The sequence below is a fragment of the Arachis hypogaea genome, chromosome 8 (genome assembly GCF_003086295.3).
Source record: "Arachis hypogaea cultivar Tifrunner chromosome 8, arahy.Tifrunner.gnm2.J5K5, whole genome shotgun sequence".
NCBI lineage: Eukaryota > Viridiplantae > Streptophyta > Magnoliopsida > Fabales > Fabaceae > Arachis > Arachis hypogaea.
The window spans coordinates 46,146,942-46,291,120 of NC_092043.1; the positions used below are offsets into that span (position 1 = coordinate 46,146,942).

Below are 144,179 nucleotides of genomic sequence, written 5' to 3' on the forward strand. Positions count from 1 at the left end.
ATGCACCAGGCAATACTAAGGAGGCTTCATCTGAGGAAGAAGCTTATGATCCTGAGAACCCTTCAATGGAAGAGGTGAATTACATGGGAGAACCCTATGGAAACACCTATAATCCTTCATGGAGAAATCATCCAAATCTCTCATGGAAGGATCAATAGAGACCTCAACAAGGTTTCAACAACAATAATGGTGGAAGAAACAGGTTTAGCAATGGCAAGCCTTTTCCATCATCTTCTCAGCAACAGACAGAGAGTTCTAAGCAGAACACCTCTGACTTAGCAACCATGGTCTCTGATCTAATCAAAACCACTCAAAGTTTCATGACTGAAACAAGGTCCTCCATTAGAAACTTGGAAGGACAAGTAGGTCAGCGGAACAAGAAAATTACTGAACTCCCTCCTAGTACTCTTCCAAGTAATACAGAAGAAAATCCAAAAGGAGAGTGCAAGGCCATCAACATGGCCGAATTTGGAGAGGAGAAAGAGGCAGTGAACGCCACTGAGGAAGACCTCAGTGGACGTGCACTGGCCTCCAATGAGTTCCCCAATGAGGAACTATGGGAATCTGAGGCTCAAAATGAGACCATAGAGATTCCATTGGACTTACTTCTGCCATTCATGAGCTCTGATGAGTATTCTTCCTCTGAAGAGGATGAGTATGTCACTGAAGAGCAAGTTGCTAAATACCTTGGAGCAATCATGAAGCTAAATGACAAGTTGTTTGGTAATGAGACTTGGGAGGATGAACCCCCTTTGCTCACCAAAGAATTGGATGACTTGTCTAGGCAGAAACTACCTCAAAAGAGACAGGATCCTGGGAAGTTTTCAATACCTTGTGCCATAGGCACCATGACCTTCAAGAAGGCCTTGTGTGACCTAGGGTCAAGTGTAAACCTCATGCCTCTCTCTGTAATGGAGAAGCTAGGGATCTTTGAGGTGCAAGCTGCAAAAATCTCACTAGAGATGGCAGACAACTCAAGAAAACAAGCTTATGGACTTGTAGAGGATGTTCTGGTAAAAGTTGAAGACCATTACATCCCTGCTGATTTCATAGTCCTAGAGACTGGGAAGTGCATGGATGAATCCATCATCCTTGGCAGACCCTTCCTAGCCACAGCAAAGGCTGTGATTGATGTTGATAGAGGAGAATTGATCATTCAAGTGAATGAAGAATCCCTTGTGTTTGAGACTCAAGGATATCCCTATGTCACCATGGAGAGGAAGTATGAAGAGCTTCTCTCAAAACAGAGCCAAACAGAGCCCCTACAGTCAAACTCTAAGTTTGGTGTTGGGAGGCCACAACCAAATTCTAAGTTTGGTGTTGAACCCCCACATTCAAACTCTAAGTTTGGTGTTGGGAGGTTCCAACATTGCTCTGAGCATCTGTGAGGCTCCATGGGAGCCCACTGTCAAGCTACTGACATTAAAGAAGCGCTTGTTGGGAGGCAACCCAATGTTATATTTTATCTATTCTCTTTTGTTATTTTATATTTTCTGTAGGTTGATGATCATGAGAAGTCACAAATTCAATTGAAAAAGCAAAAACAGAATGAAAAACAGAAAGAAAAACAGCACACCCTGGAGGAAGAACCTGCTGGCGTTTAAACGCCAGTAAGGCTAGCAGATGGGCGTTTAACGCCCAGTCTGGCACTATTCTGGGCGTTTAACGCCAGAAAGGGGCACCAGACTGGCGTTAAACGCCAGTAAAGGGCAAGAATTTGGCGTTAAACGCCAGAAATGGGTACCAGCCCGGCGGTTAACGCCAGATTTGGCACAAAGGGCATTTTTGCTCGCCACTTGGTGCAGGGATGACTTTTCCTTGACACCTCAGGATCTGTGGACCCCACAGGATCCCCACCTACCCCACCACTCTTTCTCTTCTTCACCCATTCACCAATCACCTCACAACCTCTTCCCCAAAAACCCTTCACCTATCAAATCTCATCTTTCTCTTCACCACTCACATCCATCCTTCATAAAACCCCACCTACCCCACCATTCAAATTCAAACCACTTTCCCTCCCAAACCCACCCATACATGGCCGAATCACAAAGCCATCTCCATCTCCTCTATTTCTTCTTCTTCTACTCTCTTCTTTCTTCTTTTGCTCGAGGACGAGCAAACCTTTTAAGTTTGGTGTGATAAAAGCATTGCTTTTTGTTTTTCCATAACCATTTATGGCATCCAAGGCCGGAGAAACCTCTAGAAAGAGGAAAGGGAAGGCAAAAGCTTCCACCTCCGAGTCATGGGAGATGGAGAGATTCATCTCAAGGATGCATCAAGACCACTTCTATGAAGTTGTGGCCTTGAAGAAAGTGATCCCCGAGGTCCCTTTCAAGCTCAAAAAGAGTGAATACCCGGAGATCCGACATGAGATCCGAAGAAGATGTTGGGAAGTTCTTACCAACCCCATTCAACAAGTCGGAATCTTAATGGTTCAAGAGTTCTATGCCAATGCATGGATCACCAAGAACCATGATCAAAGTGTGAACCCGGACCCAAAGAATTGGCTTACTATGGTTCGGGGGAAATACTTGGATTTTAGTCCAGAAAATGTAAGGTTGGCATTCAACTTGCCCATGATGCAAAGAGATGAACATCCTTACACTAGAAGGGTCAACTTTGATCAAAGGTTGGACCAAGTCCTCACAGTCATTTGTGAAGAGGGCGCCCAATGGAAGAGTGATTCAAGAGGAAAGCCGGTTCAATTGAGAAGGCATGACCTCAAGCCCGTGGCTAGAGGATGGTTGGAGTTTATCCAACGCTCAATCATTCCCACTAGCAACCGGTCCGAAGTTACTATAGACCGGGCTATCATGATTCATAGCATCATGATTGGAGAAGAAATAGAAGTTCATGAGATGATATCCCAAGAACTTTATAAGGTGGCGGACAAGTCCTCTACCTTGGCAAGGTTAGCCTTTCCTCATCTCATTTGTCACCTCTGTTATTCAGTTGGAGTTGACATAGAGGGAGACATCCCCATTGATGAGGACAAGCCCATCACTAAGAAGAAGATGGAGCAAACAAGAGATCCCTCTCATCATCAAATTCCTGAGATACCTCAAGGGATGCACTTTCCTCCACAAAACTATTGGGAGCAACTAAACACCTCCCTAGGAGAATTGAGTTCCAACATGGGACAACTAAGGGTGGAGCACCAAGAACATTCCATTCTACTCCATGAAATTAGAGAAGACCAAAGAATCATGAGAGAGGAGCAACAAAGACAAGGAAGAGACATTGAGGAGCTCAAGCACTCCATAGGATCTTCAAGAGGAAGAACAAGCCGCCATCACTAAGGTAGACCCGTTCTTTAATTTCCTTGTTCTTTATTTTCCTGTTTTTCGAATTTTAGTGCTTATGTTTATCTAATGTTTGTGTCTTGTGATCATTAGTGTCTTAGTGTCTATGCCTTAAAGTTATGAATGTCCTATGAATCCATCACCTCTCTTGAATAAAAAATGTTCTTAATTGAAAAAGAAAAGAATTGCATGAATTTTGAATTTTATAACAGTTTAATTATTTTGATGTGGTGGCAATACTTTTGTTTTCTGAATGTATGCTTAAACAGTGCATATGTCTTTTAAATTTGTGGTTCATGAATGTTGGCTCTTGAAAGAATGATGAAAAAGGAGACATGTTACTGAGGATCTGAAAAATCATAAAAATGATTCTTGAAGCAAGAAAAAAACAGTGAATACAAAAAAAAAATCGAAAAAAAAGAGAAAAAAAAAGAAAAAGAAAAAGAAAGAGAAAAAGAAAGAAAAAGAAAGAAATAAAGTTGTGATCCAAGGCAAAAAGAGTGTGCTTAAGAACCCTGGACACCTCTAATTGGGGACTCTAGCAAAGCTGAGTCACAATCTGAAAAGGTTCACCCAATTATGTGTCTGTGGCATGTATGTATCCGGTGGTAATACTGGAAGACAGAGTGCTTTGGGTCACGGCCAAAACTCAATAAGTAGCTGTGCTCAAGAATCATCATACTTAACTAGGAGAATCAATGACACTATCTGGATTCTGAGTTCCTAGAGAAGCCAATCATTCTGAATTTCAAAGGATAGAGTGAGATGCCAAAACTATTCAGAGGCAAAAAGCTAAAAGCCCCGCTCATCTAATTAATAATGATCTTCATAGATGTTTTTGGAATTCATTGCATATTCTCTTCTTTTCATCTTATTTGATTTTCAGTTGCTTGAGGACAAGCAACAATTTAAGTTTGGTGTTGTGATGAGCGGATAATTTGTACGCTTTTTGGCATTGTTTTTAGTATGTTTTTAGTATGATCTAGTTAGTTTTTAGTATATTTTTATTAGTTTTTAGTTAAAATTCACTTTTCTGGACTTTACTATGAGTTTGTATGTTTTTCTGTGATTTCAGGTATTTTCTGGCTGAAATTGAGGGACCTGAGCAAAAATCTGATTCAGAGACTAAAAAGGACTGCAGATGCTGTTGGATTCTGACCTCCCTGCATTCGAAGTGGATTTTCTGGAGTTACAGAAGTCCAATTGGCACGCTCTCAACGGCGTTGGAAAGTAGACATCCTGGGCTTTCCAGCAATATATGATAGTCTATACTTTGCCCAAGATTTGATGGCCCAAACCGGCGTTCAAAGTCACCCTCAGAATTCCCAGCGTTAAACGCCGGAACTGGCACAAGGATGGGAGTTAAACGCCCAAACTGGCACCAAAGCTGGCGTTTAACTCCAAGAAGAGTCTCTACACGAAAATGCTTCAATACTCAGCCCAAGCACACACCAAGTGGGCCCGGAAGTGGATTTTTATGTCATTTACTCATCTTTGTAAACCCTAGGCTACTAGTTCTCTATAAGTAGGACCTTTTGCTATTGTATTTTCATCTTTTGATCACTTTAGATCTTAGATCAGATCTTGGCTCTTCTGGTTCCCTCTATGGGGCCGAAGCCAATGATCACACTATCACTTATGTATTTTCAACGGTGGAGTTTCTACACACCATAGATTAAGGTGTGGAGCTCTGCTGTACCTCGAGTATTAATGCAATTACTATTGTTCTTCTATTCAATTCCGCTTGTTCTTGTTCCAAGATATCACTTGTTCTTCAACTTGATGAATGTGATGATCCGTGACACTCATCATCATTCTCACCTATGAACGTGTGCCTGACAACCACCTCCGTTCTACCTTAGATTGGGTGGATATCTCTTGGATTCTTTAACCGGAATCTTCGTGGTATAAGCTAGAACTGATGGCGGCATTCAAGAGAATCCGGAAGGTCTAAACCTTGTCTGTGGTATTCTGAGTAGGATTCAATGATTGAATGACTGTGACGAGCTTCAAACTCCTGAGGGCGGGGCGTTAGTGACAGACGCAAAAGAATCATTGGATTCTATTCCGGCCTGATTGAGAACCGACAGATGGATAGTCGTGCCGTGACAGGGTGCGTTGAACATTTCCACTGAGAGGATGGGAGGTAGCCACTGACAACGGTGAAACCCTTGCATACAGCTTGCCATGGAAAGGAGTAAGAAGGATTGGATGAAGACAGTAGGAAAGCAGAGAGACGGAAGGGACACAGCATCTTCATGCGCTTATCTGAAATTCCTACCAATGAATTACATAAGTATCTCTATCTTTATCTCTATGTTATTCGTATATCACCCATACCCATTTGAGTTTGCCTGACTAAGATTTACAAGGTGACCATAGCTTGCTTCATACCAACAATCTCTGTGGGATCGACCCTTACTCGCGTAAGGTTTATTACTTGGACGACCCAGTACACTTGCTGGTTAGTTGTGCGAAGTTGTGTTTATGCCATGGTATTGAACACCAAGTTTTTGGATTCATTACCAGGGATTATTTGAGTTGTGAAAAGTATTGATCACAATTTCGTGCACCACCTGGGCAGTATGTAAGGGTTGTGGTTCGTCCCACTTGCTCTATATTAGTAACTGAGATACCTGGGCAGTAACAAAGGTTATGGTTCGTCCCACTTGCTCTAGGTTAAGTTATTGAGATGCCTGGATAGTATGCAAGATTCTGGTTTGTTCCACTTGATCTGGGTTGAGTTTGTAAACACCCGCTTGAGTAGTATGCAGGAGTAGTGGTTCGTTCCACTTGTTCTAAATTAAGCAGGTAGTATGCAAGGGTTGTGTCTTAGTTTCACTTGCTCCACGAGGTGGTGTTTCTGTCCAGGGTTCACTACCAAACATGTCGGGTTTGGTTGTATGACCGACAGATGATATCATCGGCCATAGAGCAATCATGCATCATATGCACTTGTACATTTTGTTTGAGTATGCATTTATTTGGCTTGCCTAATTGCTTATCTATAACTAACTACTATTTGATCTATTTGCCATATCTATTTCTATATTTGTGTTTTTCTTGTTTGTCTTGTTTGTGTTTGTTTCTGAGAGATCCCTCATGCTGGTGGAGAAAACGCTGAGGGTTATTCCACATGGTAAAATGGAGGTTTGAAGAGAATGGAAAGTGAAGAGTTAGATTAGATTCCTTAGTTATAGTTACCTTATTCTGGTTTAGTGAAAATTTTAGGATCAATATGGGTGGTTGGAGTTTTGGAATGCCTCTGGCTTTTCGGGACATCATTTATTATTTATGCGGGTACTTTTACCATATTGAGAATCTCTGATTCTCATTCTATATATGTTTTGTTGTTTTTAGATGCAAGAGATGACGCACCTTACTGAGCGTGCTGGATTTGTTTTCTTGGAAGCGAAGACTTATCTTTTGGGACTTATATTCTGTTTTAGTTTATGTATTTTATTCTCCACTTTTGTACCTTATGTTGTATATCATCTCTTTTAGAGGATTATTTTGGAAAAACAGGACTTTTCTGTTATTGCTATTTTGAGGGTTGTGTGTGTGTGTGTGTGTGTGTGTGTGTGTGTGTGTGTGTGTGTGTGTGTGTGTGTGTGTGTGTGTGTGTGTTGCACGAAATTGTGATCTCTAATAATGGCATTCAACTTGGTATGCGTGTTTATAACTCAGCACTTTCTTCACAACTTCACATAACTAACCAGCAAGTGCACTGGGTCGTCCAAGTAATAAACCTTACGTGAGTAAGGGTCGATCCCACGGAGATTATTGGTATGAAGCAAGCTATGGTCATCTTATAAATCTTAGTTAGGCGGATAATAATTGGTTATGGAGTTTTCGAATAATAATAATAAATAAACAGGAAATAAATATAGAAATACTTATGTAAATCATTGATGGAAATTTCAGATAGGCGTATGAAGATGTTGTGCTCCTTCTGAATCTCTGCTTTCCTACTACCTTCATCCAATCCTTCTTACTCCTTTCCATGGCAAGCTGTATGTAGGGCATCACCGTTGTCAATGGCTACATCCCATCCTCTCAGTAAAAAAGGTCCAAATGCTCTATCACAGCACGGCTAATCATCTGTCGGTTCTCGATCATGCCGGAATAGAATCCATTGATTCTTTTGTGTTTGTTATCACACCCAACAATCGCGAGTTTGAAGCTCGTCACAGTCATTCAATCCCTGAATCCTACTCGGAATACCACAGACAAGGTTTAGACTTTTCAGATTCTCATGAATGCCGCCATTAATTCTAGCTTATACTACGAAGATTCTGATTAAGGAATCTAAGAGATATGCGTTCGGTCTAAGGTAGAACGGAGGTGGTTGTCAGTCACGTGTTCATAGGTGAGAATGCTGATGAGTGTCACAGATCATCACATTCATCATGGTGAAGTGCAACGAATATCTTAGAATAGGAATAAACTGAATTGAATAGAAAATAGTAGTAATTGCATTAAAACTTGAGGTGCAGCAGAGCTCCACACCCTTAATCTATGGTGTGTAGAAACTTCACCGTTGAAAATACATAAGTGATGAAGGTCCAGGCATGGCCGAATGGCTAGCCCCCAAAACGTGATCAATAGTCTCCTAAAATGAATAATGGAATAAAACCGAGACCAAAGATGTTTAATACAATAGTAAAATGTCCTATTTATACTAGACTAGTTACTAGGGTTTACAGAAGTAAGTAATTGATGCAGAAATCTACTTCCGGGGCCCACTTGGTGTGTGCTTGGGCTGAGCTTAAGCTTTACACGTGCAGAGACTTCTTTTGGAGTTCAACGCCAAGTTATAACATGTTTTTGGCATTCAACTCTGGTTCGTGACGTGTTTCTGGCGTTTGACTCCAGAATGCAGCATGGAACTGGCGTTGAGCGCCAGTTTATGTCATCTAATCACGAATAAAATATGGACTATTATATATTGCTAGAAATCTCTGGATATCTACTTTTCAACGCCTTTGAGAGCGTGCCATTTGTAGTTCTATAGCTCCAGAAAATCCATTTCGAGTGCAGAGAGGTCAGAATCCAACAGCATCAGCAGTCCTTTGTCAGCCTTTTATCAGAGTTTTGCTCAGGTCCCTCAATTTCAGCCAGAAAATACCTAAAATCACAAAAAAATATACAAACTCATAGTAAAGACCAGAAATGTGAATTTATCATAAAAACTAATGAAAACATCCCTAAAAGTAGCTAGATCCTACTAAAAACTACCTAAAAACAATGCCAAAAAGCGTATAAATTATCCGCTCATCACAACACCAAACTTAAATTGTTGCTTGTCCCCAAGCAACTGAAAATTAATTAGGATAAAAAGAAGAGAATATACTATAAATATCATAATATTAATGAATATTAATTCTAATTAGATGAGCGGGACTTGTAGCTTTTTGCTTCTGAACAGTTTTGGCATCTCACTTTATCCTTTGAAGTTTAGAATGATTGACATCTCTAGGAACTTAGAATTTCAGATAGTGTTATTGATTCTCCTAATTAAATTTGTTGATTCTTGAACACAGCTACTTTCATGAGTCTTGGCCGTGGCCCTAAGCACTATATTTTCCAGTATTACCACTGGATACATAAATGCCACAGACACATGACTGGGTGAACCTTTTCAGATTGTGACTCAGCTTTGCTAAAGTCCCCAGTTAGAGGTGTCCAGATCTCTTAAGCACACTCTTTTTGCTTTGGATCACGACTTTAACCACTCAGTCTCAAGCTTTTCACTTGGACTTGCATGCCACAAGCACATGGTTAGGGACAGCTTGATTTAGCCGCTTAGGCCTGGATTTTATTTCCTTCGGCCCTCCTATCCATTGATGCTCAAAGCCTTAGATCCTTTTCACCCTTGCCTTTTGGTTTTAAGGGCTATTGGCTTTTTCTGCTTGCTTTTTCTTTTTCTTTCTATATTTTTTTCACAAAAATTTTTTTTCGCAAGCTTTGTTCTTCACTGCTTTTTCTTGCTTCAAGAATCAATTTCATGATTTTTCAGATTATCAATAACATTTTTCTTTATTCATCATTCTTTCAAGAGCCAACAATTTTAACATTCATAAACAACAAGATAAAAAATATGCACTGTTCAAGCATTCATTCAGAAAACAAAAAGTATTGTCACCACATCAATATAATTAAATTAATTTCAAGGATAAATTCAAAACTCATGTACTTCTTGTTCTTTTGAATTAGGAACATTTTTCATTTAAGAAAGGTGAAGGATTCATGGAATTATTCATAGCTTCAAGACATAGTTACTACATACTAATGATCATGTAATAAAGACACAAACATAGATAACATAAAGCTTAAAAATCGAAAAATAGAGAAATAAGAACAAGGAATGAGTCCACCTTAGTGATGGTGGCACTTTCTTCTTGAAGAACCAATGATATCCTTGAGCTCTTCTATGTCTCTTCCTTGCCTTTGTTGTTCCTCCCTCATTGCTCTTTGATCTTCTCTAATTTCATGGAGAATGATGGAGTGCTCTTGATGTTCCACCCTTAATTGATCCACATTGTAACTCAAATCTTCCAGAGAAGTGTTGAGTTGTTCCCAATAATTGTTGGGAGAAAAGTGCATCCCTTGAGGCATTTCTGGGATTTCTTGGTGATGAGCTTCCTCATGCGTCTCTTGGGATCCATGAGTGGGCTCTCTTGTTTGCTCCATCCTCTTCTTAGTGATGGGCTTATCCTCCTCAATGGGGATGTATCCTTCTATGATAACTCCAGCTGAGTAATATAAATGGCAAATAAGATGAGGAAAAGCTAGCCTTGCCATGGTGGAGGACTTTTCGGCTATTTTGTAGAATTCAAGGGAGACGACTTCATGAACTTCTACTTCCTCTCTAATCATGATGCTATAGATCATGATGGCCCGATCCACAGTAACTTCGGATCGGTTGCTAGTGGGGATGATAGAGCGTTGGATGAACTCCAACCATCCTCTAGCCACAGGCTTGAGGTCCAGTCTTATTAATTGATTGGCTTGCCTTTGGAGTCTCTTTTTCATTGAGCTCCTTCAACACATATGTCCATAAAGACTTGGTCCAACATTTGATCAAAGTTGACCCTTCTTGTGTAGGGGCGTGCATCTCCTTGCATCATGGGCAAGTTAAACGCCAACCACATATTTTCCGGACTAAAATCTAAGTATTTCCCCCAAACCATTGTAAGATAATTCTTTGGATTCGGGTTCACACTTTGATCATGGTTCCTAGTGATCCATGCATTGGCATAGAACTCTTGAACCATTAAGATTCTGACTTGTTGAATGGGGTTGGTCAGAACTTCCCAACTTCTTCTTTGGATCTCATGTCGGATCTCCGGATACTCATTTTTCTTGAGTTTGAAAGGGACCTCAGGGATCACCTTCTTCTTGGCCACAACATCATAGAAGTGGTCTTGATGGGCTTTAGAGATGAATCTCTCCATCTCCCATGACTCGGAGGTGGAAGCTTTTGTCTTCCCTTTCCCTTTTCTAGAGGTTTCTCCGGCCTTAGGTGCCATCAATGGTTATGGAAAAATAAAAAAAAAAGCTATGCTTTTACCACACCAAACTTAGAATATTGCTCGCCCTCGAGCAAGAGAAGAAATAATAGATGAAGAAGAAGAAGATATGGAGGAGAGGGAAAGAGGGTTATGTTTCGGCCAAGGAGGAGAAGAGAGGGTTGTGTTGTGTGAAAATGAAGAAGAATGGAGGGGTTTATATAGTGGAGGGAGAGGGGTTAAGGTTCGGCTATTTAGGATGGGTTTGGGTGGGAAAGAGATTTTGAATTTTGAAGGTAGGTGGGGTTTATGGGGAAGAGTGGAAGGATGTGAGTGGTAAAGAGGTGATGGAAAAGAAAGATTGAGGTGATTGTTGAAGGGTTTTGGGGAAGAGTGTTATTGGATTGTGTGAAGAGGATAGAAGGTGAGTTGAGGTAGGTGGAGATCCTGTGGGGTCCACAGATCCTGATATGATCATGTGGGGACCACAGATCCTGTGGTGTCAAGGATTTAACAACCCTGCACTAATTAGGCGTGTGAAATGCCTTGCATGCAATTCTGGCGTTTGAACGCCAGATTGATGCTTGTTTTGGGCGTTCAGCGCCCATCTGTAGCATGTTTCTGGCGTTGAACGCCAGCCAGATGCTTCTTACTGGTGTTCAAACGCCAGTAAGCCCTTCCTCTAGGGTGTGCTTTTTCTTCTGCTGTTTTTGATCCTGTTTTTAATTTTAATATTTATTTTGTGACTCCACATGATCATGAACCTAATAAAACATAAAAGAACAATAAAAGAAAAATAAAATAAGATAAATAAAAATTGGGTTGCCTCCCAATAAGCGCTCCTTTAATGTCACTAGCTTGACAGTGGGCTCTCATGGAGCCTCAAAGGTGATTAGGTCAATGTTGGACTCCCAACACCAAACTTAGAGTTTGAATGTGGGGATTCAACACCAAACTTAGAGTTTGGTTGTGGCCTCCCAATACCAAACTTAGAGTTTGATTGTGGGGGCTCTGTTTGACTCTTTATTGAGAGAAGTTTTTCATGCTTCCTCTCCATTGTTAAAGAAGAACACCCTTGGGTCTTAAACACAAGGTAATCCCCATTCAATTGAAGGACTAATTCTACTCTGTTAACATATATCACAGCTCCTGCTGTGGCTAGGAAAGGTCTTCCAAGGATGATGCATTCATCCTCCTCCTTTCTAGTGTCTAAGATTATGAAATCAGCAGGGATGTAAAGGCCTTCAACCTTTACCAACACGTCCTCTACCAATCCATAAGCTTGTCTTACTGACTTGTCTGCCATTTACAATGAGAATATGATAGGTTATACTTTAATGATCCCCAGCTTCTCCATTACAGAGAGTGGCATAAGATTTATGCCTGACTCTAAGTCAAACAGAGCCTTTTCAAAGGTCATGGTGCCTATGGTACAGGGTATTAAGAATTTACCAGGATCTTGTTTCTTTTGAGGTAAAGTTTGCTGAACCCATGTATCTAGTTCACTAATGAGCAAGGGAGGTTTACCTTCCCAAGTCTCATTACCAAACAACTTGGCATTCAGCTTCATGATAGCTCCTAGATATTGAGCAACTTACTCTCCAGTTACATCTTCATCCTCTTCAGAGGAAGAATAGTTTTCAGAGCTCATGAATGGCAGAAGGATGTTTAATGGGATCTCTATGGTCTCTATATGAGCCTCAGATTCTTTTAAGTCCTCAATAAAGAACTCCTTCTTGGTTGGGAGACGTCCCATGAGGTCTTCCTCATTGGGATTCACGTCCTCCCCTTCCTCCTTGCATTCAGCCATATTGACTATATCAATGGCCTTGCACTCTCTCTTTGGATTCTCTTCTGTATTGCTTGGAAGAGTACTAGGAGGAGTTTCAGTGACTTTCTTACTCAGCTGGCCCACTTGTGCCTCCAAATTTTGATGGAAGACCTTGTTTCACTCATGAAGCTTAAAGTGGCCTTAGACAGATCAGAGACTATATTTGATATGTTAGAGGTGCTCTGCTCAAAATTCTCTGTCTGTTGCTGAGAAGATGATGGAAAAGGCTTGCTATTGCTAAACCTGTTTCTTCCACCATTATTAAAGCCTTGTTGAGGCTTTTGTTGATCCTTCCATGAGAAATTTAGATGATTTTTCCATGAAAAATTATAGGTGTTTCCATAGGGTTCACCCATGTAATTTACCTCTGCCATCGCAGGGTTTTCGGGATCATAAGCTTCTTCTTCAGAAGATGCCTCTTTAGTACTGTTGGATGCATTTTGCCATCCATTCAAACTTTGAGAAATCATGTTGACTTGCTGAGTCAACATTTTGTTCTGAGCCAATATGGCATTCAGAGCATCAATTTCAAGAACTCCCTTCCTCTGAGGCGTCCCATTATTCACGGAATTACTCTCAGAAGTGTACATGAATTGGTTATTTACAACCATTTCAATAAGTTCCTGAGCTTCTGCAGGCGTTTTCTTTAGGTGAATGGATCCACCTGCAGAATGGTCTAGTGACATCTTAGAGAACTCAGACAGACCATAATAGAATATATCTATCATGGTTCACTCTGAAAACATGTCAGAATGACACTTTTTGGTCATCTGCTTGTATCTTTCCCAAGTTTCATAGAGGGATTCACCATCTTTTTGCTTGAAAGTCTGAACATCCACTCTAAGCTTGCTCAGCTTTTGAGGAGGAAAGAATTTAACCAAGAAAGCCGTGACCAGCTTATCCCAAGAGTCTAGGCTATCCTTAGGTTGTGAGTCCAACCATGTTCTAGCTCTATCTCTTACAGCAAAAGGGAAAAGCATGAGCCTGTAGACTTCAGGATCTACTCTATTAGTCTTAACAGTCTCACAGATCTGCAAGAACTCAGTTAAAAATTGGTAGGGATCTACTGATGGAAGTCCATGAAACTTGCAGTTTTGTTACATTAGAGCAACTAGTTAAGGTTTCAGCTCAAAATTGTTTGCTCCAATTGCAGGAATTGAGATGCTTCTTCCATCAAACTTGGAAGTAGGTGTAGTATAATCACCAAGCATCCTCTTTGCATTATTATTGTTGGGTTCGGCTGCCATATCCTTTTCTTGTTCGAAAATTTCAGTAAGGTTGTCTCTGGATTGTTGTAGTTTAGCTTCTCTTAGTTTTCTCTTCAGAGTCCTTTCAGGTTCAGGATCAGCTTCAACAAGAATGCATTTTTCCTTATTCCTGCTCATATGAGAAAGAAGAGAACAAAAAAGGAAGAGGAATCCTCTATGTCACAGTATAGAGATTCATTTATGTTAGTAGAAGAAGAAAGGGAATAAGAGTGAAGAAGAATGAATAATCCAAAAACAAGGGTGAGGATAGGAGCAGAGATTTGAGATGAAGAGAAGTGTTAGTAAATGAATAAATAAATAGACTAAGATGAGAGAGAAAAGTTTTCGAAAATAATTTTTGAAAAGGAGTTAATGATTTTCGAAAATTAAAGGTGAAATAAAATTAAAATTAAAATTTAAAACAATTAATTAATTAAAAAGAATTTTGAAAAGGAAGAGATATTTTCGAAAAATTGATAGGGAAAATTAGTTAGGTGGTTTTGAAAAAGATAAGAAACAAATAAAAAGACAATTAGTTAGTTGAAAAAGATTTGAAAATTAATTTTGAAAAGATAAGAAGATAAGAAGATATTTTGAAATCAAATTTTTGAAAGAGATATGATTAAAAAGATATGGTTGGAAAAGATTTAATTTTTAAAATTAAGATTAATTACTTGACTAACAAGAAACTAAAAGATATGATTCTAGAATTTAAAGATTGAACCTTTCTTAACAATAAAGTAACAAACTTCAAATTTTTGAATCAATCACATTACTTGTTAGTTAAGTTTCAAAAATTTGAAATAAAATAAGAAAAAGATTTTGAAAAATAGTTTTAAATTTTCGAAAATCATAAGATAAAAGTAAAAGGGATTTGATTTTTGAAAAAGATTTTGAAAAGATAAGATTTTTTTAAATTGAAAATTTGACTTGACTTATAAGAACTAACTAATTTTAAAATTTTTTGACTAAGTCAACTCAAATTTTTGAAATTTTGAGAGAAATAAGGAGAAGATATTTTTTTATTTTTTGAATTTTTTAATTTTTAATGATGAGAGAGAAAAACAACAAAAATGACTCACAACATGAACATTATGAATCAAAACTCATGATGCATGCAAGAACACTATGAATGTCAAGATGAACACCAAGAACACTTTGAAGATCATGATGAACATCAAGAACATATTTTTGAAAAAAACTTTTGATGCAAAGAAAACATGCAAGACACCAAACTTAGAAATCTTTAATGCCTAGACACTATGAATGCAAGAATGCACATGAAAAACAACAAAAAAAACACAAAACAAGAAAATATCAAGATCAAACAAGAAGACTTACTAATAACAACTTGAAGATCATGAAGAACACATGTATGAATTTTCAAAAAATGCATAAATTTTAAAAATATGTAATTGACACCAAACTTAAAATTGACTCTAGACTCAAACAAGAAACACAAAATATTTTTGATTTTTATGATTTTATAATTTTTTTTGGATTTTTGTATATTTTTTTCAAAAACATATAGGAAAAATAAAATAAGAAATTCAAAATTTTTAATAAGAATTTCAGGAATCTTTCAATGTTAGTCTAAAGCTCCGATCCAGAAATTGGACATGGCTTAATAGCCAGCCAAGCTTTAGCATACATAGTTCAAGCATGTGAAGAGGAAGCCTCAGTTCAAAAGAATTTAGACATGGCTTTACAGTCAACCAGGCTACAACATGCTTCATGAAATACTAGAATTCATTCTTAAAAATTTAGAATAATTTTTTCAAAAACAGAAGTAAAATTTTTTTGAAAGATTTTTGAAAATTTTTTGAAAATAAAACAAAAAGAAAATTACCTAATCTGAGCAACAAGATGAACCGTCAGTTGTCCAAACTCGAACAATCCCCGGCAACGGCGCCAAAAACTTGGTGCTGTTGCCAGATCAGAAAAACTTGGCGCTGTTGTTGCACGTAATTGTGATTCAAACAATCCTCGGCAACGGCGCCAAAAACTTGGTGCACGAAATTGTGATCTCTAATAATGGCACTCAACTTGGTATGCGCGTTTATAACTCAACACTTTCTTCACAACTTCGCACAACTAACCAGCAAGTGCACTGGGTCGTCCAAGTAATAAACCTTATGTGAGTAAGGGTCGATCCCACGGAGATTGTTGGTATGAAGCAAGCTATGGTCATCTTATAAATCTCAGTTAGGCAGATAATAATTGGTTATGGAGTTTTCGAATAATAATAATAAATAAACAGGAAATAAAGATAGAAATACTTATGTAAATCATTAACGAGAATTTCAGATAGGCGTATGAAGATGCTATGCTCCTTCTGAATCTCTGCTTTTCTACTACCTTCATCCAATCCTTCTTACTCATTTTCATGGCAAGCTGTATGTAGGGTATCACCGTTGTCAATGGCTACATCCCATCCTCTCAGTGAAAAAGGTCCAAATGCTCTATCACAGCACGGCTAATCATCTGTCGGTTCTCGATCATGCCGGAATAGAATCCATTTATTCTTTTGCGTTTGTCATCACGCCCAACAATCGCGAGTTTGAAGCTCGTCATAGTCATTCAATCCCTGAATCCTACTCGGAATACCACAGACAAGGTTTAGACTTTCCGGATTCTCATGAATGCCGCCATCAATTCTAGCTTATACCACGAAGATTCTGATTAAGGAATCTAAGAGATATGCGTTCGGTCTAATATAGAACGGAGGTGGTTGTCAGTCACGTGTTCATAGGTGAGAATGCTGATGAGTGTCACGGATCATCACATTCATCATGGTGAAGTGCAACGAATATCTTAGAATAGGAATAAACTGAATTGAATAGAAAATAGTAGTAATTATATTAAAACTTGAGGTACAGCAGAGCTCTCCACACCCTTAATCTATGGTGTGTAGAAACTCCACCGCTGAAAATACATAAGTGATGAAGGTCCAGGCATGGCCGAATGGCCAGCCCCCAAAACGTGATCAATAGTCTCCTAAGATGAATAATGGAATAAAACCGAGACCAAAGATGTCTAATACAATAGTAAAATGTCCTATTTATATTGGACTAGCTACTAGGGTTTACAGAAGTAAGTAATTGATGCAAAAATCTACTTCCGGGGCCCACTTGGTGTGTGCTTGGGCTGAGCTTGAGCTTTACACGTGCAAAGGCTTCTTTTGGAGTTGAACGCCAAGTTGTAACGTGTTTTTGGCGTTCAACTCTGGTTCGTGACGTGTTTCTGGCGTTTGACTCCAGAATGCAGCATGGAACTGGCGTTGAGCGCCAGTTTACGTCGTCTAATCACAAATAAAGTTTGGACTATTATATATTGCTGGAAAACTCTGGATGTCTACTTTCCAACGCTGTTGAGAGCGTGCCATTTGGAATTCTGTAGCTCCAAAAAATTTATTTCGAGTTCAGGGAGGTCAGAATCCAACAACATCAGCAGTCCTTTGTCAGCCTTTTATCAGAGTTTTGCTCAGGTCCCTCAATTTCAGCCAGAAAATACCTGAAATCACAGAAAAACACACAAACTCATAGTAAAGTCCAGAAATGTGAATTTAGCATAAAACTAATGAAAACATCCCTAAAAATAGCTAGATACTACTAAAAACTACCTAAAAACAATGCCAAAAAGCATATAAATTATCCGCTCATCAGTGTGTCTTTTGATTTTCTGTATAAGCTTTTGTCTTATCATTTTTCGTTAGTGATGCATCTTCGGTTTTGTTTTGATCGTACCTTTTTCTTTTAAGGCTGCTAGCTATTTTATCCTTGTTATGTATGTATGTATTTTACTTTTAGAGGTCGTAGCACCTCGTCACTTTTAATTTACGTCCTAGGCATAAAGCTCTGTGTGGTAGGGTGTTACAATAATCATACTAAAATTAGTCACTAAAATAATCATTGGCTATAAAATAAAGGTACTTTATTAGATAGTTGTATTTATATGTCAGACACATTTCAAATACAATATTTATCAACACTCTTTTTTGTGTCTAACCGTGTCTTGATAAAAAAAATAAATTTTTTTTACTAGATACGCTTAGACACACCTTAATACCATCAATACTCACTTTTTATATCCAACTGTATCTTGATAAAAAAAAAATAAACTTTTTTTACTAGACACACTTAGACACACCTTAATACCATTACATATTAGCGTGTTTAATCATATTCTTAATATATATTCTTAAAATGAGTTTAGAATTAATATATATTATAATTTATTAAATAAAAAATATTTTAAATACTTTATCTAATTTGAAAATATTAAAAAAAGTTAAAAATTTAATTTATATTTTAATATTAATATATATCAAAATATCATATATATATATATATATATATATCGTATCCCTGGGTCTTATAAGAATCTAAAATTTGTGTCTGACTCATGTCGTGTTGTGTCCCGTATTTGTATTAGTATTAGTATTTGTGCATCATAGGCCACTAGTATGAAACATATGTTGACATACAAAATACACATTGAAAATAAATTAAATAATACATGTGTTTATACACAAATACATAATAATTGATTTTGTGACTAATTTTAGCATACACGTAACCTTTAATTTTTTATTAAATTAAGAATAAAACTCATAAATTTTATATTTCGCTAATTTTTATCTAAGATTCGAATTTTTTTATATAAAAATTTTGAATTTAATTTTAATATCTTACACAGTCATATAATAATAATTGTTATTTTAGATGATTTATTTATGCAATCAATATAAAATTAATGATGTGGCTTTAGATAATTGTGATGATCAAATTAAATTCAAAACTTAATTCTTACACACTCGTACATATAAAACTTTTATATTGTGATGATCAAAATTAAATTCAAAAATTATTTTAAAAGAAAGACACTGAATGCATTGAATCATTGAATAGTTGAAGTATTTCCATTTCAACCTTCTTAACTGTTACGATGGGTAACCGGAGATTAATGGATTGGATGATGTTGGTTGGCCCAATCGTTGGAAAGAGGAGGCCTTCGTGTGGATCGGCACCTGGGGGGCCTTCGTCCGACTTGTGCGCGTGAAAGAATGGGGGGTGGTACCTGCAAAGACACTCCAATGCCTAAGTCAGCAAGAGCGTGAGCAGGTCTAGAGAGTATTGGGACTTAGAGATACCTGAGGAATGTCAGTGTATTTATAGTGGTGAACCAATAACCACCGTTGAGGTAGTGCCACTTTTTTAGGGTGTTAACCATCCCTTTATCTTGGGGAGGTTAAGATATGGATACTGGAAGTGGTTAGAGAGATTTTAGGGGCAGTTACTCATTCGAATGAGTGCTTATCTGCCAGTTAACCCCCGTCCCCGACTTCTTTAAAACAAGTCGTGGTGAGCACCGACTTCGTAAGACGAAGGTCGGTGCCGAGTGAGGCCCAATCCATGGAATTAGGCATTTTGTTTGGACTTGGGCCTTTACTGTTGGGCTAGGGTATGAACATTAACCTATGCTGCAAAGATAGGACGCTAGCTAGGAAAATTTAATAACTTTTATTACTCCTATATTAAACATAGAGAAAGAAAAAAAAGGACATTTATTTAATAGTAATTTTATTGCTTAAATAATTATGGAGTGTTCCAATAATAACATTTCTCAACAACTAAGAAACTATTGTTTGGAGTTCTCCCCTCTTTCTTCTTTAACTAGTAACTAGTAACTAGTAATAGTCTTATGATTCATACAGGCTGATAGTATTTGATAGTCTATGGATACTGAAAATAAACATTTTGAGGTTCTTTATTCACTGATTCTAAGCAAGGAACACGTATATCAATGAAATACCATAGTCATCGTCAGTTGCTACCTGCTTATGATATCACATTAGAAATTATTTTTATACTAGTTTTTTTTTTTTTTTTTTCCGGACATTGAGCCAGCTTACTTTTATTCTACTACACAATATAGCAAAGAAAAGTGAATCAACTGAGTGTACAAGAAATTTTGACTTTTGAGTGCATGTAACACAAGCTCATATACTATCAACGAACTCTCCAATAGAATTGAAAGATGATCCACCATCAAGGACAGCATTCCTAGCCATATCTTTCATCTCTTGCAACTTCTTGTGCACAATACTATCTTTCTCCATCAATTTTTTCAGTCCTTTCTCTATCTCATCTGCCATTACAACATCACTTCCAGTTCTATATTCCAGTTTTAACTCCAATGCTAATCCAAACTCTTTCACCATCCTAAAAGCATTCAGTTGCTGTTCTGCATAGATAGGCCATGTCAATATTGGTACCCCAAACCACAAGCTCTCCAAAATAGAGTTCCAACCACAATGCGACACGAAGCCACAAACAGCTTTGTGTGCAAGAATCTCAATTTGTGGCACCCATTCGCAAATCATTCCCATGCCTTCCATCCATTCTAAGAACCCTTCTGGCAAGGCACTCTCATCATCATTGGCTTTGTTCGGTGGTGAACGCATAGCCCACAAGAACCTAACTCCACTACGCTGAAGCGCCGTAGCTATTTCCCTTGTTTGGGATGGACTAAAGCTTCCCCTACTCCCAAAACACAGAAAAACAACAGAAGAAGTTTCTTGGTTATCAAGAAATCTCAATATCATATCATATTGGGTTTGTTCTAACTTTGAGTTTGGATGAGATTTTGGATTAATCAAAGGACCAATAGCATATATAGGAGGATTTTTCCCATCAGATAATGCATCAATAGCATACTTCTCTATCTCCATAAAAGTGTTAACAATGGTACCTTTGGTGTCTATGAACTTCTGCGCTAGCTTGTGACATGGAACGTATCCATCTTTGCTTAAAAGAGCATCAGGTAAAACCATTGAAGGAACAAGATTTGAGATACCTGGAATCAGTATATCAGGATCAGAATCATTGAAAACATCCTCCATTCGACGATTGCGGAGAGAAAGCATGAGACTTAGAAATCCTGCATTTGATGGCATGTATAAATAAGAAGGGATGCTCAGTTCTCTTCCCACATCAATCAGCGAAGCAAAAACGAAATCTACAACCAACGCAACAGCTGGTTCCGACCCAGAATTCGGATAGGATGATAAAATGCTTTGCACAGTTTCTTTGACGTGCGGCGCAAGGTTCTGCAAAAAGGTCAAGACATAGTATAGTGGAGCTTTCAATAGCAGCTCTGGTGGAAGTGGTTCTATTTCAGGGACGTTGACAAGTTCGATTTGTGATTGTGATGATAAATCTGATTTTATATATGAATCAGAAATGGAGGTGGTAGTGAGCTTGATGCAGAGGATTGTGATGGAAAGGTGGTTATAACGGTTGATTAGAAGTTTTGCAAATTCAAGAGCTGAAGACAAGTGACCAATTCCTGGTGAAGGAATGAAGATCAATTTTGCTTTGTTATTCAGCTCAGTGTCATCCATGTTCTTTGTTCTTCTTAGTCTTTTAGGCTTCTGCAACAATTAAAATGCATGAGGAATTTAAAAACAATAATTACAAAGTTCTCAACAAGAACACGGAACTAGATGAGGCTATGGATGATGCGGTGGCCTTGTTTTTCAATAATCTTCTAGATGCCGAGTGTATCAATGTAGGGTCTAATTCATAATGGAAATATAAAATTAAATTGCAGGCTGCAGGGACTCAAACATTACACTTTCAAAAATGATTTATTTATAGGTAGTTGTTTATTGTTTAAGATAGATAGATATCAATCACACGATAACCTACCAGGATTTTTTTTTCTTAAGAAAATAGTGCATATCAAAAGTCTGACCCTGGTAGCAATTTGCATACTTGATAACATTGTACTATCTGTTTGTTTATTTATTTATAATATATTAAATCTTAATATATACCAAGTCAAACCAATAATACTATAGATGCGATTGGCTCTCAACAACTCAATAGTTAATAGCAAAATACAAAAGGGCACATTGTAATTTGTAATTTTCCACTAATGCTAATAAGTATGACTTAGTGCTAATGCTAATAGCATCATTATCATAGAGGTTTAATCAACATTAAAATAGAGCATATGGGAATAGAAAGATCTGGCAACAGTTTAAGAAAAATTGATAGACCAACTACAATAATTTAATTTTCTACTTATATTATATTAGTCAGAAAATTCTCTACCACACTAATTTATTCATTGGTTCTAAGAAAGGAAAACTATATTCATGAAACACTACAGAATAGTTATAAATTGCTACCTACAATATCCTCAATTAGTTCTTCAACAGAATTCAAAGAAGAGCACCATTAAGGACAGCTTTTCCAGCCATATCCTTCATCTATTTCACCTTCTTGTGCACCACACTATCTTTGTCCATCAACTGTTTCAGCCCCTTTTCAATTTCGTTTGCCATTACAACATCACTATCAGTTCTATAATCCAGTTTTAATTCCAATGCTAATCCAAATTCCTTAACCATCAGAGAAGCATTCAGTTGCTGTTTTGCATAGATAGGCCATGTCAATATTGGCACCCCAAACCACAAGCTCTCCAAAATAGAGTTCCAACCACAATGCGACACAAACACGGCACTTGCTTTGTGAGCGAGAATCTCCACTTGGGGAGACCACTCACAGATCATTCCCCTACCTTCCATCCATTCTAAGAACCCTTCTGGAAAGTTACTCTTGTCGTTGACCTTGGTCAGTTGTGGAGAGCGCATAGCCCACATTGGCGCAGAATACATAGTCCACAAGAACCTATCTCCACAATGCTGAAGTGCCAGTGCTATTTCTCTTGTTTGATATGGACCAAAGCTTCCTCTACTCCCAAAACAGAAAAATAACAGAACATGATGGCTGCTCATCAAGCCATTTCAGTATACTACCACATTGTGCTTGGTCTACATTTGAGTTAGGATGACCTTTGAGATCAATCAAAGGACCAATGGCATAGATAGGAGGGGTTTGACTTTTAGATAATGCATCAATAGAATGCTGCTCGATCTCGGAAAAAGTGTTAATGATCCCTTTGGAGCCTTTGAAACTTTGAGCAAGCTTATAACATGCAACATATCCACCATCTTTGTTTAAAAGAGCATCAGTTAAAACCGCTGAAGGAACTAGTTTGGAGATACCTGGAATCAACAAATCAGGATCAGAATCGTTGAACACATCCTCGACTCAACAGGTTTGGAGGGAAATCATGAGACTGAGAAATCCTGCATTTGTTGGCATGAGCAAATAAGAAGGGATGCTAAACTCTTTTCCTACATCAATCATGGAAGTGCATATAAAATCTACGAACAAAGCAACCACTGGTTTCGAATTAGAGTTTGGATAGGAAGATAGAATGCTCTGCACTGTGTCTTTGACTTGTGGCACAAGGCTTTACATGAATGTCCAGAGTCCAGCCATAATATAATGGAGATTTCAGAAGTAGCTCATGTGGAGGTAGTTCTACTTCGGGGGCATCAATGTGTTTGATATGTTGTTGTGATGAAAAAACTGATTTGATGTATGAATCAGAAGAGGGAGTTGATGAGAGCTTCATGGAAAGGACTGTAATGGAAAGGTGATTACAATGGTTGATTAGGAGTTTTGCAAATTCAAGAGCCAAGGATAATTGGTGAATACCCGGTGAGGGAATGAAGATTGGCTTATCTTGCTTGTTCATCTCAGTTTCCACCATTTTCTTTGTTCGTTTGATGGGGGTCAACTAGGACTTCTGTAAGCTGCAAGGACATAAGTAATAAAAAAAATGAAGTTATTTTCAATACTGAGAACATAATTAAACCAGTATTATTATGAGTGATCATTTTTTAAGAACATTTCTTGATGCTTTGCATGTGATCTGAAGTTATAATTGAAGCACTGATAATATAAAATCAACTGGCAGCTTGCTAAGAACTAAATTTTATTTTTAAAATATGATTTATTTGAAGGCATATCGTTTAGAATAGTTATCAATCACATGAAAAAGAACAAGAATGAGAGACACGAAGAAATAGGCACCCACGAATTCAGGGAATTTGTGGTTTTTGCTTGAAATCTAAGTGAGTACATTTCAATTAAAAAATGTTGATCAGTATTTTGTATGACTTATGCCAATCTCAATTTTTCCATTAATTGAGGTTGATAATGTGAATAAATGAGTTCGATATTACAAGAAAAAGAAAAATTTGGAAAGAAAAGTCAGAGTTCTTTAAGCAAACATTGAAAAAGAAACTGATAGAATTTCACATTTCAATATAAAACTTGTCAACATCTCTCTATTCACGAATCTAAGGAAGCGCAATATTTCACCTATGAAATGCAACAATTGTTTTCAGTAGCTACCTAACATATTATCAATTAGTTCTCCAGCAGAATTAAAAGAAGATCCACCATTGAGGAGAGCCTTCCTAGCCATCTCTTTCATCTCTTTCACCTTCTTGTGCACAACATTATCTCTGTCCATCAATTGTTTCAACCCATTCTCTATCTCATTTGCCGTTACAACATCATTACTACCAAATCTATAATCCAATGTTAGCTCAATTGCTAATCCAAATTCCTTAACCATCCTAAAAGCATTAAGATGTTGTTCTGCATAAATAGGCCATGTCAATATTGGCACCCCAAACCACAAGCTCTCCAAAATAGAGTTCCAACCACAATGTGAAACAAACCCACCAATTGCTTTGTGAGCAAGAACCTCCACCTGTGGCGCCCACTCGCAAATCATTCCCTTCCCTTCCATCCATTCCAAGAACCCTTCCGGCAAGGCGCTCTCCTCGTCGATAACTTTGTCCGGTGGCGAACGCATAGCCCACAAGAACCTAACTCCGGTATGACGAAGCGCCATCCCTATTTCCCTTGTTTGGGATGGACCAAAGCTTCCTCTACTCCCAAAACACAAAAACACAACAGAACAATCTGGCTGCAGATCAAGCCATTTCATAATCTTTTCATGGAGATTTTGATCTAAATTCGGGTTTTGCTGTCCTTTGAGATTAATCAAAGGACCAACAGCAAAAATAGGAGGATTTCTTTTTCTTCCTCCATCTGATAATAATGCATCAATAGCATAATTCTCCAACTCTGAAAAAGTATTAACAATAATTCCTTTGGTGTCTCTGAACCTCTGAGCACACTTATAATACCCAACAAATCCACCATCACTGTTAAAAGAAGCATCAGGTAAAACCCTAGAAGGAGCTGGAATTGAAATACCTTGAATCAACAAATCAGGATCAGAATAATTGAAAACATCATCAATTTGACGTTCAAGAATGGAAAACATGTACCCTAAGAACCCAGCATTTGAAGTCATGTAGATATAAGAAGGTATGCCAAGTTCAATTCCCACATCAACCATTGAAACACAGAAGAAATCAAGAACCAAAGTAAAGAGTGGCTTTGATTCATCAGAGTTGGAAGAATATGAAGAGAGAATGGTTTGGATTGCTGACTTGACGTGGGGTATGAGGGAGTCGATGAAGGTCACGACGTAGAGTTCACGCGCCTTCAGTAGGAGTTGCTGTGATGATGGAGGTTCTGGAGTTTCAGGGAGAGGAATGAGTTGGATTTGAGGGTGCGAAGAGGTGAGTGAAGGTGGCGAGGGAGAAAATGGGAATTTACTAGTGAAAACGGTTATGGAAATGTTGTTGAAACGGTTGACAAGGAGGTTGGCGAATTCGAGGATAGAAGGTAAGTGGCCAGCACCAGGAACAGGAATGAACATAAGATGTGCCATCTTCCTCTTCTTCATCTTGATGTCCTCTGCCATTTCTTTCTTTTCTTTTTCTTCTGTTTTTTTTTAACCAATTATTTCTTAAAGATAAGAGGGGGAGGGGGAGGGGGAGGGGAAGGGGAAGGCGAGGGATTCTATTGGATAATTCTCTATGATCTACAAAACAAGTGTTTGTGTGGAAAATTGATCTTTTCCATTTTTTTGTTATTGGAGAGAATAAAATGTAATCTACTACCTTTAATTTTATAAGTAGAATTACAAATAAATGAGAGAGAAAATGCAATAAAAGATTGGATACTATCCAATTTTTTTCCACAGAAAAAGATCCATTCCCGTTTGTGTGAGGGTGAATACTACAATGCCTATACATTGTATCTAAATTACTAAAAAGGATAAATAAATAATATTTAATAAATTTTATATGATTTATTTTTTATTTTAAATATTTTATTTTTTATTTTAAAAGGTAAGTTACGCAATTTAGGCACTATAATAAAACACCACAGAACTCACCTTGTGTGAAAAAGAAGGAAGAGTAGTGTCGGAATTTTTTTAATAAATAAAAAATATTTTATTTATTAAAATATATAATTTGTAGTATTTTTACGAATTTATCATATTTCTTATCTCGTTTACAAAATTAAGAATACACGTATTTCATTTATATCATAAACGAGATAAGGCACAAAATGGGAGATGTGCATATTTCGTTTACCGTGTAAACGAGATACGTGTATTTTTATTATATTTACACTGCAAACGAGATACGTGAAGATCTATGACGTTTATAGTGTAAACGAGATATGTTCCAACAAATTGTTCAACAGGTATAAAAGGATGCGCAACCTTTTATATTCTCCACAAATATTTTACTTCTTCTCTTCTATTTTTCTTCCGAAAAATAAGCCAAAATGTCTAGTAGTAGTGGATATATGATTGTAAGTGTGTATCCTAATTGCCATATGAGAAACAGTGATACTGGCGGTGATATTTGAGTGTGAGAATCTCATTCTGTTATGCACCCAGCGAGTAAATTTTTTTGTATGAGCTGAAGAGTCTAATATTGAGTAGTGTTTGTGGTAGCGGGAGAAAAGAGATCAGAAGGGTGGGGTATAGGTTGCTAGCACCGATGAAAAATTGAGTTTTTTGGTTTCGTCTATTTTGACTCAATAGCGACAAGCATGTGTGCTTCATGTTTGATATCCATGGGAAAACCATAGCAAAACAAGTGATGGAGTTTTCTACGGAAGTAAGTGATGTTGGTGGCGGTGGATCTGGCCACTCAAATTTTGTATAGGATGACCCACCTCTTGCACCACCACCACAACAAGTTGCTAGTTCAATGGAAGATATGGACGTTGATGGTGATGACTCCGACGAGGAGTATGTTGTGGATAGCAACGATAGTGGTTCTTCTGAAGATGATGAGGAGGAGGAGTTTGTACTAGAGACGTCGGTTGAGGCATCAATTCAGTATCTTCTACTTGCCCCTCACCCAATTTTAGCCTTATCAGTTGTATCCAGTCACTATCATACATTGGATCTAGATGCGATGCACGAGAAAATTCCATTTTCCAACACTGATGAAGATGATTACAACTTAGACAATGGTGTAGAGTTTCGGGTTGGCCACAGATTAAAAAACAGAGATGTAGTAATGTAGGGTGTGAAGAATTATAGTATTCGCAGAAGTACTGAGTACCGAATTGTGGAGTCGGATCGATTAAAGTACCATGTGCAATCCCAATGGCTAATAGCTGCTATTGAGAAGAACAAAGAGAGAATCTCGAAGATACGTATTACTCACTGCGAAAGACGGGATTCAGTATTTGTGGTTGATGAGTTAAAGCCTTTTCAGGGTTGGTCGCAAAGTTCATTCCGTGCTCGGTTGATGGCGGACACGTGTGACTGTGGCCTTTTTCCGTCACTCCATTTCCCATGTCGTCATGAACTTGCCGCCTGTGCCGCCGCAAGTGTTGAATGGGGTCTTTACGTGCATCCGGTGTACAGGTAGGAGACTATGTTCAAGGTATATGAGGCAGAGTTTCCACTTATACCAAGCGAGAAGCTTTTGCCAGAGTGGTATGGGACATGACTGCGTCCTAATCCAGCCATGCACAGGAAGTCTACTGAAAAATCTATTTTCACCAGATTTCGTAAGAGATAGATGAGGGTGAGCACCAAGAGAAGAGGTGTGATCTATGGAGACAAACCGGGCATATCCGAAGAGGCTGTCCAAACCAACCTACAAATGAGGTTTAGCTTAGTGTCGCCACTTTGTTTGTCGTTATTTGCGGTTGTTGTTTGGGTAGTTTCTTTTATTGTTCACTTTGTTCTATTTTTACTTAGCCTATTTTGTACTTGAATGTTATGTGATGTGTGTTTAGTTTGATTATTTTGTACGTGAATACTATTTTCTTTGTTTACGTCGTTTATATTGTACATGAATTTTCTAAAATTTAAAATTCAATACAATAACACATTTACATAAAACATAAATAGTGTGTCACAACTAAATACCAGAGATAGCACAAGTTACATCAACGATGCATACAAACTTAAATAGCGTTCTAAAATACAACACTAATAACATATGAAATAATAAAATACAACACTAATAGCAACACCATCGGTGCTGATCACCCAGGTAATGCAGGCGATGTCCGATGTCACATGATGGAGGCTGTGCCTGTCGGTGAGGTCTGCTAGGACGTGGGTCTGAAGGAGGCTATGGGTGATGAGAGGGATCGTGTAACGGAGGTGGTGGCTATGATGGCAGTGGATGTTGAGGGACAACGTAACTATTCAAGTAAGGCACATAGGCATACGGATGGGGCTGATACTGAGGCTGACCAGGTGGACAGCATGGTAGTGTCGGCATTAGCTAGGATGCCGTCATCAAGAGACCATAGTCCATCGATGGCAATATCGCATATTGAGCACCGGGTCAAAGATGTGTGCCGTATGAAGAGTCAGACCCTGGTGAAATGTATAGTACCCACACTGAGGTAGACATAGGAGCAGACGAATGCTGATGTATATGCCTATGCTCTGCTCCTTGCCTGTACGGAATTGCTCCGCAATGCGTTGCATCATATGCTGGTCGGTGGTATGAATCTGGAATATATCCTCAAACTGGATCTCCTCGACCATCGATGCCTCGTGATGATTGTTAGATGCCTTGAGGTCATGCCATCTAGGCAGGGCAGTATCCCAATCATCCCGACCTTCTTGTGAATGTGACCTCGATGGTAGTGGTGGTGGAGGTGGAGGAGAGTGGTGGTGGTGGTGGAGGTGGTGAGTCATCCTGGTCTAATGGCATATCACTGTGCTCCTCCTGTTGGTGATACTCAGCCTCCTCCTTAGACTCCACGTCGAAGCGCTCCAAGTAGCCGCTCCACCAACTCCCAACTCTCGGTCCCGTACCATGTGTAGAAATCACGGAAGCACCTATCCACTAGCCCTTTGTGCGCGCGTAGCCCGAGGTGGTACGCAACGTCCTACAGAGTGATGGTGCACTTACCCCATGGCAGGTGAAAAGTGTGGGTCTTAGGATGCCAGCGCTCAACGAATTCCATAATTAGAGAGTTGTCAAACACGAAGTTCCTGAGTAGCACTGTGTCGCCAAATTCAACCTCCATCAAGTAAAGAATAATGGCATCTAGTGGTAAGGGTGTGTGACTCACTCGCCTAAGGAAAAGCAGATTAGACCTCTGATAAAAAATAAAAACCTTAATAAGAATCTATAAAGCTATCAAAGTTAACAAAAAAAAACTTCCAATAAACATTTACATAACAAATTAATTTATATAACTTATAAATAAATTAATTTAACATAAAACTAAAAACATTTTACTTAATAAACTAATTTAAATAAAAATATTTACTTAAATAATTAGTAACTAAATTAATAAATATCTAATTAATAAATTAATTTAAATAAAAACATTGTATTAAATAATTAATAACTAAATTAATGAACAACGAGTTAATAAACCAATTTAAATAAAGATATTTATTAATAACAAAATTAATAAACATCTAGTTAACAACTTAATTTAAATAAAAATTAAATTAAATTAATATTTACTCAACAAATTATTTTTACTAATATCTAAAATCATACCATATCAGTTAACACTTGCTATCAATACATTCATCTACTTAATATATATTGTATACTAATTCTATAAAAGTACTCTAAGATATTACATAACACGTGTATAAACGCGTGATACAACCACATCGTTTTATGCTTTATCTCGTTTATAGTGTAAACGAGATATGTGTATTCTTATTACATTTATACCGTAAACGAGATAAGACATATAATGAATTTTCGTAAAAATACTACAAATTATATATTTTGATAAATAAAACATTTGTTATTTATTTAAAAAAATCAATGGTGTAGTGTGTATAATTTATTTTAATAAATAATATAAATAAATGAGATATTCATCAATAAAAAATATCTCTAATTATCTATAAAAATGAATCCTCATTTTCTTATTATTTTTCTTCTTCGTTGTAACATAGTCTTTGTCTATTTACAAAATTTGTTGTTCTTTACCATGAGTTTTAAATATTACTAATTTTTTTCTTTTAAATGAGTGCATCTGAAAGAAAGAAAATACAGTAAGTTGGAGGATTCGATAGTACCAGAATATTTGGACCATTAAATGGTCTCATAATAAAATATATTTTTAAAGTTTTTTTAACAACTGCTACATAATTCTTTAACTAATTTTAATTATAAATTAATCCTATATATTTTATTTAATTATAAAAATTGTTTTTTATTTTATAAATTATTATTTTATCAATCATCTATTATGTTTATTAACAATCAAAAACAAAAACAATAACGAATATATGTTCCATTGATCGTAATAAAGATTTTGGTCATTCCAATGGATTAAAAGTTTATATTTGATCGTGACGTTCGTCCAAGCTGCGAAATTGTGTTTCCTTAAAAACCAATCGATCAGATTATCAAAACAATCGATTGAATTATAACTCAATCGATTGAATTACAGTGTATCACAAAACAATCGATTGAAAATTGCAAGGCAGCATGGTTTTCGCATAAATCAATGAAATTTTTTATAATCAAAGAGATTGATACACCATTCCAATGGTGGGATTGAATAATTGGTGATAGATTATTCATCAATTTATAATGTTAATATTAAGGAAAATATAAGATTAGAGTATCTAAATCAAAATAAAACCTTATAAATTGAAGATAGAATTTTAAAGATAAGATAGATGAATAATAAGATAATTATTTTTTTTAACGATAAGAAAGTTTAAAACGGAGTTTAAAACGGCATAGTACATAATTCAATCGATTGAATTGGAATTCACGTACACAACCAATCGATTGAATTTGGTCAATCCATATTGTTTTGGTGAATTTAATCGATTGAGTAACAAAAACAATCAATTGAATTGTGAGACCTCAGGTTGTTTTCAAGCATTCAATCGATTGGAGAGTATAAACAATCGATTGAATTACAAAAATCCACTTTTTATTCATCCTTCAATCGATTGGGTCATATCACCAATCGATTGATTTATGCGAAAACCATGCTGCCTTGCAATTTTCAATCGATTGTTTTGTGATACACTGTAATCCAATCGATTGAGTTATAATTCAATCGATTGGTTTTCAAGGAAACACGATTTCGCAGCCCGGGACGAGCGTCACGGATCAAATATAAACTTTTAATCCATTGGAATGACGAAAAGCTTTATTACAATCAATGGAAGATATAATTCGTTATTGTTTTTGTTTTTGATTGTTAATAAACATAATAGATGATTAATAAAATAATAATTTATAAAATAAAAAATAGTTTTTATAATTAAATAAAATATACGGAGTTAATTTGTAATTAAAATTAGTTAAAGGACTATGTAGCAGTTGTTAAAAAAATTTTAAAATCATGTTTTATTATGGGACCATTTAATGGTCCAAACGTTTTAGGACCATCGAATCCGATGCCCAATAAGTTTCAAAAAGTTTTTAATACTAATATTATATATAATTTTTTGTATACTTTTTTATATATTTTTATATAAAAATAAAAAAATAAAAATATCATCTTTTATAATATTAAAAATGTAAGAAAATAGAAAAAATATAAATATTATTTTATTTTTTATTTTTTGTGATTTTGAGTTTTTCCCTCAACTTGAAGAAGTGACCTAATCTAATGTATTCACTCCATATCATTCATTTATGGACAAAAGGTCATCAAGCTGGTAGCCATGTTCACATAATTAAAATTTAATTTGGATAAATAATTTAATTAATTTTTTAAAAAAATTTAAAATATAAAAATTTATATTGTAATAATTTTTTTAAAATTTATAAATTAATTTTAAAAATTTTAATAAATAGTAATATTATAATTTTTTATAATTTAAAAATAAAAAAACTTTTGATATTTTTCAAAGAGAATTAATCATTTACTACTTACTCTTGTATATTTGTTTTTGATGATTGTTATGATACTTAAAATATGGTGTTTAAATTATCAAAATAAATTAAAAATTTAATATTTAATTTAAAAAATATATATATATATAATTTTAAAAAATTAAAATTTACTATAAAAGATAAATTAATAAAAAATTAGATATCAACACATAAACACTATAGAATTAACATTTATTATTTTATGTTTTGCTCGATTCCCCTTCTTACCTTACAATCGCCTGTGTGGCCATTTTCTAATTCATCTTAATAATAAAATTAAATAGGCTTGAAATGATCGAAAGAAAAATAATAAAATCTCTCAATATTTATATAGACTTATGATTCGTGTTTTTGTGCATTAGTAACTGAAATTTTGAGGGTGTGTAAGTATGTGAATCATCAAAAGTTTTTTATAACTTATTGAAACTAATTTTGTTTATAAAAAAAAATCTAAGTTATTTGGCATAACCTTGAATTTTAAGAAAATTTAAACTTTAAGCCTTAGACTTTAAATAATTTTGAATCTCAAATACACTTGAGTTTTTTAGTAATTTAAACTTTAAGTAGATTTGGATACCAAACATACTTTATCTTGACCACTAAAATTAATCATTCTTGTTTTCTCTAACCATGGCCTAATTTACACGCACATTATCTTTAACTTTGACTGATGAACTTTTTTTTATTTCAATTGCTGAGTTATTTCTGACTTCGATTGTTAAATTTTTTTAATTTTGAATGTTGAGATCATTTTAAAAAATTCTTTCCAATTCAAATTATGTGTTTCAATTTTTTTGCACAACATAAAGAAATATTTGTACTTTATTAAAAATAAATTTATAAAATATATAACGTGTTTGGTTGAGAAAGAGATGAGAGAGAGAGAGGGAAAAAGAGAAAGTGGGTGAAAAACATAAGAAAAGGTAGACATAAATGATATATACTTATCGAAAAAACAAAAGAATAGTTGTATATACATTTTTGCATTTATACGTTACACTACGAAAGGAGGGGCCTTGAAGGCTATTGTGAAGATAAATTGTATGAGAATGAGAGGCAATGTTATGTTTGTGGGGGAAGCTAAATATAGGAGAATGATCGAGCTGAAAGATATGAACAGAATTCATCCATGAGATGAAACTCGAAATACTATGGTTCGTCAAACGCCAAAAGAAAGAAAAGAGACTCAGAAAATCACGGCTACCTCCAACAAAGATTTAACAATTGAGAAAAAAAAGTTTAAGATCCGTATGGGAATAGGTGGACGAAGAAGGTGGAAGTGGCGGTGGTGAAAGAAAATTTAGACTGGTTGTAGAAAAGTCTAGTTGGGGGAACGACGAAGGCTATTGACTTCAGATCACTGAAGGTATCGGTTGTGAAGAATTTTCCTCAAGTTATCCAGGTGCGCAAAATGGGTGCATATAAAGTTCTGTTGACCTTTGACAGCCTCTTGAATGCAGAAGAGGCTTACACATTCAAAATGAATAGCCTACTACAGTTGTTCCATAGTGTACGGAGGTGGGACTAGTCAGAGAGAAGTGAAACTTGAAAGGTGTGGCTAGAATGCTTTGGGGTCCCATTACATGCATGGTCTATGGATACTTTCAGATGATTAGAAAGCCAATAGGGTGAGGTGGTTGGGTGTGATAACGCGACAAAATCGTGCATCTTTTTTAGTGTCGACTGTGTACAAATTGATAGCTATGTGATGGATGTGATCAATGAATGTGTCCATATCACAATAGGCATCAGCGGCTTTGACGTTTTGGTAAAAGAGGTGGGACGCGAAACATATGGAGAGAATGGTAAGGTGGAAATGATGGAAGCTGACAAGGGAAGCAGTGGCCACTCGAGGAACATACCTACAAAGGAATGTGATGATGCTATTATAACATCGCTAAGGCTGACAAATTTGACGGGCAATGCAGATCAGGCAGCGAAAGTGGTTATCGAGGTGCGGGGGGAGGAGATTGAAGATGATGATAGATTGGTAATTTCAGAAACAATTTTGAACAAGTGGAGTTATGAAAATTTAAGTCACAATCAATTGAAACTGGTAACTTATCAATTTAATAATGGTGGTATTGAAGGCATGGCTAATTTTATAGGATATGAGGTGAGTAATAAAGTGGATTCTAAGTTGACTATTCCATGGGACTATGGTTTTAAATCTAATGGGCTACATATGGGAGCAATAAGGGTTAATGGGCTTGAACCTAATAAGGGCCCTCCAATGGAATGAGAAACTGTTATAACGTAATGGGCCTGGATGACCCAAGCTCCAAAGCAGCTCATCAGTTTGGAGCAGCGAAAGTTCATCAGGGGCTGGTTATAACGCGGACGGGTTGGGTCTACATTGGGCCAGTCCGAAAGCAAGCGGGTCAGGGAATGTTGATCCTGCGGGGTAGCGCCTCACCAGCGACGGAAGCCTCTTCGCCTAGGGATTTGCACGCGTTAGGGGTGCGGCTTCAAGGGCTGGAGAAGCACGACATCTCCCTGGTGAAAAAAGTGTGACGGCGACTGGTACAGAGGTTGTGCGTTGGCCAGAACAAAGCTTGGTGGTTAATGGTCGGGCAAATGGTGAAGGAGCGAACTGGTAAGGAGGAGGGCGACTTGACTAGGGTGGTGCGGCTACTCTGACGGTGCATGGGTGCCACTTGGAAGATGAACCACACGTCTATTGTGATGCGCCGGTATTGGCACATGATGCGAGGGCATAAGGAGGCTCGAGCATGGACACATGCGGAGGAGGTGGGTGGTGCAGATTATTCAAGCATGATGGAGGGGATGATTTGCTACAAGGGATGTTGAGCGTGGACGACAGTTCAAAAAAGGGACATGCTGACGTTGATAACTCTGCACACAATGGCGGACAGAAGGAAGGATTTGGTATTGCAAGGCTGGGAATGGAAGCATTTGTTGACAAAAATTTGTCGGTAATTAATGACGAAGATGGATACGATGATGATGAGGACAACCTGCAGGACGCAGCACATGCCAATGTTGGTGAAGCTAGTGATAATGAGGTTTTAACATTGGAGGAGTAGCTTGTAGAAAACAAAAGAACCTGGAGCAAGGGATTCAGGAGCAGTGCTATACAATGAAGAAGATGACATAATGGCTATTCTTCAACAACAAAATGAAGAAGCTGCTCAGAAAAGAAGGCTGGCAAAACAGAAGGCAAAAGCAAGACGGAGCAGTCCCAAAACTCATAAAAAGGTGTGCAATAATTTTTTGAAATGATTATTACTTCATGGAATATTAGGGGGTTGAAGGGTGATGGAAAGATGAGGATGGTAAAGGACCTGAAGAGGAAATATAGATTAAACATGTTAAGTTTGGTGGAGACTAAAAGACAGATAATGACTAAATTTGATATACCAAAAATTTGGGGAATTAGTTGCATGGGGTGGGACTATGTTGAGTCTGATGGTGCATCTGGTGGGTTATTGTTAATATGGGATGATGATTTTTTTAAAATAAGAAATAGTTATAAAGGGGAGAGATGGTTGTGTGTTAAAGGAGAGTTGTTGAAAAATAATTTTAATTGTGCGTTTATCTTGGTTTATGGTGCACATGTTAGAGATGAAAAATTTCTTGTGTGGGAGGAGTTGAGCTACATAACTGGATTATGCCAGGTTCCCTGTTGTTTTATGGGAAACTTTAATGAGAATGTATAGGTGGAGGAAAGACGAGGCACTGATAGTTTATCCCTGTCAGCCGAAGACTTCAAGAATTGGATACATGACATGGGTGTGGTAGACTTGCTGATTACTGACTGCAAGTTTACATGGTTCAAAGGTTGATCCTATAGCCGTATCGATATGGTTCTCGTTAGCTTGGAATGGCTGGAGACGTTTTTAAAAACTTGGTTACGAGGTGGTCCAAGGGGTTTGTCTGATCACTGTCCTATTATAGTGGAAGTTAAGAGACTAAGAGATAGGTCGAGACCGTTCCAAAATATTGACTCGTGGTTTACTCATGAAGGTTTTCTGAGGATGGTCAAGGAGGAATGGAGAGAACTTGATGAGGCACATTTCACAGATAAATTAAAGGTCTTGACAGTTTCTCTAGGAAGAATGCGAGGATGCTTTAAAGGTCATGAAGGTTTTATAAGAATTTGTATCATCAGGAGGAGTCTCCATTGGTGGGGTTCAGGGACGAATTGGTAGAAATGATTGGTGAAGAGGATGCTTTGGCTTTGGAGGTGCAACCAACTCTTGAGAAGGTTAGAGAAGCAGTGTGGGATTATGAATCATCCAAAACTCCAGGAAGTGATGGATACAACATGAATTTCATAAAGAGGTGTTCGGCTAAAATTGGCTCTAAATTTACGGCAGCGGTATTGGATTTTTTCCTGACTTCCAAATTACCGGCAGATGCAAATCTCACTTGGGTGGCACTGGCCCCTAAGTTTACTGGTACAAAGAAAATCAAAGACCTTAGGCCGATCAGCATGGTAGGTTCTGTGTATAAAGTCATTCAAAAATACTGGTTAGGAGAATGCGAGCAATAATGCCACGGCTAGTAGGTGAAATACAAAGTGCTTTTGTCAAAGGGCGGAAGATTCATGACGTGGCTCTTATTGCATGCAAAATAGTTCAATGGATTAAATTGAGAAAGAAGGAAGTGGTGATAATAAAGCTAGACTTTCAAAAAACATATGATAGAGTCAAGTGGAGATTTGTAGACCTTGTGTTGCAAAATATGGGGTTTCGGCGAAGATGAAGGAATTGGGTTATGGAGTGCATAACTACGTTTTCTATGTCATTGCTGATAAACAACTCGCCATCTAAGATGTTTAAGATGGAAAGTGGTCTGCGACAGGGTGATCCGTTGTCTCCATTTCTATTTGTACTTATCATTGATGTTCTACATATAATGTTTAGGGAGGCGGTAAGAAACAGGCGCATATCACCGTTACTGGTGGATAGAGATCATATTGAGTTGTCGCATCTTCAGTTTACGGATGATACTATTCTGTTCTGTCCCCTAGAGGAAGAGACCATTAAGAACTAAAAGAGAATCCTTCGTTGTTTTGAGCTAATATCGGAGCTGACTGTTAATTTTGATAAATCAAGCTTTATCCCAATTAACTGTGATGATTAGTGGGTACAACATATGTGTAGGGTATTGGGTTGCAATGTAGCTTTTCTTCGAGTGAAATACTTAGAGATCCCGGTTAGAAGCAAAATCGAGATTAGTGAAGACTTGGAAGCCCATCATAGAAAAAGTGGAAGAGAAGCTGAGCATATGAAAAACCAAGGTACTTAATAAAGCCGGTAAGTTAGTGCTCATTAAATCTACTTTGAACAGTCTCCCTGTCTATTATTTGAGCTTATATAAAATGCCAAAGGCTGTTGTAGAGAAACTGATTTTCTTATAGAAAAGATTTCTATGGAGTAAGGATGATGGTAGGAATGGTATGGCAATGATTAGGTGGGAGGTGGTGCAGGCTCCCAAAATGTTTGGTGGGTTGGACGTTGGGGATGCCATGGTGCGCAACACAGCCCTTCTATTTAAGTGGTGGTGGCGTTTCTCGAATGAGGATTGTCCCTTATAGAAGAGGGTGATTTGCTCTTTACCTGAACCCAAATGTGATGCTGTCATCCCAGGTGTTACCTATCCGCCAGGGGGGAAGGATATTTGCCATATACAGTTCAAGGATCAACAAGTAAGACAAAAGATGATTAATGGGTTGTCTATGGAGATTGGTGATGGGAGAGGGACTCAGTTCTAGAAGAATGTATGGATGCGTGGCGGCTCCCTGAAAAATCAATTTCTAAGGCTTTTCTCAGTTTCAAACCAAAAAGGATCCGTTAATGGGGATTGTGCGTTTTGCGACGGGTTAGAGTGGAGATAGAACTTCCAATGGAGGCGAGAACTTTTCCAATGGGAGTTGGATATAGTGAACCAGTTGCATGAAACTTTAAGACTGTTCAAACTTGCTTATGACAGAGAGGATATAGTTGTGTGGATGATTGATAAACAAGGTGTATTTTCTACTAACTCCTTTGTGTAGGTGATGCAGGCGAAAATGATTCCGGAGGATATAGCAAGCTACAATTTTACTAGGATAGTTTGGAAAGGTCTAGTTCCACCAAGAGTAGAATTATTTTCTTGGTTTGTGTTGACTACTGGAAGAGTCAATACGAAGGAGAGACTGAGTCAGTTTGGGGTGGTAAACCAGGAAGATGTTGTATGTATGTTATGCAACAAAGGTGTTGAATATAGTCACCACTTGTTTCTTGGTTGTGATTTTTCTTAGCAGGTTTAGTGTGCATGGTTGTCATTTGTTGGAAGTCTATGGTCGTGTCCGGGAACGCTAAAGGAACATTTTCAAAGTTGGACTGAGCTACCAACTAGTAAGGTGGAACGCAAGAGGTGGATGGTATGCGATTATTTAGAACATTCGGCTAGAAATGAATAGAAGGATTTTTCAGAATAAAGGAAAAGGGGTTGACATGATTATCCATCAGTCCTTTATGAACTATAATGAGTGGCTAGGAGCGGATCCCTTTGGTCGTTGATGACAATGGCAAAGATGACAGGAGGATATTTATGAGTGTTCTTAGCGTTGGTTTCTTTGCTTTAACTATTTTAGTTTGTTTTGTTTGTTTTCTTCTTATACTCCACTTACTCTATTGAGCTCTTTCTTTTAAACAAATATATATATATATATATATATATATATATATATATATATATATATAAAATGTTATTTTTAATGTTATTTTTTTATGCTTTCTCTCAAGAACCGTGGAACCGATGATGTGTTCACGGATTCTGATCCTGATTTCTTTGTTCAGATCTCCAATCTAGTCGCTTCAAAGGTTCTACCTAATCCTGCATTGGATAGAGATGGCGGATATTTGGCTTATTACAGGCTTGCTCAGAGGTTTACAAACACCAAAGGAATAATTGTTAATACCTTCTAGGAGTTGGAGAGGTATGCTTTTGATGCATTATCGCCTATCCGACGGCAAAACAGGAGTTCCTCCAATCTATTCTGTTGGCCCTTTGATTGAGCTCAAAGGTCACCATCAGCCAAATCTAGACCAATTACAGCATGAGAAACTACTGAGATTTCTTGATGACCAAGAAACTACTTCTGTTGTTTTTCTCTGTTTTGGGAGCAAAGGAAGCTTTGGTCCATCCCAAACAAGCCAAATCAGTTCAAAGGTCTTATTGTAAAGGCGAATGAGATAGAGAAAGGGTCGAAACAATTGATGGATAGAGATAATAATATTGTGCACAAGAAGGTGCAAGAGATGAAAGAGATAGCTAGGAAAACTGTTATTAATGGTGGATCACCTTTCAATGCTGTTAGAGAACTTATTGGTCATATGGTGGGTAACAATTGATAACTACTTTTTTTGGGGTCGTATTTCTTGGAGTTGTTCTTTCCTCTGAATCAATGTAAAACAAGTAAACAATAAGTTCTTCATTGAAATTGTTGCTATTGGTGTATTAAAAATGAACATGAACAAGTTGTTTTAATGAACTTGTTTCTTCATATCTGAACATAGAACTTCGTCTAACTCATGTTTCACCAACTGAAGTACAAACTACAATTTTGAAATTGAGAACATATATATATATATACACGTTGCTAATATGTCTTGCAAGGTTTGACACAAACGTGTGTGTCTAATGGTTTGTCAACATGCTCTACAGGACATTCTTGAATAAATTTGTTAGCAGAAGGTTAGACTTTTAGCTTTTTTGCAATTTCAGCCATATATTTACCCTGGTAAAAGGCCTGCTGCAGTTCTAGCTCGGTAGGTTGCCGAGTTCCATCTCCGGCGAAGGTTCCAGCACCATATGCTGAGCCTCCTTTCACCTCATCCATCTCAAACATGCCACTTCCAAATGTGTATCCAAGGGGCACAAAAAGCATGCCATGATGAGCTAATTGAGTTATTGCTGTCAATCTGCAATTAAAGATTTAGAGGAAAATTGAAAACTAAATTCAATAAATTCATAATTTCATAGCATAAGAATCACTAGTCACTAACGAATATAGTTCATAGTCTTGGTCACTATTGGAAAAGTGAAGATACAATTGTTAAGAGGCATGACAAGCAACATTATGAGAATTATCTGTTTGATCAAAACAATTCTGATAGAACAAATGAACAAGTTTGTTATGTTCTAAATTGAAATGATAACAACAGTAGGAAGCATTTAGAGTTCATTTTACTCACGCTGAAAGTTCCTGGCCTCCGCCGTGAAAGCCAGTACTCCAAAAGATTCCAGCAGGCTTGCCAGCAAGTGCTTGGGAGGCCCATAGCTCACTAGTGGCATCAAAAAATGCCTTCAGTTGGCTTGGCATCATGCCGAATCGAGAAGGAAAACCAAATATAAAACCATCAGCTTCCAGAAGTTGTTCCGGTTTGATGTCCGTTACATCATCCGGCCTAGGAGGGGCCTTCAGCTTTTCCAATATTCGATCGGAGAGAGTCAATGTCCCATCAGCTATGAGCATAAGCAACCAAAACGTATTTATTGAACAAGGTGTCCACATAATATCCACAGGTGTGGATATTATATGCCATCCACACCATAGAACTCCGCTTATATATATACTTTAATTTTGATAGTATTCCGGCCCAGTCTAACAAGGGTCCCGGCCCAGTCTAACTGTGGATCGACGATCCACCGGGTCACTTGATATCCAAACCCAAGGATGATTTACGTATCATCTCACGTTTTGCTAAAGTGATCTGAATAGCTAATAAAAGCTTTCAAGCAAATGGACTCAAACGAATGGATCTATCTAAATTCAAAATATAAATGGAGAAAAATCTATCCCTCTCTAAAAATACGTCACCTTTTTTATCCTAATTAATAACCTTAATATAGACATTAACTTTAATATCAGAGTATCTTTACAAATAATTCTACCTGCCGATCTATCGACAATTCGGACAGTCATTCCCTCAGAAAGTTCCCGTCCAAGTCTAAATACCCTACTTCACTCAATTACTTAAGTCCAAACTTCATCCGAATTACCATTCTTCTGAACAACCAAACAGATAGTTAGTGTGCTAATAGTAAATTTATGATATCGATATTATGCACCAAAGTACATATCTGATCCCATTTGACTCTCTTATGACCTTCATAATGAACATTCACTATGCATCACCAACTGAAACTTACAGGGACATTGAAGCCTATACTTACATAAATTCGCAACTTTGTAGAACTCAACGAATCAATTATGAGCGGGAAAATAAAGACCGATGAATCAGATATAGTTTCATTTCCATTTTTTTTAAGGAAAAAAGACTTATAAATCTAATTCTACATTTGAAGGTACAGTGAAGCCTTTTTCATGCATACCTGAAATGTTGAAGCATTACTACAGATGTTAGTTACATCATTAAGCACTTGTTTTCTCTTATCCAGGGGATCAACAACTACAGAAGTTTTGTTCTCATCAGAACCTGTTCTTGTGAAACTTCCTCTAAGTACATGTTTCTGCTCATTTTTAAATGATGGTCTTGAGTAGGGTGGTATCCCTCCAACTGATCCTAAGACCTTAGCCCTCGCTCTTGTGATTCGATGTGGACGCTCTTCGTCTTTGGCACTGGCTGCTTTATTTGCTTTGTTCATTCTTATGTGCCTAGAAGAAGAGCAACCCCAAGTGCCTTATACGAAAATCTTGCTCATACCTGTTTTTCAATAATTAAGTTACCATAAGATAACAGCAACAGAAAATAACAGTGCCAAAGATTGTAAATAAACAAACAGAAATAAAGCCTTGTAGCAGCAAAAGAAAAATATCTCCTAATATTTCAATCATAGTTTGGTAACTAGAACGTCAGTATAGGGATAGTTACATCGTTCGTTTCAAGACATTCTTCGCTACTTTTTATGTACAAATTCTAAGTATTCTTTTATAGAGTATTCGGTATACGTAGGCAGGTAAATAAGAGAACCAATATAACTATGATTACTCTGTCTAGTTAATGTATGAATTACAAAAATTAAGGTACCCTTCAAACATTAAGAAGCCTAATTCTTGAATAACATGCTTGTTAAGTGATAACATATCATTCATTACTCACTCACCCGCCCACTCATACATCAACATCTTACCAAAACACATAGATATGCAACATTAGAGGTCATACCATTGTGCTACTCTTTTGTATTATAACCTCCTCCCCTCCCGCTATGCCATCAAGTGATAAAACATCATGACAAATTATTTTTAGTAATTGCAATATTTCTTTGATTTCTTGACTTGATTGAACCATTAAACAAGCTTTTAAAACCAATAAAAACAAAAATTGAATTGGCTCCTTGATAGCTACATCATAACCCCCACCATAGTCAAAAGTCAAAACCCAAAAGAAAAAAAAAATGAAAATTGTAAAGTAAGGCATGGTCCCAAAGTCTTATCCTTCCTTGTTCTTCCTTTTCTCAATTTTCCTTTTTCTCCTTTGCCACTGACCAAAATTGATTTACCCAAAGCAAATCTCACGTAAAATCAAAAGCAGATTCTTTCACCAAATTTTATCTAAATACAAGGTAATGCAGCTCAATCTCCAGATCTACACAAAACAATTAAAAAGGAAAAAACACTTTCCCTGAACGCTCCAAAACAAACTCTAACCCTAAAATTAGATTAGACCACAAATTGAAGCTTACTGATCAATTAACTATGTATCGTACTAATAGATGCACATAGATACATGTATTTATGAGATAATGCAGCTGAGCGTACCTATTTGGCAAGCTCATGCAATAACCTTCAATGGCGGATATATATAGATAGATAGATACATGCGAGAGTTGAGAGTGATCTATGCTGATATAAAGGTAGAGAGGAGCGTTGGTTTTGTGAGCGGGACAGAGGCACAGTTCAAATAAACAAAAAATAATATTAAAAAAATGAAAAGAAAGAAGAGATCAAGAGAAGACAGAAGTGAAGCAAAAAAGACAATTAATGCAATTTCAACCCTCCTCTTTTTCTCCCGTTTTTGTCTATGCTTTAATGGGGTGATGCCTTTTCAATTTCATTTCTTTAATACACGTGAACCAAATTCACCGTATACACGTCAGATTATGATTATAGTAGTATTAACTTAGTTTTCTACTTTAAGAAATGCTAGAAAGTTATTAAAATTTTTTATTTTTAATTATTAATTAGTTATTAATTTTTAAAAATATATAACAAAATATATTTTTATATTATTATATTAAATAAAAAATATTAAAAAATTATTAAAATTTATTATTTTTAGTCATTCTTTAGTTTTCAATAATTAAAAATATGAGATAAAGTATTTTAGGCCGTGTTTGTTTTCAAAGACGGGATACTGAGACAGTGACGTAAAGACACAAAATTATTTTTGACAGATAAAATATAGACAGAGATATTATATCTAAAGACATTAACAAAGGACACAACTTATTTTTTATTTTTTCTTTTATTATTTTTGTTAATTTTCATAATTATATTTTTTATTATTATATTTTTCTTCTCATAATTTTTTACAAAAAGAATAAATTAAATTTTTATAATTTGTTATACTTTATTACCAAACAAAATACAAAAATACTAAATTTCATGTCTCTCTTTTTTATTATGTCTTATTTTCATTATTTTGTTTTATCTTGTTCTCAAAAATAAATGCAGCCTTATTGAATTGCTAAAACAAAGATTAAAGAAATTGAATTGATGGCTAAGTGATAGCCACAACTAATAAATTTTGATAACTTTTAGTATTTTTCTACTAAAAACATTAAATTAATGACTAAATGATGATAAAAAATAATAAATTTTGATAATTTTTTAACATTATTAATGTAATCAAATTATTATGTGGATATATAATTCTCCCAATATAGAATATAGAAATAGATGGATTTTTTACTTATTATATTTATCCATTTATGTAATTTTTTATATATTTTTTTATTTAATGTCTATTTATAAGATGTATTGGTGATTTTATAGACAATTTACTTATTTCATGTAAATTTTCCTTACGTATTTTTCATAAGTTATCCCAAAATTACACATATTGATAAAAAAATATATTTATTTTATTTATATAAAAAAGTCTAGAAATAAATAGATAAGCATGAATAATTTAAATATGATTACATTTAATTTGTTATGTCTATTTATTATAAAATTTAGTGGTGATTTTATAGATCATTTATGTATTTTATGTAAAAAAAAAATCGTATTTATCATAAATTATAACAGAATTACATATATTGATAAATAAAATATTATTTTATTTATAAAATCTAAAAATAAATGGATAAGCATGGATAATTTAAATATGATTACATTTTTTATGTCTATTTATAAAGTTTATTGGTGATTTGATAATTTTATGGCTAACTAACATATGAAAAAATATCCAAAAACAATAATCAGATTTTTTTTTTTTGAAAAAATATAACATCTTTTGCCGAAAAAGAAATATTGTCTTTGTTCAGTTTGTTATGATGCCTCTTTGTCTAAGAGGTGATTTTGCAACCTAGAGCCTACTTTAGTTTAATAGTAAATTGTGATATTTCTTAAGATACTATAGCCGAATTCGAAATTTTGGTTGAGGTTAAAAAGTGGATAGAAATTTTTAAATATTACGTATATAAATATATTTTGTGTGTGAGTTTATAATATTATAATACTTAGAATTATGAAGTATTTAATCTATAAAAAAATTTGACTACAAGAAGTTAGAAACTAATAAATTAGTATTTCAATACTAAGATGTTATCAAGATTTTAAGAACGGTAAAACAAGATATTTTAAGGAAAAATAAATGTTTGCAACGCAAAAGAATCTTGAAATAAAATAGTTATTTTGATATTATACCTAATATCACATTTTATTGAACATATACATCACACACAAAAATGTCAAACATTTTCATTACAGGAACAACGGCTTAATAACTTCACAATTTTATTGCAATTTACTTTTGTGTTTTAATCTATTTTTTTTATTGAAGTTATAATTTGTAAAGTAAATTATTGAATTTTATTATTTTATTATAAAATTTTATTGGTACTAAAAGATTTAAGTAGTGGGCAGTTTTATCTATATAAAAGTCTTTATCAAGAGAAGAGGGATAATGAATGGCATATTTTGAACTTAAAAATTGAACAACAAATCCTCCAAAATATGTAATACTACAGAACAACAAAGTCTAATCTTGCCCATTTTTTTGTGTATATCATCATGCTAAAATACACTAGACATAAAAATGCTTATTATATGAGCAACGAATTACCTACTTTATTATAATATATGTATGATAAAATAATTTAAATATAACATGTTTGTTCTTACAATGCAGAAGTTATATATCTATATATGTTAGAGAAATGCAGGACGTGCGTCCAAACATTTTTTGAACTAAATATTTAACTAATTTGCATGTTTTCTTTTTTTTGTTAGTATGATTGTTGTCATCCTACTGATATTCTTTTTTTTCTCCTATACATACATTAATTTTGGTATAAAACACAAAAATTTAGTATATAACATACAAATTTTTAAAAAATTACATGTCTAAGATATTAACATCTGTATACAGCACACAAATCTTAGTATACAACATAAAATTTTTAAAGATCACATATCCAAAATATCTACACTTAGTGCATGTTTGGGCGCCATTATTTTGTTAAAAAAAGATCTTTTTTCAATGAAAAAAGATCTTTTTTATTTTTTAACGTGTTTGGCAAATTTCTAGTAGTAAAAATAAAAACACTAGTAAAATCAAAAAAAGATCTTTTTTGAAAAGCTGTAATTTACATCTTTTTTTAAAAGATCTTTTTTCCTTAAAAAAAAGATGTTTTTCATGTAATAAATAAATAAAAAAGTACTTTTATATTGTTATACCCAAACATAATTGATAGATAAAAAGACCTTTTTACATGAGATATCCAAACATAAAATTACTTTTACTTCTCTATAAGATCTTTTAAAAAAAGATAACTCAAAAAAAGATCTTTTCTTAGAAGCTCACCCAAACAAGCCCTTAATCAATGAAATATGCAAACACATGAATTTTGGTGTACATTACAAAATTTTTGATACATATCACAGAATTTTGATGTCCAGTACACAAATTTTTAAAAGTCAAAACATTGACTCACTAACAAATAAAATACATTCACAATAAAATTTGATAACAAATTGAAGAAATTAATTCTAATTCTTAAGAAAATTATTGTAACTTTGTAAGAAGAACACTGGTTGTGAATTGTGATCTCAGTTCTCAACTGAGTTGTCTACCTTCAAAAAAAAAAAAAAAAAACTCAGTTGTCTACCCCCATACTCCTTCCTCCTACTGGTAGCAGCTTCCTGCCCTAACTTACACCCACACAAACTCTCTCTCTCTCACTTTCCAGAGACAGACAGAGAGTGCAACCCAATGAATCCGCTAACCCTAGTGAAGCGCATTCAGAGCATCAACTCCAAAGAAGCCTCTCTCGGAATCGGCGAAGATGCTTCCTGGCACGCCAAATACAAAGAATCCGCTTACGTCTTCGTCGGCGGCATCCCCTTCGACCTCACCGAGGGCGACCTCCTCGCCGTTTTTGCTCAGTTAATCATTCCCTTTACGCTTTCATTTTTTACCTTTTTTCCCCTTGTTAATTTCAATTTTAATGTTCATTTGTATTTGGTTAAACTCAGGTATGGGGAAGTTGTGGATGTTAATCTCGTTAGGGATAAAGGTATCGGAAAATCCAAGGGTTTTGCCTTCCTTGCTTATGAAGATCAAAGGAGCACTAATCTTGCTGTTGGTGAGACTTTACATTTTCAATTTTTATATTTTTGCACAAAAAATCACTTAGATTTTATCATGAGTTTTATCTATCAAGGTAGCTCATGCTGTTACATAATGAAAAGAAAAGAATAGAAAGGCTTAGACGTTGTTATTGTTGTTTTTGATGGTGTGTCTGTTTACAGTTTTTTGTGTTCTCTGTCTCAGATAATCTGAATGGAGCGCAGATTTTGGGTAGAATTATTAGGGTGGATCATGTTGATAAGTATAAGAAAAAGGAAGAGGAAGATGAAGAGACCGAGCGCCAGAAGAGGGAGGCCCGAGGTGTCTGTAGAGCTTTCCAAAGAGGGGAATGTACTCGCGGCGCTTTTTGCAAATTTTCTCATGATGAGCAAGTAAGTTCAACCATTATATTATGCTACAATGCACCCGGTTTTATTATGCATATTAATCCGATAGTTCTAAGTAAAGAAGAATCTATAAGGACCACGAATGTTTAATGGTTTTAATTAGAAATACGATTTATGATAGCATACTAGGATGTTATATAATCCATAACCAACCCCACCTAGTGGGACAAGACATAGTAATTGTTATTTAGTTCATGTATTGGGATTAATTTGTGAAAAATGAAACTTATAATTAAATATTTTGGAATGATACCCCAGTGAAGAGAGCACAACACCGAAGAGTCTTATTGTACCTTCTATTACCAAAAACTTAACCTGATAATTTCTAGGAATATGCTTCAGTAACAGGAACATCAATGGCCATGTTAAGCAAATCTTCTAAGTTCTAAGCAGACCAGTGCACAATGTTGGTCAAAGAAGTTGCACAGATAATTTAAAAACTGTGACTGAAGCCTTGAACAAAATTTAGCTATTGCCTATATTCTGATTATTGATATATACCTTAAATGAGAAATTTGTTTTCGTTGTAATTAAGTTCTATTTTGCAATTTTTTGGGGGTTGGTTCAACTTGGTTTATCTGAACATCAATTTTTCCAAATAGTTCTTGTGTTGTTGATGTAAAATTACCAGCAATGGGATCTTAAAGAATGAATAAGTTAATTGGGTAACTTTTTCTTTGTTTATATAGTGGACTTGGAATAAATAGGAATTTTAATTGATAAAGTGATTACACTTGGTTCACTTATCATAAAGTATAATGGTAGACAGATCTTCTCAGCTCTAACTAGAAGTCTTCACTCATTTTCTTACCTTGTTTTCTCTACTTTCATTATTTACTTACTCTTCACTTTTGCTTTGCATACAATTGGGCTTTTGAAGTTGTTTATGGTATAAATGACGATTTTGAAGCTGTCCTGTTACAATTTGATATGTTTGAGTGATTGGTTGTCTTTGTTGTCGTTATTGGTTTATCCAGAGAGCTGCAAACACTGGTTGGGGTCAACGTGAGGATGACACCCCAAAATGGGGTCATGACAAATTCCAGGGTCCCAAAAAGGAGAGACAATCTGGCAACAACCAATTAAATCGTATTCCTGAAAGTAGAGATAGAGATTCACGCCCCAGATCCCATGACAATGAGAAAGGATCTGACAGCCAACCCAAGAGAAGTGAAAGAAGAGAGGAGATGTGGAGGCGGCATGATGATGATCAGGGGAGAGAAAATAACAGTAGAAGGGATGAAAAGAGATTTAAAAGGCATGAAGATGAGGATAAACTTGAAGGAAGAGATTATAACAGTAGAAGAGATGAAAAAAGATCAAGAAGGCATGAAGACGATGAGTCTGAACATAGGTCTAGAGAAGATCGATTTAGGAGAGAGGGGAAAAGATTTAGAAGGAGTGGTTTTGATGATATGGAACCTGAACCTAGAGATCATTGTAGAAGGGAAGACCAGAGGTCGACAAGACCAGATGATGTTGAGTTTGATCACAAGTCTAGGGATTCTAATGCAAGGGAGGATAACAGACCCAGGAAGCAAGATGACAATGAGTTTCCAGGTCAGCCAAGAGAATCAAGAAAGTACAATGATGATGATTTTGCTGGTAACAGGGAAGAAAGGAGATCAAGAAAGCACGATGAAGAAGATTATGCACCACGGTCAAGAGAAGACTATGACAAGAAGCGGGAAAACAGATCGTATAGAAACGATTCTGATCGATCGGACCCAAAAGGAAGAAATGATTTTGATAGGAGAGACGAGAAGAGGTCAAGAAGGTAAAAGCGATTTGAGGCATGGGATATGGGCACCACAGTCCATTGTTACGAGGAGAAATGAGTATATTGGTGTGTTAAACATCATCTGATAAACCGAAATTTGTTTCAGTGCTTATAATATTTCCACGGTTACTTTGTTTGTCACATGATTACTCCCTCTATGCTGTTAGCGCCGTGATGAATTTCCTTTGGATGTGGTGAGTTTTGATAAATATTGTGTTTGGTTCAATCAGCTCCATCTATCAATGCTAATGCATAATGAATATTTACATATATGGTTTACATCTGTTACTCATGCTATCATATTTTAAATTTCTCTACAGGCTTGAAAATAGTGAAGGCAAAGCTGTTATTTTTATTAACTTCGGTCTCTCTGACTTTGGTAATTGGTACTGAGTTCATTTATTGCTGAGTCTTCATCAATGGAGTAAAAAAATCACTCATTTGGTTAGCAAAATATCTGCAATATTAACAATCATACTTAAGACATTTTCAGGTAACTTAGGGCTTAGATCTTTTACCATAAAGGGCTAAAATTGAAAAGCAATATAGAATTGATAGAATAATAGTAGTAGTTACTCAAATAAAATCTTGATCAACAAACTACTACAACAATTTTCAACTCATTTCACTAAAGAATGGCTTAGACAGGCCATAGCCATTTAAATAATTTAGCTTCGTATGTTGATTATAAGAAAGCACCAACACCAAATACAACAACAGCTATTGCCCATTACTTGCTGCCTTTCATATTATTAATAAGTTCTCCCAGCGATGTGAAAGAAGACCCACCTTTAAGGACAGCTTTTCTAGCCATATTTTTCATCTCTTTCACCTTCTTATGCACCACATTATCTCTGTCCATCAATTTTTTCAACCCATTTTCTATCTCATCTGCCATTATAACATCACTACCAGTCCTATAATCCAGTCTCATCTCCACTGCTAACCCAAATTCTTTAACCATCCGAAAAGCATTCAACTGTTGTTCCGCATAGATAGGCCATGTCAATATCGGCACCCCAAACCATAAGCTCTCCAAAATAGAGTTCCACCCGCAATGCGACACAAAGCCACCAATGGCCTTATGAGCAAGAACCTCCACCTGTGGTGCCCAACCACATATCATTCCTCTGCCTTCCATCCATTCCAAAAACCCTTCTGGTAAGGTTCTATCTGTATTGTCCGAGTTTGGCGGCAAGCACATAGCCCACAAGAACCTAATTCCACTGTGCTGAAGCGCCGTCGCTATTTCTCTTGTTTGAGAGGGACCAAAGCTTCCCATGCTCCCAAAACATAGAAACACAACAGAAGAATCTGGCTGCTCATCAAGCCATTTCAATATCTTGTCATGCTGCATTTGGTCTAACTTCGGATTCGGATGACCTTTGATATCAATCAAAGGACCAACAGCATAGATAGGAGTTGTTTTTACATCAGACAGCGCATCAATAGCATGCTTTTCTACCTCATAAAAAGAATTAACAATGATCCCTTTGGTGTCTTTGAACCTCTGAGCAAGCTTATAATATGCAGCATATCCATCTCTATTAAATGCAGGACTAGGTAAAACATTTGAAGGAACTGGACTAGATATACCTGGAATCAACAAATCAGTATCAGAATCGGTGAACGGATCATCGATTTTGCGTTCGAGGAGAGCAACATTGAGAGCAGTAAACCCAACATTTGATGTCATGAACATGTAAGAAGGGACACCAAGTTCTTTTGCCACATCAACCATGGGCAAACAGAAGTAATCCATGACCAACCCAATAACAGGGTTTGAATCAGAGTCATGATAAGATGACAACATCTTTTGTATAGTGTTCTTCACATGGGGTTTGAGGCTCTCCATGAAGACTAAGATGTAGTGTTCTACTGATTTCATTAGAACCTCCTGCGGTGGCGGCTCTACTTCAGGGATATCAATGAGTTTGATCTGAGGCCATGAGGATACAACCGATTGGATGTGTGAATCTGCACAGGGAGCGAATGGGAACTTGATGTAGAGGATTGTGATAGAGAGGTCATTGTCATAGTTGATTAAGATCTTTGCAAGTTCAAGAGCTGAAACTAAATGGCCAAATCCTGGAGTGGGAAGGAAGATCAACTCTGCTCTAAGGTTATCCTAGGAGGTTTACTCACGGAAGGTCACCAAATTTTATCTAAATACATTAAATAGAAATAAGAAAATAGATTATATGTATTAAAATTATTGTTTATATGATAAAGAGTCATGCTATTTATAAAAATATTTTAAATTAATTTCATAAATATTTAACTGTCGATTACTAACTCTCAACTATTTATTATATTCTAACATAACTATTTATTATTGTTCTAATAGATGAAAAATATTAAGAACTCCTAGTTTTGAGAAATTAGATAAAAGAGATGAGAGGACAATGACTTAATAAAAAAAGTTTCATTATCCTAGTTTGAACCTTTTGAGGGACCACGTGACAGTCAACTTCTAAGTATTTAATTTGTTCATAAAAAATAGGATTTAATGCGATGTATAGAGCACTCTAATTATCGCGGAAAAGAATAGGAGTGCGATCAATTGAAATTTAAAGAAAATGCAGTATATTAATCAACCATTGGAGTCATAGGTGGTGTTTGCAAGAGTCCTATATTCTCTTCCGTAGAATAGGTAGGGAAAAAAGAAAAGACCTCTACCTTGATTAGACTTCAAGTATCTCAAAATTCCTGCACGAAAATAAGATTTAGCAGGAGAAGCCACGAATTGTCTAAGCTGCTGCGTATGTGATGTCAGGCTGGGTAGTAGTAAGGTAGAGGAAGCTGTCAATAAGACGACGATTAATTAAAGGATCAGGAAGCAAAGGGCTACTGTCTTGATGCAACTTTGTAGAACTGTCCATGGTAACAGATGCTGGTTTAGCACACAACAAACCAGAATTTTTCAATAAATCAGCATAATACTTCTTTTGAAATGCTGATTTAAAATAGATTTAATGGTAGTCATCTCAGAAATAGAATTGACATACACTAATAAAACAGCAACTTTAGCACTAATAAATTTGATAAAAAAGACTGTAATCAGATAAAGCCTATTGTTCCCCACAAGAAATTAAAAGTTTGGAAAATTTTTCATACCAGGTACTGAGCCACAATTTTTCTACTGTAATTAAAAGATATGAACCAAGATAAATTGGATGTAATATGATTTTTAAGTACCTGCAAAATTAGTTTGTGTAGTAAAATTATTTAAAATAAAATAAGTATGGAATGAACACAAATAATAGGTACCCAAAGTTGGGTCAGAAGAAACCTAATTTGGTTAGAGCGTGGGAAGCTTTTATCCTTACTATCTGAAAATTGAGATTCAGTCGTTTTCAAAAATGCTAAAAGGATGTTGTATTGAGTTGGAGTGAGGCCCAAAGTATGCTCTCTATGTGTTCTCTGATGAGGAACCCTTTCTTCATGAACTAGGACATGAGAGGAAACTGGCGGCGTGAGAGAGCCAGGAGGTGGTGTTGGCACGCATTAACGGAGGCAAAAGCATGGTCAAGGAATCATTGTCTCTTTGGGTGGCACGGATGACTGGGAGGGTAGCCATGTTTATTGTAACAAACGTCTACAATGTGCCCCTCTCAACCACAATAAGAGCAAACCTTTGAAAAACTGCCACTGCCGCCGTGCCATGTCCTGGGTTTGAAGAGGCATACCCACGACCAAGACCAAGAGGAGGATAACGAGCTTCTACTGTAGCAATAATAGTTCGTTGATCCTCCAAAATCTCATATGCATTTTGAAGTTGACTGTTGAACGACAAAAGTGAAGACCGTGGTGACAAGAAGAGGATCAAGAAAAAGAACTTTTTAAGGAATCGAATGATTTTGGCCTTTAAGGAAGAAGACATGAGTTATCAAGCTCTTCTCACAATGTCTTCAAACAAGTATAAAATTCTGTTAATGACTGATCTAAGAGCATAAATTTCTTCTTGTAATTCTGCAATACTAAGAAGATCACTTTGGAAAAAACGCTCTTTAAGGTCGGTCAATACAGAAGAGGCATTAGAAAAATAAACAACACTTTGGATAATAGAGGTAGAGAGAATGAAATAGCCAAGACAACACCAGATTATTGCAATGCTCCCATATCGAAAAACAGAGGATCATCTGTTAGAGGATAAGGAATAGAACAAGTAAAAAAGCCATATTTATTTTTGGAGATGGTGGCCATAGAAAATTATCGACACCAAAAATGATAGTTATTGCTAGTAATGACAGGAGTGACAAGGATAGAGATTGAATTTTCACTGGGATGAATATAGAAAGGGCTAGTGGGATCTTGTACTATGTTAGAAGATGATTCTGTCATTAGAGGAGAAGAAGACAATGGAGACTGGTTATTTGGGTTTGAAATTTTCACCATGGGTATCAATATGACTCTTTTAGAGCTCTGATACCATAATAAAAAAATAGAGATAAGAAAATAAAAGATATGTATTAAAGTTGTTGTTTACATGATAAAGAGTGTTACTCATAAGGATATTTCAAACTAATCTCATAAATATTTAGCTACCAACTACTAACTCTCAACTACTTATCATTACTCTAACAACTACTTATTATTGTTCTAATATAATGCAGACAAAATAATTAAAAAAGAAAAGGCACTCTTTTTTATTTGGAAACTTTAATGTGATAGAATTAAATTGAATTCAATTTTAATATTTGAAATGAATTAATAAAATTTTAGAATTGAATTGAATTTTAATATTTAAAATGTTTATCGAATGAATTAAAATTTTGTAGTAGACAATTTTACCCTTTAATAATATAATATTATGTTTAAATTGACTATGTTACATATACACTAAAACCAGCAACTAGTATAAAATACATGTTAAAATACAAATATTTGAAAATAAATTAAATCACATATGTATTTATACACAAATTTATTGGTGGATGATGAATAGTATTTTTGTATTTAAATAATAAATATACTTATTTATTAAATTATATGAAATAAATAAAAAGATTGTATTTTTTAACTAAAATTTTTTCAACTAAAATTTGTTCACTTCTTTTAAAAACAGTTGGATTAATCTAAAAACATTAAGTTTAACAAATATTATTATTAATTAAAAAATAAATAGTTCTTTATGATTGATTACAATGGCAAACCAATAACAACAACAACAAACAACAACAAAGCCTTGTCCCACTAAGTGGGATCGGCTACATGAATCAAACGACGCTATTATGCTCTGTTATGTATCATGTCTACAGAGAGACCGTTTACATGTAGATCTCGTTTGACCACCTCATGGATGGTCTTCTTAGGATTTTCTCTGCCTTTCGTCCTTTGTCCATCTTCCATCTCATCCACCCTACTGACTGGATGTTCTATCGGTCTTCTTCTCACATGTCCAAATCACCTGAGACGCGATTCAACCATCTTTTCCACAATGGGTGCTACTCCAACTCTCTCCCTTATATCTTCATTCCTTATTTTATCCAATCGCGTATGACCACTCATCCATCTCAACATCTTCATCTCTGTCACACTCAGCTTATATTCATGATCTCCTTTAGCCGCCCAACACTCCGTACCATACAGCATAGCCGGTCTTATAGCGGTGCGGTAGAATTTACCTTTAAGTTTTAAAGGCATTTTTTTGTCGCATATAAAACCAGATGCACTCCGCCATTTTGACCAACCTGCTTGGATCTTATGATTTACATTATGTTCAATCTCTCCATTATCCTGTATGATGCACCCAAGATACTTAAAACTTTTAACTTTTCGTAGGATGTTTTCTCCAATCTTCACCTCTATATTTGGGTTTTCCCCTTCTCAGACTGAACTTACATTCCATATATTCCGTCTTGTTATGGCTTATGCGCAGACCATACACTTCTAAATCTTCTCTCCATAACTCCAACTTCTTATTTAGGTCTTCCCTTGATTCTCCCATAAGGACGATATCATCAGCAAAAAACATGCACCATGGCATAGGCTTTTGGATGTGCTCTATGAGTACTTCCAAGACCAATGTGAAAAGGTATGGACTTAAGGATGATCTCTGGTGTAATCCTATACCAATAGAAAATTTCTCTGTCACACCACATTGAGTCTTCACACTAGTTATGGCCCCATCATACATGTATTTAATTGCCTGAATATATGCGATCCTTACTCTCCTCTTTTCTAAAACCTTCCATAAAACCTCCCTTGGTACCCTATCATACGCTTTTTCCAAATCAATAAACACCATATGTAGATCCCTTTTATTACTACGATACCTCTCCATCATCCTTCTTAATAGGTATATCGCTTCAGTGGTAGATCTTCCTGGCATAAATCTAAATTGGTTCTCTGTTACTTGTGTCTCTTTTCTCAACCTCCGTTCTATCACCCTTTTCCATAACTTCATAGTATGACTCATAAGTTTAATCCCTCTATAGTTTTCGCAACTTTGTATATCCCCCTTATTCTTATAGATAGGTATCAAGGTGCTCTTTCTTTACTCATCAGGCATCTTTTTTGACCTTAAAACAAAAAATAAATAAATATGAACTATCAAGAACTAACTTGTTGAGTGGTAAACCAATTTAGATTGGTCGAATGGTCAACTCACTGGTCCGCTTAGTGATTAGCAGCAAATTATAGCAACTAAGTAATGTTATAAAGATATAACAAAATTATGCCACTTTTTGCTAATGTCATGATTGACACAACTTCACTACTTGAAATCTTTAGACGTAGGAGACTGGTAAGTGTAGATATTTTACATAGTATACTTTTAAAAAAATAGTGAGTTGAATGAAAAAAAATGAAGAAAATAAAGGCGGTGAAGGAAAAGAGAGTGTACATGTCGAAGGATAGGAGACATTGAGAGAGAGTGAATGATAAAAGTTAAAAATAAATAATTAGATTATAAAAATATTTTAGATATTTTAAATTTTAAGTAAAATTTCAATGAAATGAAATTCCAAATCAGACCTATTTGAATTGGCATTAATTTTGAAAGAAAAAAATAAATTAAATTAAATTTTATCTAAACTAATTTAATTATTTTTGTTTCAAATAATAGGATTGAATTAATTTCAGGGAGTTTTCAAACACCCTGCAACCCTAACATTAGATTAAATTACAAATTGAATGAGTAAAACTATAGAGTTGAATTGAACTTCATTGTTTAAAATGTTCATTAATGAATTAAACTTTTGTAGCAAACAATTTTATCATTTATGAATATAACATTATATTTAAATAATATATATTTATTTATTAAATTATATAAAATAATTAAAAAATTATAATTTTTTAAATAATTTTTTTCAACTAAAATTTATTATCTCTTTTAAATAAATAAAAAGTAGATTAATCTAAACATTAGTTTAAAAATAGTGTTATCAATTGAAAAAAAATTAAATAGTTTTTTATGATTGATTATATTGACAAACGGAAATATAAAATATTAAGAACTAATTTGTTGAGTTGTCCAATAGCATAACAAGTAAAAAAATTAAAAAAAGTCAATTATTAACAATAAATTATAGTAAATTAGCAACTAATTAATATTATTAAAAAAATAAAATTATTATACCATTTTTTCTAGTGTCATAATTGACACAACTTTACTTAAAATGTTCAAATATAATAAATTCGTAGACGTTTAATGTCATTCGTCTTAGTCAAATACGTAAAACCTCTATATGTGTGAATATTTTTTTTTAGTTCAGATGTAGTAGATTATAAAAATATTTTAGATATTTTAAAGACATTTTAAACATTTTAAAATTTATGTGTTAAAATATATTAAGATCAATTGGCATTTTGTCAGAATCCTCACTGCTGAATCATGCACCCTATTCTATCCGGAGGCTTATGTTGAGAATCTCTCCATATTGCGATCAGAATATTGCCTTATTATTTTGAGAAGTTAAGCACAGAACAAGTTGGTTGGGAACGGAACTTTTTGATTTCACGCAACTTGGTGTGTGTTTGGATTAGAGTTGGCCAAACTGGAGTTTGAATAAAAGTGATTTTGTAAAATTGATTTTGGATAAAAGTGAGTTTGTGCCAACATGATTTTTGTTTGGCAATTTTATACTAAAATTGATTTTGATAAAATGAAATTGTTTGGATAATATTAGTTAAAATCACTTTTAGATAGATAATTAGTTAATTACTAAAAAAATATAATATTAAATTATAATATTATTTTTTAATATATTTAATCCTTTTTTATACTTTTTTAGTATATTTTTTATATAATATTTTTTTATAAAATTTTATTTTAGTTTATTATAATTTTTTTAATAAAAATTAATATTTATTTATTAAATTAAAAATAACATATAAAATAATATATTTTAGTACTTTTTATGAGTACTCTCAGTAATTTTATTTTGTTTACTATTTTAGATTCTAATTTTTTTACTAATTATGTTTTTATTATTATTTATAATTAATTTTTTATTTAATTTATCATTTTCAATAGGAACAATAATACATATTATAACAAATTAGAATAATAAACAATGAACAAAAATTATAATAATAAATTTTACAATGTCAAACAAAAAATATTCTATAATTTTATTAGTAATCTTAATATTCTTTTATTTATTATTAATTATTATTTATGATTCCATTGTTATGTATGATTAGTTTTTTATTTACTTTATCATTTTTAATAAGATCAATAATTCATATTATAATAAAATTAAAATAATAAATTTAATAAAACAACTAAAATATAAAAAAAAAACTAAAAATTAAAAAAAATTTAAAATATTTGAAATGACTTGAAACAAATATGAAAACTCTTTTGGAAAACACCAATAATGAAATAAATATGAAAACTCTTTTGGAAAACACCAATAATAATAATCAAAGGTGAAGTCACGTTGAAGTGAACGCAGAAGCAACAATTTTTTGCTTCTAGTAAACGTGCTTTTAAGCTGCAAAATCACTTCTGCGTTTAGATAAAAAAGATTGCCAAACATTAAAATATAGCGTTCAAAGAACTTCAACGTACTTTTCTCCTTTCAAACGGGTTTGCCAAACACACCCTTGGTCTCTACATCCTTTATTCAAAAGTGTGGTTCAGAAAATTTAGAGTGAGAATCAACTGAATCCAATTAGTGCCTTGCCAAAGTAAAGGAAGAAGCTTCAAATTTTAATAAGAAGGTTTTTGGGAATATTTAAAAAAAAAAAAAGAACAAGAGTAAGAGAAAAAATTACAACAATTCAATTGAAGATGGAAAAGGTTGATTCGTATTTTTTAAAACAATAAGAGGCAGAGCTTCAAGTAAATTAGGGGGGTTATCATGGAGATGAATTCTTTCAAATCCCACAAGAATCGTGTGATGAGTTGAATAAAGAAGTAACTAAGGAGGAGGTTAGGGGGGTTATTATGGAGATGAATTCTTTCAAAGTCCACTGAACTAATGGTCTTTAGACTTTCTTTTTCAAAGAATATTAGAAAACGATGGAAGTTGATGTCTGGAGATGGTTCATAATGCTTTCAATAGCAAAGAGTTGGATGCATCTTTTTTTAAAGTTTTACTAGTATTAATTCCAAAAGTGGATAACCCAACTCGTATGAAGGAGTTTATGGAATGTGTTATACAAGGTGGTGACCAAATTAATTGTCAATCGTTTGAGGCCTTTTCTTCAAGATTTCATTGGCCTTTTTTAGGGAGGATTTATTCCTAGAAGAAGAACTTCGGATAATATTATTGTTACTCAAGAGACATTGCAGTATATGAAGAAGACTAAGTCCAATAAAAGGGGTTCTTGTATTTAAGATTGATCTAGAGAAAATATACAATAGAATAAACTGGGATTTCTTAGAACAAACTCTTAATAAATTTGGTTTTCCAACCCAGACAATAAACTTATTATGTGGTGTATTAGATCTTCATCTCCATTGATTCTTTTGAATGGGAATACACTTGACAGTTCCATCTTAAAAGGGGGTTACAACAAGGAGAGCCTATGTCACGGTATATTTTTGTACTTTGTATAAAATATTTCTCATTTGATAAATTTGGGTAAGTGGAGACCGATGGCTATCTCTAAAGGTGGCCTAACAACATCTCACTTGATATTTGTAGATGACATCATTCTCTTTTATAAGGCTAAGAGATCACGTCTGCAGTTTATCCTGAATGCTTTGAATCTTTTCTGCAAAGCATTTGGTATAAAAATTAATTTTGAAAAATCAAACGTTGTTCATTCATCTAATGTTTTTAGAGAATACAAGGAGATGTTTATGGGTATATCTTATATTCGTTCCACCAATTCCATAGGTAAATACTTGGGGTTCCTCTTTGTCATGCTAGGTCCTCTAGAGTTGCTTTCCAAGATGTCACATACAAGATTTGTCGAAGATTAGCCTCTTGGAAGGGTCAATTCCTCAATAGGGCTTCCGAATTTGTCTTGCCAAATCGGCGATGGCTTCTATTCCAATTTATAGAATGCAAATGTACCAATTTCCATCGATGATATTTATGGACACAGATAATTGTGTGCGCCAATTTGTCTGGAATGATAAATCAGATAGTAAAGGTCTTCAATCTCTCATTTTTGGGGAAACTGGTTTGGTAGCTTCTATTAAAAATTGATAGAAACCACTGTTTAAATAGTTGTCTGTATGTAGTTTTATTTTAAAGCATTGTTTATTTAGAATGTGTTAAAATTTAGATGTCAAAGAGAAGTATAAACATGTATGTAATTATTTCATAAAATACACACAACAAATATATTCAATACATTTCTCCTCATTTTATATATTCTTCGTGAGTCTGTGTACTTTGTTCTTTTATTTTCCAATAAAGTGGCATCAGATCCACTTATAAAATGTCTTTGTCAAAAGGAATCATCTTTTAAATACCCACAATTATCTAGACTCATCTATGATAATTGGGCATCTCGAATGAAAGCAATTCTCGGTGCTCAACGAGTGTGGGAGATGGTTGAGAAAGGCTATGTAGAACCAGAAAATGTGGAGAAGCTAACAAAAGCTCAGAAGGATGAATTGGAAAATAAAAAAAAGAAAGATCAATGTGCATTTACTATCATTCATCAAGGCTTAGATTGTAACGACTCAATTTTTATTATGTCTATATCATACCGGAAACTGAGCGCTACCAACTTGTCTTCTTAATTATTGTCTATTATTTATTATATGAGCCTGATTTGTTGTTAAAAGCGTAGTTATTTAGCGAGATATTTTTTTTTCAAAACGTTTGGATTAATAAACGGAATCACGCATAATAAATTCACAAATAATAACAGATAAAATAGTTATGAACAACCACACTTAAATACATCTCAAGCAGTTAACAACATTCAGTTATCCAGCCTTTATTAGAATATAGATCTTAGTTAGAACACCCCTAGATATAGCTAGATAATAACTATATACTTATATATACTTACAACCTCCCAGCCCTGACCTGTTCAAGAAGTCCCTAAGCTAGCGCCAGGCTAGCCTAGACTCTATACTCACCTAATCCCCGTCGCTGCATCCTCTCTGGCAGCCCCTCTCTCTCTTGCCGCCATCCAGTTCTACCAGCTGTCACCAACAACACCGGCCACCACCAACATTCAACCGTCCACCTCTGTGTTTGCATTCTCCTGTAAATAAATTTTTATTTTTGTTTTCGTTAAATTTAGGATTAATTTAAGTTTTAATTATTAATTAGTATTATGATTTAGTTAGAAATAATTTTTTTGTTTAGTGAATTTACATAGTTAAGATAGAATCGTATTAGCTTATTAGACTTTTGTGAATTCTAATGCTTTAATGATGTGATATTATTGTTGTTGTGCGGTTGATTTTGAATTGGAACTAAATTTAGTAAATTAGTGATGCTCAAGCTTGAATGCATATATTTCACATAGTTCAAGTTATTCTGTTCAAATAGGCATATTACTAAATGTTTGTGAAGTTAGTTAAACTTACTTTAATACGGGTCAATTTTTGGTTAAACTAAATTTTCTATGTAATAAAATAATTAATTCTCGATCATTCTAGTAGTTCTTTATTTTATGCATAGTCAGTGCAATTAATTATATTGATGAAAATCAAAGTAAATTAAAAAAATTCAAATATGATATAATTTTAGATGACTTATGGATGATTTTTTATTTGCATACAGAAAAAATTATACATGTAATAATATATATTGCTAAATATTTGTGAAGTTAGAATGTGCACTTACCTCTTTTGTTTTGTTAGAATATAATTAAGATCAATTAGGATCAATTAGAATTATTTAGTATATATGAATATTTAGTATAGAATATTACGTCTTTATTATTACGATTCTCTTAACTCCTATAAATACCTTTCTATATTGTATCATTCCCTGACAACTTGAATAGACAACTTAATTACACTCAATAATATACAAATCCTTCCTCCAGTTTAGTTTTTTAATTCTAACATGATATCAGAGCCATGGTATCCTCCTTGAAAAGGATATGTTATTTTACTTGCGGTGAAATCACCGTTGTCTTTGCATTTTTTTTCTATGACATTCTTTTTTTCCTTTTGTCACTCCTTTGATGATTTTTCATCTTACCAACTAGCCTATTTTTTTTTTCTTTCTGTGTTGCATTTTTTTTCGAGTCGTATGATCAAACACCATTGTTATTGCTGTTTACCTATTCTCATAAAGAAATCATATAGTTTTCGCTCTCTTTCGGCAGTTCCGCTTGCGTTCTGTCGTGGCAGTTTCGTCTATGTTCTCTAGTGATAGTTACATCTGCGTTCTCTCGTGGTAATTCTGTCTGCGTTTTCTCGTGGCAGTTCCGTCTGCGTTTCGTCTGTGTATGTTTCCTTGTGGCAATTCCATCTGCGTTTCTTTCTAGCAGTTCCGTCTGCACTTCCTTCAGACAAGCGGCAGTTTTGTCTGTGCTTCCTTCAGACAAGCGGCAGTTCCGTCTGCGCTTCTTTCAAACTAGCGGCAATTTCGTCTACGCTTCCTTCAGACTAGCAGCAGTTCCGTCTGCACTTCCTTCTGTCAGTTCTGTTTGCACCCGTTTTATTAGTTTATGCATTTTTTCTCTTTATTTCGTTGTTTTAAATAAGTTTCAAACTCAAGTGAGAGTTTGAGAGGGGATGTTAGAATATAATTAAGATCAATTATGATCAATTAGAATTATTTAATATATCTGAATATTTAGTATAGAATATTACGTCTTTATTATTACGATTCTCTTAGCTCCTATAAATACCTTTCTATATTGTATCATTCTCAGACAACTTGAATAGACAATTTGATTATACTCAATACTATACAAATCATTCCTCCAGTTTAGTTTCTTATTTCTAATATGTTTTATTTTATTTAAACGGATAATGTATTTCTTTAACTAAGTTTAATGTAGTTTATTTTGATTAAACATTTTGAATGATGTTGTGAATATGTTTAGTATATTTTTAATTGGTATGCTCTTTGCAGACATGACAACAGGTAGAGATATTGCGAATTAGCCTATTGGTCGTGGTCATGGTAGAGGGAGGGTTTCTATTGGTACCCCTGGGAATTCTGAATCTTTTTCCTCTAATCCGACTACTCTAGTGACATCACAGGTTGCGAGTGCATCAAAACAATTGTTCATCATGGTACCTAACTCCAACTATGTCCCTGTATCTATGCCAACACTGCTGCCTTCATCTGCACAGCAGCCCACTGTCTTGGCGACGCCGCCTCCAGCGATAAACAACGCGACACCGGAATCCTCTAACAGAAGCCAGCCAACTGATTCCCCTCTACCACCTTTCATCGTACAAATGACGATTTGGCCTGATGGCGGAACAACATAAGTACTACTTTAAGTCTTTTATATGCTGCAAGTATTTGATAATTCATGATTAGTGATTCTTGATTATTGATTCTAGTTTTAGTGGATTTAGGTGTGTAGGTTTGAACTGTTAAAAGTGTTTGATATATCGTGATTAGTGATTCTTAATTACTGATTCTAGTTTTAGTGGATTTAGGGTTGTAGGTTTAAACGGCTGGAAATGTTTGATATATAGTGATTAGTGATTTTTGATTATTGATTCTAGTTTTAAATGATTTAGAATTGTAGATTTGAACTGCTAAAAGTGTTTGATATATAACTGATTCATTGATTGTTGACAATGGTGTTGTTTAAGTTAATTGTTGATGGATAGAGTTTATGGCACATTCTAGTTATAAACGAAACTCTGTCAAAATTTCTAAAAAAACCTTTACATATTATGGCTATTTGCTTATGAACTTTTAATTTATATTGTCGTATTGGTTTGTTTGTGAATTATTGATAGGTTTCCGCCAAATAATAACGCATGTATTCAGGAGATGACCAGCGTCATCAAGCTGATATATGACCATCCATGGCCGAGCTACAAGAAGATCCCCTCTGAGACTAGAGAGCAATGATTTTATAAGTGGGTGGTAAAAACTTAATATAGCAAAAACTTATTAGCTAGTTTGTATTTTCTATTTTGTTTAATACAATATATTTTGATTAACAAATTTTAAAGTGTCTTTGTGCAGCAGAACTTTATATGGGATAAGGAGCACAATGCCCTCATCAAGAAGATATACGATCATTGAATGGGAAGGCGACTGCATCAGATATTGGAGGATGTACATGAGAGGCGCGACCACCTCACTTCTTAGATCCGCTCAGAAATCAAGAAGGTTTTGTATGTTCACTGGGAGACCGATGAGGGGTTCAAGTATCAACGTCTCACAAATAGAGCTAGTAGGGCATCGGTTAGGTCTTCCAAATATATCGGCGGCTCAGCGACTTTCATGAAGACCAAGGTCAGGCTGGTATGTAGATTCTCTAATTTTGTTATTAATTTAGTTATATTCTTTAACATATTATTAGTAGGCATCCTAACATATTGTTTCAATGCAACATGTGTAGTCGAAGTTGTTGGATCGCGATGCAACGTTGGCGGAGACCTTCAAGTACACCCACACTTTGAAGGAGAACAAGGCAAAATTTGCTGATCAGCGGTCTGCGTATCATTATATGAGTAAATATTTGATCTTGTGATATAAAATTTTCAATTAACTACACATCTGTTATCCTAATCATAATAACATGTGTTACACAAGAGTCTTACGTGTAGAGACTGGAGGCCGCAACTCAGCAATCTCAGCAAAGTGGGGAAGACACTAGTGGCTTTGTGGCTTCTGTCGTTGGTCCCGATGCAGTTTGGCGCGAGACCGCCTCTGTGGCGTACAAGAACCGTGTATACGAACTGGGTTGTTCTTCACCAGTAGCCTCCATACCTCCACGTTGAAGCCATCGTCTACCTCTACCACCAGTCGAGCCGTCGATCCTGACAAAGGCATTGATTTTAGGTTGCAGGTGCAGGAGCTCACCTAGAGTCTTCACGAATAGGCTTATGAGCTGAATGAAAATTGAGAGAGGTATCAGAAGATCCTCACATGCATGACAGACACAGATGAGCTCAGGTTGGAATTTAGGGAGCAGCTGGAGCGGCTTAAGCAGATGGAGCAACAGATGGCAGTGTATCAGGCTCAGATGCATGCCAATGGCAGCGGCGCTGCTAGTGGCAGCTGCTCGTGGGACACAGCCATCATCGCCTTCTCCGTCGCCTTAACAGGACCACAGGAATGACGACGACGACTAGCAAAATCTTTAGTGATTATGGCTTTGTTTTACTGTTTTATTGTGTTTGATTTATTTGACTTTTAATTTATTTGAACATTTGATATTTCATATTATATAATTGGTTTCTATTATTTATAATTTGATCACTAATTATGTGAAAAATAAATTTAAATAAAAATTAAAATTAATAAAAAATTGACATTATTGTCAGATTTACCGAGAGCATAATTCGATGGTAATAGTGCGAAAAACAAAATATTGTGGTACCACCTTTACCGTCGAAAAAATTCGCCGGTAATCAAATAATTTTTTCGGGTAAGTAATTTGTCACAGAATCTGACAATACTTATTTTTGAACAAAAAAATTCGACGATAATTAATTATCAACAAAGTTTATACTGTCGAATTTTATTCATTTTTTTATGATAATTCTGACAATACTCAACATTTTTCTAAGATTATTTGTATATAAAGTTGTAAAGTTGAAAAACTTTCACAACACTCCTATATTACTGTGAGTACCGACATACACTCATCAGTATTTGAGTACATCTAATATATGTTTCGATTTTCTAAATAACATCTTAGAACTATCTTATGAAATTAAAAAAGAATTTGTCAATTTAATTTTAGAAGTTGAGAACATCTTTTTGGCTGGTTTACATAATTGTGAGTCCTTAGACTCCACAATTACTTTTATCAGTAAGTGATCCTTTGACTGAGAAGACTTAAAAAATATATATAAAGTTCTTAGGTTATTAAAAAAGAATTTGTCAATTTAATTTTAGAAGTTGAGAACATCTTTTTGGCTGGTTTACATAATTGTGAGTCCTTAGACTCCACAATTACTTTTATCAGTAAGTGATCCTTTGACTGAGAAGACTTAAAAAATATATATAAAGTTCTTAGGTTAGGTTGTAGTCTAATTTGAGACTTAAGATAATATTTAAGGTTTTTAGGTTGGTGAATTATTTAATTTAAGCCAAAACTTAACCTAAAAAGACTTGAGAAAAAATAGTATCTAAAGTTCTTAGGTTTAACTGCAATTTAATTTGAATCTTGTCTGAAAATGTTGGAAGAGTATCTAAGATTTTTTATTAAGGGGATGTCCAATAATCAAATTATTTTTTAGCTTGAAGCAATAATATATAATTTTTTAGATTAAGATGATATCGAATATTAGTATTACTTGAAAAGTTAGAAAAATATCTAAGATTGTTTAGATTGTTGTGATCTAATCAAAGTCACTTCTTAGTCTTGAAAATACTTGAGTAAATAATATCTAAAGTTTTTAAATTATATTGCGGTTCAACATGAGTTAAAGCAGTAGTATAAAAATGTTCAATACAAAATAATATCATTCGTACATTTATTCTAATAATAATAAAATTCTCAAATGTATATAAAATTTTATTATAAGGGCAATGTTAGGGGCCAGCAACATTTGTTATTAGTAGCCATCAACTAGTCATCAATGATGATTTGATTGTTTGAGATTGATGTGAGATTTCATCAAATGACTCACATTTCTTTGTTGATTACATGCTGGCTAAAATGCAATAAAATTGCTGACCCCTAGATTTTTCCTTATTTATAAATATAAACGTGATTCTTCTATATTTTAAAGTAAGCGGTTGATTTTTAATTCTTATAAAACATATGGTAGTTGTTTTAATAAGGTTCTAAAAACTAGCTGGACTAAATATTTAGGTATTTGGTATTGGACTTAGTTTTAATATTTGTTATTTCAGGCTTTCAGCTTTTATTTTAGGTTTAATTTAATGTATTGGATTACGTTTCTTGAAGTTACACGGTAGGTGATGTTTTATGTTATGTAACACTGTTCACAGATTTTACATAAAAAAGTTACTTGGTTTTTTATTATTTATTTATTTTAATCATAAATTTTACTTATCTTTAAGATACTAATATATATATATATATATATATATATATATATATATATATATATATATAATTCAAACTAAATACATATAAAAAATTATAGGATAAAAAAGGAAAAACTAGAAATAAAATACAATTAAAGAGATAAATATTCTTTTTTTGTGTTTGTTCTTTATCATTTTATAACATATAATATATATTATAATGGATTTTATGCGCGCATATATAAATTTTTATATTAATTTATGATAATTGATTTTTTTTATTTAATTATTGTCTTATATTTACATAAAATTATGAGATTTTGATTGGTATTATATTTTTAAAATTTATATTAAAAAATTTATAATTTTATATTTTTATATATTATTTTATTATAAGTCAATTGTTTAATTGAATCACATATTAAACTGATTAAACTTTTAAATTAATAAACAAATAACTAAATTGATTGGATGTGTGATTCGATTTTTATAACTTTGATTTTAACTCCTTTGATTAGAGATTTCCATACTTAATATCTATATATTTAAGGATTGTGATTCTTCAGACAAATTAAAAGAATTGATTGTTTAACAATATTTTTGTGAGTGGTTTCACTACATTATTTGAATTGATGATTTTCTATTATTCAATCAATTTTTTTCTCCTGACCCACCAATTATGTGACTATGAAAGATTGATTGAACCACCACCAACATTGAAAGTGGGTCGAATTGAATTTGAAAACACTCATTATTATAAGCAAAATCCATTATTTATTATATAATTTAAGAGCTAAAAGATTTGCCAACTTCCAACTATAACCAGTTACATTAAACTTGGATTAGTAGTTATCATAATCACTCATGAGACTCATGTAAGGACACGCTAAGAAAAAGCCAAAAAGATACTATAATTTCCAACTACACATACACTAACCAAACACAATTCAAGAATCTTTCCATTATTCCCCGCTCCCCTCATAGCTAAGGATAAAGAAAGGAGGATGAGGTTCTAATAATTGTGCAACCCTAAAAAAACGTTAATGGACAAGATGGCGGGGCCATGGTATAACATATGGGAATGGATACATGTACACTTTTTTATTGAAGTTTTAGTTAAATTAAGCCATACCACTTTATACCCCAAAAAAAAAAAAAAAGATGAAAGCCAAGCCTTATTAATTATATAATTATATATAGATAGATTGAAAATAATGATGATGATGGCAAACAAAAAGATATAGATAGTATATTACATCAATTATATTAGGTGTATACCAAATCAATTACTAAAATCAGACATTAATATAGAATATATATTAAAATATAAAATTCACATTGAAAATAAATTATATTATATATATATATTTACATAAATATATAATAAATATTTTTTGTATTAAATAATATTTTTGATATTACATTTATAAATATTTTTTTTAGTTAGTTGTAGTGCCAAAATCAAGGTTCTGAAAATTGGACCGGACCGGTCGATTCGACCGGTTTAACCGCGAACTGGCAAGTGACAACGCAAACGGTTCGGTCCTCCTGTAGAAACCGTGCTGGAAAGAACTGTTGAAGAACTGGTGAACCGGCCAAAAATCGGTCGGTTGGGCCGAACCGGTGGCCAGCCGGTTCTGCATAAACGACGCCGTTTTATTGTTTTTCAAAAAACCCTAAACCCGACCCAACCCCGCTCATGGAGCACCCCACCCCCTTTCTTCCCTCGACCCCATTCATTCATGATTCATCTGATTTTGAATCAACTCACATTAAGAGAAGAGTGAACCCTAGCCGCCCAGTCGCCCTCCTTCGTCGCCGCGGTCTCAGGTCATCAGCGCCACCGCGTCGCCTGGTCCTCAGCCCAAGTAACCCTTTATCTTCACCTGGTTCCCTACCCAGTAGCTCTCCATCTCCATCGTCTTCATCTTCTCAACATCAGCAGGCAGTAGTCCTCTCATCGTCTTCATCGTCGCGCGGTCCTCAACAGTCAACCCCAGTAGCCCTTCGTCGACCCCAGGTGAGTGACTCGTCCTCTGCTCATCTTCTTTGTTCTTTGCCTCTGTGAACTTCCTCTGTGAAATTGATACTCTGTGAACTTTGACTTCCTCTGTGAACTCAGATTTCAGTTTAATTGTGAATTTCCTCTGTTTGTTGGTTATGGTGAGAAATAAATAATCTAAAATTTAACTGGCTGGTCTTGTATCTTGCAGCTCAATTTCTGTTTGTAGCTCAATTTTTGTTCGTTCCTCTACTCAAATTTGTTACTCTATTTTTGTAAATAAGCTGAAATTTGTTGCTCAATTTCTGTTTGTAGCTCAATTTCTGTTCGTTCCTTTGCTCAAATTTGTTACTCTATTTTGTAAATAAGCTGAAATTTGTTGCTCAATTTCTGTTCGTTCCTTTGCTAAATAAGCTGAAATTTGTTACTCTGTTTTGTACTTTGTTAATGCTGGAAACTTACTCGATTTTGCATAATTGTTGACTGGCTGAATTGCTGTAGGCAGAATTGCTGTAGGTAGAATTGTTAATGTTCATTGTGTAGGCAGAATTGTTAATGTTTATTGCTGTGGCTGTTTTTAATTTCATATATGTTTTATTAATTTTATTTATGGAAGATAGTATTAATCAAGAAGCAACTGCTGATAACAATGCTTCTGTGAATAATAACATGCCTGCCGATACTCCTATTCCGAATGATGCTGCTAATCCTAATTCCCGTAGTGCTAACGATAGTCAGTCACAAGGTTCTTATAACCTTAGGAGAAAAACAGATTTAGCTTTAAAATATGTTGCTCTACAAATGGTGAATGAAAAATCACAATATCAATATTTATTTTGCCTACAAGTTTTTAATGGAGGTGAAATTCACAGGATGAAGAAACATCTAGCAAAGATTACTGGAGATGTGAAAAAATGTCCTAAAGTTCCATGTGATGTGGAAAAACAGATGGAAAGTTTGTTGAAAGATATTTAGACCAACAAGAAGAAAAGAAAAGTAAGTTTTGGTGAAGAGGGTGGTGATGAGGTAGAGGATGCAATTGATGAGGCAATAGCTCAAGAAGAACAGGAACAGCAGTGTACCTCGAATCAGCAAGAAGTTGGAGGCGATCCAAAGAAAAAAGCCTCAGTCATTCATCCTATGTTTGCACCAAGAACAACTTCAGGAACTCAACCAAGTATTAAAAGTGTTATGCAAAACAAAGAGGCAATACACGAGGTTGATAAACGATTTGCTCGGTGGCTTTTGGATTGTAAAATTCTATTTAATGCTGTGATGTCGCCATATTTTCAAGATATGCTGGATGGTGTTGCTGGTATTGGACCTGGTTACAAAGGGCCTTCTTATGATAAGTTAAGGGTTCATTTGTAGGTTGATCTTAAAAGAGAAAGCCAAATGCTAGTTGATAGTTATAGGAGTGCATGGAAGGAAACTGGATGTACCCTCATGGCTGATGGTTAGACAGATCAAAGACAAAGAACGTTAATTAATTTCTTGGTATATTGTTCTAAAGGTTTGTGCTTCGTGAAATCAGTAGATGCTTCCAGTATGGTAAAAAATGCTTCACACTTGTGTAATTTATTTTCTGAGGTAATTGAATGGATTGGCCCAAATAATATTGTGCATGTTGTGACTGACAATGCGGTCAATTATGTTGCTGCTGGTAGGCTTATCAATAGAAAATATGATAATATCTATTGGTCACGATGTGCTGCTCATTGCCTTAATCTTATTTTAAAAGATATAAGCAGCATGGCGCATATTTCTAACCTTGCAACACGTGCTTCAAAGATCATAGTATTTGTGTACAATCATACCGTTTTCTTATCTTGGCTAAGACAAAGACCTCATTGGAGAGAAATTGTACGTCCTGGTGCAACCCATTTTTGCAACTGTGTTTATTACATTGAAGAGCATCTTTGACCGTAAAAAAGAGTTGCAACAATTGGTTGTAGATTCAATTTTCACTGATACAAATTAGGAAGGAGTGCTACTGGTAGAGCTGTGAGTGCTATTATTCTGGACTGAAAATTTTGGGACGATTGCTTTACTGTATGTAAACTTGTGGGCCCTCTGATTTACTTGTTGAGGGTTGTTGATGCTGATGACAAACCATCTTTGGGATATATTTATGAAGGAATGCTAAGGGCAGAAGATGCAATTAAGGAGATGTTTAGGCAATCCAAGACTGCATATCAGCCATACACAGATATTATCAACTCAAGATGGGACAAGTATTTGAAGAAATATCTTCAGCGGCAGCTTACTTCTTGAATCCTAACTTCTTTTTTAATGAAAATTATAAAGAAGAACCTAATGTTATGCGAGGTTTGCTTGATCTTGTTACCTTGTATTGCAAGTGTAACAATTTGGATTCAGTTCAGGCAATGAAAGAAATACATTTATATAGAGGTCGCAAGAAAAGTTTTGATAGACAAGAAGCTATTCGAGCTGCATCTGAATTTAAGTCTAGTAAGAATATGGCTGAATATTTGTTTAATTAATAGTAACTTGTTTTATGCTCCTATATTCTTAATTGATATCTTCTAATATGTTATGGTTTTATAATTGGTAGTGAAATGGTAGAGGTTATTCAGAGGCTCTGCTCCATGTTTACAAAAGATAGCTGTTCGCATTCTTAGCCAAGCATCTGCTTCTTTTGGGTGTGAGAGAAATTGGAGCCTTTTTGACCAGATTCATACAAGAAGAAGAAATAGATTGGAGTATGATAGACTGAATGACATTATTTATGTTACCTATAATTTGCGTCTTAAATCCAGGTAATATATGTTTCATGAAATACTATATTGTTTCATTTGTAATCTTTATCATAACAAATTTGTAAATTATTAAATCTTCATATATTGTATTTAACTTTTTAGGAAGGAAAAAGAAAAAAGAAAGCAAAAGACACAATATGATCCAATTGATTATGAAAGCATCAGTCAAGTTGACTTTTGGGTGACTGAAGAAGTTGTAGAGAAAGAGCATGATCTTCCTAGTAATGTAGATGACTTATTGCGTGAGTATAGTATATTTAGTTTCTAATGATTTATTAGAATGTTGTTAGTTTATAATATAATGATAACATGTCTATTTTATTAGGTGAAATTGATGCTGATTTATATCAAAGTGGCGGTAGTAGTAGTGGTCTTTATGCTGCATCTCTTGATTCTTCTGCTTAATAGGGTGGGAATGAAGGTGAAAATCATCCCACCGAAGCAGATTTGCAATAAGTTCTTGCAGATTTTGATGATTGATAAACCATGTAGTTGTGATTTAATATTTAGATATGCTTTTATTACTATTTAACTTTTGAGTTTGGATTTTGATAAGATCATATGTATTTGGTTGATGATATTTTATGTAGTGTTTTAAATTTCGAAGATATTTTAAGATTTATATCAGACTATAATTATATTTTAAGATGTATATTTATAATTTATTTATTATTCTATTCTAAAACGATTTTTCTAGCTGAACCATCGGTTGAACCGGTTAGACTAATAAACCAGTAAATCAGTGACTAGAATGGTTTGATGACCGGTCCGATTTTTTGAACCTTAGCCAAAACAAATAGTAATATCTCAAAGCCATCTCTAAACATTTTTAATCGAATAATTTAATTCTCAATAAATTTTAATCAAAATCAATCCTTTATTTTTTATTTTATTAGATAAATTAATTTTTATATCAATTTTTGATTAAAAAATTAAACAAATCAGTTTATGTTATTATTAAATAAAGACATAAATAGTTTTAAAAAATTTTAAAATTTTAAGATAGTCTCTTTATTAGATGGACGAATAATATAATATAGAAACTGATCTAACGAAATAAAAATGAAGATTAATTTAATAATTAAAATTTATTTGAGAATTAAAATGTCCAACTAAAAAAATTTTTAGAAACTGATTTAAGAATTAAGATATTATTTGTGAAAACAACACGTTTATGAATATCTTAGTATTAAAAAAAAAAAAAATCAAATAACATTTTTGTCTAAAGAGAGGATTTTTAAATGCTCTTCAATTAACAAAAGTTTTATCCACATTAAGTTCATAATATATGTCAGTTTAGACAAATTCGTTTGTTAGTTTAATTTATATACACTTTCCAATTAAGATGTATAGCATCATTTATTTTGTGACCCCTTGTTTTAAACTATCTCCATTGAGTAACATTACAATGCTTACACATGTAAAAAATTTTTTATCACTAGAACAATCCTAAAATATATCTCACACTCTTTTTTATTATTAATTATTTTCTTTTCCTCCTTTGAAAATAATCCCAATAATTTCACTAGAATCCATTGTGCAAAGCCAGAAATTGGTGGCTTCTGTGTGTCTCATTCTAGAGAAATGCCAATCAAAGGCTCCAAATAAAGGAAAAGAAAAATAAAGCCAACAATTTCAAAAGGAACCCATGGGTAATATTTATTGAAAGCAATGAGGTTTTGAATTGTTTGTTTTAACATTAAGAGGAAGAGATGGAATGAAGAAGTGGAAAGAGGTTATGGAGGAAGGAGAAGAAATAAATGGCAAATGGTGACAACTTTAATTTAATTTGGTTATCTTGATACAAATACAGGGATTCATATGGTTGGCTAAATTTGTTTAAATCATTTGTGAGTATTGTTGGTTTCTTTCAATATTTTATGATTAGTTTTGATAATCTTTTTGACTAAAGAGAAGGGGAAAAAAAAGTTATGTTGACAAAACTTTTATGAGATTGATTGGGTAACAGCGTCTCTGAAGTTGAGTGGAAGTTATAAGGGAGAATAATATTTGATATCGTTTGAGAAACGGGAGTCACTCAAATAAAACATTTAAAATATTTTATTTTAAAGATGTTTTTTAATAATTAAAATTTAGTATATATAATCGATTAAATCGTATTAATTAGTATATATAATTGATTAAACTGTGTTATTTTTGTCAAGATTAAGTCAGATAAATTAATTTGATAAAAAAATAGTAAATCAAATTTTAAACTAATCTAAATTTATTTTTTTTTTATAAAAAATGACTTTAATAATCTTATTATAAAAAACAATTAAAATACCATGTTATATATATATATATATATATATATATATATATATATATATATTGAAAATTTTAAATTCTAATCATATGAGAGAAAGTAAATGACTAGAATTTAGAATTTTTAAAATTAATATATATATATATATATATATATATATAAAATAGGGATATTTAGTTATTTTTTATAATAAAAATATTATAGTCATTTTTTATAAAAAAATAACATTAATTTAGATAAATTCAAAATTTGATTTACCATTTTTTGTTTAAATTAATTTGTTTGACTTAATTTTAACAAAAATAATATAATTTAATCGATTATATGTGTTAAATTTTAATTATTAAAAATATCTTTAAAAAAAGACGTTGTAAACGTTTTTATCTTACGAAATAGATATAAGATTAATTTGTTTATCTCATTTTTAAAATAACTATATAGAGATTGATAAGTCCATATAATTTTTAAAACAGTTATAAAGACTGATTTGTCCATCACAATTTTCAATCAAGAATTGATCTGTCTATTATCGTGTCATGTCGTTAGTGAATAATAGAAGAATTTGACCAAAAATTATATTGCATATTAAATTTTGTGAGATTAGAGCTGATTTTGATAATTATTATGTCGTAATGCTAATTATACGCTACTAATGAGGAGAAAAAGTAACGTAATCACATCTAAACGGATTAACGGAATTTAATGTTCTGAAATTGTGGATTTAATACCCATTATTACTCCAATTATGTGAGAATTACCCTCTCTCTCTCAAAGAACAAAATCTGACAAAGATTACAAGTTTATTTATTACATACTCACGTCAACATGCCCAACCCACGGAGTTTCTCAGCTCTCGAGAAAAAAAAAAAAAAAAACCATGGTGCAACACTTGTTTAGTTTCTACGGTAATTTTTTTTAATTTAATAAATTAAAAATTAATTTATTATACATCAAAATTTTATTTAAAAATTTATTATTAGTCAATAAATTATTATATACACAAAATAAAATTAAAAATTTCAATACTTAATGGTTAGACTAACCAAACTTAGTTATCACAATGCAGCACTATACCGGACAAACATGCTCTCATTATCGAGAATTGGACCAAGAGAAAGATATCTTTTAATATTTTGATCAAGAGGAAGTTTTAAATTTCTTTAAAAAATTTTGTTAACAAATACTCTAAAAATATAAGTTAAAATTGGTTATTTTAAACTTTTTTTAAATATTATATATTTAAATATTTTTATTAATTAAATTTAAATAAATTGATCTAACAATAATAAAAATTAATTATAAATAATATTACTCTAAATTTTATTATTTAACTTAGTTAAATTTAGTTCATAAAAAAATTTAAATGTATAATATTACTCTTTTATATAATAAATATGTAAAAACTTAAATTTTTTATTAAATATATAAATTAAAAAATAAATAGTTTGTGATAAATAAAAAATTTTTGTTTACTTTTTATATATGTTTGATAAAATTTAATGTTTATTTTAATAATTTTGAAGAATTAAAAAAATAATTTAAAAAGAATAAACATAAAATAAAAATAAAAAATATATTAAATATTATAGATTATCTATTAATTAAAAAATATAATATATGATTATGTAATATATTTAAAAAAAAACATAATATATAATAAGATATCGTTTGGCGTAGTAATAGCCAAGTTGCTTTCCATCCTTGTTCAAAATCTATGACCATTTGATAATGAGTACTCTTAGAGAGTCAATAAAATATTTGTATAATATGTATAACAGGTTATATGAGTTAAAAAATGAATATCATCCATACTATTCAGAATAACCAAAAACTTAAATTGATTTTGGATTTACTAAAGATCGAATTCTCGACCTTTCGGATCTAGAGCTCTGATATCATGTCATAATATCACTTATCCTAAAAGTTTCAGTTAATGGGAAAAAGTAACATTAATGGTTATATCTCTAATACTGAATCGGACATCCCTAAAACTCTACTGTATATATTGTAAAAATATTTTATTGTCTCCTTATACTTTTTCTTTGATAATTAATTCTAAAAGCAGTGATGGATAGATAAAAAATCCCTTATTAAAAACAACAAAATAAGAAAAACTATAAACGTACAAGTAAATTATAACTAAATTTTTTATTTTTCATCTTGAAGACTTGATTAATTGAGAATATAAAAATATTATTTATTTTTTAAAATACGAGACATCTAAATTCTTTTGAAAAATTAATTTATCTTTATATATTTTAGACGAAGAAATTTAAATGTCTCGTATTTTAGAAGATTAGAAAAATTTTTATATTTTTAATTAGTAAAAAATTTATGTATTTTTTAATTAAAAATTAAAATTTTTTTTGTCTTTTTCTTTCAAAATGCACATAAAAAATAAAAAATTATCGAAATATACTAAAAAAATTAATTTTTATGGACAAAAATGTCATGTCATTAGTGTGTTTGTAAAGTTTAGAATATATTTTTGTTCATTGAAATTAATTTTTTTAGGTGTATTTTAATATTTATAAACTTAGAGTAAATTTTTGTTCATTTCAAACTCTTTAATACATATTTTTGTTGATTTTAAAAAAAAAAAATAGTTTTAAAGTTTAATTCTATTCAGAATTATAATAATTAATTCGATTATCACGCCCTTTAAAATCTTATCTAACACATATGTTTAAGATAATTAACGTGTTCATCTTCCTCATATTGTTTTTATTTATGATTTTGTAACATAACACCATTATTATACAGATAAAAACATGATAAGGACTATTTTGGGACACCCTACTAAGTTGGGTACAAAATTTTCCGTCTCTTATACGCACCTGCATATGCCTATCATCACCACCTTTTATACTTATAATTATTTGAGTATCGAACTTTTTTTTATTCTATTTTGCAAATTTTTTGTTCATCACTCCTCGGTAAATTACCACCATTAATCTTCATCACTTTGGTTTCTATTTTCATATATAGAAATAGATTCAATATAGTTTGTTGTCACACAATACTAAGCTAACATAATCGTAATAAAATTTGACTCGAAATCATATTAGTTACCGTGTTTAATTTCGAAGACTAAATTGAGCTTGTATTTATTTTTTTCTTGAACAAATTTAATTAACATATTTGTTCTTAGAATAATTAAAATACAAATAGAAACAGAAACAGTTATTTATTGTTTAATCGATTGCTCTAGAATTAAAGACGTATGGTCTCAGAATTATTTTTGTGATTGTTTTCCTCCTCAGAGTCCTAACAACTTTTGAACATGGTGAACTGCATCAACAGAGATACTTAACCCGTTGAAGAATGTTGACTGTAATTCTCAATTGCTTGTCATCATTTGCTGGAATTGCTGGAAAGTTCGCAACCAGTTAATTTTTAAAGGTTCTACTTCTATGTTGCTCAGTGAAATCCAAAGAACTCACAGTTTAAGTCGTCATATCCATGAGGAAAGTTCTTAGTTGCATTCAATTTGATTTATCATTCTTTCTTCTTTAAGATTTTTTCTTTGTTTTTCGACCACGCACCGTTGGATGAATACCTTCAGTGTAGTGCTTTTGAGAAATCCCCACCTTTTATTATACTGTCCTGTTTTTAAACATCTTTGTATTTCATTTTTCAATAATTACTGAAATATAACCTATTATCTTTAAAAAAAAAATACAAATTTTTATTAAAAAAAGTATTATTTTGCTTTTGGTTTGCGCCTTCTGATTTTGATTGTTAACGAGAATTTATTTCAAAAAGTTCTATTAATTTAAGTAAAAAAAAATTATTACTATCTCTTTCATAATCTATTTTATTTTACTACATAAAATTCTAAGAATTTAATAACATTAAAAAAGAACAAATTTATCCATCAAGTTACGTTTGTTTATCGACACAAACACTAAAAACTAAAACATAAAATTATATTTGAAACATAAAATATCATATTTTAAAATATTAGATAATATATTTCATATTTTTTGAGATATTAATAAAAAGTATAATTTATTTTTTATTTTTTATTTTATTATTATTATTAATTTTTTATAATCATATTTTTTTATTATATTTTTTCTAAATTTTTTATAAATAAGATTAAATTAAACTTTTATAATTTATTATTTTTTATATTTTATTTATTAATAAATACATATAAAAATATTAATTTTTTATTTATTTTTTATTCTTAATGTCATCTCTTATTCTATTTCAAAATTAAACACCACTTTAGTTAACTAATTAGATGCTAAATTGCTACTAAAAGGAGATAAAAAAAACTTCAAATTTATTATTTTCAAGGTGAGAAACCTCTTGCTTTTTGTAAGTTGTAACTAGGTTAACTATATTAAAATAAGAAAAATTCTTAGGATCAATAATATAATTTTTAATATTTTTAGTTATTATTTAACTAATATAAATATTAAATTATTTTTAACAAATAAATTTTATTAGTTTATATATATAAATTCTAAAAAATATGAGTATAAATTATATTAATTCATGTATGTAAATTCAGATAAATATAGATATTAACTATATATTCTTTACATGTAAAACTCTTATAAATATAGATATAAATTATTACTAGTCAAGTACTAATAAAAAATAAAAATATTTACTAATCATATAATATTATCATTATTCTTAAAATAAATTTCAATAATTTTTTAACGTGGAGAAAATTATCAAAGCAAAGAAAATAACAAAAATACTTGCAAAAAACATTGAATATTTATAAAAATTATCCAATCATGAGTAAATTAGACAATGTTAACAAATATTCTATATTTTATTATTTTTAAAATTTTTTTAGAGAAACATTAGAAAAGATTATTGAAATTTATTGTTATTAATAACTATTTTTAGTCCTTAATTTAATTTTAACTTATTCTTTTAAATATTAATTACTAATTTTTAATAAAAAATAACAAATTTTAATAATCTTTTATTTTTTTTAATTTTACTAATTTATATTTTAAAAACATAAATTAAAAATACAGTAAAAAATATTTTATAAATATTATTATTATATTTTTAAAATACGTGTTTAGAGCACAAAATAGTTAATTTTTTTTTAATTTTTCTTTCTAGATTTTTTTTAATCCTGGCTCACATTTTGTGTCACAGACACACTATAAACACTTATTCTCTCTCTCTTTCTCTCTCTCTCTTTTAACCTGTTTGTGTTTGTTCCCCTTGTTCTCTCTCTTTCTCTGAATGATGATGATGATGGTGATGAGAAGATGGAGTTGATGAGAGAGAAATGGCACAGCCACAGCCACAGCCACAGCAACACCACCATCATCACAACAACAACAATGGCGGTGGTAGCACCACCCAAAAACAACACCACCATGTTCTCCATGACTTTCTCGGCATGAAGCCCAACAACGATATACGCCTCTCTACTGACCTCTCACCTTCCTCTTCCTCCGCCGCTGCACGCGGCCCCTTCTCCTCCTCCGCCGCCTCCGACATCGCTTCCGGTGAGTCACTCACTCACCGAGTTACCGACTTAGTAGTAGTACCCCCTTCCAACCCGCCATTTGAGTTTAACCTTAAAATGCAATCTTTTTGTTCTTTCTAACTTGGTAACTCCACTTTTTTCCATACTTAGTTCACACTTTTCAGTGAATTCTTTTAAATAAATAATTTAAGAAAAACTTCTTTTCATCATAAGCGCATTATGAAATTATTTTTTGAAAATGAAAAAAAAAATATTTTGAAGAGCATTGTTTTGTTACTTGTGATCTGTTTCTATGCATCAATTCTCATCCATTGGTGTTGTTCTCTCTATTTCTCTCTCTCTCTCTCTCTCAGGTGTTAGGGTAGGTTGATTCTTATGGTTTAATAACATAATTTTTGTGTGTCTTTGGAATTTTTGTTCTATTTATTTATTTTCCCTAAATAGTTGTTTCCTTCATTATCCTAAGCTTTCAGTCTAGAGTATTTAGCTTAACATAGTAGTAGCTTTTTAATTTTTTGTTTTAATTTTGGGTAATGTAAATTTAATTAATGGCAGCGTTTATTCTGCGTTGGAGTTGTTCCAATGGCTTTACACCATTGTTTTGGGCTTGATTCTCTTTTTCATTTTTCTGCATTTGTTATTTTTCATTGGGTTTTTGCTAATAATCTTAATGAGTGGCCACCTTTTTCATTTTACATCTTGGAGTGCTGAATTTAATCAATCATTTTGAATAACAATTAGAGTGAAACTATGGTTGTGACTTCTGTCTTGTCAATTATAGTGAAAACTATAAGGCATTACTATTGAGTAGATATGCTTGCTTACTTAAAGAAATCTTTTAATGGTTCTTGTTTCTATAAATGTAATGTATTTCCCCTCATCAATTTGATAGAAAAACAGGTAGGGAATCATCTTGAAGGGGTTCCATACTATGGTCCACGAAGTGATTTTTCTGGCACCGAGATAAGCAACAGATTAGTGGGAAACAAGAGAAGCAATTCTGATTCTACTTTTATGGGTTCCTCCAGAGATGCCTTCCAAATGGTCCCTGAGTCCTTTCAAAACTCTCATTTGATGAAGGTTTGATTGAAATTCTGAATAATTCTTTTTTCCTATCCTGTGTTTACAATTACTGAATAAGAAAAAGGTGCTCTTGATTTGTCTCCTGTACTCATTGATATCTAAAAGTTCTATTTTGATACAGGTCCTTCGTAGTGCTGCCGGAGGAGAGAAGCTTAGAAGGCCAAATGATGATGAAGTGTTGCTCGGTATGCAGTCGCTGAAGCCAATGTCTGCTTCTCTATTTCAGCCTCCTACAAGTTCCAAGCTTGATGCCAATAAATGGGAACGATCTTTACTCATGAATGTTGGCCCTTCCATGCAGCATCCCCCGCGTGGAGGTCAACTGACGCCGTTTGTACACCAAATAGCCTCAAACAAAATGAGGGATGCCAATGCCGGTCCTTCATTTATTTCTCAGTCAGCTGCTGATGAAGGATCTAGAACAGGAATTAAGGGCCCTGGCATTTTAAGTTCCATAAACCCAACTGCTTTGGGCATTGAGAAATCATCATCTGCAGGGTTTCTTGGTGGAAGCAGGACAAAGACTGTAAGTAATGTAGTGGACCCCGAATCATCGACACTTCCAAGGTAAATCTTTCCACCTTGGTTCTTTCTACTTTTGGTCCCTCTCACAAAATGGAGAAGCTACTTGATTTTGGTTCATTTTGGTATTGGTTGCAGTCAACATGGCCAAAAATCTTCCAGCCGCCAGATGACTATATTTTACGGGGGTCAGGCTCATGTTTTCGATGATGTCCACCCTCACAAGGTCGGTCTGCCTTATTGGTAGCTTGCCATATCTGTTTATTACATGTTTACTTTCAGTGAAATAAGGCCTCTAATTAACTAGGCTGACTGGCAATTTTTCAAGCAAAATTTAACTCCTATATGATAACTATGCTTCTGTTCCAATTCTTGTTGAGAAACATGTATTGATATACTGGATTGATTTCCATAGAAACCATACCACTCTAATGTAGTTGCTAGAGTTTGCTTTACTTTGTCATTGCAGCTGGAAAAAAGCTCTGTGGCAATCATTGATTCAACTCTGCTTAAGTTTTGGCACCCAGATGGAAGATCACTATTCAGTATTTTCTATTTGAACAGTTATCCTAACCTTTTTCTGGTATTCCAGAATGTATATGCTGCTCTTTATATAAAAATACCTGTGTTTAAAGTTGGTATAGCACTTATAATACAAATTGATGGAAAAATAGATGTAAACGATAGGATTTAAGCTTTATGGACAAAATGGAAGAGTGCCAAATTGATTATAAGAATTTAGATTGAAATGGTTTGTCTTTAGAAATGGCTTACAATAAAACATGAAAAACGCTGTTTTATCTATTTTACCTATCCCATCTAGTTCTAGTAGGAAAAATCTTGTCAATTGTTTATTGAGAAGTAATTTGGGGTAGCGCTTAGTGTGAAAAAGATTAGAGTTGCTTTAAGTGTTTTGTCTATAGACATGGTTCACAATAGGGCACGATAGTATCGATTGATCCTTGTAATCAAGCCTAGCTAATGGGTTAAGGATTGGTTGTTGTTGTTGGTTGGGAGTAGTGTTTAAGATCAGTCTTATTCCCCTTTCTGTCTTTTCTTTCCCCTCGTACTTTTGTCTTGTACTTTCCAACTTGTTTGCTTCTTTTGGGAGTTTATGGACTTCCTATTACTTTTTGGCTTTCCAAAATAATTTTCTAATGTTAAATTAAAGCTAAGAATTGGATAGGTTTGAAGATTATTGTATAAATTATGCTTGACTTCGGCATAGACTCTGAGCAGTAGATGAAAGCACTTAATTCTTGTATGTTTAGCTGTTGATGAAACACCATATGTTCTTTCATCAATGGGACTTGGAGAAGGCCTGATTTAACCTTGTGTCATAGTTCTTTATGGTACCTAGTGCAAAATAATGAGCTGTGTCGGTTTACATAAGTAGTATACCAATCTGAAGTTGTTTTTACTTTTTAATTGCAATGTAAAAGGATTTGTAGCAACTAATAATGCAATTGCTATGTTATGGTGCTTGGGTGGAAACCACTATTGGTGTATTTTCAATTACTGATGAGAACTTGTGCACTTCTCTTTTAGTATTCCAGAATATATATTCTGTTGATTGGCTCTTTATAATAGAAAATAATTAATGATTTTTTGGTGTTAGTTGTCACAATAGTTTTTAAAGTACATGCAACAGTTGTTATGACAGAATACAGGATGACTGGGAAATTAAAGAAGTTAATTGTAATAGGAAAGTAATTATTATTAATCCATTTAGGGTGGTTTTGGTAAAGCTGATTGGAGAGGTGCTTGTCTTTTCAGAAGCATAAGCACTCACTTTGTGTTTGTTGAATAAAATAATACAATGTGATTGTGTTTTAGTTTTTAAAGGCTAGAGATGCTTTTGAAAGCACGTATAAAGATTTTTTCCAATGCTAGCTTATGCTTTTCCAAAAAAAAAGTTTAATATAATCTTATATGTTAATAAATAGCCAGATGTACTTTATTACGTTTATGACTATAACTATTGAATTCAAAAAATTAAAAGTAATTTCACCGAACACTATTTTTGTAACTTTAAAAGTTTATTAAAAGCCACTTTTATTTTTATTTTTTACCAAACATAACTGTTGCAATTTTTGAAAAGCTATGTTTGGAAAGCCAAGAAAGATAAGCAACTTTTGAAAAGCATAAGGTTTACCAAACCCACCCTTAGTCAACCTTATATTTTGGGGAAATAGCTTGTTTCTGGTTTTTTGTTAATATATGATTTGGGATAGCACCACCTATTGTGGAAAAGAATCTTGCTTTTAGTGGTATAATCACATGTGAAGCTTTGGAGGCATGAATAAGCCAAGTACATCAAATGAATGGTAGTTCAATAAAGATACCAAGAAAAGTAATAGGTGAAACTCTTGAGAAGCATTTAGATTTAGTGGTTTGCCTAAGGGTGTGTGATTCACAATAGAACACCATGGCATCGTTTAATTATGCTGTCAACCCTACCTAGTGGTAGTGGGAAACTATAATGGTGGCTTTTGTTGTGATAGTGATCAAGTTGGTTATTGTTCCCCTTTTGCCTGCTTTTTATTTTCTTCAGGATTTTTGTCTTGATCTTCTCCACATTTTTTCTATGGCTGAGATATGGAAATTTTAGAACTCATTTTTATATTTTTTTTTACTTTCCAAAATATATTTCCAGTAAAAGCTAACACTTGGAGTTTATTGCTATAGCTAGTTGTATCAAACTTTTACAAGGTTGGCCTTTGTGGTATAAATTGTGCTAGGCTTGCGCTTAAATTCTGATTTGTAGATGAAACATTAAATTTTCTTTCAATAGCATCAATTTAAAGAAGATCCAATGTTACCTTGTTTCTTGGTTAATTTTAATTCTTGGTGCAAATGTTGGGCCATGTTGTATGATCTCTGTCCTGAAATTATAAGTTAGCAGCAAGATGTTACAATGCGTCTTGGGATCTCATTTACTGCCTTGAGTTTCAAAATCTGTTGGCATTCAATGCTGGTTTTCAGCAAATTTCTCTTTTGATAATCTCTTAATATTGGTTACTTGATTAGTTGTATTGAGCAAGTACGTGTGCTTTGTGATTATTTATTTTTAAATGTGCTTTTGGATATCTAGTTGGAAAGTTTTCAAGTATTGATTATGACCAGAATGATTAGTATTCATATAGTTGTATATCCTAAATATACCTTAAAATTGCGTGTAACCATTGGTGTCAATGAATTAAAATGATAATAAGCTTCTGTAAAACCACTTAAATAGGTACATTGCTACAAAATCAAAATTAGTAGGTCGTTGATGCGGACAATGAGAGACTCTTAAAGGGCATGCTTTGCTTTGGAAAAGGCTTTCTGGACATGGAAATGACAAATTGGTTATCATATTAATATGGGCATCACGAAATTCATTGTCTTTGTTTTAGTTGGTATCTATATTTAGGATATTAATTGTTTGCTTTAATCAAAATATAGTGAGGATATGTTAAACTTTGTAAACTTATTATTAATCTTCTGTACATGGTAACAAACTAAAACAGTGGATAGATAGTGTATATACACTATATACAACACAACAACAAAACAATAATGATTCTAAGCCTTATCTTGTTAGGTTTGGTCAGCGTAATTGATCACTTGATGCTATAGAGTATAGTCCTTTCCAATGCTTTAATCTATTGCTGTGTTTAAATATTAAATAATGAGCAGTTATGATGTTCTTGGAAAATTTTAAGGTGCATACTATAGAAAAGTCTTAATTTATATCATTATTTAGGATCTGAAATTCTATGCATGCAGAATGAGGGTACATGATTTCATGTTTTCATCTAATATATGCAGGCAGATGTTATAATGTCTTTAGCCGGATCAAATGGCGGATCATGGTCAACTGCATTCTCGCCGAAATCTTCTGTAAAGCTGGCGAATGATAGTAACTTGCATAGTGGAGAGAACGACACGGGTATCCCACATGATCTTCACGGGAGGTTGCCTATTACTGGAAGTTCTAGCCATGCCATTGTGCCTGGTGATCGAATATCTACTCCGGCAGGTAATCCTCCAACATAGCTGCATGTTTTTGATTTCTCATCAAGAGTACTTTCTAATTTCTACTCCCAAAAACATAAGAGCTCCAAAGGTTGATCCCATCCCTTCTTATAAAACAACTAACTGTTGGCTCAATAAGCCGAGTAAATGGTTACATTGATAAAACGACGTCTAATTGTTCTATTTGTAAATCATTTTCATGCTTTACCAATTTATTAGCATTCCTTCTCAGAATTTGTTCATACCAACTCAAAATTTGCTCATTGCTTTTTTAGCTTATGATCTATATGAACTTTATGGGATAATGTTTCTCTTCCTAGAACAAGAAAAGTGCAATTAACCTTCCTGAACTTTGGCTTATATGCAGTTATCAAGCAGTGCCAAAGACTTCTGTTAACATTTTCTTTTTCCAAAAGTATTCATTTACATCATTGACAAAATTACCCCTTAATAGAAGCTGTAAATTGCACATGAACCAATGTTTCAGGGTGGTTAATTGCATTATTCGCCGAGTTTATGTCGTTCTAATCGTTCATCATTTTGTTATGTATTGCTAAATAACTAGTTGTAGTGGCAAACCAGGGAAGCATTGTATCTAAACATACAAGAAATCCTGTTCAAGCATCTGAACCCAGATCTGAAGACAAAAAAAGAGCACAATGATACCGAGTTTTGAGTCTGAAAGGTTTGTTTATGTTCTATTAATTAATTGGAAGGCTTAAGAAAGAGCTTTCTCTTATTCTGATTACTATTGAGTATCATCCTCTTAGGGTATCAATTTTCTTCTAATCTTATAACTTATTAACCTTTTTTTTTTCTTTTTTTCTAACATTAAGAGGATCTTGTACTGCGGTTTCCATTTTGGTACAAAAAATTTTTAGATAACGAAGACTTGTTCTTGTCTAAGATTGCCTCGTCGCCTCTATGTTCAACTAGTGCTTGCATGTGTAGTTTAATTTAGTATCAATTGATCTGAATAAAGTTACTTGATGCTGGTCTTTCGTAGGAACATCATTTTATGGTTACTATACCAGTATAACTATTAGTCTTGATCTTTTGATGGAACAACCTACATTTGAGTTTTGTCGCCAAAGGGTTTGACTGATCTTGATCCGTTTCAACCTACATAGCTTTGTGTGTTCTACCTTTATAAGGGAGGAAGAATGCAAGGTTTCTTTAAATCTTCAAATTCATCCATAATAAAATTCGTCAAATTTTTTAGCAAATTTTCTTCTATTTTGTTTTGATAATATTCATGGGGAAAAGTATATGAATCAACTTCAAATCAGTCAAAAATGGAACAACTTAATTAATTATAAATATAGTAATTAGTTTTATTTATTTATGATTTAAAATATTGATTATTAATACATTCAGTATCATTGCAACGTGAATCACGAAAACTGATTCAATTAGCTTCCGTCTTTTCATCCTCTTTCTCTCTTCAAATGCCTAAAACATCTTAATTTACAAAGAAAAGAAACATCCTAATGTTTAGTATAAGCACCATTCACGTAGAGATTTTGGATTTATTCAGAGATATTTGGCTGGTTTTTTGTTGGAACCATCTTAGTTCCCTAGCATTATTGTATTCATAATTGAAAAATATCTTTTGGTGGTTCTTTTTGATACATCTCTTCTCAACAAACCTAAAACTGGGTAGAGGCAAAATAGAACCTCAAACAAACAATTAATTTGGGTCAATTAATTCGTGGAGAACACCATGGAAAGAAAAAAAAAACTCTCAAACAAACAACAAATCAGACCAAGCACAAGAGTATAACACAACAAAACACACTACACAAAGCTACAATCCAAAAACATATCAGTACCATAATAAGATTCATATATCTATTAGCACTTTTTCTGAGAAAAGATGATCCCTGAAGCTCATGCACCTCAGGTTTGTTTGCAAAATAACCCCTCCTCTTTGATTGTGGCCACATTTAACTCCTTACGAAGATCATAGCATATCTAGCTTTCCATAAACTCCACAAGGTACCAAGTTTGACCAGAGGCTTTTCGTAAAACTGGAGGAGTAATTGACCCTCTGCCGAGCCTTCTTCTCTATAGAAAACCTGCGAAAAACATTTAACAGTATAAGATCCAGATTTTTCATGATTCCATACCATGAATTCCCACTCTCCATCAGCACATACAACTATATAAGTGAGAGTCAATATCAAGAGAATCAAATAATCAATTAAAAGATATAATACAGATTTTCTGTATTACATAAGAATTATGGATAGACTTCTCAATTCAATATGATTAGGAACATCAAATTCATAATGTCGAGCTTATATTCTAATGTGTAACTATTCACAAGGATAAAGTCGTTTTGTGAGCTTACTTGTTTTAACCACATAAAAGAATTTATAATTGGGATTTAAAGTTTAACTTAAAAGTAAGTAATTCTTCTATACTGTCATTAAATTGATTTATTATCAAGTTCTTGCAATTGAGTATCCATTGTATCAATAAATAAGTTAACACAACAGTATTCTCGATTGAGATTTGGTCAACAATTTTGCGATTTCGACCTTTCTAAAAATATATAATGCATTCATATAAGGAACTTTAACATCATGTTTTTCACATAATAGTATAACTTCTTTGAATAATGTCCCCCAATATGGTAGTAGAAATTAGAATTAATGAAATTTAATATATCTTGGTTTTTTCATTGCAACGCTTGACAAAGATTATGAATAACTTCTAATAACTCACAATCTTTCATAAACAATGCTTGAAACCCATTTTATGCGCATATTATTGGTTCTATCATATATTCGTCCTCTAATATTGTGGATACTAAGATTATAATGGAAAAAAAAAAAAAACCAAAGAAATTTCTTTTTGTCAAAATCAAAGAACAAGTATCATGAACATGAACAAGATGAAAGATTTTTTTTTTTAACACTACCATGTTTGTCCAGGAATCTTAATACCACAAATCGTGCACGGGTTTTTTTCTTTAATTTTTTATTGATAATAAAATTAAACTTAAAATTTTATTCATATTACTTATAATTTCTAACTTCTAAGATTATTGTACTTTATCTTTTTTTTTAACAGTATCCTTATCATCCTTTCAATTATTGTGCTATTTCATCTTTCTTATATATATAATTATAAAAAATCACTTATTTTTAGGTTAGCAAATATTTTTAGAATGTGTAAACTTTTGTGTGTGATAAATAAGTATATATACAAATAGAGAAATAATTATGTCCAAGTAAAATCCCAAATAGAGAAATAAAATTACTATATTCGTGTAGATGCAAATTGAAAAGTGAGGTTCTGACCTGTTTGTACTTACAAGTTATACATTGACTGTGTTCTTGAGAGGCCATTGATTGTCCTCTCAAGTCTCAGATTTGTGCTATCTATTTCTACTATACATACATACTATATATAATAAGAATTAAGGAAAAACTGATGTATATTTCTTTTTTTTTGTGCTTTAAATGTTTTTTACTATATTTGATCAATTTAAGAATTTTTAATCAGAATATAAGATAATTATTACTATCAAATTACTAATATTGCATTCGTTATTTTTACATATATTTAATAATAAAAGGGTGACGTAATTAAATATTAATACAGTAGTATCTAATAATATATTATCTATTAGGTGAATGCTACCCAACCCCCTCTAAAATAACATGTAAGTTATCATTCATTATGTGTCACATTGTAATTGGTCCTTATCTTAACCATAGTTAGCTTATTTTATAATTTATTATTCTTAAAATATCAAAACTCCACTCTCGTTAATTGAAGCACATTCCACTCTTCCATTCTTTGTTTATCACTTTATCACCTAGATTTGGTCCTTCCAAACACCGTCGGGTTCGTGACAAGAAGCGCTAACGTCATCGCCATGCCCTCCCACACAACCTCTCTTCCCAGTATAGTATAGCCAATGCCTCTTTTTGGCGTGAATCACTGCTTACCCACATAATTAATGGTTAATCTGGTTATTAAATCTTTTTATTAAAAAATATATCTTTATTTAATTACGTGATAGAACATATATTTATATGTAATAAAATAAATCTATTCAAAGTATTTAAAAGTATAATTAAAATCATGAACATACAAATATAATAATAAAATTTGTACTCCAAAAAAATAAACATATTTTTTTATCATACATATATTATTTAAAAATAAATATATTATTAAAATTAATAACAGAAATTTAAAATGATAAAATTCAACTTTTTTACCGTATTTTTGTCAATAATTAATGATGTAGAATGTTAACTGATAGGATACATGATACCTAACATGTCCAATTAGACGCTCACTAAATATGTTTATCAAAATCTATCAATTAATCGCTAGGTCATATTAGGAATATAGTTTATGTAATTGAGAAAAATGACTTAATTAATAAATTTTCATGAATATATCTATTCAACGTCTAATTAGACATGTCAAGTATTATGTATGTTGTCAATTAACATTTTATATCATCAATTGTTAACGAAAATTGTTAATAGAGTCATTAAAAGACAAATATAATTAATTCGTAATCTTTAAATTACCAATTTGATTGAAAAAACCTTTTAAAAACGAATTTAAAAAATGTGTATCTTTTTTAAATTAATTTGACTATCAACTTTTTTTTAATCATAGAAATTTGACACGTAAACTTTGTTAAATATGCATGAAGTCAATGTGCACTTTTAGAAATGTTCAAAAGTTCGGTTTGTCTAGCCCTAGTAAAAGTCGTTTACTATGAACGTGCCTAACCTCATAGCGATGTGCCTAAGAGGATCTTAGAACGTTGAGAGGCTGCGACACATAGATATCAATATTTAAAACGTTATACATAATACAATTAAATTTGATTCACACTAATTATAATCAAACTATATTTATATTTATAATAAAATATTAATAAAAATATTAGAATATAAGTGACGGTTTTTTGTATTTATATAAAGTTTAATTATGTTACTATAAATTTGATTATTCTTCTATGAAACGTTTGATTATATTTTGTTGCAAAATTTTAACTATTTTGATGGTTGATCACTTTTCTTGAAAAATATATAAAACAATACATATAATAAAATGTAGTAGTAGCTTATTTGATGATTAATTTGTAGTGTTTACAGAAACAATAATATTAGAAAGATAATAATCTAAAGTTACTTTATTTAATTTAATAGTCATAATTTAACATACATAATTATTGTTTTATAAAAATGCAATTCTAATAAACATAATAATTCTCTACAACTTTAGTAGATAGATGCATGAAAATGTCAAGTTTGAAAAAGCTAGCTAACTCACCAAATTGTGTTCCTCATATTCGCACCTTAGAACCTAACTTTGTTTCAATTCAAGTACCGCATATACACGTCACTATTATGGAATTTCAACCACTTTTTTCTTTCTCTTCATCATGTAACACAAGAACCAAGACTATTATTTGTTTTAGCATGTTAAATATATAAATATATATTAAAAATAAAATAAATATCATATATAGTAATTGATTTAATAGTTGATTTTTTACGTGTCATATAATTTTTTTGTTTGTTTTATTATTACTAGCATTTTGCTGGATATTTTTACCTGTGTTAATGCATATTTTTATATATTGAAGTGTATTTTTTTACATTAAAAAAGTGGATTTCATAATAGATGTATAGATTACATTTAAAAAGAAAATTAGGTCACCCATATATCAATATAATTTTGACTAACTAATTTAGGAAAAATTCATGTTCTACCACTATTTTAAATTCATGTGAAATTAATTATTAAATAATTTAATATATTTAATTAAATTTTCAGTTAATTATTCTCAGCTATAAATTTTATAGGAGGTAAGTTTTCATCATTTAAAATAAATCTTTCATCTGTGCTTGCGGATATTGCAGAGATTTGGCTCTTCACGGGAATTAAATACTCATGATAGTGATGAAAATGGGAACATGTAAGTACGTATGCTACGGGTAAAAAATAAAAAATAAAACAAAACAAAACAAAATAAAATAAAAAATATACCTGTTATGAGAACAAAAAATAGGAATTCCGCTAAGGTCTCGAGTCATGAAGATGGAAATCCGTACTCGCTAATAAATTGGAACGGTAAAAGAGGAGGAAAATAATAAAAAGTTGTTTATTATTATTTTATTTACTATTTTTTAATTATTGTTAATTTTATTTTGTATTTTTAGTTATTATTAAAATAATATAATAATATTAATATAATAAATATGTATTAAAAATATTACATATATAAAATTATAATATTAAATTAAATAAAATAATTTTGATTTATTATCTCCTATTATTGTCGAAATTAAAAATCTTACTTTAGATATATTATTTATTGAAATAAGTACGGTTTAAATTTTTAAAATTTAAAGTTAAAATTAAAATTATTTTTAATTTTTTATTTAAAATAGTCTTCTATATTATATTTCGAATTAAAATTATCTTTTTAAATTTTTTTAGACAAAAATATTCTTATCTTTCTTTTAACTTCAATTTTATTATCTATCGTCACTATTTTTACTACCACCACTCTTATTCTCACCAATTATTAGTATTTAAATTTAAGAACAAAGCATTTAATAACAACAATACAATATTTAAATTTAAATAATTATCTATTTCATCTATCATTAATAACACAACATTTAAATTCAAAAACAATACCAACAATAATATTATTCATTGTAACTTAATTTTTCAACTTCAACGACAACAACAAAACATTCATATTTTTTTAAAGAAAAAATTAGGACATAGAATGAAAAAGAAGAAAGAATCAGAAAAAAAAAAGAATTAAACATTGACAATGAAAAATTTTGTTGCTGTTCTCTAACATCCATTTGGTTAGTGTCTATATTTATCAAAAATATGGACATGGTTACACATGTTCAATGTTTATTTTGTAAGGCATAAAAATAGAAAGGCATGGTTACACACAAAAATATACAAAATATACGTATTTTATGTCTCGTTGAAATTATGAGACACGGTAAGATACAATTTAAAATTTAATTTTAGACAAATTTATCTTTAATAATTTTTTAAAATTCTAATTTTATCCTCATTTATTTAACCTTTTTAGTTTTTTAATTTTGATCTATTCCAGCTCTCTCTGTTTTTTTTTCTTTCTTTTTTTTTGTTAGATCTGCCGTTTATCATCACCTTCTTCTTTGTTTCTATCACTTTTCTCAACCCTCATCACATCTCTCACTTTTATTTCTGTTTATATTTTAATTGCTGATCAATTTTTAATTTTTAAAATATAATTATTAAAATTTTTCATTCTATTTCAATTTTTAATTTGAATTGTTAAATTAATAATTAAATTTTTTGATGATATTGATTTGAATTGAAGTTAAAAAATTAGCATTGGTATTAGAAATAAATGATAATGATAATGACAGTGATAATTATGTTTAGAATAAAATAGACATTTGAATTAGATATTGTGTCTTGTGTATCATCACCAAACACAATAATAAAATTTGTGTATATTTGTGTATTTGTGCTTATGTCTTTGTGTCTAAAGACACTAACCAAACGCAGCCTAAGATCGCTGTTGAAAAAAAAAGGAAGAGGAGATCTGTGATCTGAAACTACCATTACTCTTTTTCTCGTGGCATATAAATAATAAATAATAAAAAAAAGAGTTCATATAAAGAGAAATAATAGAAATTTTATAAATAATGCAATAACATGTATACAAGATAAAGTTGGTAAAAAAAAAATAAATGTTAAAGGTAGTGGCTAAAAGCACGTTAGTGCAACGGAAAAGTTAGAAATTATTACTTCTTGTAAACATAATTTTATGAACAAAATCATTTCTGCATTTATAAAGAAAAAAATTAGCCAAACAAAAAATTAAAACTTTCAAGAAACTCTAACATATTATTTTCTTTCAAATATATTTATCAAACACTCTTAACTTTGCTGGCACCATTTCTCCTCCTTCTTCTTATACCAAACTCTCGTTTACTTTTTCTGCTTCTATCTTCTTTTCTTTTCTCCTGGACGTGTGTGTGAGAATGAGAAGAAGAAAGAAAATTAATGGAGATAGAGATGGAGATTAATGGTCTAATGAAGATAAAGATAGAGTTAATGAGATGAGAGTAAAATAGTTAAAATAATAATTTTACAAATAATTTTAATATTGAGGACCATTTTAATTAAAGAGTAAATATTAGAGACAATTTTAATTTTAACTCCAAATTTTAGGGTTTAAAATAATACTTTATTTCTTATTCATCATTCATAGGAAGAATTATATGTTTAATTAATGAAATATGACTTTAATTTTTTAATTTAGATTATGTTATATTAATTTATGTCCCGTTTAATCTATTTTGTTATTATTTTCTGTAATTTTTAGTTTTCTCTATAAATACCTACAAATATATGTTGAAATTCACCCCTTTTTTTTACAGAGTAGATAAATAAAGACGGAAAAAATTGGAAAAAATACCACCGAATATGAATATTATTTTTTACTCTAAAATATATTAGTTCATATGATTTTTTTATTTGTCTCGTATATAAACATTTATATATTTCTTTGATTTCATAAATAAAATTATTTGACTTTGAAAAAAAAATTAATTTATGACTATTTTCATATAAAATTAATAGTTAATAGCTATTAAATATTAATTTAGTAAAATATAATAAATAATTTAATAACTTTTAACTATAAACTTTAAATGAAAATAAATGCATACGAACCTGATCTTACCTTTGTATGAATGAAACGAGTAACTTTACGTTAATTTATTTGTAGTGGACGCTGTTTCTTCTAGGGATGTCAATGGGCAGGACGGGGGCGGGGGATGCCTCCTTGCTTCCCATCTCCGCCTCCAGATTTACTCTCTGTTTCCGTTTTCACTCCCGTTTTCCGCCGTGAGGGAATATTGCTTCCCATCCCCATTTTTCACAGGGTCTCATTTTTCGCGGGGACCACATTTCCCATCTATCTGATAGTTCTAACTAATTATTAATTTTCATATGAATAGAGATGTAAGTATCCATTCTATACAAAAAGTAACAAGATTTTATACAAAAAATCTAAACGATAAGATGGTGACTTCTTTCGAAATGACGCACTGGGGGAACACAACGGCGAGCCAGAGAATAGAGAAGTGGATAAGGTGGGAGATGCGACAACAGAGAGGAGAATGGACACGACGACAAAATTACGGAAAGGAACGTCGCAAATAGAGAGCACGACGCAGTGAGGATCATGGCACGGTGAGGTGTGATGATGCGGTGAGAAGAGAGAGCGGCGAGAGGGTGGCTGCAAAGAGGTTGGATGGAGTATGGACAGCGTTAGGAATTTCTGAATTGAAGAAGAATTATGCAAATGAGGATTAGGAGTTTTGGGTTTCTATGTGTGTGTGTATGAAATAACTAAAAAACATATATGAGAAATAAACTATAAAGACAATTTAGTAAATTTATGAATTTCGGAGATTAGTAGGGATGGGGCGGAGATCCCCGTTCGGGTCTCCACACATACCTCGGGAGAATTTTGTCTCGCATCCCCATCTCTACGAAAAAAAATTTTCATAGTCAGATCCCCATTCAGAACAGTCTCCACAAAAATCTCCCGTAAAAATTCCCATATCTCAAAAAGTTTTGTCATCCCTAATTTCTTCCTTCTACAATTAAAAACTTGTCCGAGTCAATTATATACACACATGTACAAATAAAATTCTACAAATGTTAGATATGTAGTAGTAAAGGTCAACCTTGAAAAGTCAAAAAAAGTCAACATTGAAATAAACCTAGCTAGATCATCAATAATTCTCACCACACACAATGCACATTTGTTGAACCTAAATTTGAATAATTATTGTTGTTCTTTCTTTCTACCCATCATGTTCCACAACAAGACCACATTATTATTCAGCTAAGAAAATTTAGCTTTTATGTATAGAAATTGATGAAAGTCCTGCTGTCTGTATGTGATGTTTGTGATGCACAAATAAAAACAAGTTGAAATAATGTCTCTTATTATTATTATTATTACATTTCACTATTGTTTGATACAACACCAATACCCACCTCAACTTTCTAACTTTTCATATTCAACCCTATATATGTCATGAAAAAGAAATCACTCTTTTTCTTTTATTATTTAATTAGTTAGGCAGAGGCAACATCTGTTGGTAGTGGCAGCTTTCAATATTATTTAGCTAAAAAAAAAAATCAAAATTTCATCACTTTTTTTTTCTTTGGAAAATCAATAAAAGGGATTTTAATTAAGTCTCTCAGCATGGTTTAATTATTTTCCATTAATTATTACAAAACTCAAATTTAGTTTGAATCTCATAGTTAAAGGAAAAAAATATGGTTTAATTATTTTGTTGGTCCTTATAGTTTTTTAAAATTTTTAGTTAGGTCTCTATATTTTTTTTCTTTTTAATTGGATCTCTATACCAATTTTTTTTCAATTAGCTCTCTCTTAATAGTAATTGGCTTAATTTTATAGGGACTTAATTAAAAAAAATAGTGCAGGAACTTAAATAAAAAAAATATAGAGATTCAATTAAAAAAAATTAGTGTAATAAGGACTCAACTAAAAAAAATACAAAGATCTAATTAAAAATTTTACAAAATTATAACCAACAGAATAATTAAACTAAAAAAATATCTATTCCCCTAATCAAATCCTTGTTAGTTAGTATATTTTGATGTTCTAAAATACTCTTGCAGTTTTTTGTTTATACTCCGAACCATTTAATATCTAAACTCCAAAGTAAAAATTCTCCATAAATTATTGGTATGGAATATTGCGTATTAAATATATTAAATAAAATATAATAATAAGAACTTTATAATGCAAGATGTGCCCCTAGCTAGATCTCTTACTTTTCCAAGTATGCAAATAAGACAAATACATGATAAGCTTGAAAAAGAAAATCTTATAAATATAAAAAGGAATATATATATATATAGATCCAAATCAATTTATTGTATAATTTAATAATGATTTTTTATTATTTTTTTAAATCATGTCACTATTTCTTTTCTTTGTTTTTAAATTATGCACCTTGATGTAAATCAAATGTCTGTTAAATTCTTTGAATTTTGTCGTATATGGTAGCGCCAAGCTAATTATTTTATTGCAGCAACACGACAAAATGCCTGCCTCTTTTTTGTCAATAAAAGCCAAAAGCAAACAAAAAGAAATCCTCTCAAGATTTCAGTTTATTTTTTAAATAACACTATGTGTACATCAGTCATATATTGATTTTATATAATTTAATAAATTTTCCCTAAAAAATTGTTTATTCACAATTAAATTAATATAAGTAATGAAAAGATGAAATTTCTATATATGGTTGAGCTTTAATTTAAATATGTTTTATAGGTCCTATAATTATTATGTATAATTTTTATTTAGTCCACTCTTTTTTTTTTGGCTTTTGAAATCTCTCTTTTTTTCCGATTAATTATTTTGATTTTTTTTGTCTGCATCGTCTAAATTTATAGTTAAATTGTAAAGATATAAAAACTAAAAATTTTTGCTGTAAAGATGAAAGAAAAAGTTTTGATATTTACAGGACCTAAATCAATTTTCTTAGAAAACCAATTTTTCTCAACAGACAATTAGCTAACATTTATAAAAAAAAAAGAAAAAAAACTAAAACAAGGCAAAAATGTTATTCATATTATTTTGTATAAATTTATATATCCTATTATTGTATTGAAACCATAAGCGTAGAGATAAGTTTTTATGTTGATTCGTTTACATATTTTTTCTATTGGCTTATGGTGATGAGGTATAGTGAAAGCTAGCTTGTGGTGGAGAAAATAAAATTGTTCCCTTTTTGTTTTTATTGAGTAATACTTTTTTCAGAATAACTTGTTCTTTTCTTTGTCTTTTTCAACCATATTATTCTTCTCATTTCTCAAAATCCTAAACCGACACAACTTAGTCCAATTGCCACCCCCTTACGACAACTGTACACAATTTAATAATAATAATAATAATAATAATAATAATAATAATAATAATAATAATTAAAATTTTATATAAAATTTTCAATTTTTTCATATGCATATCTCTAGTCCAAGACCACTAATTAAGAAGGAAAAAAAAATCCGCCACAAAAAATGATACATTAGTATCTCACATTGTTTTAATATTAAGAATAATCTAATTAATCTTAGCATAATAGATTTGATATGCTATCTCCAAACATAAGTAATTATGATATAAATACATATGGTCCTAGGATGATTAAATCTCTATAGTAAACCAATCAAAGTAAGAAGCAATCAAATTAAAGCCACCCTAAAGTTTTGAAAAAAATAATAATATGGCCACTCTATCTGAGGCCTATAGAGAGCATCCTCTTCACCTTAGACACATTATCCCTTTAGACTTTTCTTCAATTCAAACCTTACCTGATTCCCACGCATGGTTTCATGATCATGATCGCGATTCTGTTCCTGATCAGAATCGCGACCATGATCATAATGATGATGGGGGAATTCCATCCATACCCATCATCGATCTCGCGGATCCGAATGCAATGGAGCTCATGGGGATGGCATGTGAGAATTGGGGTGCCTTCCAATTGAAGAACCATGGTGTTTCAATGAGTGATATTGAAGAGGTTGAGAAAGAAGCTAAGAGGTTCTTTGATCTTCCAACGGATCAAAAATTGAAGGCATTAAGATCACCTGGTGGGGCCACAGGGTATGGAAGGGCAAGAATTTCACCATTTTTTCCAAAGTTCATGTGGCATGAAGGTTTCACCATCGTGGGTTCTCCTTCTTCAGATGCTAAGAAGATTTGGCCTAATGATTATCAAACGTTTTGGTAAGCATACACACAAATTTTCATGCAATTCCCATGCAACGTACACAATTATTTGATTAGTTAAAATCTTTACAATTGTTTGCCACTTTTATTCTTTGAGTTAGTTTTTTGTAGTTTAATTAGTTTTGCTTAATTATACTAATATGGTATTAGAGCTGGTTAACTTAATTCATCTAATTTTTTCGTCTTTTTAGAATTTGAATTTAGAAGATTTATGATTTATTCAGTCATATAATCATATCTGTTCAGTTATAGTCTTATGAATTTCTTCATCTTTAGAGCTCGAATATAAAAATTTGTAATTTTTGTGATTTTTCATTCATCAGTCAAATCTAATTAAGCTAGACGAATTTTTTTATCTTTTTTTATTTATTATTTAGTAAATTCATTAAACATAAATTTTTAAGTATTCATCGGTCTAAAATCAATAACTAATTTATTTTTTAGTGGATAAAAAATTAGCTGTAAAATCTACTGCATACATATTATTGCTCCTAAAGTAAATCAAGTTGAAAACATGAGACTTAACTAAATTGAATATCTATCACTTATATTAGGTCTACAAATTAAATCTCTCCATAATTTATTTGCACTAAGCCCACTAATAGTTTTTATTGGGCCACTTTACATATGTCTTCACTCCAAAATCTTGTCTAACTTTGAGTGAGAAGGAGTGTATTAAAATCCCAAATCACCTGTGAATATGGTTTTAATAATAATAATAATAATAATTTTTATAAGTAATCCACAATTCTCACCTTCTCTCTCTTAATATAAACTGATATTAGTATAATAGATGAAAGAAAACGAGGGAGACATTTAGAGAAATTTTTAGGTAAGTTAGAGAAGAAGCCATAGAAATATTGTCTCGGGAGTTTCTTTTTTATTTTTGTAGAAAGGGGTTATTTTGGTAAAAATGGACCAAAAATATTTTCTGAAAAATTAGTATGGTTAAGTAATTAGCATGTGACACATAAACTAGTTTTTACTAATTTTGGTTTAGCAAACAAAATCAAGTTTGACCAATACTAAAATCGATCTCCTACTCATTTCTTTTCAAATAAAATTCGATTTGATCAAATAATAAAATCTCTTCATATATTACATGTTCATAGTTCTGTTATGAAATTATTTCTCTCAAAAATTTAAGAGAAAGTAAATGAATGGTTATATCTCTAATACACACCTCTTTAAATAATAGTCGTTTTTCATTTAAATTTGCTTGATTTTTTTTATAGATCTTTTTTCTTTTCTTATTTATTTTATGCTATTTTTTTCTCTCTTTCGAAGAATAATAAAAATCGAACTCTATACTTTTTGTCTATAACAACTTATATCATATTATGAAATTATTTTTTTTAAATTTAAACTAATAAAAAAATATATAAATAATTATATCTCTAACACGTTAAATTATACTACTTCATAAAAAATATTTTTACTCCACTTTCATGAGAGAAACGACTCTTTCTAGAGTTGCAAGCAGGGGAATTTGAATTTTAAATTCAACATGAATGTTGTGTTTTTGCTTTTAGTTTTGGCTTCTTTCTCTTTCAGTAATAATAATAAATAAAGGAGAAAAAAAAGAGTTATATATTGTTTTGTCCTTATACAATTATAAGCTAAATTAGATCAAATTAAAGTATTGCAAATATTCCCACTATCACATGCCATACAAAAAAAGGTCATTTTCTTAAAAAAGTTAGTTAAACAAAAAACTACAAAAGTCTCTGAAAACTTCAACTCTCAAAGCAAATCTTATCTTTGAGAATGGTATAAACAATAAACAATATATGGCAAATGTCTTTTCTTTTGTATGTTTCTTTTTACATAAAATGATAGAACATCATATCAAACACAAACAATATATAAATTATCAAATGTTTTCTCAACATAAAATATTTATTGTTAGGTTTTGATATTCTACAAAATCTCACACCTTATTGGCTTTGTGTATATGTCATGTTCATTGTCCTTATTTGCCATACAAGCAATAGGGAATCATAATTAAGACCTTCAAATTATGTTTTATATATAAACTATGTTTAATAAGATATCAACTACACCTAATAGAGCCAAAACTCTTCAATAATTTATCCTGATAGAGAGTACACATGGCCGAGCCACACGTTATAGTAAAGGGGGGCCAAATTTCTATGTTGTTTTAGTAACGTCTTTTTTATCCTTAAAAAAAAAAAAACTTGGTATACATAAACTAATGAAATTAACAACCGCTATCATGTATTTAGGTAAAGGTAGTACATGGAGTTGATAACTGAGAATCGTTAAATGATTTGACTGATTTAACTAAATTTTTATTTAACGGTTTTCAGCTATCAACTTCACCTGAATTTTCACCTTACGTGAATATAAAATTAGTAAAAAACGATAAATACACTTTAAATAGGCTAGTATATATATATATATATATATATATATATATAATATATATATATATATATATATATATATTCAAACATATCTTTACACTTATTTTAAAAATAGAAAATTATAATACACAATGCAAATAACTAGATACAAAAATTTTATGGTTATCATTAATTTTTGTGTATATATTTTTGCATGTCATAGGCATATATGGATTTCTTTGGATAAATTTATTTTAGTAATATCCCAAATAAACTCTTAATAATTTTTTAGTTGAATAATTTAATTTTTAACAAATTTTAATCACAAAATCCGTCACCAACATTTTATTTTATTAGAAATATTTATCCCACGTGAAATTTTGGTAAAAAGTTAAATAATTCGATCTTGATCGTTATTTAATAAATATATGTATAAGAATTTTAGAAAAATTTTAAATTATTAGATTAGTCTTTTTATATAAACAAATAACTTTACGTGAGAACTGATTTGTTAAACGAAATAAAATTTAAGAACTGATTTGATAATTAAAATTTATTAAAGACTTAAGTTTCCGACTAAAAATTTTTTAAGAACTGATTTGAGGTATTATTTTTTTTTAAAAAAATTATCCTCTTATTTAATCATATTTTATCATATTAACAAATACAATTAAGTTTTACACTCGTTAAATCCTATGATCTTGTAAAAAAAGGTTAATAATTAATTAATTATACAAATATACTATCAGTGAATCAAAATCAAATTTTACAGGTGTTCTCTATATTATGAGTTTCAATTTGAGAAATTAACTAATAATAAATTGTTGTTAATGTGCAGTGATAAGATAGAGATCTTTCAAAAGCAAATGAAGGCACTAGCTGAGAAACTAACAAGAATGATATTCAACTTGTTAGAAATTCCAGAGCAAGAAAAAAAGTGGGTTGGTTCAACCAACTCGAATAACGGAGCCATTCAACTAAATTTCTACCCGGTTTGTCCTGAGCCGAACCGGGCCATGGGTTTAGCCCCTCACACGGACACATCCCTATTCACAATCCTCCACCAAAACCAAACCAATGGCCTCCAAATTTTTAAAGAAGGGAAGGGTTGGGTTCATGTAAACCCTAACCCTAATTCCCTTATTGTTCACACCGGTGATTTCTTGCACATTATTTCTAATGCAAGGTTTAAATGTGCACTTCACCGTGTGGTTGTGAAGAGGACAAAAAAACGTTACTCTGTGGCTTATTTCCATAATCCACCATTGGATTATGTGATTTCTCCATTGGTGGTGAATGATGCAAGATTTCGTAGGGTTAGTGTGAAGGAGTATTTTGGGATTAAGGCAAAGAATTTTGGTGAAGCACTTTCTTTGATTAGTACTAGCTAGCTAGCTAATTACAAGGATTATTGAATTCAAATGTGTTCATTATTAAGCTCCAATTAGGTGTTTTTTCATTGTAAAATAATAGTTTTTTATTCTCTTGTGTTTTTTTTATCTAAAAATAGGAGTAAAACTCAAATTTGAGACTTTTAAATGAGTATGATGAAATTATACCGTTTGAGTTATAGGTCGTTAGTATTTATTCTCTTATGTAAATATTAAAAAAAAATTAATTTATTATATATCATTAATTTTTTCTGTTTAATAATGTGTCATGCCATCATTAAGGTTGCATTTGTTTATAGGGATAGGACACTAAAACAGAGACACAGAAACATAAAATTGTGTTTGAAAAAGGAGATATGGACAGAACAATGTGTCTAGAGACACACAATTAGTGTATTTTGTAATTATATTTTTTATTTTTTTTCATTATTCTTATTAATTTTTTATAATTATATTTTTTATTATTATATTTTCTATCTCAAATTTTTTGAATGAAAAAAAATAAAAATAAATTAAATTTTCATAATTTATTCTAGTTTATCATGAAATATAATATAAGAACATAAAATTTTGTGTTTCTGTTTTTCAGTATCTTGTCTTATTCTATTCTCAATGTCTTATTTTATCCAGTATTTAAAAACAAACACAGCCTAAGTCATAGGAGAGACCATTTAAATAAAAATTTTAATTTTTACATAGATTATAACTAAAAAATTGTAATAGGGATCAAAATATATAAAATTCGTAAATTTTGTTGTTATGATATTATTTATTCTAAGAGTTTAAATCGATAAAAAGAAGTATATGATAATTTTATATTTAACATGTTTTTTAAATAAAGAGTTTTTTTTAATTTATTTTAATTTTTATATTTTTTTTTAGAGATAACAAAGATTAAATATATTGAAAAAGATTGCTTCTGTCGTCGGAAAAAAATTAAAGTTGTCGCCGACTCATGGTAGCAAACTAGCAATTGGATAAGTAACAATTTTACTTTTGACTTTTCATAAACACGTGTATGATAAATAACATAGAAACCATGTTTATTTGAACCATTTTTGAAATTTGGGGCGTAGAGAAGAATGAGGCTGTAGAGAAACAGAAAAAAATTGTGAACTCCGTATTATATTTTTGATAATATTAGAGATAATAATTTAAAATTATTTATTTAATTTAAATATTTATAATTTTATATATATAATATTTAATTAGAAAATCAATCTAACATAATTTAAAATTATTTTATTTTTTATTTTAATTTTCGTTAAAATAATTAAATAATATTAAATATATATATAAATATATAATTAACTAACTATAGATATTACATAATAAAAAATATTATTTATACAGTATTATCGAAAACAAAAAAAAAAGGCTTGAACAGAAATATATCTAAAAAAACGTGTAGGAATTTTCCTTAGTGCAAAATTGATGTCCTACACGTAATTAATGTAACTAAAGTTTTAGCGTGTGACGTGCAACACTAAATCTCTCTCGAATAGTGATTAATCTAATTTCACTATGTACACTTTTTATAGCTTTAATCTTACATCAGATACAGTAGTTAATTATTAAGTGTGTAATCTTTTTCACGTTCTTTCTAGTCTCATCTAAATCTTCTACGATGTGAAATTATGTTTTAGAAGATCAATTAAAAAAATATTTCATTTCAATGCTTCAAATTCGTTTTTTTTTAATTAAATTTTAATTTGATCTAATTTTATAAATTTATAATATTAATAATTAATTAAAATTTTTATATGTATATTTTAATATTACTTAACATACTATATTAATAAATTTTAAAACCAACAAAAAAATATAAAAAAGCTAACGTAAGTAATTTAAAATTTAAAAAAAAAATTTGATTAAAATATTTTTACAAATTTAACTATTTACCCTACTCTTCTTACCTGTGTAAGAGCAACGACCAAATTAAAGTTTCACTATTTCTTTATCATATTAAAATTTATATAAACCAATTCGCTCATTGTGTTTTTTCATACAAGTATGTAATCTTTAACTTTCATGATGATATTATATTTTTGAAAATATATAATTATATTAAAAGTTAAATATGTAATCGATAGGAATAAAATTTTAAAAAATATGTGAATTAGACGAATGTAATTGAATTGGATTGATAGGATAGGATAAGAATGAGTTTAGAAACCGAGATTATACTTTGAGTTTAGGTAGAGTTCAAATTCTAGCAATAATTAGCTTAGATAATGTAATTATATATTAAGAAACAGTAGTTTTAAGTTTAGTTTGGATAAATAATTTAATTAAGTTTTTTTTAAATAATTTAAATAATCAATGGTTAACTATATTAAAAATAGTTTATAAATAAGTTATTTTGTATTTAGATTTTTAGTTTTAAAAGTATTTATTTTATAGAAATGTGATAAAAAAAATAGTAGGGGTTAAGTACGATTTTACTCCCTAATATAGAGACTGAAAATTTATTTCGTCTTTGACTTTTTTTTCACTACAAAATAATTTTAAAGATTTTAGTTTGTTTTAAAATCATCCTTTTTAATTTTTACCAAATTTTTTACTTTTATTAGCAAGTTATCCCTCATTAAAAAATTATAAAATAAAATAAAAAGCCACAAGAGGGAGAAAGAGAATCCGATGGTGGGGTGGGGGAAGGGAGAAAGAGAATTGAGGGGGAGGGAGAATGGGGGGAAGGGGAGGGAAGAAGGGGAAGGGGAGGCCGCACCGCCGCTGCCACTCGTGCGCTGCTCGTCGTTTCTGTTCCTCCTCCTTTTTTGCCACTGCTCTGCTGCTACCGTTGGCTTCTGCGTATGCTTTGGCTTCAGTTTCTGCTTCCGATTCTGCTTCTGTATCTGGATCTATTTCTTCATCGACATATGGATCTAGATCTGCTTCTTTTTCTATTTTTGCGTCTGTGTCTATTTTTGTTTCTACTTTATTTTTGCTTTGTTTCAACTTCTGATTCTACTTTTGATTCTGATTTTGATTTGTTATTTTTTTGATTTTATTGTTATTGTGTGTTGATTTTGTTTTTAAATTTGATGTTGTTAGTTTCTGCATTTGAATAATCTTAAAACTGATAATTGGTATTTTGTGGGAATAAGGGAGGTGGAGGTGGTAGTGGTGGTGGTTCTGCTTCTGGTTCTGCGTTTTGAGGAAGAAGTGGGAAGGGCATTTTCGTCCGAATGACGATTTTAAAACAAACTAAAACTTTTGGGATAATTTTGTAGCGAAAAAAGGCTGGGGACGAAATAAATTTTTAGCCTCTACGTTAGGGACCAAAATCGTACTTAACCCAAAATATTAGTATTACGAGAGAAGTAATTTTTTTAACTTCTATATAAACTCCTAAATAACTTCTTAAAAAGCTGCAATTTAATTTTAAAAATTACACTAAATATTAATATTACTACTTTTCGTAAGTCAAAAATTCAAAAGAATTATTTTTGAAACTTTTTAAACAGATCCCTGATCTAATTGTTAAATTAATAATTGATTTTGATTGAGATGTTTGTTAAAATAAGGTAATAGATTTATTGAATCAATAACCTCATTCATTTTTTAATAAGTCCAATAATTTAATTTTTTACTATATCTTTTAATTTGTTATATTAAAAATTAATTTATATTATACACTAGAATTTTATTTAAAAATTTTCGTCAACTATGAATTAATGCATATATAAGATATAATTTAAATTCTTGATATTTATTTAAATAGATAAATAAATTAATTATTCGAACAAATTAAATTAATTTTTATAAGACTGATAATAATTAATTTTGTGATTGATGAACTAACTAATTACTAAGAAGGAATCAATAAACAAAATTTTTAACCAAAACAAGTACAATCACTTTTTTTTCAACCTTACTCGTTATAAAGACTCAACATATAAGACGCACCATGTAAATATACTTATAAATTAACTATAAAGTTGCGTTTAGAAGGGAGATTAAAATTGAGAAAAATTAAATTAAGTTTTTATATTATATTTAATATAAAATATATTGAGTTGAGTTAGGTCTCGGTATAATATTTAATTTAAGATAACTATAGAAATTAAATGATAAATTTAAAATATTAAATAAAAATATTTTTTAAAAAATATATTTTTAAAATTTTAATTTTTGTCCAAAAAAATTTCAATATCTATTCTATATTCTTACTTTTCAAAAATATTCAAGAAACTAAAATTTTGTATCCTAATATTAAAATTTTAGTTTTAATATCTAAACATTAAACATTTAATATCTAATTGTTTATGGACTATGATGAGATACACTTACAAGAAAAAAAGATCTCTTAAGATTCTATTTGGTTGATGTATATGATGAGACATAGACACAAAGACATAGATATTAAAGACATGGATATAAAATATTTGTGTCTATATATTGTTTTGGTAAAAATAAAGAACAAGACATACATATTTTAAGAAGACTGAATTATTCTTCATTCTACCACAAGTTTTATTATTATTACTGTATATCCATTATCCCAAACACTACATGTCATTACCATTGAATTTTTATTTCTTTTAATATTTTTTATTTCTTCTAATATCATCTTAAATTATCATTCAAATATTAAATATATAATTTTTTTTGAAAAAAATAAAAAACTAAAGCTCAGAATTTATCAAAGATTAATCAAAACTTAAATAAATAAAAAATTAAATGTACAATTTTTTTTGAAGAAAATAGAAAGATAAATTTAGTTATAGAATTTAAAAGAGGAAGAGAAAAAAGAAAGGTTTGGAAAGATAAGAGGACAAATTTTAAAATTTCAATAAGGGTAAAAGAGTAAAAAATTAGTGTCTCACAAGTTGTGTATTAGTGTCTCACCAAATTGGAGGTACATAAATTTAATGTCTCCGTGTCCATCTGTATCCTTCCGTGTCCTCCAAAAATCTGTGTCTCACCAAACCAAACAATAGATATGTGTCACTGTATATCATTATGTCTATGTCTTAGTGTCTATATCTCTCAAATCAAACGCTGCCTTAGGTACTCAATCCAACTCTTGTTGCAGTTGGTTCGTACAAACCGATAAAATGTTAAAAATTTCGTTGTATATGTTTGGGTACACTTAGGCATTGTTTGGATGCAAAATAGAAAATGGAAGGAAAGAAAATGAAAGGAAAGAAAATGAGAGGAAAAGTAGATTTTTGTGTGTGTTGTTTGGATGAAGAGAAAATAAATGGAAAAAAAATAGGAGAAAAACTTTTTTTTTTATTTGGATAAAAGAAAAAGTAAGAAAAGAAAAAGTTATATTGAATAAAATTACATTAATATCCTTATCTATATTATACAAAATTATAATTTATATTAAATAAAGGACAAATTGGTAATTAAACTATTATGTACTTTTTTTTCATCTATTTTCATCTCATTGTTGGAGAGAAAACTTTTAAATAGGCTCCACACTATATTTTCCTTCTCCTCTTAATTTTCTTGGATTATCCAAACAATAAAAAATTTCATTTTCCACTCATTTTCTTTCTCTTTATTTTTTTTCTCTCCTATTTCCTTTGAACCAAACGGCCCGTTACGGAAAAAAACTCTTGATTCAACTCGAGCTAATAATTAGATGTTATTAGTTCAATTTTTTTTTTAACTCAAACCAATCTAACTCTTAAATATTCATGTTTTTGATAGATTTTATAAGATGAATAATTTTTGCCAATACTTAACCAACACATTAAATTTTTAACATTTTATTGACAGATAATATACACATATCAATAATTATGTACGAATTGTTTTGTACTTTCTCATGGCTTGGCTGTGGATATTTATAACCGAATTTTCTATTATATTCGTAATGATATATTAAAAGATATGAAAATACAAATTCTCTTGTATGACTGTTTCACCATCCAATACATTGGAGTTGGTCAATTAAAATTTAAGTTGATGTTTTTTTTTTCTGAAATTCAGTCTTTGTAAATGTTAAGTTGTAAAAATGAAACTAAATTACTAAAACTCTTTTTAAATGATGATTTTTGACTAAAAAATACTATGTAAATATAAAAAGTTAACTACTTTATATATGTATATAATATATATTATTTAATTTATTTTTAATATATATTTTATATAAATAATTAATTTCTTAGTTGATTGAGTTTTTTAATTTTATCAGTGACAAACATAAAAAAGAATTTGCTTCCTGTTAATTAAGTTAAAATAAACTAGAATACAACTATAGAATTGGGGATATGTTTTTTTTTCAAACATAAAAAAACTCGAACTCACAACCCTCTCTAACTAAGTATAAAAAATAATGTCATTCTTTGGCTAAAATATATCTTTTGTCTAAATTTATCAAAAACACTTAGAATCATTCTTAATCTAATAATTCTTACTGATAATTTCTTTTAACAATATAGCTAGTATTTTTATTTTTAATTTATCCTTAAATCATAATGATTTTTATTGGCCCAAATCTCTCAAATTGAAACTATTTTAGTTCTCTTCAATCCTCTTTTCTGTGCGAGAAGGAAGAATAATAATAAAAAATATAATAAAAAAACATAGATTTGGTGGTTGAGAGGCGGATGAGCAATGGAAATGATGTGGGTGGAGTGTGCAATGTGTTAGGGGCTCGCGGGCTGCAGCTATGGGATGACAACGGTGATAATGGGATGAGGACAGAGATAATAGAAGGGTGGGTTGGGGTTGAACTTGGAATAGATAAAGAAAGATTGGAGTGAATTTGAAAAAAAAAATCAAAAAATTAGCAATAAAAACATAATTGAAATTTAGTTCAAACATTACTGAAAAAATTATTAAAGTAAGAGTTAAGAATTTAACTATTAAATTGGTATTAGACAAACGATCCTCAAAATATTTTGGACAAAACAATTCTTAACTCATTTATTGAAAATGTGACAAAAATAATTATTAGATGTGACAAAATAATCATTAAATATATATTTTTACAAGTGATAAAAAAAATTTATATTTAATAAATAACTTATCTATTTAATACGAATTTTCATGACAACATTTAAATAGATATTCAAAAGGTGCACAAAAAAAAATTTAGAACGAAATTTGATCTCTAGATTTTTTTATTTTAAAAAAATTAGTTGTTGACATTAATTTTTTTAAAAAATACTTAGCATAAAATTGTCAAATTTTGAGAATGAAAAGTATTTATTTTTTAATAATATTACAAAAAATTACATCAAAATATAATTTTTAAAGTCTTTATTTAGAACATATATTTAATATTTAATTCTTTTTGTTATGTTTTTAAATTTTTTAAGAGTTTTTGTTATTAATACTTTTTGAGGTTATTTTTATTAGTAATATAGATTTTTAATACTATTTTAATAATTTACTTTAGGAGTAACTTATTTTTTTAAATATCAGAAACAAATCATATGTTGTCCTATAAATTTTCTTGATATTATTACAAAAAGTAACACAGTAGATATGACTTCTCAGGTTGCACATCAACCTGTTTTAGTGAGACTATATGTATGAGTGGGTAGGTGAGTGAATAAAGATGTGTTTGGATAGTCATGAAATTAGATGTTTTGATTTTTTTTAGGTTCTTGTTATTTCTGCTTTTATTTTATTTTTTTAGGTGATTTGTGTTTGTTTGGTTAAACTATAAAATATCTTATTTTCAATGAATTATTTAAAAAGTCTTTTGAAAAGTAAAAAAAATATTTTACATTTTAAATGTAAACTTATCGATCTTATTTTCTCTTTAAACATAATTTTTATATTTTAAAAAGGATTTTTTTTTCTAAAAGATAAAATTATAATTTTTTAAAATGATATTTTTTATTTTTTAGTGATCTATTTTTATTACAAATATTTTTACAAACATATCAAAATATATTTAAAGATTTTTTTAATTTATAGAAGTTTTTCTTTGTCAAAAATTTAAAGAGATGTGTCAATTCTACTCTTCTAAAATAAATTTTTTCTGTAAAACTAAAAATCAATCTCAAATGGTAAAACGATGAAGTCAGATTATACGAATATCAAAGCTTTACATTCGTGGATCCGGATGGAACATTAGAAAGAACGATTTTAGCATGGAAAGATCATGTAGAAGTACATATTTGGTTTCAATTTTTTTTTATAATTGCTTCAATTAAAGATGAGAATAAGAATGTGAGTTGGGGGTTGGTTGGAGTTTACTTGAATACTAATGAGTTGACTGGAATCAATCAATTCGAAGAAGAGGAGTGCTAGAGGACTAGCACTATGTTAAATTCTGGCCAGCATTTAACCATCAAAAGAAAATTGAATGATTCTACACCATTAGATGCAATCTCACACCATCAAAAACATCATTGATGGCTAAAAATCACAAAATCTGCTGGCCCCCTAGACTTTCTCTTCGAATAATTCTTTTCTCGACTTGAGCTATTTGAAGGTAGCTTTATCATCTTGGGTGATTTCAATGCAATTATAAATTATGGAGAAAAGGAGGAAGGGAATATGAGGTCTGATACCTCTATTGAAAATTTCAATGGTTTCATTGATGATAATCAATTGGTTAATTTTGAGATGATAGGACAGCAATTCACATGGTCAAATAGGAGGGTTGAAGAGGTGTTAATTAGGGACATGCTTGATCATTTTATGGTTGAAATGACTTGGAAAGTGACTTATGTAAATGTGGTGGTAAGAAAATTATCGGAGAATAGTTCGGATCATACTTCTCTCTTACTTGATTTGGTTCCTCCAAGATGGTTTAAAAAAAAGATTTAAATTGAAGAATATAAGAGCACTGATAGCGGAAGTTTAGAATATAAAAGTTAATGACTCACTTATATACGTTTTGGCACCGAAATTGAAGTGTTATAGACACCGTCTAATGCAGTGCAGCAGCATAACAAATCCAACTCTAAGAAAGTAATTGAAGAATTAAATTTTAGGTTGGAACAGTTGAGGATAGCGGGTTATTTTAATGAGTCAGAGATGTTAGAGGTAGAGAAAAAATTAGAAGAGGAGATATCAAAAGAAGAAAATTTTCGGAAAGAAAAATCAAGATGCAAGTGGCTGAAAAGAGGGAATAGCAGCACAAAGTTCTTTGATCAGAAATCCCAAATTAGAAATCGAAAAAATAAAATTTAGGAACTAGTTCGGAACGATGGTAAGATGACTTCAGATCCACAAAATATTGCTCTGGTGGTTGAAACTTATTTCAAAGAAATATTTTCATCTGCAAATCCATTGGAACCTGGTGACATATTCAGCGATTTCAGTCCTTCGGTTACAACTCTCATGAACCAGAGGCTAATGAGACCAATATCTATAGAGAAAACTAAGAGATCCACTTTTAGCATTTGTCCTCAAAGTGCTTCAGGTGAGGATGGCTTCACAGCACAATTTTTTCAATTTTATTGGGACATTGTGGGTGGTGATGTTTTTAAGGCAGTTCGTAATTCTTTAGTAGAGGTAAAATTCTCAAGGCATTTAACCATACGTAGATTTGTTTGATCCCTAAGATTTTATATGCTAGAGACATGTCATAGGTCAAACCTATTAGCTTATCCTCAATTTTTTACAAGATTATTTTCAAAATTTTAGTACATGGACTTCAAGAGATCATGAATAATTTAATAAGTCCAAACTAGAGTGTATTTCTAAAAGGTAGATTAATTTTTGACAATATTCTAATAGCTCATGAATGTATGCACTACCTCAAAACTAAGAGGTGCAGATTGAAATGTGAAATGACTATTAAATTGAAGATGAGTAAAGCATATAATAGAGTTGAGTGGAGTTTTTTATTTATGGTTTATCATGGAGAGAATGGGTTCTAGAATCAGATGGATTTCTTAAATCAGAGAACTAGTCACTACTGTTTCTTACTTTATTCTTGTAGAAGGTCAATCTTATGAATTTTTTTAGCTAACAAGGGGTATCTAATAAAAAGATCCCTTGTCACCTTATCTATTTCTATTTTGTATGGAAGAATTATCCTATCTGTTACACAAAGCAGAGCAAAACAGGTCTATTAAGGAGATTCATTTGTTGACGAATTTATCTTATTTGGGAAGGCTAACGAAGAATCATGTAATAATATCCTATCTCTACTCAATAAACATGAGATGCTTAGCGGGCAGAAAATTAACCTCCACAAATCAACAGTTTTTTTTCAGTAAAACATCTCACTCGCTAGAAGACAACAGCTAGCAGAATTACTTAACATAGAGCATGTGGGAGCCCAAGATAAATATCCCTTCCATCTATTATTCAGAGATCTAAAAGGGCTACATTCGATGCAATAAAGGATAAAATTCAAAAAAGAGTTCAGGCTTAGAAGTGGAATCTGTTATCAGCAGGTGGCAGAAATGTCGAAGAAGCTATTCCAATATATACGCTTTCAGGTTTCAAGCTTACAGATTCTCTAGTGGAAGATATACACAAGATTCTAAGACAATTTTGGTGGAGTCAGAAGAAAATAGAGAGATGGCTTGAATTAGTTAGGATTGTATGACCAAAGCCAAAAAGAAAGGCGAATTGGAATTCAAGGATCTCAAAACTTAGTTTTGCCGAATTACTACTAAGACTAATTCGCTACTTGTGCGTATACTCAAAAGAAAATACTATAGATGCACCAACTCCCCCTTAACTGATAAAAGAAACCAATCTTTCTGAGGTTGACAAAGTCTACTTGAAGAAAGAAAAGTGGTAGAAAAAGGGTTTAAGATAGAGTATAGGATCTGACACAAATATTTATATCTGGGAGGACCCATGATTACTCCCAACCTATACTTTTAGACTCAGTAACAATAACAATCCAGTAAGAAACATTAGTTGAGTATATGATTTACCTATAATGGACAGAAAATGGAATAAAGAGTTAGTTGAAGCAGTTTTTTTTCCTAACCTCAATTCACGAATTCTCTTCCTACCACTAAACGACGATGGTAAGGACAAACTTGAATGGGCCTAGAACAAGAGAAAGTATATGTGGTATCAGGGTACTGGGTGGCTTATGATTTTTTTCATGCGCCAGTTGAGCACCTTTCAACGGCGATGACGAATTTAACGCTCTGTAAATTAATTTGGGGGTTAAAATTACCATCCAAAGTAAAAAGTTTTATGTGGAGAGCAGCCTATGAAAATTATCTATACTCAATTTGATCAAATAGAGATTCTCAGGTACTTTAGCAATGTCCCCAAAATGCAGAAATGGCAATGAAACAATCCTTCATGTCTTCGTGCAACGCGGTCCCGCTCTTGAGATTTGGTCTTCCTCTCCTTTTGTAAATATTATAGTGCAAAATGGAACCATAGATGGCAAACGACAAGTAGAGACATTAGAGAGAACAATTTTCTATGGTTCTCTTTATATTTCTGTATTTGACATTGTGGAAGGCGAGAAATTTGGAGGTCTTTGAAGGTGAGGAGCATGTGGTAACAGTAATTGTAGAAACAACAAGGAAACACCAGCAAAAAATGATTTAAGTTATAGAGTACCATTTTTTGTAAATCCTCAATCTCTTCTGTTAGTATTTCTTTTACTAATATTTAGTGTTTATCAAAATAAAAAATTTTCTTTTTTTTTTGTCTGTCCCTATAATAAATAGTGTATTTTTTTCTTACAAAACAATGCAATTACATATTTTAAGAAACAAACAAAAAAAACTTATAGAAATTTTTTTAACAAAATAATGACATCTAAATAAGCTTTTTCTCAATGGATAATCTTCTGTTGCTTGGTATCTGTTTTACTGATTAGAAAAAGAAAATAATTAGGTCAACATTCATGCACATACAATAATCTTCGTTATCAATGAGTGCAAGTGGTATTAGTCTTTAATTAGTTCTGATCATATTAAGAATAAAACAAACAATGATTAAAAAAAAAGGAAAAAAAAACGTTTGATGATTCCAACATGTGGTTCTCAACCAGGTTGGACAAACAAGATGTTGGAAGATTTTAAGATATATTCATCAAACACTTCATCAAGATTGATGACTTATATATCTATATATGGTTAAATTAAAGCCATAACATTTCATAGTAGTATATAGCTTTCTAATGCCGACAAATATTAGAATATGGAGAAATCAAACTTCAAATCATAATTTTTGTCTGTGAAGCGTGGTATGTTATTTCCACATCGAAGAGTTGGAATTCAATATATAGTTGCATGCATAAAACAACATTTTGTCTGTTCAGTGGCTAGGTATAACATACAAGCATTACATATATAATTAATAATTGAAGACTATTTGTTTACATTTGATTGAATTGGGTCCCTACTGCTGGGAAAATTTGGTTTTGTCATTAGAGAAAAGCATTGATTATTTTAATAAAAAATTATCATGTTGAAAAAATGTATAAAATATGTATAAATATACAAAAATCCATGATAATTGATTTTCAATATTTATAAAACATTTTTGCTTCTCTAAAACTCCTATTGCACCCAAGTTTTTACAAACAAATAAGATTTTTTTATGAAAAATAAAGTTGAATGAAAATTATAATTAAATATTTTACCGTACTATTATCCATCTAGAAAGAGGTTGAGTTTGGGGGAGGGGGAGGAAAGGCGACAAGTTTAAGACTTTTAAGTATTATTTTAGTGGGATAAGTTGAAATGAAGAAATTAAATCTTTATATATGGCTTTGGGACTTTCTTTAAGCAAACTCCAACAAGCTCCACTTTGATTGAAATATAGTAATATACACATTTTCAATTGTTATTACGTGTACCACCGACAACTAAAATTCAAAAGACCCATCATCATATATTCACTTAAATTAGACTGTAAAATAATTTTTTTTATTACATCTCCAAAAAATCTTGCAAGAAAATTACGGTACAACATTTTTGTCGATTCTACCCAAAAAGTTTATTGGCCATCGTCCATCGACATAATCTCATCACACACCTTCCGTCAATGCTAACTAATGTTCATGAACAATTGTGGATCCACTGGTAGCAATTCATCCTTTACCAAGATGATCAAAGACTTTTATATCAGAGCATCACATAAAAGTTATTGAATTGACCATTCATTGACAAATGACAACCGATTTAAGATGCTTTTTGTCTCATATAAGCCTTCGAGTTTCTTCCAGAGAGTCTCATGTCATGTTATTCACATTGACCAAAAAAGACATTCTTAGCCAAACACAGATGAATAATTGCATTTGCATATCTCAAATCAAATTATTGGCATTTTTATTTATCCATGCTAAACTTTTCTCTTCCAAGGCCTTTTGTAATCATGATTCTATTAAAACATTCTTAGTTTGTATTTGCTACGTACATGCCAATATTAATTCTTCAATCAAACCTCTCTATCTCACATTTCATAGCACTTGAAAAACTTGACATCATAACTGTTTACCGGGATAGTGTATGCAACCTTGATAAATTCTTAGGACATAGGGGTGACTCACAATGGACCAGTTAATAACCGAGTCTTTTCTTAGTTGGAGCTTTTTCCTAGATAGCACTATCACAATATACACTTCCTTCTAGTAACCATCGGCTTTATACAATTGAGAGTTATTGGATGAACACGGAATCACTCTGCTATGACTGAATCTGTGATACACTATTATGGGAAACTCACATTTCAAGGCTGTAATCAATTCTTACTCCCAACTTTGACTACGAAACCTCTCATTCTTGGCGCATTCTACCTGGCCATTGAAGAGATGTATTTAATTAGAGGGGGAAAAAGTAAAGAAAATGACAATAAGCCATCTTTCACATACAGTAACAATAGTACAATACAACGGGTTGGTATCACTCTCTTTGTTGGTATTCACTGTTAGGCAATGTTTGGTCGGATTGACGAGAGAGAAATGAAAAAAAAAAAAAATTTCCATATCTTGTAAATGAAAAATATAGAAAAGAATAATGAATGTGCCATGAGATAGAAAATTCTTGTATTTTATACACTACCAAAAAGTCTGGGACACTGGCGACAAAACATTACTCTTGACTTTTGAGACCACCAATGTTATAAGCGGGCAGCATCCTCCCCTCAAAAGATTCAAAATTCGCTGTAATTTCATAATTTGGCTGTTTTCTTGTTTATTGTGGAAGTATGTGTTTTCTTTCACATACTGTGATTTTTATTTAAATATCTAACTCCTGAATTACTCTTAATTTTAATTGATGTTGTGTCAGACAGACAGAAACACGGGACATAGCTATCAATTATGGAAGGAAGGAAAAGTTCCCATGAATATTACCAAATGCATAAATGGCACAAAATTTCAACAAAACGACAACTTAACTATGCAGCACCTACTCTACTGTGCGTTTGAATAGGGAAAAAGCTTACCTGAAAAGCCTTTAACAGAGAATAGCAACGTTTTTGTTCACCCACAGCCGCAGCATACCTATTCTTAATATCATTACGTACTCTCTCCTCTTCTTCAAGCCCTAATTGAACCTTATCTAGCTTCTGCATATATGAATGTAATACTTGAAGTTAAACCTCTCGATCATGGGAAGTAAATCTAATGATTGAATAAAAGGTATAGCCTGATTAAAAGAAAATTCACAATCTAACTTTTTTGGGTAGAAACCAAAGGGAAATGCACCATTATGTTCAAGCTAGGAAAAACCACATCATGGTTGGACGAGGCCTCGCATCTGAAATTTCTAAGCAACCTTTGTAGCTGCCACAAAATGACGAGGTTTCCATTCGTACACCATGATGCTAAACATGCCAACTCAGCTCACCATAAACAAAGATAAACCTAAGGGCTAAAGTAAATCACGAATTGAAATTTGGGGGTCCGTTGGCTCACTTGAAATTTCAGGGTCAATTTGAAGCACGATGCAAATTTCAGGGGACATTTTGGGTATTCACTTAGAAATAGTTCTTTGAATAATTTTGCAAAGGACATATAGGTCTCTAAAGAAAAAGAAGTATCAAATAAATCCTTGAAAAAAGTTTGTGATGGACTTAGGTCCCTAAGAAAAAAAAAGTACTAATTAAGTCCCTGAAAAATTACAATGCTGGACATATATTTCATCCTTTTGTTAGATACCTATAAATCTAGTACTACAATTTTCTAGGGACTTGATACCTTTTTTCCTTTACGAACTTATAAGTTCACCACAAAAATTTCTCAAGGACTTATTTGGTAACTCTTTTTTCTTTAAAAACTAATAAATCTATTACAAAATTTTTCAGGGACCTACCTGTCCTATATTACTCTCTATTTTCATTATCTCCAAAAAATTCTCATTAGATTAAATATCAACTTAAAATATTTATTACCAAAACACTAATGAACAGGACTTAATTAGCAACCCATGCCAACAGACGAATACAACTTTGATATTATATGCCTTTTAAAACAGCTTCTAACAGTTGATTGTGAAGTTTCAATTAAAATGTCAATAGAGCTTTTTTTTGTAACTTCATAAAAAATGCTTGCAAAAAAATGGCAATTAATAAGCCCAAGTTGCTTCTAAAAGCTTCTGCAGTTACTAAATAAATTAATAAAAGGTAATACAAATTTTTTCAAGGCTGCAGAAACACTATATGAATATTCGACCTTTTTAAGTTCAATAGTTAAATTTAACATGTTTATAAGGCAGCGTAACTAAGGAAATTAAGTTCAGCATGCTGACGCAAAATTTCAAGTGGGAAAAAGGATTTAATATCCCCAGTACAGCATAAACAGACAAGGATCTTTATACAATATGATAGTGATACAGGGACACATCATGCAATAAAGATCTCATGCTGCAGTTAACCATTTAAAATTTATCATTTATGCATGACAGAAAATAGTATTACCTGTTGACTGCCCTTGACAATTCCTTCCATGGAATGAACAAGTTTTGCACGACCATCCATACTACTGAAGGCCTCTTGAAACTGCAGTTAATTAAAAAAAATACAGAAACCAAAACTTGTTCGGATAACATTAACAAAAATATGCTTTGGTCTTAACAAGTGCTTTGGTCTTAACAAGTAAGATGACTAATGTTAGATTAAACAACTCGAGTTATCTTCCAACGCTACAGCCTTTGAGTTTATAAAGCCTCATGAGACAATATTCTATAGAAGCTCATTGACATAAAAAATTTCTTAGAATTTCCAAACCCAAAGTATACTAAGATATTTTCCTCTGTTAGCACCAAAATTTATAACGCACGTTGCACAATTAGATAGCTAAATGGTAGCAAGTGCTCACTATTCATATACATCTAAAATAATGAGATTTTAATACTAATAATTGTTCTAATAACCCATAATAGAGTCAAATAGAGAATAAGTATAATTTTTGTGATAGAACACTATGGTATTGCTTGACCCATGTAACTAACCCTAATTAATGGGACAAGGTTAGTTATATTGTTGTTATTGTTGATTTCATACAGTTGCATAAAGAATCCAATGGTCATAGTACACAACAGAAGAAAAGATGCAGATCACTTATTCTTCATATCAAATTACAACAATTATTAATGCAGCTTAAGTTCTAGTTTTACCATAGATGATATTTAAGCTAAAAGAAACACTAAGGATAGTGCAATAAGACAAAATGCAAAAGGTCTAACAAGATGAAATGAAATATCAATAAGAGTAAAACACGAAGAACAACAAAAATAAAAAGCAAGGCCATAACATGTGACAGCAGAGCATATATACAAGCAGAAAAATAGTAGACAAGGTACAAAATTTGTGAATTTAACTTGTTTAAGAGAGAAAATCACACAAGAATCATCAAAGCAAATATTAAGGAAAAAAAAAATGTACCCCATGCTCTAAATTCTCCAACAAGTACCTGTGAAATGATTGAATTCAACAAGGATGTTTCCTTTAGCATCAATTCTTTAATTTCCAAAAGAGCATTGTAGGTAGCATAGTATTTACGGGTTTGTCGATGTTTTCCCTGTACATTGCAAATACCATACAATCAAGAACAATTAGAACTAGCGCATATATGATTGGATAGGTAACAAATGAAAAAAATTACTCTCCCAATAAGAGTTTAATATCAAAAGAATCTATGAACCTGGATTTGAGCATACAGTTCTGAGAGCCGGCGTTCATACCTGCACCAAGCCACCAACATGAAGAGACATCAAGTAAATAATATATTTTGAGGAACTAGTTTCGACATTCTCATGTAGCCAATCCTATCAACATGCATGGAATTACTTACCCACACTCAATCTCTACAGTTAATGTCTTTATCATCTTATTTTGTATTACATGCACATAAATAGCAGGGAGATAATTCCAACATGAATAAATATATTTTTGAGACTACCAGGCTTAGTTTAAATGATTGATGCAAACATTGTGATCTAATAAGAACGAAAAGAAGAATAATACAAAACAATTTTTCATTGAATTGTAACCATTGTGATCTCTTTTATGTCCTGGAAAGAAACCTTCCTAAGTAGTTTTGGAAACAAGAAAACCAGGAAAATATTAAACATCATTCAGCAAATAGCCAAATACTTCTACAATGACAATGGAGATAATCTAAAAAATTAAAAGGTGAAACTGTGAATGAACACGCATACTGGTTGATCTCTGACTGGCATGGTAGGTCATCGATCTGTCGTCTCATTGCCAGAATATCCCTCAGCCTAGCAGCAAGTTGCTAACAGAAAGGAACACGGAGTTTATGTTAATTGGAAGAGGGGCACAAGCAAGGATGTCACAAAACCAAGAATCAAAACAATCAGGAAGCAGGTCCACGTGCAAAAAGTAGTTTACCTTTTTCTCCAAATGAACTTTTTCATGTAATTCACTTATAGAATGATGTAGCCCATCCGAGAGGCTCTTGCTATCACAATCATTGGTTATTTTTGCCTCTAACTCATTGATCTCAGCTAGAAGTTCTGAATGTTCAGAATCACAATTAGACTGAAAGTGGTCTTCCTGCCTTTCAAGATCCTGCAAAAGAGGGAATAACATAAGCAACACAAAAATCATGAATGAGTTGAGTTATACTGCTGTTTGAAAATTCAAATGTTAAATTAAATTGATCGAGAGAATCACCTTCAAAGACGTCATTAAGGATATGAGCTTCTGTACCACAGAATCAGCACCCTCCTTGTTGATTCGGTTTCGTATATGATCTAACTGTTCCAAAACATTTGTCTTCCTGTGTTTCTGCAGTACAATATAAGAAGCAAAATAATAGCAAAGATGAATAAACACATGCAGAACATAGATGTCTATATTTAACACACAATCTAGGGGAAAAATGGAAGTGGATTATTGATCATCAATTTCTATAAACCTTAACCAGCGTAGAAAACTAACAATCAAGTAAGATTACAGAAAAGCGGTGGGGGCACTCATAGAGGAACCCAGTTCACGTTTAAAATCACAGCCATCTCACCAACCAGTTCATCCAAGTTTTCAGTCAATGTCTTTATGGAAATTTCTGCTTTCTCTAACTCCTTGTCGAGCCCCCACAGTGACTGTTCATCCCCTTGAACAACATGTTCAGAGTGAACCTAGGGTTAAAACATGTTCAGAGTGAACATAGGATACCAAAAGTAAGCACCGTGTTAAAACATATGATAGCACAAGATAAATGCAAAGCAATATAGCAAGGCATACTAAAAACTCAGAATAACTGAAACAGCATGCTGAACCGCTAGCTTACATCTCGTTTTAATTTTTAAAAATAAAAAATAAAAAAAGGTAGATATAACCAACCCTTTCATCAACCAGTGTTATCAGGGTGAGTTATTGACATTTGATTTGGCCTATTATGTTTTTCAAGATCACATTCACATCATAAATCCAAAATACTAAAAGAGCGTTAATATTAGGATGCGTTATTAGCCAATTGTCTATTATGATAGGTGTTATACTGGTCACAACACATGGTTAATTGATTTTCTTGTATCAGTTTGCTGGTTAGCTATTCCAAAGCAAACACACTCTGTATGTTCTTCTTTACCTTCAAATCAATTCATGTTTCTCTGTTTCTTTTCTCATCAATCACAAAATTAAGTCAATACTCGATATATGTCCAAGTTCCAACAACCTCATCTTTAAGCCTTTCACCACCTTATGAGATACACGAAAGGCAATAGTCATAGTTTATTTTTCTCAGCTGAATCTTGACGTCCCCAAAGGCTTTTTCTAATGCAGATTGTGCAATTGCCTGGGTACTAGGAGGTCTATGACTAGCTAAGCACCATCTCTTCCTTGTCCCCCTGTTGAAGCTGAATATTGGGCTTTGGCAACTATGGTGAATGAAGTTTATTGGCCGATAAATTTGCGGAAGAATCATGGTGTTGATGTTGGTTTAACTTATGGTCTTTTGTGATAACCAGACAGCCACTCACCTCTCAACCAACTTTACATTTCAGGAATGCTCCAAGCATGTGGAGATTGATAACCATTCCATCCAGAATGGTTGCTTATATGTTGCACAAAGCTAATTCAAGTCAAGTGTCATTATCAACAGGCAAATTCACTCACTACACCAGTGACAGATGCACAGTTCCATGGTCTCATTCTTCAGTTGGGTGCTCTCAATATCTGTGATCCAACTTGAGAAGTATTAGGATAAGTTATTGTCATATTCTGTCATGGTAATCAATAGCTGTTAAGTCAGTTACACCAGATGGTTAGTTAGCTTCCATCAGTTTGGTTATCGGCTTTTCCTGCGAATACACTATATATTATTCATTTATATCAAATGGGTAAAATATACATTTTGTTCTTGAAGTTTGCCAACAGTTTCAAAAAGATCCCTAAATTTTATTTTGTTCCAATTTTGTCTCAAAAGTTTTTTATTTATATCAAATATACCATTAGCAGGAAATTTTTCAAGAAACTTAGGACCAATTCAGCAACAACTTCACAAGTTCCACACAAATTCAGATTAGCATATAAGAACAGAAATGTTTCTTAAAACTAAAAAGCCTGTTTATTTTATCACTTTTAATTTCAAAAAACAAAAAATTAATTTCTATGCACTTAAACCCAATTAAATTGTATAAAAGTTTCAAATCAACATAGAAAACTACATACTACAGTAACAATCTATCATAATTTCTGACTTGTAGTTTTTTTCTGGTTGAGAGTGAACAACCTTTTTATACTATAAGTGCATAGTAACTAATCTCTTAAACAAATACATACAAAAAATTTAAATACTTCATTAATTTAAATAACTGAAGGAAGAAACTTTTTTTTTTTAAAGTCCAATTATAACAAAGAGTGGAATCCGAAGTCCAAACATGCTATAAATAGTAAAAATCTTATAACCATACCTCACCAGGTTCTTGTGTTGATCGAACACGTAGCGTAAGCCATTGCACTACAGGGAGAATAGCTTCAGTATCAAGATCTCGAACATGAGAGGATCGAAGATAGTGCGGGCATCCTACTGATCTCAGAGCTTCCTCAATGAACTCTGCATTGTCACCACCTCTGGAATACGAGACAATCAATAATCACTGTTACTAGGAACAATTCACAAAATTGAAATGTAAGAGCGCACGAATCAAAAGAAAAATGACACAAATAAATACAGAGGGAGTTAGTGAGATTGAATTTGAACGCCAAAAGATGAAACCCTAAGCAGTTGCAAGGTTTGATAGAGATACTCGCGTTATGGTGGAATAAGAGGCGTCCAGGGAGGCGAAGCACCAGGAAAGGCCGTGGGCGATTTTGTGAAACGGCGTCGAGTCGGAGTTTACGGCTTCAACGTAACCGGCGGAGAAAAAGAGATCTAGAATCTGGTGAAGAGTGGAGGAGTCTTCGTTGTCTTCCATGCTGCTTCGTTCGACTCTCGCGGGAGCGCTAATGAATGACGGAGTGACTGTTCTTGTCTTGAAGTAGTAAGTAGTAACAAGAAGTAAATGACAATTTTATTATTATTATTATTATTATTATTATTATTATTATTATTATTATTATTATTATTATTATTATTATTATTATTTTACTAATGTATGTGCTCCTCAAAATTTTCAAATAAAATTTTTTTATAAAAAAAATATAAAATTTATTTTTTTAATTATTTTATTAGTTCCATCTAATTTTAACAAAAATAAATGTCATGAGAGTGAGGAAAAAATAAAAAAGAATTCTAAACTATAATAATGAGGTATAGGAGAAGTAAAAATAAAAGATCTAAAAGTAATTCCATTAAAAACAAAAGAATTAAAAAGTAATTCAATTAAATAAGTAGAACAAATTGTGTCAAATACCTACTTACGCTAAAGAATAATGTTACATGTTAAAATCTTTTTGTTAACTAAGTCCAATCAAGTTGGTCTAACATAATAAAAATCAATTATAATTAATATTATTCTAAGTTTTATTATTTAACTTGGTTAAACTTTATTCATAAAAAAGTTTAGATGTGTAGCATTACTCTATTAAAAAGTTAGAAGATTAATAATGCATTAGAACACTACCTTCAGCTTTGTTTTAATATATTATAAATAGATAAATAGATGATAGTGAATTTTATCGGAATAAATTGCATTACAAATTTAATATTTTTACTCATCATATAATACTTGTAGAATGATTAAGAACAAAATTAAAAAATAAATTAAATAATTATCTGTCATTAAAAAATTAAAATTATTAAAAAAAATTAAATTTTAATTAATTAAATATTAAAAAAATGTAATATACTAGAGACAAAATTGAGTAATTTATACTTTATTTTATATATATATATATATATATATATATATATATATATATCATATTTTTTTTTCTAAAATTTATATATTAGTCATTCTATAAATATGAATAAAAATTTTAAATTCATAATACAATTCATTCTATTAAAATTCACTATCATATTATTTGATATGAAATTTTTTCTAAGAATAATATATTATTTTTGTTCTCAATATTTTTATCCTATTTAAGTTCTTAATATTTTAAAATCATGTTAATTTTGTCTCACCGACAATTTTATTAACGGATCACTAACAACGAAAACAACATTAAAATCATTTTAAAATGTCAAAAACTTAAATAGAACGAAGACAACTTTAGAACTTATCCTAAACATTTAATTTTTTACGCTTTATAATATCATTCTACACATTTTTTATTATATATTTATATAAATTTATAAAATAAAAAAATTAATTTATTAAAATAAAAGTGACAATATCCATTTTTAATACTAAAATAGAACATTTTAAAAACTTCTACTAATAATATTTTAATATATACTTTTAAAATATATGTTAATTAAATTCTACTAATATTTAGATTAAATCCTAATTCAAAACGTTCTATTTTTGTCTCATACATTTTGTTTCGCTCTATTTTAATTAATTTTTTTCCCTTCCAAAAATACCAGTAGGAAAATAAAAAATTGATAGTTTTATACCCCAAGGAAATGAACTGTATGAGGCTTCAACAAAATTTTCTTAATTTCCTAGCTGCATTGACACTATCACACTAACATTAGGAAAATAAAAAGGAAGGCAAAAGGTACAGAAGAAAACAACTAGTCCATGTTACAATAGTACAAGTCTCCAAAGGAAAAGATACAACAGGGAAGACAAACAATATTACAAAGGTTAGTTTTGCTAAAAGTACAAAGACAAATAAACTAAAACGTGTAAACCTACTGTGTTGCCTGTATTGTTACAGGTCACTTCCAGAGCTTGATGAACTTGTCATGACTCGCCGAAGCAACCAAACCATTTACAGTCGAACCGGCGAGGGAGGCGATCAGACCTTCGTGAGCTGTCAGAGTCATCGTCTTGTTCTCCGTCATGTTCCACAGCTCCAATGACTGCAGTCAAAGTTCATAAAGTGTAAGAACTCGAAACTACATCGGTTGTTTGCTTTTGCATTTTCATTTTCTGTTTCCATTTTCAGTATTTTCTATTTTCAGAATTTTGATTGAAGAAAAAAGAAGAAATAGTGAAAACGATAAAATTCTGTTGTCTGTTTTCTCTTTTTCATTCACAAAATTGTGAAAATAAAAAATACTGAAAATAAAAATAGAAAATGAAAACACAAAACCAAACACACCCTAAATTTTTAAGTACAGAATTTGCTTAACTTTGCTTAACTTTTTCCCAAAATTACCCTTTTATTAAAGGGTAATTATGTCAATAAAATACATCACGAGAGGATAGTTTTGGAAGAAAAGTTAGATGGCAGCTTTATTTTTGGCACCATTTGATAACTTCAGGGACTTGAATTGCAAATTTTGGAAGTTTAGGAGGGCAATGGTTTAGATTTTTCAATCATCAGTGCAACCTTTCTTACCAAGCATGATTTTCGACCAAACATCGGCTTTGTTAATTGTGTATGGAAAGATCACCACAGCTAAATTCACCACTATCAAAGGGAAAGAAATTGGACAAGGACATATATAAGGAAAGTAGACTTGCCTGGTAACAGCCAATGACGAGCAACGACGGATAAGACGGGTGGAAGACACATGATTGAAACTTACTGCCATTACTGCTAAGATCATGAACACATTCCCCTTCACTCCCGGTTCCTAGAGTCCAAACCCGGACCGAGTCCTCACTCACAGATGCCAGCAACTCCCCGGAAGGGTCCCAACACACGGAATGTATCGGCTTCGTATGGCCCTACAATCACAGCACAACATGCCAACAAAGAAACGTTAGTCCCAATATTTGTTTCCCAACTAGAAACAACTATAGACTTCAAAAAATTCTTCTGCTATTTCCAAGGCTTGAACCCAAAACTTGTTAGTTAAGTTAGAAACAACAACTAATTCTATTATTATTACTTTTACAATACACTAGTAATACTAATTATAATAAACATGAAATCGAACCTTTAATGAATATCGGCATCCTTGTGTCTCCACATCAAGTATAGAAACAACATTCTCTGCAGCTGCAGCCAGGTACCTCCCTAGACGTGGTTGAAATCTCATCTGGGCGGTGCCACCCTGATCAATCGACGAGAGAATTGCCAGTTAACACATTAAAGTGAATACATCATCACTTTAATAAACAACAAAACTAAACAGTGATTAAAAAGAAAAGTAAATAAAGGTAGCCTACTGCTACATGCTTCATAGGAAAAAAAAAAGGATAACTGAGGACTAGGATTCTACCTTGAAGACTCTTGCACAACTTCCATTATTTATGCTCCAATATCGTATCTCGCCGTCACCATCACAAGAGCAGATAAGATCCTCTTTATTTGGATGGAAATCTAGGGACATTACAGATGCTGAATGTCCTGTAAAGGTGCGAAGCGAATAACCAGGCTGCATGGTAATTTTATTTATACATTCAGTTAAAACAGAATACCAACTAGGTAAAAACACAATTGAGTCGAATCCAGAAAAAAACAAAGAAACAGACAATCTACACAGAATGACTGGATCATATTTTTCCAAACCATATATAAATAAAAACCTTAGATAATGTCCAGCAAATAGAAAATTATCCATATAATATCATTGACCTCTAATTAATTAAAATTCAAGGTAGAATGCAAGCTCCATGTATATATATAGTAAAGCATATCTAGGAACTCCTATATCAAGAAACAAAGCTGAAAAACATAACCATATCTTGAAGCATAATATATTTAAAATGTAAAGCTCCAAAAGCTAAGAGTTGTTTCAAATTTATTCTCCTCGCTTATAATTTATACTTGCAAATAAAAGAAACATAATGATAAGTTTTATCATCTCAGTTTGTCAGTACTTAGTTAGCAATTTATCTTTGTGATAAAAAAAACTCCAAACCCTTTTTAATCTTCAGAAACAACTTTTGACAACATTTTGGTGTGCAACATTTTTCAGCACAGAAAATAATTAAACCCTTCAGAATCCATAGAAACAATTTCGCACAAAATGGCATATCATTAGAGTCAAAAGAGAAAGAATCAACTAACATTATCAATGTCCCAAACCCTGACAGTTTTGTCAAATGAAGATGTTGCTAAACGAGGCATGCTTGGACTAAAACGAACATCAGTGATCATAGACGAATGCTCTTCAAGAACGGCCTTCTGCTTCAAGGTATCCGTGTGCCATAAAACAGCCTGCACAGAAAAATAATTGGGAGGAAAGTGTTAAATTTTTCCATGTCTAAACAGTGTAAACTAAACATAGTTCACGATTTTGTTTTCCAACTTCCTTTTTAGCAGAAAAAATTAACAAGCTGGCAACTAATCTAACATGTTGGTTAACAGAGAGAATAATGATTTACAACTAACCTTCTTGTCGTGCCCACCGCTTGCAAGTAATTTCCCATCAGATGAAAAATGACAACATACAACTTTGCTTGTGCTAGCACGTACAGAATTTACATCAGAAAACGTGAAGCCTGAAAATTAAATGAATTTCTTGAACTTAGCTTCTAAAATTTGAGTCAGAACCTCTTAAGAAGTCAAGGAATTGAAGAGCAATATTGCAGATCTACATATAAGATAAGGTGCACTGGTTATTAAGTTATCCTTAATTGATGTGCAGATTGGTAATCTTGTACATCATAATTTATCATTAACTTAATGAATTATTTATTAAAATAAAAGAATGGAAACTTTTGCAACAGTGTAATAGAAAATTAGACTTTAGACTTTGACTGACACGTGATAAATTCTCTTGAAAGGATGATATTCTCCTATGAACAATTAAAACTGGTGTTTACTGCACCTTTGCTTACATCCATACAACGACCGACCGTATCTCTAGGATCCGTATCATCATGGGATAAAAAAGACTCAACATTTTCATCAAGAGATCCGTCCTCCACAAAGCGATCCACATCAGCCTACAATTCAAGATTATTATCATCGTGCGGCCAAAATGGAAAGCTAATGAGTCATAATGCAAGGAACTTTTCATTCCTTCCATCAGTTACATTGCAAAGAAGAGCCACTCACCAATTGGTTTGAAGGTGATGTAAGAGTCCCGGTGCCGTCAGTGCTGAACATCATTAATGGCTTTGAAGAAGTAGTACCAGTCATAGATGGCATAGATATCACATCTCCGGGTGTATGAGTCGAGGGAGTCGAGGGTGCCGAACTTGGTGATGGACCTGTTGTATTAGCAGTTCCTGTACTATTGGCAGGACCTGAAGAAGATACAGGCTGCTTTCTCTTTCTCCCAATCTGGTTTTTCGAGGCCTTAGAGGCATTCACAAAATCATGTTAGGAACCAATTTCATTCATAATAAAACAGAGAGTCCGCCAACTTCATGGGCAATTTAAAAGCATGTAACTAACAACAGTTTTAGGCAACAATCTAGCATTGCTTGGATACGCATGCATATTGGCAACTATAAAAGGACTGACCTGATCATTTCCCCTAAATGAGTTCGACATGCTACCATCTGCAGTAACACTGCCACCACCTCCCCCTACTTTATCTTGCTGATGCATGTTATGGCTTGAAGTCTGAGATTGCTGATTTGAGAGAGCATGCTGTTGAAGTTGCTGCAGCTGTGAATTGCTGTTTGGCTGTTGCTGATGTTGCTGCTGCATTTGAGCCAATTTCAACTGTGCACAGAAAAACTCAGAATACTCGAATCACACAGCTTAAGGTAAATCTAAGAAATGATAAACTTTAACAGTTTAACAAATTAGGTAAGAACTACATTAAAAGTGGAAAGATAGTTTAGAGAACTAGAACCTTCATTAGCATATCTGTATCTCCACGAGGAAAAGGAGGGCCGCCACCTTGAAGTGGAGATCCAACATTTGGCACTACATCAACAGGATTTGAAAGACCATCCTTGTTTAGGCTCATACTCCTATTGTTCAACAGCATTCTGAGTCTTCTATTGTCATCACTGGCAGATGGAGATGCCAAGCCTTGCTGCGCAAGCATTATCTGTTGCTGATGCTGTGGTGTCAACATTTGAAGTTGATGAAACGGCTGAGGAGCCTGCATGAAAGGCTTTTGTTGCTGGAGTAGACCAGAGCGGAGTTGCTCCAAACCCTGATTAAGGAAATGATTGGAAAACTTTACAAATTAGTTACTCAACAATTAATGGTTGCAAGAGAATTCATAGAAGTGGCCAGCATTTTATGCAGATGATAGAGTTTAGCTGTGAATGGTTAATAGACACAAAAAGAAGAGGGCAACTTTAATAATGATGGTATCAGGTTTGGGTAGTAACCATAGATTTATACCCTATAAGTGTTGATATAAGGTTAGGTGGGTACATTATCTCATGTTTGGCAAATAATACTACAGCACACCACAATTCTGAAGGTTGCATGATATGATATCATATTAAAGGGAGAAAAACAATATCCACAAGAAGAAGTAACATTCAGCAAAACAATAATAACAATAAAATAAATACAAAAAGATTACTCACTGTGAGTGGCCATCCCTTCAAAGTCAAATTGTTACTACCTTGATTTGGTCCTGAGAGAAGAAAATATTTACATAATTTTTTTGTGCAAGGATAGTGAAAAAGACTGAATGCATGATTGGATGGACTAGATGGAAATCACATCAACTAGAGAATGGAAGAATACCAGGAATTCCCATCAATGATCCTTCAGCACCCGCAGCTCTAGGGTTCAGTACAGGATTAATCTCACTCTTTATATCCTGATTTCAAGTAGTTAGTCAGGGAAAAACAGCTAAGGAAAAAGTAGTAATAATAATAACAAGTAATGAGATCACTCAATGAACAAAGACATACTGGAGTAGACCCTGCTAATTGCTGACTACGAGCTTGAACTTGTGGAGGCATGCCAGCCGCAGTAGCACCATGCAAAACTTGCCTGCAATCGAGCAATTTAGCACCAACAAAGTCAACACTTGTAGCTATACAAAATGCGAGATACCAAGAGACTTAAACACCAAATAACTCTCCATAATGAGCACAGGACTGACTTTAAATAAGCAATAAAATCATAGTTTATAAACAAAAATAATAACATTAATAATCACCCTGAAGGCTGGCCAGTAGCAGCAGCTGACTTCAAAATTGAGGCATGATTAGGATCCAAAATTTGACCCATGTTCTCGCCACCGAATCTTTGCTGTACAAAATACCAAAAGAAAGAAATGAATATATGGCTCATAAGTTTATAGAACAGCAGATGCATCATCCTATAGTTAGATTTTGAGAACATCAACTACCTTCATTGCTGCTTCATCCAAAGAATCTCTCTTTAGCCTCTCCTCATACATCTTTGTTGCTAGTGCATTGGCAGTTCCCGGGTTCCCAACTAACCCATTCGTATTGCCGTTTATGAGATTAGCCCTGTCCCTACCTTGCTGTTGTTGTGGCGGTGGTTGCTGCTGCTGCTGCGGTTGTGGTTGTGGGGGCTGCTGTTGTTGTGGTTGTTGCGGCTGCTGCTGCTGTTGTTGTTGTTGTTGTTGCTGCTGCTGCTGCTGCTGTTGCTGCTGCTGCTGCTGCTGGACATGCCGCTGCAATAGGAGCTGCTGCATCTGCATGTGTTGCTGCTGCTGCTGCTGTTGTTGATGCTGCGACTGCTGCGGTTGCGGCTGCTGTGGTTGCTGCTGCTGTTGCTCCCTGGCCTTCATTAGTTGTGTCTGAAAATGGAGTTCCATAAAGTGTAACTTCAACTGATCCCTCAAATTTATCATCTAAACTAGTTATAGATACCTAAACTAGTTTCCCAAAGTGAAGTTTCGCTTAGGTTCTTATTACTTGAATAAAAACAATATAACCTATAGTGTTTATAGTTTAATAAAGCAGTCTTATGTTTACTCTTCTACCTGTTTAGCAGCAACTAAGTAGCTACCACTCACAAACTTGAGACCCGAAAATTGACCGTGCAACATTGGAGAAAGATGTGTAGATAAAGGGAATGTAAGTACTCATCACATGGAGAAATAACCTTAAGCAAGCCAAGCAAGTGAATTTGTTAGAGGTTAACCCACCTCATAGCTCAAAAGGAGCATGAGTACCCTATGAATCAACTTCTAAAATTTTTTCGGCTCACAAGGTTTGTGCTAAATCAGCATTCAAGGTTGCATTCTCACCAAGTCTACATCCCAGAATACTGTTTTCTTACGAAGTTTGATGGCGACAAAAACCACTCATAATTGCATTACACGTTCAGTACAATGAAACTCACAGGCTCAAACAAGACCTTATAAATGTTGAATCATACTGCTGGTCACAACCTAAAAGTAAAGATTAAACATTCTTAAGAATATTATTTAGCAGGAGTTTATTCTAAAGAAATATCCTAATTATAAGGTTATAAGCTAAAGAGAAAACAAAAAGCATGGAACAGCTAACCAAATCAATTAGTTAAGAGACGAAAGTGAGTTAGCTAGAGAGAATAAAAAGTTATACTAAATGGCATATATAAAATTCATGAAAAATCGAAGGAAATAAACTCTTCAACTGTCAAACACACTCAGTCCAAAATGTGAATGACCAACATTAATGCTTATTTGTTGGTGAATTTCAACCCTCTCTCTCTCTCTCTCTCTCTCTCTCTTATCCCACTCATACTTAGCTAGAGTATTGATAATAAGATCCAAAAACGTCTCCCTAAACATGCTCCCAACTACTACAATGAAGTAAACTAATTCTAATGTCTTGAAATCTTTTTAAAATTCAATCCAGATGAATCATTTCTCCATTCCATGACATGAAAACAGGGCCAAATTTTTCAAAAACCAACCTCAATATAAGAGGCTGCAACCTCCGAGTGCTTCTCATTAGTCCTCGCAATAAAAATGTCCCAGAAAACCGACCACCACTCGAACAGAAAACCTCCCGGGGCATCAATAGCTGCAGTCCCATATTGCCATCCAAAAACAGAAAAAATAAAAAATAAATAAATAAATCAATGAAATGGACAAAAATAAAACACTAGGACAAAAAAAATGCCAAAGTAAAATCCAGCTTCTTCCTTTGAAAAGTTTCGGAATTTTTTAAGGTAACTCACCAACAGGGTCAGAGGAAACTTTCCCCTCAGCTTGAAAAGCCTGAGCAGAAGCCTTCAAATCCCTCTTTACCAGGTAATCATGGATATACACATCTAACCTGAAAATCTCACAGTGCAATAACATGGTTTCTTGCATCACCCTCCAAGTGAAATATGAGAAATAAAGTTTGCAACTTTATATTTGACCAAAATCACATAACAATAACAGATACCAGAACCTACTAATGAACAAATACACCATAATCAAAGTTAAGCACCCTCCTAAAAAGTTTACAAATTTTCCATGCAAACCCCTCAAACTTGCATAGAACTACAAGATACAAGATACCCAAATGAAAATTTCCTTTACTTTGTGACAAACAAAGTACTAAACAAGTACTATAAAATAAGACCACAAATCAAAGTACCAAGAAGCTAAATTAGCCAAGAATTAAGCTTGGAAAAAGACCTATGGTGCAAAAGATTATGAAAGATAATAATATTGGAACTTACATCTTATCAGCTTCCCAGTTAGTTTGAGACATGATGGTAGTTGCTGAACCCAAAAGGTTACTACCCAATGGATATGAAGGGTACCAAAAGGAATGAACTTTTTGTGTGTGTTTGATTTCAAAGATGTTAAAGCTTTGAATTTTGTAGCTGAAGCTGCCAAAGAAGCATTGAAGAAGAGAATGGAAGAAATAGAAGTGGAAATGGGTAGAGAAGTGAATGAAGCAAAAGAGAAGAGTAGAAGGAGGAGAACGAAAACAAGAAAGAAAGAAAGAAAGAAGGGGGAAGAAGAAGATCCAACGGATGAACAGAAGCAACGCCTCTAGATTTTAGCAAATAATAATAATAATAATAATAATAATAATAATAATAAAGTTCTTTAGTTTCATAATTAATATTTTTGGATATAAATTTAGGAGTTAAATAAAAATTAAGAGAAAATTAAAACATGAATGGGGAAAAAAGAAAAATTTAAAAAGTATATTCCTTTTTATGTAAAGTATTAGAGATATAGAGAAATATTTCATTAGATGAAAGCTTATAATAATAATAATAATAATAATAATAATAATAATAATAATAATAATAATAATAATAATAATAATAATAATAATAATTCATCAATATTCAAATATTTAAAATAAGGAAAATGACCAGAAAGTAGAAACATGAACCAACAACGCCACCCTCTTTGTCTACTAAAAATCTGAAATTTAGATTCCCCTCCCCCCAACATGCATAAATTATGTATCATGATAAGTTTGATTAATTTATTTTGAGTTATTATAAAGTTTCATAAGTCATTAAAAATTGGGTTTTAAGTTTATTTGAAAATTTATTTTATTTTATTTAAATAAACCATTAATGTAAAAACAATTTATTTGTTTGATAAAAAAAATTGTTTGATCATCAATCATTTTCAAATCGTACAAATAATATTTTATTCAAGATAATTATGTAACATTGTATTATTATGATAATAAAAATTATTCTATATATATTAAAAGTTAATCTGGTAGTATATATTTTTTATCCTTAAAATTTATCAAAAAAACTCATAAATTTGATTTTATTTTAATTTTATCTTAAAAAAATTTTATTTATATTAAATATATTTTTAATAGCTAAATTTTTAAAAAATTTAAAATTAATCCAACAATAATGCATGACGACTATCTTTGATTAAAATTATTATTGAACTTATCCTAAATTTTTCAAAAAATTAACCGTTAAGAGTATATATGATACAAATCGAAAATTTTAAGGACAAAATTAAATAATCAATCATCAAAATAATTAAACATATCATTATAAAAATCAAAGTTTATTTATAATATTTTAAGATTTTTTTTATAAAATCTAAATATATATTTTTACACACAATGACAAATTAATAATTAATTTTTTATTATATACAGGTAATATAAAAAATCAACTTCTTATTGAATTGGTTAAACTCCTGTATTTTTTTTTTTTTTTAGTATCTACGATGTAAAATCTATGTACAATCTAAAATGTTGTTTCTTTGTTTTGTGGAAATAATATTAACTCAAATAAATATCTCTTTGATATTCATGATTTCTACTCACATAATAACGATCGTAAGTAAGAGAAAATTTGAGTTTATGTATTCAAAAAGCTATAGAACTATAAACTTATCTGAAACTTTAGGCCAATTTAATCGACCTAATTCATTCGTAAAGATTTAGAATAGTGTAGGCGTGTAGCATTGGTTTTCAAATAACATGCACATTACTTAATTCTTTTATTCAACCGAAAAATAAAATTAGTATATGCATGAGAGCTTTTGTTATTATTATTTTATTGCAAATTGAACTTGTCTCTGACGGGATGCAGATTTCATCATAGCGGTTCTTACTCAAATTACTGATTCATCCCTTTTGTCCTTTCAAATTTTCAATCAACTTCTTAACAAAATGACTACAATACCCAGAAGTTGGTTTTAACTTTTAACAATAGCAAGTATGGTACACCCATTCTTTTGAGAGTATGCCATGGGATTTATTTTATTTAAATAAAATAAATATATAAATTATGGAAATACAATTTATGCGGAATTTACAAAAATACGTACGTGTATATATCTCGGATGACGAGGAGTATAGTTAAAATTGAGCATATCTCGGTGTCTGAAATTCTGTACTGTGACCGGACGACGTCAAGACATATCTTCGGTGCACCTGAAACATGTGTTACGAGAGAGATCAGAGACTGAACACCCGAAATACTAAAAACTCAGAAAGGGGTCTTAACATCCGAGATAAACGCAATTCCTTAATTCCCGCCTTAGCATCCGAGATATATTGAGCCGCCTATATAAGGTCACAATAGTCGAGATTAATGTGAATTTGAATAGCTTTTAAGGATTTTATTAGTTTCTAAGAGCTTAAATTCGAGTTCCTTAAGTAAATATGGATCCTCGAAAATATGTCCGCGATGGAGATATCAACAGACTGAATGCTACTTGGCACGTGGTTGGAGCTTTGGATTTTGAGGTTAGTAATCTTTTCTTATTTTATTTTCAGTGAATAATTAGTTTAGATATTTAGGTTTTAGTGACTTAGTTAATGTGGTAGGACTTAGTGAATAGACAAAGTTAGGTCATTTATGTATATTTAGTCAAATATAATATAGTTTGATATTTTGTATAATTGATTGTGACTAAATATAACTTAAGTGAGATAAATAAAATAGATATAACTAATTGTAACTTAAGCTAAATAAATAAAATAGGGAACGATTAATTAATAATTAATAGGTAATTAATTAAACTCATGCCTAAAGGTGATAGTCAGGTTAGAATAGTGCCACATGAATGATTTAATTTTTTACATATTGCGTGATAGTCCCGTTTTTAGTAAGTGCTATGAACATTAGAAATATAAATTATATTCGTGGTGTATCTGTTACATTTATTACCAATGTTTTTTCACTCGGTTTAGACGATATTAATACGTGAGAGTAAATGTTGTGGGAATTGCGGAGATCACGGTTACTGTTGCCATGCCATGTGACCCTGGATCTCTCCCTGTCGGACATTCTGTTACCTTATATAAGGGAGGCTGGATTTGGACATGCAGTAATTTTGAGGGATTTCATGTTTGACAATTCCTTGATCTCTGTATTTGTCGAGCGGTGAAGGCCCGAGACTCACACATTCCATCTTCTATGGGGTGAGGTCAGTATTACGCTCCAGGATGTTACCTACCACATTGGTCTGCACACTAATTGAGAGTCGATTGGGAGTTGTACCAGAGACTTATAGCGATGGCTTGAACACCCTATATGGGAGTGGATTGAGGATTTACTTGACGCTAGGCCGCCACCACAGCCAGATGGAGGAAAGCAGATTTTCAGGGTGAGGATGACCTAGTTGAGGGAAAGGGTTGCACACATTCCAGCAGGGGCAGTTCCGGATACATTCCCTTAGTACGCCTGGTGCTATTTGATAATGTTTATTGGGGATTTCTGTTCACGGACAAGTCTGCTACACTTGTCCCTTTGAGATGACTGTCGGTGCTGGAAGATTTCCATCATTGTAACTAGTTGTCATAGGGTCTGAACTGCTCTATCATACGTACCACTCATTGTGCATCGCGGCAGGGCGTGATGTGACTAACATTGCGGGTTGTATACCGCTTCTTGTCTCGTAAATCTACCATAGGTTCTCGTGTTTTAGTTCGGCAGGATACGACGTCGTCAGGTTCCCACTTGCAGCTAAGTATGTACATATTGTAAATAATTTTTAAGTTACCAAGTAGTAAACATTGAAGACGTGTTAGGGAATGTAATTAATTAAATTCTATTCAACTATTTTTATTTTGTGTAGGTTGGCAGGTGATAAACCCCATTTTTAGGGTTCATCATCTCGTGTTGAATTTAGAGGATTTTATCAACTTTTCCCACATTTATTCACTAAAATAGCATGGTTTTGTAAATTCTCCTTTAATTGTGCTTAAGAGTGAAAACATACTTTTTAGGTCTTAAAATAGCTAAATTTAATTCACCTTGATTCCATTCGATGCCTTGATATGTTTGTTAAGTGATTTCAGGTTTAGAAGGCAAAGATTGGATTGAGGAAATGAAGAAAAAACATGTAAAAATGGAGAACTCATGAAAAAATGAAGGAATTGCAAAACTGTCAATCCTGACCTCTTTGTACTTAATCGATCATAACTTGAGCTACAGAGGTCCAAATGAGGCGGTTCTAGTTGCGTTGAAAACCTAACATCCGGGGCTTCAAAATGATATGCAATTTGTCATAGTTTCCTGGCGTTTAAAGCGCGTCACCCATGCGTGCGTGTCGTATGATCAGCGTGGGCCATTTTAAGTAACTCATGGCCAGCGATTTCTAGCTCATTTTGGGCCCAATCCAACTCATTTCTGATGCTATTGAACCCAATGATTGAAGGAGGATGAACCAAGTAGTCATAGTTTAGTTTTCATCATATTTTAGGATAGAATTCTAGAGAGAGAAGCTCTCTCTTCTCTCTAGAATTTTGGTTAGAATTAGGGTAGATTTTCTTACATCTAGTTTTAATTGTTGTTTCCATTTACTTTTTCTTTCAATTATTTGTTACTACATCTTTGCTCTCTTAGTTCATTTTGTTAATTTCTTCTATTTTGCTACTTTCATGTCTATGAGCACTTTGTTGATTTTAATTTCCTTTAATGAAATTTCATGGGTTATGTTCCTTTATTGTTTAATTGCTTTGTTATTGTTATTTCCTTGCATTTGGTAGTTGTTAGATTTTATCTTTCCTTGCCATTTATTATGCTTTCCTTTTATGCCTTCCAAGTGTTTGATAAAATGCTTGGAAGGATGTTAGAGTAGATTTTTGTGTTCTTGGCTTGGGATGGTAACTTAGGTGAATTGAGTTGCTAATGTCCAAGTGATTGATGATTGGTATCCATTGACTCTAGCTTTCACTAATTCAATTAGTGAGTGGTTAGGACTTATGGACTAGGATTAATGTAGCTCATTTGACTTTTCTTCAATCGTTAGAGGATGACTTAATGAGATTGATCCTTACAATTATCATGTTGTGGTTAGTGACAAGGATAAAGATCCTTAACCATCAACCCTTACCAAGACCTTTTTATCATTTGAGTTTCATTTACTTTTCTTGTCTCTTATTCCAAAATCCCAAAAATACTTATCCATAACCAATAATTGAGCACACTTTCCTGCAATTCCTTGAGAGACGACCTGATGTTTAAATACTTCGGTTATTTTCATTGGGGTTTGTACTTGTGACAAACAAATTAAATCTTGATTGAGGATTGTTTGTTAGTTTAGAACTATACTTACAACAAGATTTCATTGAGAACTTCTTTACCGATAATTTTCCCATATCAGCAGGACTAGGGCAACAAAGTAGAGATCGTCATAATAGCAGATCCAGAGTCTACGTTGTCGCATCGATGGCCTGACATTTGATCAGGTACGATTTTTTTTTGTTTCTATATTATTTTACGCATTGGTATATCGTTTCTAATTACGGTACTTTATCCCGATGTGAACAATTTTGGTGCACACCTTACGAGGATTTCTAGCTACGTCAGATTGCGTCCGACTGGCTTATGAGTGACGCGGAGAATTATACATGAAGGAATGTCGTCCCTCTCGTTTGCTTTCACTTTGTAGAATTTTATCACATTGATAGAGTGACGAGGCAGCTAGGGGGCAGCAACACTGGCCAGCAGATCCAGTGAATATGGACGAGTATATTTTCAAGACGATGAGAGAAGATGACACCTGGTGGCCCGACGTGCACCGTGAGTGGTACGATCTATTCAGGGGCTGCTACCAGCTACAACACTTAGTTATGATTGATGGCCATCCTAACCTTCGTCTGACACAAGAGTACCTCACCTGGTGGCAACAAGCATGTAGAGTCAGATTTTTATCTTGGGAGGAGGTCTTTGCCAATCCCAGAGCAACAACACCACTGGCTAATATCCTCCCTATGGCTTCAGGTCAGAGAGATGAGTTACAGTTACCATGGGATGCCCCAGATTGGAGATGACAGGCAAGGAGGCATGCTCGAGATGATGTTTGGAGACCGGCACGAAGGGTACGCGATCAACACATTAGGTAGGATGGCAAAGATCTTCAGCGTGCTGATGGAAATGAGCAGTTGTTAGACGAGGATGTTGAGTATGCACAACAGAAGGATATGCCGGAGGATCACACGGTCGCTGCACATGCAAAGATTCCCTTGGATGCATTCTTTTATGGGCATGAGGCCGACATGGCCAAGACGCTTATCCGGGGCCGCTCCATCCACAGTCACCACCCGGCTGATGACACTGTTTGGGACCAGATCCATTCAACATTGGCTCCGATGTCGAGATAAACCTCGATGACATGTTCCAGATTGTCAGTGCGATTGGGGATGCGATGGATGAGTTGGTAGGTCATTATCGACAGCAAAGAGACCATACCGACATACCAGGGTCATCGAATGGCGTATCTATTCAGCATGAATTAGCACCATTATTGTATTACCAGACTCCACCATCAGCCCACCAACAGTATGGATCTGCGCCATCATTGTATTATCAAACTCCACCACCACAGCTACCTTTGTCTGGATCAGTCTGGCTACCACCTACTCCGCTGCCACATATACATGGAGCAACTCACAACAACAAATAAGGGTTTTGGCAACGGTTGAAAATGATTGCCATACATTGAAAAACCGTTGCTAAAACTTTAGGCAACGCTTTGGCATCAGTTTTTTACCTGTGGTATATGCGGTCGTTGCTAATGCTCAAAGGCAACGGTTTTTTACCTAAGGGAACGGCAATAACAAAAAATCATTGCCATAGTTACTCGCATAGGCAACAGTTTTGACAACAATTTTTAGAGAACGGTTTACAACCGTTAGTGGATAGGCAACAGTTTAGAACTGTTCTCTTTCATGACGTAACGGTTTAAAATCATAACTAAATAGAACGGATTAGAGAACGATTTTAAGGCGTTACAAATTTTGGTATTGCTAAACCCCATATTGTGGAGGAGCGCTCCTCCACCACCACTACTATAGTGGACACCCCCCGCTACGAGCCACTCAGGTGTTCGTCCTCGGCCAACCCATCCTCCAAGGGTGACTCGTCCTCGTGGATGTGGGACTGGACACCATTTGGACCCCACAAGCAGATGGTATCAGTATATAATGTGGATAAATGTTCTTATGTTTTATACATTATGACTATGTATTATGATTATCAGTTATGCTTTTTATGTTAATGCTTTAAGTTGACTATTCACGTATGACTATATATTATGTAGTATCATGATCATCAGTTATGATTTTTAACGTTAATACTTTAAGTTGATGTGAAAGCAACACAACTAAAGAATAACAGATACAGTAAATATAAAAACAGATTGTTTCATTATACATAGAAACAGACATAATAGATAAAACACAGATTGTTTCATTATTTATGAAACTTACAACGTTGCAATCCTAAGCACTAAACCTTAAACCGTCAGTCGTCATGGATCTGACTACGGCGCATTGGTACACCTCCGTCTAGTGTGTCTCTTCCCTCGGCAAAGCCCACATCTCTTCTCTGTATGCTCAACGGCATCCATCTCATTCCGTAGCCGAGTAGAGACTGGTCTTCCTGTTGCCTTCCATCGCTTGGCCGGGTTGGGTTTTAAGCATGCACTGTACCATGTGGGCCACATCTTTTTATCGGTATCGGCGAAAATTCCCTCTCATATACGTTGAAAACAGAGGCCATCTTATACACAGGATCGATGAAATCCCCCCACTCGATGCTTGCAGCTGCACATGCCGCAGGGCGTGTCAAACGCGATATGAAGTCTTTGACCATCCATCCACCGGCTCCAGCTGCTCGACACTGAACACAAATGCCCTACGGTCACAATGGGTGACTCACATCATTGGCAGACGCTCTCTATTCTTCTTTATAGCTGCCAACAACCATTGTGAGTATATCTATCCACCCTGTAACTGAGCATGTGCTTCGCGACCTCTGCGTACGAATAGCTATTGCAACCTCTCATATGTTTTCCGAATAATCACAGCTACTAGAAGATTTCTCGTTCCCTTCAACACTGCATTATACACTCTGATAGGTTCATCGTCATGTGTCCATACTGACAATCTTCGTCATAATATTGCAGTATGTGACCATACCATACAAGTGTGTCCCGTCCATAGATACAAAAGACTTGCAATACTTAAAAGCCTCAATACATGGAGGAAATTCCTAAAATACCTTATCAAACTGGCTCTACACTTTGTCAACCATGTTCCCGTTGTAATAAAGAACAGCAACACATTCATAAATCATACCTGGGAGGCATTCCTGCAAAGCTTGTAAGAGCGGGAATATCTTGTTGTACAAATTTTTCCAGTCGCCATTGATCTTGGTAATCACCTTCTGCTTTGCCATCTACGCCTTTCGATATGAGGGCTTAAAATGGTAACTTTGATATACCGCACTTTGCAATACTGAGATAGACACCGACAGGCCAGTCTTTATCATAGGTAACACGACCTTGCAAATCAAACTACTATCCAGCTAAGCATGGACCTGAGACATAGTTGGAGCCAGACAGGCATGTGCTCCACTGAACCTACACACCTCCCTACAAATTACTCGTGGATGTCAACATTCAGCAAAACATAAAATTAACGTGATAAACTCTAATGCATCCAAAATAAATCGTAACATATAACAATAATTCAAGTTTTGGCATAGTACCACACGAAGACTCCATGGACAACCGTTGGTAAATTGCTTGCAACGACAGTGGTATTTAAGCCTATATGACTCCAAAATTCTATACTCCGCATTTCGTCGAATGTTGTAGTTTTTCACTGTCATTAGAACTGCTTCACGATTCCTAAACCTATGGCTAACTCAAAATTCTACCCCACCATCTGTATTGTAATCCTCTCCGTCACCGGCATTCGGAAGACCATCCGGTTGCATTGCGTCCAAGTTCAAAGTGTGATAATGACTAAGAATATCCGACAATCGAGGAATGGCCAAAGGGGGAGGCAGGAGAAACCGACCAACACCACCGGTGGGAGTCTCCGGCACATACTCATTAGCAGAAGCTATATCGCTAGACAACTCAGACCCAGCAACATAAGTTGAATCGTCCTCACTTGGTGAAGCAACAATGAAAATCTATTACATAGCTAGTTCAAACATTTTAACAAATACTTGGTGTACATCATAAAACACAAAGTTGCAACAAACTAAAACACCACCAAATTTACAATAAACATAAAATCAACATCAATAAGCATAAATAAACAATATCTATAAAAAAATTAATTCATTAAACATCAAATTCAAAATTTAATGTAAAGCATAAAAAACATTCATGAATATTCATAAAAACAAAGTAAATAAGAGTATGAAAATGAAATTGCTACGCAAAAAGAATTAGAAGGAGATGAAATTAGAGATTGATCCTTAAAAGAACTAATAAAAATTAAATAAAAATGGACTAACTAAACCTAATCCTAAATCTAAAGAACCTAAAACTAGTCCTAAATTCTTCTTATTTTTTTTCCTTCAATATTTTCTCTTTAAATAGTAAAAAATCTTATGCTTGAGGTTTCTTAGAAGTCCAAAATGTGAGCCCACGTGCCCCTTAAGCATGTCATATGCGGTTTGACTCACGTATGCAAGAAAAAAGATGTGTCTGCAACTCATCTTCTATGTCCATTAGGTTGTATTCGATTTTGAGAACAAAATAAGACAATATACTAATAATAAAAAATTGATATCTTTATTTTGTTTGGTAACAAATTAAATATAAAATATAATAAATAACAAAAAAAATTCAATTTACTTTCATTTTTTCTTTCACACAAAACTTAAAAAAATAGTACAAAATACAATTATGAAAAATTAAATACAGAAATAAAAAGAAAAAAATAAATTGTATCTCTGTCCAATGTTTTTATGTCATTTTTGACAGTAAAAACACAAGATATAATAATTCAGTGTCTCAAGACACAATATTTTTGTCCATGTTTCATCAGCCAAACACAATTCTGTATTTTTTATGTCCATGTTTAAGTGTCTTGTACTTGTAAATAAATACAGCCTCAAACATATGTATATCATTTTAAATTCCTAAGGTTGTGTTTGTTTTTAGGGACAGGACACTGAGACAAGGACATGGAGATACAAAATTTCATTTGACAAATGATACATGGACAGAGACATTGTGTCTAAGGACACTGAATTAATGTATTTTGTGTCCATCCTGACATGAAAGACGCAAAGACACTAACAAGGGACACAACTTATTTTTTATTTTTTCTTTCATTATTCTTGTTAATTTTTTATAATTATATTTTTTTATTATTATATTTTTTTCTCAATTTTTTAAAATGAAAAAATAAAAATAAATTGGATTTTTATAATTTATTCTAGTTCATCACCAAACAGAATACAAGAACATAAAATTTTGTGTCTCTATTCTTTATGTCTTGTTCTCAGTGTCTTGTCTTGTCCTCTTCTCAGAAACAAACGTAGCCTAGATGTTAGCTTTCTAATACGATTAAAATCACCTCATTTGGACCTTTGTAACTCAAATTATGATCAAATTAATGCGAAGATAAATGTCAGGATTGACATCATGCATAACATTCTTGGCACTAATCTTTGGTTGTGAATTACTCATACAATCATTGTGAACTGAAAAAAGTGTTCAACATAAAAGTTATAGAGCTTGAGTTAAATATTCTTTCCATTTATTCGAAGTTTGCTCCAATCCGATCAATATAGCTACTTGTGATACATTTTTCATTAAACAATGTCATATATTTCAACACAAACACTCAAACAAAACTTATCACGGACACTAGTTAGATATTAAACTAATTATATTCAAATAGACATAAAACGCATTCAAATATTAATTATCACAAGATGAGGAGAAAATTCAAAACCAATTGAATTTATATGAAATGTAAAAAAAAAAACTTGATTAAAACTCAAGTGAATGTATGCACTCTCTACTAAATAATTTTGGTTCTATCATTGACAGTGACTGCAAAAACAAAGAAAAAAAAATAAAGATGAAAGATGCGGTAACAGCAACAATGGAAGACAGTGATGGGAAATGGCGAGTGACGATGACTGTGAATGATGGGTTTTTTGGAGAATTGAAGAGTGTGAGAGAAGTTTTTTTGTTACTGAGAGTGTGAATGCAATGGAGAAAGAGGAAGGTGAAGGGGAAAGTGTGACCTATGAGAATGGTGCTTTGTTTTTGAGAGAAAGAATGACTATTTGAATGGTTTTTGGATGTTTTTGTGTATGTGCCTGATTTCAGCCAAACAAATTGTTAGTTGATTTTGACTAAAACATAATTGGTTACCTAGCATGATTGTTGATTAAGCAATTTGAGCTGGTCGAGTGGTTAGTTCATTCGTTCGTTTAAATAAATGTTAAAAATTCAAATCTCAACTTGTGTATACAACAAGTCATTGATCAGCAACAGACTCTTAAATATATCATCGATATATGATAGATTAGTCCTTAACATTGTATTGCCGGATTAAAAAATATCAGAGATAATAAAAAAAAGAGAAATTAATTATACTTCGTTATGAGATTAATAAATAGATATTTTGCGTGTATATCCATTTAATACACCTAAATTAATACATTACCGCACCCATCATAAAATGGGATGATTTTAGCACATGAATTTGGTTAAAAATATGGTTAAGTATTCTTTTAGTTCTTAAGGTTTATGCCTAATATCAAAATCGTTTTTAATATTTTTTTAAAAATCATTCTTAATGTTATAATTATGGGTAAATCACAAAAAATACACCTAAATTTCGTTATCAATAAAATACCTTCAAATAATTAAAAAATATACCAAGGTTACCCACCCGTATTTAGAGACCTACTTTATTAACAGAAAAATGTAATGTAACTCAATTACCATTGTCAAAATCTCATTTGTTACATAGAAAATTTTATTTGTCACATCACTCTTTTTCGTTAACGTAGAACGTCTTAATTTGTAGATGTATATTTTTGTCATGCTACTACTCGTTAACCCTACCTTTCATAACCATCACCACTACCAACAACAACAACAACATCCCTTCATTCACAAATAAAAAAAGATAGATGACGATGTTGAGATTCTATGATATATGAAAGTGAAGATTTTTCTAAGAGGGTTAAAGAGTTGTTGCTGTTGTTATTTTTTTTTTCGTTGTTCAATTGTTGTTATTGTAGTTCGAGAAGCAAAATTCGATCTCATATGCTTTGATGTTATTGACTCTCACTTTGATCTAACTTGTTTGTTACCAAATTCGACAATTTCTTCGATGCCGTTAGAGATTTGGCTTTTCTTGCACTACAACAAAATTGGTTTATGGTTATAGTTTTTGACTATGACCTAAAAAAAGTATTTGGTCATGGTTTTGAAGGGTGATATAGATATCTAAAATTATTTTATTTTTTAGGCATGTTTTCTATGGTCACGGTTAAAAAG

General features: G+C 32.4%; 9 protein-coding genes, 2 long non-coding RNA genes and 1 pseudogene across 22 annotated transcripts; 4 read left to right on the forward strand and 8 right to left on the reverse strand.

Moving 5' to 3' along the window:
* Window positions 1-19,636: 19,636 nt before the first annotated feature.
* On the reverse strand, window positions 19,637-22,260 carry LOC112707831 (UDP-glycosyltransferase 71K1). Of its 2 annotated transcripts, none has more exons than XM_025759820.3 (2): window positions 22,096-22,260; window positions 19,637-21,329 (listed from the first exon to the last, which is right to left on the reverse strand). In XM_025759820.3, the coding sequence occupies exon 2, from the start codon at window positions 21,297-21,299 to the stop codon at window positions 19,896-19,898; it is 1,404 nt and encodes a 467-aa protein (XP_025615605.1). In that variant the 5' UTR covers window positions 21,300-21,329; window positions 22,096-22,260; the 3' UTR covers window positions 19,637-19,895. The 2 variants fall into 2 exon arrangements, with proteins under 2 accessions (XP_025615605.1, XP_025615604.1); XM_025759819.3 differs by having other exon boundaries at window positions 22,092-22,242.
* On the reverse strand, window positions 21,969-23,567 carry LOC140174870 (UDP-glycosyltransferase 71K1-like; annotated as a pseudogene).
* Window positions 21,969-25,705, reverse strand: LOC112707830 (UDP-glycosyltransferase 71K1). 2 transcript variants are annotated; one of them, XM_025759817.3, is made up of 3 exons: window positions 24,172-25,705; window positions 23,141-23,567; window positions 21,969-23,054 (listed from the first exon to the last, which is right to left on the reverse strand). In XM_025759817.3, the coding sequence occupies exons 1-2, from the start codon at window positions 25,601-25,603 to the stop codon at window positions 23,548-23,550; spliced, it is 1,452 nt and encodes a 483-aa protein (XP_025615602.1). In that variant the 5' UTR covers window positions 25,604-25,705; the 3' UTR covers window positions 21,969-23,054; window positions 23,141-23,547. The 2 variants fall into 2 exon arrangements, with proteins under 2 accessions (XP_025615602.1, XP_072057609.1); XM_072201508.1 differs by having other exon boundaries at window positions 24,139-25,688.
* A 13,840-nt stretch (window positions 25,706-39,545) lies between these two features.
* On the reverse strand, window positions 39,546-43,069 carry LOC112707834 (probable NAD(P)H dehydrogenase (quinone) FQR1-like 3). 2 transcript variants are annotated; one of them, XM_025759821.3, is made up of 3 exons: window positions 42,793-43,069; window positions 40,262-41,734; window positions 39,546-39,988 (listed from the first exon to the last, which is right to left on the reverse strand). In XM_025759821.3, exons 2-3 carry the CDS (start codon window positions 40,579-40,581, stop codon window positions 39,763-39,765), a joined length of 546 nt encoding a protein of 181 aa, XP_025615606.1. In that variant the 5' UTR covers window positions 40,582-41,734; window positions 42,793-43,069; the 3' UTR covers window positions 39,546-39,762. The 2 variants fall into 2 exon arrangements, with proteins under 2 accessions (XP_025615606.1, XP_072057610.1); XM_072201509.1 differs by having other exon boundaries at window positions 42,197-43,064.
* A 3,128-nt stretch (window positions 43,070-46,197) lies between these two features.
* On the forward strand, window positions 46,198-49,285 carry LOC112707835 (uncharacterized). The gene is made up of 4 exons (XM_025759822.3): window positions 46,198-46,644; window positions 46,735-46,844; window positions 47,033-47,220; window positions 48,213-49,285. The coding sequence occupies exons 1-4, from the start codon at window positions 46,472-46,474 to the stop codon at window positions 49,014-49,016; spliced, it is 1,275 nt and encodes a 424-aa protein (XP_025615607.1). The 5' UTR covers window positions 46,198-46,471; the 3' UTR covers window positions 49,017-49,285.
* A 281-nt stretch (window positions 49,286-49,566) lies between these two features.
* Window positions 49,567-50,903, reverse strand: LOC112707836 (UDP-glycosyltransferase 71K1). The gene has a single exon (XM_025759824.3). It carries the CDS (start codon window positions 50,901-50,903, stop codon window positions 49,746-49,748), a length of 1,158 nt encoding a protein of 385 aa, XP_025615609.1. The 3' UTR covers window positions 49,567-49,745.
* A 17,345-nt stretch (window positions 50,904-68,248) lies between these two features.
* On the forward strand, window positions 68,249-71,968 carry LOC112708471 (uncharacterized). 2 transcript variants are annotated; one of them, XR_011864900.1, is made up of 4 exons: window positions 68,249-68,560; window positions 69,415-71,322; window positions 71,425-71,564; window positions 71,648-71,968. It is a non-coding gene; the product is annotated as an uncharacterized lncRNA (long non-coding RNA). The 2 variants fall into 2 exon arrangements; XR_003156346.3 differs by having other exon boundaries at window positions 71,118-71,322.
* Window positions 71,969-78,701: 6,733 nt separating this feature from the next.
* On the forward strand, window positions 78,702-85,595 carry LOC112707837 (protein TIFY 8). Of its 6 annotated transcripts, none has more exons than XM_025759825.3 (7): window positions 78,721-79,083; window positions 79,957-80,144; window positions 80,269-80,714; window positions 80,808-80,895; window positions 81,139-81,252; window positions 84,483-84,693; window positions 85,255-85,595. In XM_025759825.3, the coding sequence occupies exons 1-7, from the start codon at window positions 78,861-78,863 to the stop codon at window positions 85,350-85,352; spliced, it is 1,368 nt and encodes a 455-aa protein (XP_025615610.1). In that variant the 5' UTR covers window positions 78,721-78,860; the 3' UTR covers window positions 85,353-85,595. The 6 variants fall into 6 exon arrangements, with proteins under 6 accessions (XP_025615613.1, XP_025615610.1, XP_025615611.1 ...); XM_025759826.3 differs by having other exon boundaries at window positions 85,261-85,595; XM_025759827.3 differs by having other exon boundaries at window positions 85,272-85,595.
* A 636-nt stretch (window positions 85,596-86,231) lies between these two features.
* On the reverse strand, window positions 86,232-88,074 carry LOC140174622 (uncharacterized). Its single transcript, XR_011864359.1, has 2 exons — window positions 87,998-88,074; window positions 86,232-86,767 (listed from the first exon to the last, which is right to left on the reverse strand). It is a non-coding gene; the product is annotated as an uncharacterized lncRNA (long non-coding RNA).
* An 8,852-nt stretch (window positions 88,075-96,926) lies between these two features.
* LOC112707838 (gibberellin 3-beta-dioxygenase 1) lies at window positions 96,927-101,480 on the forward strand. Its single transcript, XM_025759832.3, has 2 exons — window positions 96,927-97,539; window positions 100,747-101,480. The coding sequence occupies exons 1-2, from the start codon at window positions 97,034-97,036 to the stop codon at window positions 101,297-101,299; spliced, it is 1,059 nt and encodes a 352-aa protein (XP_025615617.1). The 5' UTR covers window positions 96,927-97,033; the 3' UTR covers window positions 101,300-101,480.
* Window positions 101,481-114,459: 12,979 nt separating this feature from the next.
* On the reverse strand, window positions 114,460-122,114 carry LOC112707840 (uncharacterized). 2 transcript variants are annotated; one of them, XM_025759833.3, is made up of 11 exons: window positions 121,877-122,114; window positions 121,537-121,696; window positions 119,647-119,760; window positions 119,297-119,410; window positions 119,012-119,191; window positions 118,816-118,895; window positions 118,299-118,338; window positions 118,068-118,175; window positions 117,074-117,154; window positions 115,601-115,723; window positions 114,460-114,950 (listed from the first exon to the last, which is right to left on the reverse strand). In XM_025759833.3, exons 1-11 carry the CDS (start codon window positions 122,038-122,040, stop codon window positions 114,903-114,905), a joined length of 1,212 nt encoding a protein of 403 aa, XP_025615618.1. In that variant the 5' UTR covers window positions 122,041-122,114; the 3' UTR covers window positions 114,460-114,902. The 2 variants fall into 2 exon arrangements, with proteins under 2 accessions (XP_025615618.1, XP_025615619.1); XM_025759834.3 differs by lacking the exon at window positions 119,647-119,760.
* Window positions 122,115-123,734: 1,620 nt separating this feature from the next.
* On the reverse strand, window positions 123,735-131,991 carry LOC112707841 (transcriptional corepressor LEUNIG). Of its 2 annotated transcripts, none has more exons than XM_072201510.1 (18): window positions 131,636-131,991; window positions 131,144-131,241; window positions 130,877-130,986; window positions 129,354-129,770; window positions 129,162-129,253; window positions 128,911-128,992; window positions 128,741-128,816; window positions 128,578-128,627; window positions 127,884-128,192; window positions 127,547-127,750; window positions 127,136-127,363; window positions 126,906-127,023; window positions 126,467-126,576; window positions 126,143-126,292; window positions 125,352-125,507; window positions 125,067-125,183; window positions 124,648-124,854; window positions 123,735-124,040 (listed from the first exon to the last, which is right to left on the reverse strand). In XM_072201510.1, exons 1-18 carry the CDS (start codon window positions 131,665-131,667, stop codon window positions 123,897-123,899), a joined length of 2,700 nt encoding a protein of 899 aa, XP_072057611.1. In that variant the 5' UTR covers window positions 131,668-131,991; the 3' UTR covers window positions 123,735-123,896. The 2 variants fall into 2 exon arrangements, with proteins under 2 accessions (XP_072057611.1, XP_025615620.1); XM_025759835.3 differs by having other exon boundaries at window positions 127,136-127,378; window positions 131,636-131,957.
* Window positions 131,992-144,179: the final 12,188 nt, after the last annotated feature.

Bases quoted from the DNA above. Each gene is read 5' to 3' on its own strand.
- LOC112707831 (XM_025759820.3), bottom strand. From the start codon at position 21,299: ATGGATGACACTGAGCTGAATAACAAAGCAAAATTGATCTTCATTCCT.
- LOC112707830 (XM_025759817.3), bottom strand. From the start codon at position 25,603: ATGGCAGAGGACATCAAGATGAAGAAGAGGAAGATGGCACATCTTATG. The intron at 23,568-24,171 runs GTAGCTACTGAA...ATGTCCTTGCAG, and splicing joins ACTAATTGATAATATGTTAG to CTTACAGAAGTCCTAGTTGA.
- LOC112707836 (XM_025759824.3), bottom strand. From the start codon at position 50,903: ATGAAATCAGTAGAACACTACATCTTAGTCTTCATGGAGAGCCTCAAA.
- LOC112707838 (XM_025759832.3), top strand. From the start codon at position 97,034: ATGGCCACTCTATCTGAGGCCTATAGAGAGCATCCTCTTCACCTTAGA. The intron at 97,540-100,746 runs GTAAGCATACAC...GTTAATGTGCAG, and splicing joins AATGATTATCAAACGTTTTG to TGATAAGATAGAGATCTTTC.
- LOC112707834 (XM_025759821.3), bottom strand. From the start codon at position 40,581: ATGTGGACACCTTGTTCAATAAATACGTTTTGGTTGCTTATGCTCATA. The intron at 39,989-40,261 runs GTGAGTAAAATG...CTTTAATTGCAG, and splicing joins GGAGGCCAGGAACTTTCAGC to ATTGACAGCAATAACTCAAT.
- LOC112707841 (XM_025759835.3), bottom strand. From the start codon at position 131,667: ATGTCTCAAACTAACTGGGAAGCTGATAAGAT. The intron at 129,254-129,353 runs GTAGTTGATGTT...TATTTTGTACAG, and splicing joins TGGATGAAGCAGCAATGAAG to CAAAGATTCGGTGGCGAGAA. The intron at 124,041-124,647 runs GCAAGTCTACTT...CTTTGACTGCAG, and splicing joins TCGTCATTGGCTGTTACCAG to TCATTGGAGCTGTGGAACAT.
- LOC112707835 (XM_025759822.3), top strand. From the start codon at position 46,472: ATGAATCCGCTAACCCTAGTGAAGCGCATTCAGAGCATCAACTCCAAA. The intron at 46,645-46,734 runs GTTAATCATTCC...GGTTAAACTCAG, and splicing joins CTCCTCGCCGTTTTTGCTCA to GTATGGGGAAGTTGTGGATG. The intron at 46,845-47,032 runs GTGAGACTTTAC...TCTCTGTCTCAG, and splicing joins GAGCACTAATCTTGCTGTTG to ATAATCTGAATGGAGCGCAG.
- LOC112707837 (XM_025759825.3), top strand. From the start codon at position 78,861: ATGGCACAGCCACAGCCACAGCCACAGCAACACCACCATCATCACAAC. The intron at 79,084-79,956 runs GTGAGTCACTCA...TCAATTTGATAG, and splicing joins CGCCTCCGACATCGCTTCCG to AAAAACAGGTAGGGAATCAT. The intron at 81,253-84,482 runs GTATTCCAGAAT...TAATATATGCAG, and splicing joins GTTATCCTAACCTTTTTCTG to GCAGATGTTATAATGTCTTT.
- LOC112707840 (XM_025759833.3), bottom strand. From the start codon at position 122,040: ATGGAAGACAACGAAGACTCCTCCACTCTTCACCAGATTCTAGATCTC. The intron at 119,192-119,296 runs GTGATTCTCTCG...CCTCTTTTGCAG, and splicing joins CCTTAATGACGTCTTTGAAG to GATCTTGAAAGGCAGGAAGA. The intron at 118,176-118,298 runs GTTCATAGATTC...TGCAATGTACAG, and splicing joins AACTGTATGCTCAAATCCAG to GGAAAACATCGACAAACCCG.